The following is a 144,179-nucleotide window of genomic DNA, read 5'->3' on the forward strand; positions in this document are numbered from 1 at the left end:
CAAACAAGACAACAAAAATCCCAGGCTGAGAGGCAGCAGGACCAGCAGTCCCCACACCAGAGGCCTCTCTCCTTTGCTGCTGGCACAGGAGCTCTTAAGCACCTCCTCAATGCCAGGTGCACTGCACCTTGTTAAGTAATGCAGCACACCTGGACAGATCTACAATGGAGGGAAAATGGACAGCAGCACAGAACACACACAGCTGTAACAATACACTCAAACTGATCTTTTTTTTTTTTAGGTAGGTAAATGTATTTTGATGCAGTACATTGCTTAGCTTCTATGTTGGACTCCAGCCTCCTCCTCCAGACTGGGGGCATGCCAACTGGCATCTACCCTATGTATGTAGTACACTGACTGTGGATAAGTACCTGATGCAACCCCACTTAAGAAAATCTGAACTATCCCTTTTGTTGAGGATAAGGCCAACCATGTTTTCAGAGATGGGAGCCCTTCAGCAGCAGTGTGCGCTGTCAAAATGAACCCCCACACTGTTTTAAATACACATCAGCAGGCTCAAAGTAATTTATTACCTTCTGCTTTGTTAACCAGGGTGTTAAACAATTCAGTTTTATAAATATTAGGCCTTCTAAGTCATTAAATAGTCTTAAATTTGAACAAACATTTTATCCAATTTGTCTATCTTTAAATTGATTTTTGTCTAAATGAGTCAAGTTCCTCTGCGTAAATGTCCACATTTCTGAATTTTGAAACCGACCACTAAGCCTAACAGTCATTTTATATATGAACTTACCTTTTAGCAAAATGTAAATTAACCTAACTCACTCCCGGTGGCACGGAGCTGCAGTGGTAAGCATCGTCGCCACAGCAAGAGGGTTCCTAGTTTGAACCCAGGGTGGGTTGCGGGTACTCGAGCTTATTTCCAACATTGATTTATTGAACAACATAGGCATTGAACTGGTGCAGCAGTGGTACAGTGGTGCTGTGGTTAGCAGTCGCCTCACAGCAAGAAGGCTCCTGGTGGGGGGTCTGTGTGGAGTTGGCATGTTCTCCCTGTGTCATTATGTTGTTTTGTTGGCTGAAGAAAGAGTACGACACTGTTGTCTTGTGGTCGAGAATTTAAACACAACACAAATGTACCACTGCCAGAATCACAAAACATGGTATTATACTTGCGGCCTGACAGTTGTGCTGTGACGTCCCTCCCACTGTCTCTGAGGACGTTCCAGCCAACCCCATCAGGTAGCTGGCTGAAGTGGGAGGGTCGTTACCTGGATTGAGCTCACCTGGGCCTCCCAGGCTGTAAAAGCTGGTCAAAGGTTTCACTCGCTCTCTCCCTTCCTGCAACTGACGTCCACTTGGCATCATTGCTTTTGGTTTGCACCTACAACACATCCATGCATGGCTTTCATTACTGACCGACACACTCTACTGGTTATTTAAGTTACTCTTAGATTAATAAATGATGCTTGTTTTAACTAAACATTTTGCATGGACTCCCAACTTCTCACTTCTCCCATTCATTCTGCCAGTTTGTGACAGTATGCAGTGAATATGATGATAAGATAACACGTCCTTCGTTTGTGTGATGAGCACTTTATTTACAAATATAATTAAAAGCTCTGACAGATTCATGCTTTCTTTTAACCTGGAAAAAAAAATTAAAGTGCATGCAATAATAAAGCATCATACGGGTCTGGTTTATAAGAAAATACACAGCTTGGGAGTTGTGTAAAGCAAAAAAAAAAAAAAAAGAAATCAGATGAGAATCCCATTGATACATGACTGAGCCTCTGAGGAGGGGGGAGGGAAAAGAAGCGCCTTTAAAAATTATTTTTTTTTGATTTGAGTGACAGTTAAAATACAATACGAAAATAAGTAAAAGCTCTCCATAAATCCTTCTATACACAAAGTACAAGTCCCCCAGCCCGCCTGTGAAGCCCTTTGTGCTCGCTGGGAGATGGAGTTCACATGTATTATTATTCACATTGACTGCCAGTGCAGAGAAATCAGTATGATACACGTGTCGAGTACCACGATTCACCCTCCCCACAGTAATTAAATTCACCCGTCACATTTATTCGAAGCGTACCTGTATGTACATGATATTTGTGTCTCAAAGTATCAAATTATTCAAATTTGTCATAAAAATGTCCTGATGAATAAATACCAAAAAGTGTTGAAAGACGCAGCACGGACTGACGGCTGCTGAAGAATCTGCTGTTTGATTTATCTCGTCCAGAGATTTATTTTTTTTCTTTTTGCACCAAACTAACCAAAAAATGAATCACCTCTAAGAATGCATGTTTGTGGAGCAATGTCGCTCGTCCATCTGCCCTCGTTTTTCTCTCCCTCCTTCTCTCGTCTTCCACGTTTAGTCACAACAAAAGTGTCATCATTGCACAAGAAACATGAAACACTGTGACTATGTTATCATTATTCTTACAAAAACATGACAACTACAGGAAGTTATCCAGCATATTTTTTTCGTCATCTTGTGACACCATGAGAGGCAAGGAGGGGGAGGAAGTTTAGGTGGGTTTAGGGTAGGAGGGGGGAGTACTAAAACCTGCCATCGACTCTGTCTGACCGGCCCAGGAAACACACTGGAGCTGATTCTGGAGCCGTTTTTTTCTTTTTTGCGTCTGTGTGTGTTTGTGTGTGAGGGCGTCAGCAGCAGTGAACACCTGCACTGTCAGGTAAAAGGAGAGGAGGGGTGTACTGAGGCAGACGGACGCCCCGGGGACTACGAGAGACGGTGGCAGCAGCGGCAGCAACAGCGGCCCCTCATCTGTAGTCGTCCTTGGGAAGGTCCAAGGTGCCCAGGTTGCCAAAGCCCAGCCGCATGCTCTCCATGTCAAAGGTGTCGGTCTCCCGCTCCTGGCGCTCCAGCAGGTGTTTGATGCGGTCGGTTCGCTCCTTCTGAATAGAAACCAGCTCCTCCTCAATCTGCAGGAAACACACAGGAACAAGAGACGTACAGGGTTAAACTGGTGACAGAAGTTGTTGCTTTCAGGGAGCAGTGTGTAGGATTTAAGGGAATATCTTGGCAGAAAGAGAATATAATAATTATGCTGTGTATGAAGGAGCCCTCAAAACCCCCTGGAGCTTCTTGATTAAAAGTTAACAGAGAAAAAGGTGAGCACATATTTGCAGGTACTAGACTAGTGGCCCGTCTCCAACATGTCCAACAGCATGGCAGAAACGCACTTTTTTTTTAAACGTGAAACTGCTTTATTCAGTATTTTTCTGGTTAAAAATCAGAGTCAGACACCTGTACGGATAATTCAGTTCCTAATAAAAAAACCTGAACAATAAACACTTCAGGAATTCTTACCATAAGTTTTAAGTATAAGTTTCAATCTGCAGTATGCAATCCTCACCACTAGATGTCACTAAATCCCCCAAAATCTTACACACTGTTTCTTTAATATAACATTATGAAGTTAATGTTGATTGCACAATATAATGGCTACAGAATAATGGCACCATTGGTGATTAGACTGGTTTCCTATCGACCTTGCTTTCACTGTGCGGTTCTGTCTGTCCCCAGGTGAACTGCCGATCCAGTCACTCTGGCACCATTTCTACCTGCTTTCATGTCTCCATTACTACTAAATGAATGAATGAATGAACTGTGTTGTTGGAAGTTGCTACTCTGAGGAAAAAGGAAAGCGATTGTTGTGTTTGCGACAGCGGCGACAACAAAAATATAACTTGGAAACACTTGAAGAGAAAGTTGTCTGTTTCCACTTTAATGTATGAGACATTTCTAATTACCATATTTTTTTAATGAAAAGTTAAGTTTTATTTCTGTTGTAGTTTATTTACCTTGACAGATTTGGTAGTTTTGGTTTTATTTTATGCAGATTTTTAGTTTCAGTTTTTCCTCAAGTTTAATATTTTAACACTCAGATGACAGTACAACAGCTTTGGGGCCTCTGTTCAACGTTCAATTGTCTTTTTACCCTGCACTTTAAAAACAAACAGTTAAATATGTAATGTAATATCCCTTATAATCATCAGTCGTAAAAGATGTAGCCACAGTAACATCTTTAAAGTATACAGTCCAAATGTGAAAGCAAAGTCATAAAAACTAAACCTTTTAAAAATTTAGAAATCTTATTTTTTTAATACAAAAAACATGTGCAAAAAATAAAATAGAAAAGAGTGAAACGGTCAAAACAACATGTGTGCAACTTATTCTAATAGAAAGAAAAGCACATGTGGAACTAATAACATTAATTTAGGCTCAGCTCCATGTGCAGTAAATTAGCTAGCATGCACAACACCAGGGTCCCACAACTGGCTAACATAAATGGAATGCAGCCACTATCAATGGTATTAGTTACACTTGTGTTTGACCAATCAAATCATGGGCTGGAGGTGCAAACTTCTTCACTGAGCGAGTGAAGAAACAGGTGACAGATAGAAACCCTGCAGCTACAACATAAAATGTTAAGTTTATGAAAGTACAATCGAGCAGAGAGTGATGGAGCAATATTATAACACGATTTATTGTCTCCTTCATCTCTACAAGATGTTTCATTTGGGGTGTGAAGTCTTCCTTCAACAGTGTGTGGGAGCTGATTTTGTATCTTTGGCAGAATCCTTCCACGAAAACTGGAAGTTGAAGCTGTCCTGTCCCAACAAGTGCAACAAAACTGACAGGAAAGTGAGGCAAGCTTAGTCTGTACACGCCAACACAGTCCTAATGGAGAGGTCTAATTGAGCAAAATAAGTAATAACACACTTGGCTGTGCACCATTGGTGTGTGGCGACTTCTTTTAAGAGCAGTTTTAGGGTCGAACCTCATTTTTAAGTTCTGATGTTTAATTTCTGTTGTTGTTATTTGCCAGAGGTGAAGACAACTGAGAGAAGAGCCTCATGATGTAATGCAGTTCAATGCACCACAGTATAAACTGCAGCGTCAAACTGCACCAACACCTCTGACACAGTCACACTGGAACCTTTACGAGTCCTGTACATACTGCAGGACCATTGTGTTGGTTTTCATAATACTGCAGAGTTGTTCAGGACGTTTGTGTCCACCCCCTGTCGCTGTTTTATATCCTTACTAAATCACCTTAAATACAGACTTTGAATGCAGACTTTCATGCTCATTGTCTTATCCTGTGAAGGTGTCAGTGTGTTAAGTTGTATAACTCAGGAGTTGTGTCTGCTGGATCTTTCCACCGTACACCCACATTAACTCAGCACCACAGGTGCAGACAAAGCACTGCATGGCGCAATACGGCAATCTGGCCAACTACTGAGCATGCACAGAAAACTCCAGACTCTGACCATGAACCGAACCGGAGGACAATAGTGCTTCTAAAACTATGACATCATCCCCAGTCTCAGAGAGCAGATCCGGACGCAGCCAGGAGATGGCGACAGACCACCGCAGTGGTCCACTGGACCCAGCAGAACTGGATTAGGGCGGCATTTCAAATGTCTCTCCCTTTGTTGTCGGAGTGCTGTCTACTAGACTGTGGCGATGACGTCGGTCACTTTGGAAGGAGGCGTACTTGGCCGTTCTAATCTTATCACATGTCATTTGTATACATGGCAGCTTGCCTGACTGTCACATAAAAGATGAGTCTCAATCAGGAGCTCATGCAACCAAATTGTAGGAAACAGATTGATACAACTGTGTCAAATTTATGTGAAGAAATGTAAAATTATAACTAAGTACGAAAGCTAATTGCCAGCTTGCAACACAGCTGCAGATGTCATAATTAATTCTACTTCATGACTGATAATTACAAAATAAAAGAATGAATTTAGGCAGATCTAAAGCTGCATGTGCATACGCAACTTAGACTGGACACATACAACAACCTATTAAAAACAAGCCATAATAATAAGCTTAACTGTATTAATTGTGTCTTCTTATAAACAGAGGATGACAGAAACAAGAGAACCGTACTGTCATCTGGATATTTCACCACCATTAGACGTGCGTGGGAGAGAAATGGTTGTCTGCTCCCCGCAGGAAGGCATGCCACTGTCATCACCACCTGTGGTGAGGGAAATCTGTGTGTGTGTCTGCGTGAACTCATGAATGTCTGTCTGGGTCGCCTTTCATGCCCGCACTGCCTGCTGAGGTGGATGCAAATGTGAACCCCGACCTGTTCGCTGAAGCAAGGCGTGGTGTTGGACTGTTTATATTTCAACTTATTACAGCCCGCTTGTGTTTGTCTACACACCTGCATGTTTCAGATCTTTAAGAGGTCTCTTAACTTCCTGAATGTGATGTACTGTAGGTCCTGTTAGAGCAGGATGTTGGAGGACATTATACAAACAAAGATTATTATAAAATGTAAAAACGCTCAGAATGTTTTTAATTTTTATTTTCTAAAAATGTAATAAAATTTGCACTTAACCAGATTAAAGTTGTACCAATTGTGTAATAAATGTCCTGCTGATACTGTAATAACATTTTTAATGCTAAAGTGATACCTTTCAGGTTGTGGCGGTACGAATTTCCCCGATTTAAGCTGGTCAGAAAGACGTGTGAGAACCACTTTCAACCAAATATTCACCTTTAGAAACAAATCTCAGAGCCTCAAGGGCATTTTTTTTAAGTGATGATGTAATAACTTTGATGGATAGTGTAACGATAGGTAGGTTTCCATCCACCTTTCGTTATGCGCATTTGAATTTGTACAAAAAAAAAACCTTAGGTGTAAATGCTCGAAATATTGCAAAAAAGATTTCATGCTTGGAGGAGGTAGAAAAGTTGATTAATAAAGAGTAAATGCAACTAAGTGTGATGAGCGAATAAATGATGACGCACAGTCATGACGTAGCATCATTGCATAGGGCACCACAAGCGCCAGTCAGCGAGCGCTTCTGCTCCTCTGCTCCTTTGTAATCACACGCACAGCTCTGTCTGTCTGTTTCTGTGTGTGTGTGTGTGTGTGTGTGTGTGTGTGTGTGTGTGTGCGCGCGCATGTCTCTCCCTCTGTTTAGACACAACTGACAATATGTGGAAGCGTGGCATGCATAATTTATCATCCTTCATAATCAGATCATTTATATGTCCTTCATATCACTCATGATAAATGATGAGTGTGTTTTCCTGCCGGATCTGCTTGTGCCTCGCAGAAAAAAATACACTACACTCAGGGGAGCAGGCTGTGGAGCTCGGGGCCGCGGCGCATCCTCAGCAGCTAAAGTGGTTAGCAAGGGCACTGAGAGGAAGCAGGCAGCGCTTGAAGAAAAATCGGCGCACTTTGTAGCACTTCCACATCTAGTGTGAATCCAGTGTTCGGTTGCTTTCTGTTTCTCTCTGTCGCAGTTGTCGTCTCGTGAACTTTTTTTTCTCTGTAAGCTGCATTGTGTTTCAATTTAAAACATTTAACTAGGAGGGTGGAATAACTGGACATGTAGTGCAGGTCTTTAGGTTTATGTCAGAGGATTAGTTGTTTTACACCTGAGAGCAAAGAAATCCTCTCTAATTTATGCATCAGTTTTAAATAATGTAGCCATGTCAGTAAAGTCTTTATCCTGGGGAAAGTGAGAAACAATTGTGCAGTAAAAAAAATAAAAAAAATAGAGTGGCTCCTTTAAAGTGACGCGTGTTTCATTCACCACACCTTTTGTTCCAGGTGAGCCCGGCGCAGCGACACCTTCTGCTCTAGCTTCTGCTGCTCGCGCTCGTGCTGCGCCTCGGTCTGCATCTTGATCTTGCTCTGGTAGGCATTGAGCAGCTCCATCTCCTGCTGCAGCTGCTGCCTCAGGGCCTGGCACTCGGCTTCCTGGGCCTCGTCCAGACGCAGCTGACACAGCCGACCATGGACCGCAACAGGGGACAGGGAGGTACAAAGAGACAGAGAGGGAGAGATGGGTAGATTGAGGAGGAGGAGGGAGGGAGGGTGTGAGTACATTGATAAGACACCCAGAAGGAGAGGAGGAGAGAGGAGAAAGAGGGAATAGAGACAGAAAGGACAGAAAAGAAGAGAGGCAGAGATGGAGGGATGGGAGAAAATGGAAGGGCAAAAGGGACAGACAGGACATGGAAAGATAGTGGAGGGGGAGGGGAGGAGGACGGGTTTGTGATTTCATCAAGACATGAAGGGAGATTGTTAATGAAGGTGAGACAGAAAGGGGAAGGGAGAAGAGAAGGATATAAGAAAATAACAAGATGGGAGATGAGGACAAAAAAAGAGGAGAAAATGTAAAATAATGAGCAACAGGTGGAGACAAAGGCCTCAGAATCTCCTCTAAAATTTCTTGTATTAAAATCTGCCCACCTCCATTTATAAGAACAACAAATTACTGTCCGGAGAGAAACGATGACGTTCACGTGTCTCCACTTACCGCCTGTGAGGCCATCATCTCGTTGATGCTCTGCTCATATTGCTCAGCCAGGATGGCCAGCTTGCGTGTCTGCTCATCCTTCAGGGCCTTGAGCACCGTCTTGTGCTCGGCCTTGGGCGTAACTTCCATCTGGTGGTGGCGCAGGGCCTTGTACTGCTTCGTCTGCACCTTACACGTGTCCTGGAACTGCTTCTTGATCTGCAGCTCCAAAGCCTGGAAGAGGAGGGGGACAGAGACAGACAAAAACTGTGAGAGGAGGAATTGGACAGTTTAAAAAGTATTATATTTATTCTAAAAGTCTGTCTTTCGTCATGCCGTAAAATTTCTGCTGCTAAAGGTTAAAGGTTCACAAAATCCAGGGGCAAAAATCTGAGTTCTGGTCTTTGTTATCCTAAAAACAAATTAAAATGAAATGACATTCAGAGGTGACACATTTCGTATGTTCTTTCACTACTTTTTTTCCCTAAATTAATTTGTTACATCCACATTGCATCACTGTTTTATCAAAATCTCTCCAAAACATAAAAGACGTTGCTCATGGCTTGCGCCATCTTAGAGGTGGATCCAATTTGTGTTTTCAAAGACACAAGATATTTTTTTGAACATGAATCTGGAAACAAAAGCATGTCAAAAAGGTTTCTGCTTTTCACCGTCAGCTCTACATCCCACCTGTGTCCTTATAACAATCACCACCAACTCTATAAAACCCTGGATTGCAAACTGTCTCTGTGTCGACTCACCTTGAGGTTCTTAGGCTGCTGTCGGAGCTCCAGCACGTGCTTGCGGTGGAGTTCGCGCTCACGCCGGTTGTTGTACTCGATCTGGTTTTCCAGCTCTGTCTGGTGCTGCAGGCGGATCAGGTCCATCCGCAGCTTCTGCAGGGTCTTCAGCTGCCTGTGCTCCAGTTCCTGCATGGACTCGTCGTGGCGGATCAGCATGGCGTGCTCCATCTCCTTCTGGGTCTTCTTCTTGTTCAGCTCCTGGGAGGGCCGGGAGGAAAGATGGAGGAAGAGAGGGAGAGGAAGAGGAAGGGGAAGGGCGCATGGATGACTTGCAGCAGGTGCTATTGATCGACACTGTTTGTTCAGCTTGTTTTCAATGTGACATTTTTCACATGTAGAAATCAATGTTCCCGTTTGTTTGTTTCAGGCTTAGAACGCTGGCTGTTATTATCAACAGCTGAAAAAAAAATCAATAAATATCACCCATTAAATCTTTCCCATTCATTTAATCACTTCCTTTCTCCGTGACCCAAAACATTAAAACCATCATCTGAAACGTGACTCAGAGTTTTGTGTGTTTTCCCACAGAAAGCTTTTAAGACTCCCTCCAGATTTACACAGCAGCTTTTCAGATTGTGACATTGTTGCCTTGCTTTACTCTCTAATAATCTTCTTAACATTATTAGGAAACACCTCGCAGATCTGAAGAACAATGGGTGCAATCATTTAGGAAACCCTGCTGTTTGCTGAGAAAAATATTTTGGCATTATAATCACATTGGGCCTGCTCACACCAGCAGCACAAACAAGTTATAAACAGGGTGTTTACTTCGATGGTTTGGTGAATCGGAGTTGTACTTTTAACAATTTAATGGACAATCAAGTCAAATTTTAAATTGCACTTGCTGTTTTTAAATATGTGCATCCTCCTCACCTCTCGGATCTGCTCCTGCTCCAAGTCGTGCCTCTTAATCATGACTCTGCGCTTAAAGGCGCGGCAGTTCCTGTCGTAGAAAACCCTCTGCTGGGACAGGAGGTGGGCCTCCTCTTCGGCCTGGGAATGTTGCATGTTCTCCTTGTGCTTGGACAGACGCTCCTGCTTCTCCTTCTTGGGTGTGCTATGGTCCTCGTTCATCTCCTGAGACAGGGGCAAAGCAGAGGAATTATGAGAGGAGATTGTTTTGACAAATACAGGACAGAGTTTGTACAAGGCTACAGCCAATTATTGGTTAATTTGAGCTGCAATCATTAGGTTTATCTTGCATTATTTAAGCTTTATTTGTCCGTGTAAATATCAGTTTATCTGGTAAAATAAAGACAAGGGGGTAAGAAACTATCTGGTGTGAGACATTAAAATGGTAGATATGTGAAAAGCAAATATAAGCATAAAACTGTATTACAAATGCATGTTTTAAAAGTGAAAATAAACAAAGCCTTCGTACATACTGCCTAAATAAATCATAGTGTTCATGATATCAAGTGTTGTAGTGAGAGCATACGGCACACTCCGGTTGACCTTCTGTCTGGAGCTACAGACGACTTTCATAGCCAGAGGAGGGATAGAAAAAAAAACATAATTTCAGCCAAATCTATCCCTCCTCAGTTTGAGTTCTCTTTCTCTTTCATGGGCTTTAAGGTAATCTACAACTCGAGCTAATGCACTTAACACATGAGCCTGATCCCCGTTCTCTGTGGTGTCTAATTCCGTTACAGCCCTCAGTTGGTGGGAAATATCTCTCCCTGCCAGCGATGCTTTCTTTTAACTGCGCTGACCTAATTTTGGTCACTTATCTTATAACTGAAAACACAGTGTATCAAACTCCCAGCCCACAGGAGTATTCTCTGGACTCAGTTTGAAGGTTGTGGAGGCACACAAACGCTCCAGTGTGTGTGTGTGGATTTGTGGGTTTCCTTGTTTGTGTGAATATACATGTGTAGGTACATAAGTGAGTGGGCTGAGTGACTCAACGCAACTTCCAAAAGACCATTTCGGAGGTAGTGAATGTGCATGTTTGTGTGGAGGAGGGCTGATTCAACAGCGAGCAGCGGACAGAAGCGTGTGTCACACACACGAGAGAGGCGTACAAAGGAGCTCGCCTGAAGAGAGAAAAAGGAAAGCAACAAATGTGGCGCACCTCCTTAATCTTCTCCTTGCAGAGTTTGTACTGCTTCTTTTGATTATCCAGAAAGGTGGTCAGCTCCTTCTTCTGCTGGGCCACGATCTGCTGCTGGAACTTCTTCTCATCCGCCAACGCCGTCTTCATCTGGTGGACATGAGAAACAGGAGAAAAACAAGGGCAAGGGGCTGTTAGTTAAGCATAGGGGCCTTAACTGAATATATATGATCATTTTTTCAGGCATTTTTCTAAAAAAGCCAAAAACTGACTATTCTTTGGTGTTGCACTGTTGGTTGGACGAAACATATTTATTAAGATTTGACCTTGAGCCAACAGAAACTATAACAGCCATTTTCAAATGACATTTTATCCACAAAATATTTATCTTTTAGTAAAAAAAAAAGATCTGCAGATTAATCAACAATAAAAAAATTATTGTTAGTTGCAGCCTTACATCTCATGTCGACTAACTTTTTATATGTATGTCATGTATATTTCCTTGGCTTTTTAGGGATTGTTGTGGAAAATTGTGATGCATGTTGCAGTGTCTTCAAGTGTTTTTTTTTCCTCAATAAAATTGCAGGAGCAAGTGAAAACTGTAAAACACATGACACGTTTTTTTATTTTGTTGCACTGCTTTGAGCTCATGCTTCATGCTACGCTAATGTTACCACTAATGATGCATGTTAAATCTAACTCACCTTTAATCTTCTAGCATTTCTAATAAATACAGATGCAACAGCCTCTGTCATGGCGATTTGTCTTATCTGATGTCAGTGTGTTTCAGTCATTCTCCAGGTTTGTTTTACGGTAGGAAAGTGTTACAGTTCCACCACAATGTTGCACAGGATACGAAACAGTTTACCTCCACTTTGGTGCAGAACATCAAGGAATTGCAGAGATTTTTGTTGCTTAGCGTGAGACATTCGTGTCCCACGTGTCTACACGAGGATGTGAATTTTGTGACAGTATGGAGGGACTGTTATGATAAGTAAAAGTCTCGGGAAACTACGATGACTGGTCAGAATTGTGAAACATCTGCGATGATTGGACAAAATTGCAAGGTCACGCAGAATTCGCAGGGGTTGGTTGAATTTCAGATGGCGACACAGCAACAATCTGGTTGAATGATCAGATAAAAACACTGGACTTCTTTGTTATTGGCTGTCATATCTAATGTCGGTTTACAGATATTTAAAAAAAACTGTTATCTGTCTGTAGGATATTCATAATGTCAGTTATTTGATAAGGTCTAATACAGGTTTTTATTTCCACTACAGTCAGTCTTAAAACACATCACAGTAATAAAAATGCTTTGGGGAAGAAGTGTAAAAAAAAAAAGGCATAATTAATTGCTTAAATAACCCATTTTCAGACAAGAGGACATCCCATTAATGTTTTCTGCTGTAAGCTGACATCCAGCGACTTGTTGTTTTAGCTGAGCGACATGTCGCTCACGTGTTTCATGTGACATTGTGTGTTTATGTTGCTGTGTACGGGGGTGCACGCGGGTCTACATGAACAGATATTCTATCTCCCTGGCCTGTCCGGCATGCTGTGTGCTAATCACTGAGATATGCAGCTTGTTTTTCAGAGCGTGACATTGTTTGACCCACTTCTGCCCTTGTGTTTCATCTTATGTATCATTGGGTGGCAGCAGTGCGTATAGTCTAAACAACAACTTTCTGTAGCATTCAGACTAATGTTGGAGCTTTGTGGTTTAAAACAGAATTTAACTTTTCAACAAGCTCTCCTCCAGCAGCTGAAGACTCATAAATTCAACATCATGTCCTCCCCCTGTGTCACCCCGCCAACTGTTGGATGGTACATGTAGGTTGGTGGGATCATCTGTGAAATAACTTTGGGGTTACTGTACATTATACATCCCCTCCACTCATGTCCCATAACCCCTCACGAATCCCACCTCCTTCTCAGAATGCACAGCGTGGCGCTTTGCCAGCTTCTCTAGCTCGATGTAGGCGTTGTTGGCCTGCGTCTCCACCTCCTTCTGCAGCTTGAGCCGGTGCTCGTCCATCTCGGCCTTCAGCTTGTTCTCCAGGGCGATCAGCTGCTTCTGGTGCTGCCGCCGCATGCGCTTGTAGCCCGACATCTGCTCCCGCAGCTCGCTCTCCTGCTCATGTTCGTGGATCTGTTTGGTCACCTGTGGAGACGGAGAAGTTGGGAGATGTGAGCGCTGCGATATCTGATTTTTGATCAGAACGAAAACCTAATTATTTGACGCATATATAACAGTTTAGTGGCATTAAAATATAGCCGCATACAAACAGCAACATTTAACCTGTCACCTGACCTTTGTAAATATGCACTTTTAATTTATCTGGGTTACCTTCTCCAAGAAGAACTGAAAACAGAATTCATTTAATACTGTAAAGCATCACAGTTCAACTGCTACTGTAACACCTGTCAGTTTTGCAAAGGTAGGACAGAACCAATGAGGGGAAATTACGACCTTTAAAAAGAAATACTGTGAAATCCCTTTAGATGAACTACTGCTGGAGCCCAACAAAAGCTCTTTCATCTGACTATCGCACATACACAGTCACTGCAGAGATCAGGCAACCACAAAGGATCTAAAATGTCTTCAAGTCAGACGGAGCAAGAAAAAAAAAGTTAGAAAAACACTTTTTAACATCTACATAATGAAATTAAATCCAAGCCAAGGAACATACAATGTCTTCACAGCAATGTCTCCCGGCATTTTTTAGCAAAACCTGCCAACACCAAAAACACCAACCTGAGGACAGAAAGGGTTTTCCACATCTAGGTAGTACTCGCTCCGCATCTTCTCATAACTTCCACCTGAACTCCTCAGGCCAAACATGATGGCGACTTTAGCCAAGTGAACCAGCATCCAGGAACCTTGTGCAGCATCCTCTGCCCGACAGAACCCTGCCTGAGCGCCGATGCCACCCTGAGACCCACCCTTACTGGAAGACGACCCCCCCTCCCTTCCCCTTGGTTCGTGCCCTGGGCACGCAGCGGCCAAGGCAGGCGTGTGAACTGTGAATGAGGCAGGCCGACCGCGCGGGCCAACAAGAGCACAGAGCTGCTCTTTAGTCGGGCTAACGCTAAGCGGCGGACAGCAGGTGGGTCACATGAATACCTCATTGAGAAAGAGTGAGAGAAGTTGGAGAAGGGGGGTTAGAGAGGAGCAGGCAGCGAGCTGAGGGGAGGGTGGGGGGTAAGGGGTGAGGGGGGTGAGTGCAAAGGAGAAACAGCAGATGACTGGGAGAGAGTTAGAAAAAAATGGAAATAATAAGGAGTAAAATAAGAGCATCTAGTGGACAAAATAAGGCGGGGGGTTGGCGTGGAAACAGGTGGAGGCTGAGCTCCCCCTTCTCCTTAATCTGCGCTGAATCAATACCCCACTGTAACAGCAGCTCCCAATCCTAGTCACTTGCTTCGCTGCCACCCTGCACGCCACCACAAAGGGCCAAGTCACGTCATGTGACGGCCTCTTTCACACAAGGCTCAGGGAGGGAAAGGAGATCATATTCAGGGAGAGGAGGGGGGGCATGCAGGCTGAAGGTGAATGTACCAGTGCGATCAGGAGGAATTAAGCAGCTGAACTTAGTTATTTTGCTTATTCGACAGGTCAACGTGGTTTTAATGTTGTAGTGATTTGTTGAATAGGGGAATTGCTGTGCTGGCGGCTGCTGATGTGACTGATCGGCGTGAAAAGAAATACGTAGGGTGAGGTGAGCACTCAAAACTGTCTTCTTGCATTTCTATCAAATTAATAACCGTAGACAACTTAGACACACAGAGAGTTTGAACTCTGCGTGTCACGAGATGTCAATAGGTATTAAAGCTTTGATTCTCTGTCCAAGCCTGGTTGGGCCTGACCCGCCTGTAATTGTTCAAAATAACCCCAGGCTTGAATCAGATCAGGTTCTCACCAATTTACCAGTGTTTTGAGAGAGGAAGAGTGACAGAACAACCATGTAATATAGTTGAGAACCGGGGGAGATAGCACATGCCCCAGGGAGGGTGACTTGGTTGGCAGTGTTTGCTTCTGCCTCCCCAGCACTGGCAGAGATGTGCGTAACATGCAGTGAAGAGCGGAGATCATCTGCGCGCTGCATCACCATGGACCGCCATGTACACTCAGAAACGCAGTAAGAGACACAGCCCAAACGGTTGTGCACAAGACAACAGACTTTTAAAATAACAGAAGGATGACAAGAAGAAGGAGGGAGGAAACATGTCAGCCCTTAGCTGTCAGAAATGGGGCCCAAAATGGTTCAGGCTCGGGTCAGGCTTGGACAGAATGTATGCAGGTTTATGTTGGGTTGAGACTAATTTCTGGGGACCAATCAGAGCTCTAATGAGTAAGAATTAACCCTGACACTGTGCCTCAATAACACTTCCTAAAAAGAGCTTTAAAAATTGCGATATAAAGCCTGAGCTGGATCTTTGTCAGGTACGAGATAGAAGAAGACACAGCTGTACTTTGAATGTTGCTACAGATGTATAGTGACATATGGTGAAGTCATCTGGCCAAAGAGAGGAAGCAAAAGCCTCTACAGACCCTTCTTTATTGTCCTGTTTTCCTGTAGATGCACAAACGAGGGGGGAGGGGCACTGTGTTCTCATGTGTCAGGTTGCGCAAAAGTCCATCTGGTTTAACCACAACCTCTGACACTTACATGTCAAATACATAGGGATGGGAGTGGATAAATCTGAACACAGGGTAGAAGTAGAATAAGAGCATGCATGTGAGGCTGTAGGGTGCTAATGATATACAGGATATTTATCTGCGTCGAGCATCAAATACATGGCATTCCTGGAGTTTAAGCCCATGTTGCACTCCTTCTTGTTGCAAGTTTCAAACAGCGTAGACACACAAGTTCGGCATCATTGTTCTGCACATGCAGTTGTCAGAAAACACGCTGGCACTGATGAAAGGAATACGCTCAGAGGCATATGATTCTGATGGATCAGACAATTTGAAACCAGCTCCAAATCCCATCCCTACAAATAAGTCTTTAAATTCTCTCCTGAGTTATAAGCGCTAACTGTTGCCTGATGGGTAATGTGCATGTTTCAAAGTGTCGACTGTAATCTGTTGCGGTGTTATTTAAGTGCTGATAGGTTTACAGGCTGTCAGGTTACAGCAGAGGTGAAACATCTTACAACGATGTCGTCTCTCACACAGCTTAACGCTTCAGTCAGTCACTTCATCTGACCTATAATAACCCCTGCCCTCCCTCACGCTCGCTCGTTATTTCTCACATTTATTCCCTTTCTCGCTTTACATCCATGTCTTTGTGCCGTTTCCCTCCCTCCTCCTCCTTTTCCCTTTCCTCCCATCTCCCTCGATGATTCTTCATCCCGCTCTCCTGTTTCTTTTCCTCTTTTTTTTTTGGCCTCTCTGCATCATCTTTCATCCGTCCTTTTCCTCCTTTCGTCTTCTCTCTCCATGTTCTCACACCTCCACGTCAGATCGGACTCTTCGCTTCATGTCACCTCTGCCTCTGCCTCCTTCTTTGACGGGCCAGATTTCAATCTGCGCTGCTCTTTTGTCTCTGTTTGTTTATCTGTCCTTCTCAACCCCTGATATCTGCCGTCGGTGTCCTCCACCACGTCTTTACCTTCTCCAGCCAATACGCTCTTTCATTTTATTCACTAGTATCTATCCATCACTATGATTTCCTCCTTTATCTTTTAGAAGTATGAGCAAATTTCATCCAACATTAACAACTCAGAAATTTGCATACTGGAAACTTATTACTGGCAGTATGTTTTTTTATTTTTGTCTTTATTTAATCCCCTCCTCTCGTTAATTTCTTCTCTCTTCCCCTGCTCTCCGTCTTCCTCTCTCTTCTCTCTCAGCGATCCATCACCCTTCACCATCTGGACCCCCCGTTCTTCTTCTCTCTCTCCCTCTCTCTTTGTCTACCTGCTGATTCCAGTCTCAGCGAGCCGAGGCCAATCTGAGGACGTCTGCGCTCGGCAGAAAAAGATGATGTCATCTCTCTTTCAGCGCCGGCGGGCAGGACCGGCACTATCACACGACACACATACTGTGGTTTACACGATGCCGCCTCTTTTCCAAGACAGGCAGCCTCGGTTACACAGAGCTGCCGACGCAGTGTGTGCCACCTCTGCTGCTTACATCTGAGGTATTTTAGTTTGACTTTAATCCACGGCAACTTACAAAAGTGTTTTTAAACAGAACTGAGTTGTGTGTGAACTATATTTCAGTGATGTGAAAGTGATTCCAAGCAACTAATGAAGGGTTGGAGGAGGAAAGAAAGATTTATTTTCCTTGAAAGTTAAATCGATGTGAGTAGAGGATCTGAATCTTGTGCATGGAAACAAATGTCTTGAATTTACATTTCCATTAACTCCTGTTCGACGTCTCAACCAAAGTTTATTTCTACCAAACTACAACCGCCAACCTTATCACCGCGCAGAAGGAAGCGAGGCTCATGCTCATGACAGCACGAAATGTAAACATTAATGAGTCCTCCTTAGCTGTGCTGTAACATTAGCTAGCTCAGTTGAGTTCAGTGAGCTGGCAGTAGGTGCACGCTTCCTTCTGCACGGTGATGCGACTGGCGGATGTAGTTTGGTAGGAAGAAAATAGTTCCCACGTCAAACTGCTCACAACGAGGTCTGTGGATTATCTTGAGTAACCGGGTCATGATCTCTGAAAAAAGACATTTCTATTGTATTTTTCAGATGTATTGTTTAAGCTGAGTGACATCTACTTCCATTACATTCAAGAGAAGGGTCGACATCTCTGTAGCTGATATCTCCAACACTCAGCAACTCACACCAAAACAATCTAGACTGATAAAAGGTAATCTGTATTTTTGATATTGGGATGAAATGCCACTTAAAGGGAAATTTCGATTTATTTCAACCTGTCTCCTATCCTAAATTTGTTTCAAGTGACTAGTGACATAAAAATAATAGTTAACATATTAGCCGTTAGCCTAGATACAGCCGGGGCGCAGAGTAGTGTCAGACCTGTTAAAACGTAAGTGAAAGGGCAACCTTCAAGTGCAAAGTTAGTCCACTAAACAAGCTTTTTTCCCACAAAGACCGCCTCATATCGTTAGGATAAATGTCAGAGAACATATAGAAAACGACAAGTAAACGTGTCGTCTTACCTTACCGGTGTGCTGCCATGTTTGTTTACCATTTAGCTCTGCTTCCCAAAGTGCGGCTGGGCTTTATCTAGAGCTCACGAGATTTCAGGCACGGTATGAGATCACTGCTTGTTCTCGCGATATTTCGGCCGCGCTTTGGAAAGCAGAGCTAAATGGTAAACAAACATGGCAGCACACCGGTAAGGTAAGACAACACGTTTACATGTCGTTTTCTATATGTTCTCTGACATTTATCCTAACGATATGAGGCGGTCTTTGTGGAAAAAAGCTTGTTTAGTGGACAAACTTTGCACTTGAAGGTTGCCCGTTCACTTACGTTTTAACAGGTCTGACGCTACTATGCGCCCCGACTGTATCTAGGCTAATGGTTAAGATGCTAACTATTATTTTTATGTCACTAGTCACTTGAAAGAAATTTAGGACGATAGGAGACAGGTTGAAATAAACCAAAATTTCCCTTTAAGGATGCTTGAGAAAGGACCATTATTACATCTATGTGAGCTAAGTTAGTAGCTAGCTTGTGCTACATGGCTTGGTGGCCATTAGCAGCTAACACTAAACAGTGCAAATAAAAGTGAAAAGCAGTGGTTTCTAACCTGGGAGTTGCGAGATAACTCTAAAGGGTTGCGAGATGAATGGACTGAAAGCCCATTTCTGCAACAAAGCTACAAAAACTGAAAGATGTATTTTTTTTGTGAGATAATTTTCTAATAATCATGCCATAATACATCGAAATAATTAGATGAATTATTATAATGGGCTGGTAACGTTTATGGGATGAAGAGCATCATAAAAAAATGACCTTATATAAAGGTCGTCGTCTTTCTTCTAATGGCAGTGATGGGAGGTTTCTGCTACACCGGATTTTGTTCTGTGGTTCAATGGCTGTACAAGATGATTTTACATACTCAGGCTTCTAAAAATAATTCATATTAAATAAGAAAATTGCTTGTAAACATCCAACCACTGACGAGTGATTGAAAGAAGACACTGCTCCATTTTAAGGGGTCAAGAAGTTGGAAACCACTGGGATAGAGACTCCTGAGGATGATTTTGAGAACGTTTTCCACAGGGAAACACACATTTTAAGGGAAACTGACATAATGATATCGTCGTTATGTATCCACAGAAGGGAAAAGTCAGGGTAAGGTGCAAGGTACATCATCAATAGACGCGTTAGGGTGGATTTTTTATTCGTGTCTCACTCTGGAATTTTAGAGCTTCTGTTTTTTGAGGGGATCAACTTCACTTTGGCATGTTTTTATTACCATCCCTCAAATTTTAAAAAGTGTAGACTGGATCTGCAGCTGGACTGAATCTTACAGCTCCTATGATGAAGAAATTTGCAGTGGTGTGTGAATACAGATAAAGGAGACCTGTGCTCCATAAAAAAACCTCACAGTGCTGGACTATCAGTGATTCACGGTCTGATCAAGGACATTATTAGGACACGGAGACACACACACACACACACACACACACACACACACACACACACACACACACACACACACACACACACACACACACACACACACCTTCTCTGCTCACGTGCTCTCGTGTCTGGTTTAAGACCTGACAGCAGAAGGGGCTCACAATTAAAACCATTGGGTCATGGATGGGTAAACACATACACAAACACACACACACATACGCTTACACACACACACACACACACACACACACACAACACCACAACTACTTACTAGTTACTAGAGCCGGTTTCCATGACAACAGACAGGGAGGGAGAGAGGGAGAGAGGAAGAGAGACACGGAGAAAGAAAGACAGAGAGAGAGAAATCCACCCCCTTCAACTCAGAATATGGAGTCAGATCTGAGAATGATGTATTACCGAGTGCAGGAGAGGAAGAAATAAAGGAGAGGGCGGAGGGAGGGGAGTGGTAATGTGAAGCGTAGTACAAGAGAAGAAAACAATGGGAGTGAGGTGAATGAGAGGAAAGACAGCAGAGAAACAGAGATACGTATATAGAGACAGAGACCGAGGAAGAGGTAAAGACCAAAAGGAATAAAAAATAATAGAATAAATATCAATAGGTGGGTCCACAAAGGAAAGAGAGGCGGTTTAAAACATCTGTTTGTTCCACATCACACACTTCGAGACATTACAGTACATCTCACCCAGACTCAACGTTCCACCGCCACATTCGCAGGCAGGTTTGTATAGAAGGAAACAAAAAGATGCCCCGTCTGTGCCCTCGTCGGCTGCTATTGTGTAAACACAACAGTCTGAGAAACATTTTGGCGTCTGCAAGAAGTAGTTTTTCCAATTTTTGGCTTTCAAAGCAACACAATGTTCAAGGTGAGTGTTGCACAAATTAATGATCCTGAAACACTTTCAGCAGACAAAAACATGTTTTAGGATCTTAAAAAGAAACTGGTTGTATGTCTACTTGAACCAGTCAAGTAGCAGTTACAGTTTACATCCATGTCTGTCCAGACTGATGTGGAGCCATGACAGTGGATCATGCATCAAATATGGACATTGCTGCAGAGAAGCTACATCTTCTAAAAAACACACACACACACATCACAGTGTCTGACCAAATGTTTCCCCTTCTGGTCCTGAGATATGGTCTGCGAAGTTGACATTTGACCTTTTGGATATAAAGTATCATCACTTCATCATTGTATCCTGTTTGACAAATGTGTGGAATTTTCTCATACTTGTGTTATCAATTCTTAAATTATGGCCAAAAACATGTTTTGTGAGGTCACAGTGACCTTTGACCACCAAAATCTAATCAGGTCTTCCTTCAGTCGACACTTTCAAGAAAGTCTTTCAAGGTGTTCTTGAGATATTGCGTTCACAAGATGGAGACGGACGAGGTTGCAGCGGCCTTGACCTTTGACCGCCAAAATCGAATTATCATTGTTGACTCTAACTGGATGTTTGTGCCAAATTTGAAGAAATACCCTCAAGGCATTCTTGAGATATCATGTTCAGAAGAATGGGACTGACAACCTGAAAACATTATGCCTCCAGCCACGTTTGTCGCTAGCCCCTTTTACACTGCCAGATTTTCGGCAAATGTTGGGCCATTTTGCTGGCAAGCTGTGAGCATTTAGACACACAGAGCTGGATTGGAGAGTTGATCCGAGGTGCCCAATTTTCCACCTCGTAGGGTAGACATATTGGCGGAATCTTTTTGGTTTACACAGAACGAGGTGCCCTTCTGCCACGGGAGGAGCTGTTGATGACGCCGCACGTGCGACCCACTGGCAGTGGATAAACAGGAAACAGCTGATAGCAGGCATGAGCAGCTAGTAGTAAGAAGGAAACGCAAACCTGACAGACACTGTAAAGATGAGCAACTGGGGAGACAAGGAATTGCGCGCCCTCCTTGCCCTCACAAACGAAGAGGCCATCAACCAAGTGACGGGGACGGTGAAGGACGGGCCAACTTATGAGAGAATTGCCGAAGGACTGACCAGCCGCAGCTTCCCTCCCATGTCAGTGTTTACGTCACACGCTGAGCTACATGTTTTGTTACTTGCTCACGCAACCCATTGCCCCGAAAAAGGTGCATTCTGTATAAACAAAAGTAGGTAGGCGGCATTTTGCTGCACTCCTCGATTTTGTTTTTATACTGCCAATGCTGAAAAAGACTGACTGGGCTTTCCTGCAAATTTGCACAATTCCTATTTAAAAAGGGCTGAAAAAGAGGGACCAGTTTTGTTAAACTCACCAGTGATGCTGATTTGATGGTGGCAAAGCGACCCTGGTTCTTGTAGTTTTGGGCCTGGCTGCTCTTGTCAGAGGAGGACGGCCTCAGCCCTTGCCGGTGGTCCCTGTGTATCCCGTCGTCCCAGTTGAACTGATGGTCCTGTGTCAAACACACACATACAGACAATGTGGAGAAATGCAAACTGAGCACAAGTCATCCATTAAGTCTCAGAGTTGTCCTGTAAAATGATGAAAAAATGGGACTGGAGTGAACATGGTGTAAAAATGAAGATGCTTCAGGACACTCCACAGATTGTAACTTACTAAAAACTGTGCCAGTGTTTAAACTCGTCGCCATCACTCTGTGACTTTTTGAATAACAAAAATTCCCCGTTGATTTTAATCAAATGGCATCTAAACTTCAAAGGGAATTTTCCAGCATTTGCTAAAACTGTGTCAACTGTAACCTTGCAAAACATGATGACATGTCAACACTCAACCCCCCCCCCCCCCCCCCCCCAAACATTTTTGAGGAAGCAGGGGACCAAAGCATTGACTCATGTGAGGAGGGAACTTCATCAGCATCTGAAAACAATATGTGTCACTTTCATTTGTTCTCAGCTCAGCCCCTGAACTTGAAACAACACATTGGCTGTCTGTTCATCAAGTGACATCCCTATTCATGCACTGTCAAAAATACAAAGAGCAGATGAAGAAAGAGAATGAAAGAGCAGTGACAGCCCTCTCCTCACAAATGTTTAAGTCATATGAGAATGTCATGCATTGTGTTGACCTCTGTCTGCTGAATGTTTATATGTATATGTGTGTGTGTGTGTGTGTGTGTGTGTGTATGTGTGTGTAGGATGACAGAGCGGTAAGTGGGGAAATGGTGGGGAGTGTGTGCTGCTTGTCAACATGTGTACTCAGCCTTTGTTCTCGAAGTGTGAACAGTGTTTGTGATGAACTTGAAACGATCTGCCAAACAGTGAGGACTGTGTCGATGGTTTCCATGGTTTCAGGCGGGGGGGATTTCGCATACACTTGTAAATAGTAAGAGACACCCAGAGGATGTTTGCCCGGCGCCACGCATTCTTTCCATTTTAGAGTGCACAGTCATTACCTCATAGAAGAGCTGATTGTATTAGTAACACTGCACATGTTGATTATGCTTGCTGTGTTTTTTTACGTGTTCTCTGCGGACTAAGATTCTTATAAACATAGGCACATGGCATTTGTGCAAGAGTATTTACTACTGTGAAAGTACTTCTTGACCAGATCAAATCAGAGGACAATTACTGGGAAGTAAAAAAGTTGTCCTTGTCTGAAATCAGGCTTCAGCTCCCCCAGTGAGGACTTAACTTTTGCTGGTGTTTATTTGTTTGTCTCCATATTATCTAGAAGTATTCGAGAGCTTGAGCACCCATTAGATACTCTGAGGACGTAGCAGAGTTTTAACTGCGAGCTTGACTCTGTCTTCATATGATATGGAAGTGCATCATTTAGCACAACAATGTAAACTGTTGCCATCTGACAATAGTCAACTAAAAAGTGCACAATAATTATCACCTTAACAACTAGAGGTTGTAAATGGACATGTTTTTAAAAGAAGGTAGCTTGCTGACTGAGCGCCCTGCCTCTACAGGTTGCTGAGTTAGTCTATATTTGCATTGTTGCATGTAGTTTTTGCATTCCTGTACTCCTCGCGAGGCTAGTGACAGAGTTCAGTTTGGAGAGGCAGAGGAATGTTTTTTTTATTTTTTATTTTATATTATAATACGGGAGATTTACGGGAAAATACTAATACGGGAGGACGGCGGGAAAGAGGGGGAAAATACGGTAGTTTTCTGGCCAAAACAGGAGACTTGACAGCTATGGGCTTGCTGTTGCTCTGAAAACAGGTTGGACGCCAGTTCACTGAGGCATGGAGCAGGTTAGAACATCTTTGGTGGGAAACACTGACACAAGCTAATGTTCGCTCGTTCACATCGTGTCCAGTTAGAAAATGTTTTCTGGCGTTTTCACACAGTATTCTGTATAATGTCTTACAGTGTTTTAGTCTGTGTTTACTTGTTCTGACAGGACGGTGTGGACAGAATTTACACGGCCTCTCCAGCATGAACTAAATACCCAATTTCAAATGTAGTTTTGAACTAATGGCAGCACTTTAAAGTGAAAGTTCACCCCTAAAAAATTACGTATTTTGCCTTTTACCCACTATTTATCAGTCTAGATTGTTTTGGTGTGAGTTAACGGGTGTTGGAGATATCAGTCTTCGAGATGTCTGCCTTCTCTTGAAAATTACGGAACTAGATGTTACTAGCTGTGCACACTTCTTTCTGCGCAGTGACAGGCGTAGTTCAGTAGAAAGAAAATAGTTCTGACAAGATCTGTGGATTACTTTGAGTCACCAGGTCATGATTTCGGAAAGAGACACTACTGTTGAGTTTTTAAGATGTATATTTTTTGTGTTTTGAGTGCCATCAAGATACATTACATTTAAGAGAAGGCAGACATCTCAAACACTCACACCCAAACAATCTGTCTTTTTAAAGGGGGGCATAATCACGAGCGGTTGCTATGCCAGAGTGTTCCTTCTGATCACTAAGGGTACATTTCTTAACTCACTGTTGTCATAGCTTGATGTATTTTTGTTGGGCTGACATATCGTTATGGTGTCGTAAAAACTTGATTTACAACTTTGTATGGTTTGTGAAAACTAGTTATGAATATATTGGAACATGACGAGTTGTGTTGATGAAAGAGTACATTTGGGATCCACTGAGAACTGCTCACATTGCTTTCCAGTTTGGTACAGTGTGACTTGTAATCTGTTATCGAGCCGTAAATGTTCATCACCTCCCTCCCACCATCCAACACCTCACCCCCACCCACAACCTTTACCTTCTTGGTGTGTGGGGAGGATTCCAGGGTGCTGCTGTAGTCCTGGGGGTGCATCATGGTCATGTCGGAGCAGCTGTCGTCCGGCACCTCCTGCATGCTGTTCACACTGCTGCTCTGGCTGCCCGTGCTCACCGAGGTGCTGGGGATGGAGTGGTTGCTGCCCAGGCTGTTCATCTTAAAGCTGGCTGCCTCGCTGTCCTGCAAGAACAAACAAACACCGGCATTTATTCCTAAACACATGCTTCCACAAATGAACACTCAACTGTTATGAAATTATACACAGATGCAACTACAGGCCTCTCCAAACTGCATCGTTAAATGCAGTCAGCTCTATACAAGGGAAATAACCACTGACCTCTAGATTGCATTAGAGTCAAAGTCACGCTAAATTGCCTATTAACCTCTAACTGTTCAGATGTGTATGTGTGTATTATTCACCTGAGTCAATTCTTATGTTAATGCCCATCTGTCTGTATGAGATGTCTTCAGATTAGAAGGCCAATTGAGTGTGTGTACATGACAGACAAAGGGATTCGAGCTGCATAGGTTTTAGGTGCAGCAGACAATTCAGTTAAATCTACAGTAACAGCCTGTATCAGGATGTTATCATCAGTCTTTCCACATGCAGCGTGTCTTCCCCAGAAACCGGAAAACGAGGTTTGGGGCTGCAGAGTTTCCTCAGTAAGGCCTTCAGTGGCGTCTTGTTGCAGTGAGCTCTGGTGGCTGCTCTGAAATGCTCCACATGGTGTAGGATGACACCGCTGTGGCTGCTGGCTGCCCATGCCTGCTCATGCTGCCTCAGGTCAGGTCAACTAAGGGTCATTTCATCTCAATGTCAGGCTACCATGGCTGCAGGTGGAAGGCTCCTGTTTGTTGTGATGTGAAGGTGGCGGACTGCTGTGAGCAGCCGTCAAAAAAAAGCCTTATTAGAACGGAAAGAAGGCCATTTGGACAAGAGTCCTGGTTCCTCCCTCTATGAGACGTAGGCCTAGTCCACCGGGACACAGGTATTTTAACCTCCTTCATTCTTAGAAGAATTCCTTTCCGCAAACACTGCTATTAGCATTTAGCACTCCCAGTTTCCTCATCTCGAAGTCAATGGTTTTTTTGAACGGGTTTTTGCCTGACGGTCTGTCGTTAAGATGAGCTTTAAAGACTTTCACGTTCTGCTCTACGACATGAAACTCATCAATAAATACCCCACTCAAAAATTTTAAAGCCCTTATGTGTTTTAAAAAAAGGCAGTTGCTCTTTTGCTTTTGGCGACTGCATTCAGGCTTTAACAATCATTTGTGAGAATTATCTTGCTGAATAAAATGTGTAAGAATCACAAACTTTTGTTGCCACAGGGCTTGTTTTCTGCTATAATCCAAAATCCAATGGAAAAATCCACGTGGCTTTTTGTCGAGGGAACCAGGGCGATGTTGACTTATGTTTTGGCCTACAAAAAACCATTATCCCTGAAGCATTCAATTACGAAGGCTACCTTGACCTCCGCAGCACATTCTGTCGCCTCTGTTCCTGCCTATGTCGCCAGCCTATGTGTAAAGATGTGTGTGTATACATTCATTTTTTGAGATATTTTTTCCAGGTATCTCATGTCATGATACTCTGAATTTTTACAAATTTACTATTTTTTAAATTATTTTCTATTTGTTCACCTGTCATGTCATTATCTGCGTCTTTTGGAGTGCCTGGATTGCCTTCCTGTGTATAGTGGAGGAGTAACTGTACATTTATAAACATGTAAAAAGGCATCTTAGTGAGGTTACAGAGGGGATAGCTGCAAACACTCTGACGTCTCAAGCCACTGTTTCTTTGTTTTCCTGCCTACACTTCTTCTGCATGTGGACCCCAGCTATTTTAATAATCTATTAATTGTTGCATAAGTGTCAAAAAATTATAAGTTCCAATTTTTCAAATGTAAAGATTTGTTGATTTTCTCTGCTTAATATCATTAGAAACCGAATATGTTAGTGGTTGAGACAGCTGGGCAGACAAAGAAATTTGAAGACATTAATTTGCACTCTAAGAAACTGTAACAGGTATTTGTCTACATCTTCAGGCATTTTATAGACCAAACAATTAATCAATGAATCCAGACAAGGACAGGCAGATTAACTGATAATAACAACCATCATTAGTTGCAGCCCTACGCTGCTGTTTGGAGCCTGTACCTGTCTGACTATTGATTGTTGCATTAAGAGGACAACCTGGTTGTTATTCATCTGTATTCTATCAACTACTGTCTCTGTTGGCTCTAGTATTGTTTCTGTGTCTGTTCCCTGTAGTATCTGTACACACACTGTGGACTTGAAATGTGTCTGTTTGACGACAGACTTCACTTTGAGGTGAAAGTTAGAGCATTGTGAGCAGAATTTAAATGGAGCTTAACTGGTTTTATGTTTTTAACCCCTTGCCTCTCCTGACAGACTCTATAATGCATCCCTGTATTATTTCTTTTCCACTGATCTTTTGCATCAACCATTCCCTCTTCCCTCCTCCTCCCACCTCTTCCTCCTCCTGGCTCTCTCCCATGGGCCCGTTGTGTTTCTCCTGGTAGAGGATCTTCTTCATCTTGCGGTACTGCAGGTTGTCCAGCTCGCGCACCGCATCCTTGGTCCTCTGGATGAGGTCGATGAGAATGCGCGGCGAGCGTTCCCGACGCACAAAATCATGCTGGACAGAGAAGAAGAGGGAGAAAGAGAATTAGTTAGTTGGCTGAGAAGTTATTTAAAGATTTCAATTTAAAAGTCATATTTTCATGCAGTAATCTGATTTAATTAAAGTTATGTTTCAACTCCAGCCTTCATATAATAAAATTTTTGGATGCTAATGACTTTTTTTCCCCCCAAAATAGCTGACTAGCAATTTAGAAATTTTCACTTTAAGGGTATACCATGCAGGAATTGTTGGCTACTGTTTGCAAACAGTATTGCCAGTAAAAGTGTAAGCCAACCCCGGTTTTGTCCACTTGCCATTTCACCTTCCTATATTTGCGTTTTTTGGTGCTGTGTCAATGAATTTTGTAGCTTCCTCTTGGATGCATGTTGCTTACGGTCTGGCACCTGGGGTCTCATTTATAAAACAATGCGCAGGATCCATACTAAAAATGTAGGTACGGACAAAAGCCAAAAATTTCTACAATCAGGCTCCCACCTCAACATCTGCATCGCAAATTTCCTGTCTCTATAATGTTTGTAAGCATGGGTCAAAGTTTCTCCCATCAAGTCTGTATTTATACATCACAACTTTTCCATGGAAAGTGGTGTACACCTCTTTCAAGATTCGTTTTGCGAGTATGAAGTGTTTACCTTTACCTTGGATGCTCTTCTTAGGAATTTTTTGTTTACTTTTATGGCACAGCTGAAGCACTCTACAAATGAAATTGTTATGGCTCTAGTCATGCCTAAAAAGAGCATGCGTGTTATTTCTCTAGTTTTTGGAGGCACTGGAGAGAGTGTTTGTATGTCTTTTAGATATGGTTCCAATGTTTTTTGGGGGTTTTTTTGTGTGTTATCCTGGTGTCTGATTGTTGTTACTGTTTCTTGTAGTTGTGTGTTTATATGGACCGAACTGAGTCTGAAATAAAGATTGATTGATTGATATAAATGAGACCCTTGATTGCTACCTTTTATAAAGTCTCGACCTCACCTGCAGGCTATGTCCACAAACAACCTGAGCATAGCCAAATAAGGAGGAAATCAGAAAATACAGGGCACGGGTCTATACATTGTTTTTTTATTTTGAAAATCCTGCATCATATACCTTTAAAATGTCTGTGTGTTCGAATACAACTGTCACCTATTAATTAAATATATTAACAGCAAACTTTTAACATTTTTGGGACGTTATGTCAGAAAAAAAAGTGGCATGTGTTGGAAGAAGCTAGGGCTTTAAATGAAATCAGATCGGTAAAACTGTGGTTTGAGAATGTCACAAATCTACAGGACCTTTAAGTATTTACATGCTGTGTCCTTCAAGATAAATTGTGTTCACAGGTTGGCTAATTTCACACTTTTAGGACTGTACTGCCTTCAACTTCTTTCATCCAGTGTTTTATTTCCATGAGCACCACAACTGTGACGATCACTAGAGGGCGCCTGTAGGTTGCTCTGCCTGTCCTGGGAGCCCCAGCACTCTCCTTGAGTACAGTGAACACAACTGTGTAAGATTGTCCATAAAATTGATTTTCATAAATACTCTTAATCCTTTTCATTCCAATGAATAACTGTATTTGCTTTGGCACCAATTTAATGGCAGCTTCAAATAAATTATACAGGCACTGAATAATGGGCTGATGATTAACTGCAACATTTCAGTCTTTTAATCTGACGACCCACGGACCTTAACCTCCCTTAAGTATACAGGACCACGCTATTTATACACTGGATCTTAGCAACCCTAAAATTTCTTACCAAAACAAAGTCCTACAGGGAGAAAGTTAAATCCCTGTACACTGAAATTATACAAAAGGTCAGACTGTCTCTATACGAACATGATTATTTAATATTTTCTGAGACAGTTTTGAACTTAAGTGTTTAGATCACATTCCCAAGCTGTGACAAGCTCTACAATAAGAAGCCAACCTTTCTGTGATTTGATGGAGGTGTAATTTGGCGGAGGTCGGGGCATTATGCATTTATGTAATTATTTATTTTGTGTTACATAACCAGCAGGTCAGAGTAGGTGTGTGAGGCTGGTGGGGTCGGGTAAGAACGAGGTGGTGAGGATGTATGTGTTGTTTTTTATTCAAATTAATGTACTTTTCTTTAGCATTTAACTGTACTGACATCAATATGAAAATAAATAAAGAAAGAAAGCATATCTCCTCTCCCCTGTGCTTCCACCCACTCCACCACACACATATATTCACACCTCCCCTTAGTCACTCTCATTCATAAAATATTGTGTGCCTAAATGGCTGAAATGTATGCAACCCGCGAGTACAGGACTAAAATATATATACTGTATAAAAACCGATATTTTTAGGTCTATTTCCAGCTCTCTGTCTCTGCACACCTTCCTCTCCATGTGACAGATGCTGGTGTAATGGGTTAGTCAGGACACAGGGGAATGACATCACGCTCTGAAAATAGAGATGGGAGTGATTTGTCCCGTTTTCTGACGGACCCACACCAGAGTGTGGGTGGTCGGCCACCCCCACCCATCGACCAGTGGAAAGTTATCTCTGGGATTCTTCCTCATTATAAGGTTACTGTTAAGAAGAAGCGACAGCATCTTTAGTCCTTTCCCTGAATGTATGCCGTAGCATCACCAGCCTCCTCTACCAGATGTACTAATCCATCCTCACAGATTTACTCCGTCAGGTATCATCAGTTTGTGATGTTACATGCAGTTTATTGCATATTGTTAATAATATTTTTTCAGTCTGCTTCAGTACATCTTGTTCACTTCCACTGCAGTCACAGCAGTGACAGAGAACAGGCCTAACATGCTTGATGTATTAAAGGAACAGTTCAACATTTTGGGGATGTAAGCTCATTCTCTTTCTTGTCCAGCGTTAGATGAGAAGATTTATCACTCATATCTGTGCAGCAAATATATAGGTGGAGCTGAGCCTGTACAATATTCAGTTTTTTTAAATCATCAACTTGCATGATAAACACATTGTGAGAGACTGGGATATTGAGCTCAAGGATTTTTTGAGATAACTGAATGAGGGCCTTTGGTTCATTCATTTTCTGTAACCACTTATCCTGTTAGGGGTCGTGGCGGGGCACGATCCTAACGTAGCTGACACTGGGCGAGAGGCAGGGTTCACCCTGGATAGGTCACCAGACTATCACAGGGCTGACCCATAGAGACAGACAACCATTCACACTCACATTCACACCTACGGACAATTTAGAGTCACCAGTTAACCTGCATGTCTTTGGACTGTGGGAGGAAGCTGGAGCACCTGGAGAAAACCCACGCTGACATGGGGAGAACATGCAAACTCCACACAGATGGGCTCCCAGGGTTCGAACCCCCCACCAGGAGCCTTCTTGCTGTGATGCGACAATGCTAACCACAGCACCACTGTACCACTGCTGGACCAGTTCAACGCCTATGTTGTTCAATAAATTAATGTTGGAAATAACTTCCCTCGCAATTCACCAAAATTAGCCGACAACCACTGAAATGGAACGAGAGTAGAATGGACATTCCCAATCAAAGTGGCAGCCATTTTTATCTGTACCGCTGCCATTACAATCGCTGTAGCGGGCTAACTTTCATATGAACAAACTGACTTGTGGCAAGTCATGAACTTGTTGAGGCTGAGGTTTTGTTGTAACAAGCAGCGGAGTTACATTTTCAAATAAGCAATCTGTAACTCACTTAACTATTACCTTAACTGTTACTTCCCTGTTTATTTTGTTAGCATTAATTAAATGTTGGTTGAAACATATAAACTGAAACTGTAGCTGCCCTCGCAGAATGAGGAATATCCGCTGCTCAGTGGACAGCTGAGAGGCAAAGACAGCACGGATAAACAGCGTGCCAATCAGCATATTTTCACAAACAACACAGTGAATTAAGAGTTTATTTTGCACAAACCAGAGTTTATGATCGCTGGAACAGTGGACTAATAAATTAGATGATTAATAAGACTAACTAAGATTGTTTTTGTTTTTGTTTTATGAGTTAACAAGCTAACGTTCCTCTTAGTTCAGTAAAACAGAAAAAAGTAGATTGATTTCCGAAGCATTTTTCTGCTTATTAAGGAAGATAGCTAAAATCAGCCAAAACAGAGTTCTCAAACTTGTGAGTGTGACACATTTCATGACCCCACTGACGTGTGTTGTCACCATAACCTCTAACAACAACTGCCATTTTTTCTGTACTGGTCAAATGACCACGGCAAACAGTTAAATATCCATTCTACTCTCATGTTTATTTATCGCGAGTATTTTTGTTATTGCTATATTCAACAATGTTCTTGCATATTCTCCTCATGTTGTGCAGCTCTAGCTGGAGCTAGCCACATGTTAGCTTACCTCAGCTTTAAAACTGGAATCAAGGGGAAACATGCAGCCTGGCTCTGCCCAAAGATAACAAAATCCAGCTTACAACACCTGTAAAGCTCACTTATTAAAATATTATATCTGATTTTATCTAATATGCATGAAAAACAAAGCATAAAAATGGCATTTATGGTTTTAAACGGGACTTGCTTTTACCTTTGGACAGAGCCAGGCTAGCTGTATCGACCTGTTTTCAGTCTTTGTGCTAAGCTAACCTGAGTGTTTGCTGGCTCCTGCTACATATTTACCGTACACATAGCATTAATGTTCTCATTTGACTCTCAGAAGGAGATGGAAGCAAACTGACAGAAAACTGAGTGCTCCTTTAGGTCTTATCAAAGCAAACATTCACCAGTTCCAGCTATTAAAATGTGAGAATTTCCTGCTTTTCTGTTTTATTGATTGTAATTTTAACTATCTTTGGTGTTTTGGACTGTTGGTTGGATAAAAGAATCAATTTGAACACATCCTCTTGTGCTCTGGGAACAGTCTGGGGAAACTCTGCTGCTGCACTGGATATATCTGTGGTTTCCTAGTTAATTCATGGGATTAAAAACACATACAGGAAAAACCAAACACCCAGAGCTATTTTTAACTCTTCGACTGTACTTTTTTTATTTGCTTAAACGGTAGGTACTTATGGAAGGAGGTCACTGAGAGGTTATTATTTCATTATTTGTATAATTACTATAACTCTGAATGAGGTACACAGGGAGTGAGGGTGTTTAACCTGAAGCCAGAACACTGATAGCTCAAGGCCCCCAGATTAGTGACCTGATTTCCCCTTTAAAGAGCTTGGAGGGGCGTGTGCCTGTGTGTGTGTGTGTGTGTGTGTGTGTGTGTGTGTGTGTGTGGACACTGATTGTCTATGTGTGTGTGTCTGAGAAGAGAAAGTGGGGTATTAATCATAAGCTAACACCCCCCACTCCCCCAAGCCCTTCACCAAAAAGCAGACCCTTCGACACTGATCCCAAGTCTGTTTGGTACTTATCCCTCTTTAATGGTTTTTCGGCCAGGATTTGGGTCAGGGGTGTTGGGAAGAGTGAATTCCAGTCTAAACGTCAATGCCATCCAGACGACAGTCCAGAGCCTCTTCGTTAACCGCCACCTAACCTCGCACCCTCCCTTCATCCTCCCTAAAGTGAGGCAGGTGTGAAGAGTCCTGCTCGAGCACTGTGAGCAAGAACATAAAACTCTTAGTTGGCCAATAGGATTACCTGTTGGGTCACACAAACAAAAAGATCAACCCCTCAATTACAGGGAATCACAATGAACATACACAGATTAACCCTGTGTACGTGTATTGTGTTTCAGTGCGGTCTTACTGGGCAGAATGTCTCTGTAAAGACTGACTTGCAGCTGCCTTTCAGTTTTTAAATCTTCATTTTATGGGATTGTTTTGCCTTTCATTTGACAGATGACAGTGAAGAGTGACAGGAAGAGAGGGAGGGAAGGTGACATGTGACAACATCATCTAAATTTGGGGCATTAGGGTTCATTTTTGACCTTGGCAGTAGCAGTTTGACAAAAAGTCCTTATGACAAGGTCCCCTTTTTGCCTTGGAACTTCACAAAGGTCCAACTAAGTCAACCTTCAAATACATTTTTTTGTTGTAAAGATGATCTAAAAGTTATATGAGAGACAAAAAAATGGGCACCCTGGTCGACTACAGTTAAAGGAGCAGTGTGTAGGATTTAGTGACATCTAGCGGATGCAGTCTGCAACCAGCTGAAACTTCTCCCACGTGCCAAGCATGAACACTCAGTTATAATTCCTTCAAGTGCTCATTGTTCAGTAGTTTCGTACCAGAAGCTGAGAATGAATCAGTGACACTGTTTGGCTCGTTGCGGACAGGCTGCAAGTGCAGCACCTGCAAAGGTGTGCTTACCTTTATCTTATAACTTAAGATACAGTCGTTCATGGGGGTTTTACCAGGAGCTGAATTATGCACAAAGGTCTCTTCCTCTCCAAACAAACAAACCCGGTGATTTAAATCAGTACAAACACTACCTACAGCAGTATTAGGTTAAAAAAAAAATCAGTGTTTTTCTGATGCTGTTCGGCTCATTGTGGAGAGGCTGCTAACTATGGTCGATGCAAAACTTGAATGGTCCTATCTAGAGCCAAACACTGGCTTTTGCTTGTTTGTTTGCCCATTCTGGGCTCCTGTAGAAACATAGCGGTGCAACATGGCGGTCCCTGTGGACAAAGGCCTGCTCCCTGTTGATAAAAATCGCTCTTTCTAAGGTAACGAAAATAGATTATTCTTATTTTCAGGTGATTGCACACACATTATATTCCCTCTAAATCCTGTACGCTGGGCCTTTAAAGCACCAAAAATGAACCTAAACGTCCCTGTTTCATAACCAGCCGGGGACTTATGTTGCAGGCCCTTCCCTTCTCTCTATCCTCTTATTTTCTGTCTTCTCTCTTCTGCCTAGCTATCAATAAAGGCCGATGTTAAAAGCAGCAAACACGCACATCTCCATGGAGCCCTTAAGGCCCATGGCTAAGAGGCACAGCACAGGAAGCAGAGTTACAACAAAGAAAACCAAAAAGAATAACCAATTCTCAGCGGGGTGCCTGATTCCTAAGCTTGAGGAGGACACTGTGTGGATGCTCGCGTATTAGGGAGCCGTGGGTGGGTGGGAGTGACTCATCCACATGGCTAAGGGACTGACTGAGACAGGAAGTGAGGTCACAGCTGGAGGGATTACAGAGGAAGCCCACTCACTCGTAGCAGCTCCCCTGACGAGGGTCTGTCCTGAGGAATTTTCAGTAGGCAGTAGTCGACAAAGCTCCGGAAGGGGTCAGACCTGGGTAAAGAGGACAGTGAGATGGAGGTCAGTGATTCCCCTCACTCAGTCAAACATATTTAAATCAGAATAACTTCAGCAGACATAGCAGCAACAATCTAATGATCCTTACTGTCAACAAATGTTTAACACGATGACTAATCTCGTCCTCTGCTGTTTATCATATCAGTGAATTAAACCAGAACAATCCCATGTAATCTCTGAGTGTAGCCCCATATATGAACCATATATGGATTATGTAAATATGTGGAGCAATAAAAATATAGGCCACTGGAGCTGTGGAACACCGTGCCACTGACTCTGATCTAAAAATATGCCTGTGGCTACACAGTAAACGTAACACCAAGTGTTTGGGTTGCAGCTATGGATCGTTAAGATAAGGTAGCCTGTTGTGCTATTTAAGATTGTGAACGTCAACACACACATTCACGGTTACTGCAGGGTCAGTAAGTTCACCTATCCACCACCTAGCTCCTCCTCAGCTGCTACATCTAACGTCCTCTGTGGTAAGCCGAGGTCCATAAGTGCACGTTGTATGTCATGCCAATGTGTGTACAGTGTGGCCTTGTGTACTGAAGTTACACTACGGAGCTGATGTCTCTACTAGTCTCATCTGGCGGGATGTTGCTAACGCCTCGGGCCGCTGGAGCTCCTCCAAAAATACCACAACCCTGCACCGCCCCACACAATCGCTCGCCTCAGCACGGTGCTACAAACCAACGCTAATTTTACAACAGGCGTTCTCCAAGCAGTCGTCTAACTTGAAAGACTCCCCCTGCCTCGTGTTTCTGTTGCTCTTTGTCAGAGCTCATGATGTGCGTGCTGTTTTTTTAAGGTGCAAAACTGAGCACTGTTATTTCATTGAGAGCTTGGATGGAAAATTCAGGAAGGCCACTGATGCCTTCGGGCTGCTCAGAGGCAGGTAAGGAAAAACAACATTCAGACTCTTGCCTTGGCTGTGCAGAAGATGCAAATTCCTGCAACACACGACAAGCAGCAAACACCAACACGACTCTACATGCTTACGAACACACGCATATTTCACTTTCATACCATGGTAGTGAAAGCATAAAAGAAGAACACACAGGTGAACTACAGGGAGACCATCGAACAATTGTTTTATATTTGATGAATGTTGTTTCCCCTATCAGAATCACACCTAACATGCAAACTGTGAGCACTATTCTACTACTAGTATCTTTTTTTCCACCAATTAAATCACTGACTTCTCTTTACTACAATATATTTATCTTCTTTTCTGCTATGTGACATAAGTTTACCTTATTTCGTACTAAAGTCCTCCATTCCCTCTACTTTCATCTGCAGCTTTGTGCAAGCTCATACCGAGCACATGTGCATGTAAAATAATTATGACGATGAGGATAGATTATCTACTGCTTTGTTGAGAATAAATACGAACAGTTCTCAAGATGGCGGCTTAAAGAGAGGTCACGTTCAGTCATTATAACCTACAGACAGTCTATTTCCTTGACTTGAACAATTCCTAAACATGTGATGAGTATTAATAACTACTTTCTGAGGCAGTCCAACAACATGTCACACAGGAGAAAGCCAAATTCGAACAAGCCCGAGGAGCTAGCTGATGCAGGAGCAGACGACAGCACAAAAGCTCGCGCATGTGCACCAGCACTTCAAGCAGCTGTTTCTGAGATGCAGCTAATTTCACCAGAGTCATCGATGAAAAGCTTGGGCCACTGTCGCAGCTGTTACAGCTTCATCATTAAGTTCACAGTCATGAAGAGCGGAGTCTAGGATGTCGACACTAAAGGACACTATTGATCTGGTCGAGGGCAAGCTGAGAGCGTTAAGAATAAATATAACGTGAAATAAGTAGGGTTTGGTGGCTAGTAGAGATGGGAATTGTTAAGATTTTATTGATACCAATGCCATTATCCATTTTGCTTATCAGCCCAATTCTTCATCAAAGAATTGGGCTGATAAGGGCTGAATCAAAGTGATTCCCTAAATAATTCCTGATCAGTTTTCCATGTGGGCCTTCGCAGGTTTTCAGCGTCAACGCAACATTTTTATTTTCTCTGTGTCTGAACAGAGTGTAGCTGAGTCGTTCTGATGGTATTCTAATGTAGGATATTTAAATGATCATTTTACAGACGTGACAAGCAGCACTGTTGTTATCTTTCTTCTTGAAATGAAGCCACACTTTGGACTATTTGTTCCTCGCTACCATGGCTCCTTTGTGTTGCAAGTTTCAGCAGCGTAGACGCATGAGTTTGATGTCATTGTTTTGCAATGTGCAACTGTCAGAAATGAATGCTGCCATAGATGAAATCAATTGGAGGCATACCATTCAGATGGATTAGACAATTAGGAACCGGTTCTTAACTGGAACTAGTTTTGATTCACATCCACTGGGGCTAGTGTAGAGTATACAGTGAATGTTAACATTTATGCTCAAACTGGCCCAAATATCTATTTATCAAAATAATTTATCTTCCTAAAAAAAGAGTCATCGAAAAAACAATGAACATCTTTGTGGTTATGACTGTTATTACATAAAAAGATAACCAACAGACACAGAGACGACCTGTTTTAGCAGAAATCAGCAATTTCCAATCATTTGTTTTTTTATGAAGTGAAAATACCATGATGAAAAACTTGACTGAAAAAGGTGCACTTCACCACTGTGGCTGAGATGCTGTTGCAAAGACGGAGCCAAGAGCTGTTCAAAACCTGCTGGCCTAAATTAAACTGCTTAAAGTTTTTTGATGTCTGGAAGGACAGTCCCTAGAGAATCTATTAGTGTCTACAATCATAAACTGAGAGGCTGAGAGCAGCATAAAATGTTGGCTGTCTTCCCGTAATTCATTTAGAGTCTAAGAAACATTCTGCTTATTATGGCAAACACAAGGAAATGAGAGTTTTAACTACGAGAACAATACTATAATAATGATGTTGACATGCATTAAAATGTGTCTTATAACCGAGTAGGGATGGTGTGAGTATTTACACAGTATTACTCTGGCAGAGGTTTCCCAGGTAATTACATAAGAGACTTAGAGTGTGACCTTGCGCAAGGCCTGTTGCAGGGATCACAGGTCGAGCAGATTAACACAGGGATGTCTTACCCTGACTGAGCCCAGATCGGATTGGGCTTTAATATTCACAGTTGAGTGGAAGTATTGTATCAGCAGTTTCACTGGATGTTTTTTGGGGTGCGTGTGTGTTGACATTCTTCGTGTTCAATTAAATTACCATTTCTTACATTTTGCAGTTGCCAGTTTGACTGATCACATATTGGAAGGCCCTCTGCAACAACTACGCTTTGTTAATTAAAAGGATTTAAAAAAGACATACAGAAAGACAGGTCATATTCAGGAGGTGTGTTTTCAACTCACCACTCATTGGACTGTAGCGTGGGAGAGTCGTTCTGTGCGATGTGATATAAGGCACTCATGGCATTCATGTTGAACAAGGGTGGTTTGCGCTCCGCTGCAATAATTAAAGACAGGAGAGAAAGATGCTTCAGTGCAAAAGTTTTCACAGGAGCTGCAACGATTAACCAACTATCTGTCAACCATTAAATTAATAGGAAACTAATTTGATCAATTCATAGGTTTGAGCAATTCTTTAAAAGTAAAAAAGGTCAAAGTTCCTGGATTCCAGCTCCTTAAATTAATATTTTCTAGTGTCTTTACTCCTCTGTAAGAGTTAACTCAGTGTCTTTGGGTTGTGGACAAAACAAGACATTTGAGGATGTCATGTTGGGCTTTGGGAAACACTGATTTAACATTTGTCACCATTTTCTGACATTTCATAGGCCAAAAAACTAATCATTATATCAAGATAATAATAAGTAATGAAAGTAATCTTTAATTGCAGTCCTAGTTTTCACAATTACCAATCAGCTTCTCCTTTTGTCCTCCTGTTTCACATTTCATTTTTAGTCATGAATCTGTCATGTTTCTGACTGTATTGGCCTCCAAATCTTTGACCAGGAGGTAGATGCATGCTCACCCAGTTCAATACAGGTGATCCCCAGGGACCAGATGTCCACTTTCCCCTCGTACTGACCCTCGTCCATGGCTAGGATCACTTCTGGGGCCATCCTGAGGACACAGACATGCAAATGCAAACGCACACATAGTTTACAAAGTATGGGGAGAAAATCCATGAAATGTTATAATCTGCTAAGCCTCTCAGAGCTTTTAAAGACTCGGGTTTGCTGTGATAGAAGCTCAGTTTTAGGAATATATGTGTGTATTTCTGTACACGTGCAGTGTGACAAAATGTGTGTGTGTGTGTGTGAATTTAACGTGACGAGTGAGACACAGTTTTTGGCTTTTGGCTTTATAAGAGTCCATCAATGGTCCAGCTGTTTATGTGACGACTTTCATTCACCATCAAAGATGCATGACATGTGTGAGTGAGTTTTGTGGTGAGTAAGGTAAAGCTGATGATTTCTATTTGAGATGCAAACAACACAGGACATTACAGTAGCTCCTGTAACATTTTACAGTGGACAGTAGAGCTGCTGCTAGATGAGGAAAATATGTGATAACACTGTTAAATGTTGCGATAACAATAAAACTTGTGATAAATAAACAGATATTAAAGTGTACTCAAAGCCACGTTGTCTTTGCTGTATTAAAACTATTGCCAGATCTATGATGTGCTATTTTTCTATGCACTAGTTCCTCTCTGGCATTCACACTTTCCTCAGCAGTCATCTAATAAACCTCATGCATGCAGATTCTGACCTATCAATGGATGTCTAACAGCGAGGGCTTTGTCTGATTGGCCAGAGAGTTAACAGCATGATGCGTATCAGGCAAAATAGCACCTCTAGACATGATGTAGCTTTATATGTTATAATTATATTCAAAGTGCAATATTGTGATGTGTTTATCACACAAGTTGCCATCGTGAAAACGACAAAAAAACGATATATTGTGCAGCCCTCATAGAAGCGTTGTATGTCTCAGGACCTTTAGATTTGTGTGCAGTAGAATTATTATTGTTTTATGTTTTTACATTAGTTTGTTTTTTTTTTGTTTCTAATTTTTGTTTTCAATTCAGTTTAGTTTCCAGTTAGTTTTCAGTTTAGCTTTTATTGTTTAAAAATGTTAAGTTTTAGTTTGGTTTTTATTAGTTTTAGTTTTTTACTTTAATTCAGGAGGTATTTGTCACAAAATATTTGAAGTTCAAAATAGGTATTACAATAAAAAACACAACACTTTGTGAAGGCGATGACTCACAGTCATGTAGATATCCCAATCTAAATAAACATTTGCACCAATGCCTCCTTGTGCTTTATAATACAATGAATTTGACCATACTGACAGACTAAAACTAAAGACATTGTCTCAAAAGTTTTATTTTATTTTACTTTGTATTTTTATTTATTTATTTATTTTTAAGATATTTTTTTGGGCATTTTTAGCCTTTAATGGATAGGAGTAGGGGAAGCGAGAGAGGGAGTGACATGCAGCAAAGGGCCACAGGCTGGAGTCGAACCGGGGCCACTGCGGCAACAGTCTTGTACATGGGGCGCCCACTCTACCACTAAGCCACCGACGCCCCATTTTACTTTGTATTCTAAGTACAAATATTATTTCAGTTATTTTTAGTTTTTCCCCCCTAAAGTTTGGTTATAGTTTTACAGTTAACTAAAATGTTTCTAACTAAGTTTAGTTTTAGTGAACTATAATGACCTTGGTGTGCAGGTGGAAGCACTGTCACCGCTGGAGAACAGCGGTGGGTTGAGAACTGATAATATGAATGGGGAAAAGTGTCGTCAGTTCTCTCACAGGCTGCATCAATGATCATCATCTTGAGGCACACACACTTCTTTTCTTACAGTGAATACTGTAATTAATATTCTCATTCAATCAATTTCATCACTTATTAGCATCACTACGTCCGACCTAAAAATGCTGTTGTGACTTTTATTTCAAAGTGACAGTGACAATCAATCAGACATATGAGCAATAAATAAACAAAATAGTTCCTATGATATATAAGGTTGGCTTATATTGGTTGGTTAAAACTCACGGACAGCACAATGGCTAACTTTTGCAAAACAGTTTGTACTTTCTATGCAGAAAATCTCATATTGTCAGACTTATCTCTTGCTGCGCCAGTGCAGGAGAAAGGTCCGGCTAAATTAATCATAATTAAGCACTAAGAGGGGAAAAAAAAACACTGGGTTGTTTCTATTTCTTTAAACCAATCCCAATCACCCTGGGCGGCGCTAAGCCCAGGATGCAGTAATGGTACCCTTGCAAAATAGTTTCGAGAGGAAGCTTGTTTTGGTGGAAAAGCGAGCGCTGGGAGTAAAATGGCTAAATCCATGCAAAAGAAAATGTTACATAAAACATTAAAAGATATTCTGGCGTGTATGGAGATAGGCTATGAGACACTAGTTTCACATAATGACATCCTGTGTATGCAGAAGAAAGCAGACACTAAAAAAACAGACTGACAGAAATATTCCAGTCACATTCTCCACACATGTAGTCCTGTGTGGTCGTCTGTGTTTTGCCCTATCATGTGTCTACGTCTTGTCTTGCATATACTGACCAGTAAGGTGTTCCCACAAAGGAGTTGGCAGGTGAGGCAATGGAGGCAGAGCCAAAGTCGGCCAGTTTGACCTGACCCAGCTCAGTCAGCAGGATGTTACCAGCTTTCACATCTCTAGATGGGGAGAGGGGGGTGAAGAGAGTGAGCAGAGCAGCCAAGAAAACTCACATCGGCTCCAAGGATCTATTATGCATTACGCCTTTCCCTTTGAACTCCACAAACTGGTCACTGGCGTGGTGTATTTATAGATGTGATATGTTAATTTTAACAGGTTTTGTCATTTTTAAATGTCAAAAATGATTCACACAGCCTGATTGCTGGATGCTAATCATCATGTCTGCCATAAAAGATAATATTGTGGACACTAGTGAGACAGGAGGGCTGTTACCTCCTCACAGTGATGTTCAAGAAGGATGAAACCTAAGTGCAGAGACGAGGGTTCACAGCTTAATTAGTAAACGCTGCAATAAAGGGAGAACATGAGTGTCTCTTGCCTCATCTTAACTGTCTTCTCATGTTTTTGCTAAGTTTACTGTATGGTCCTGTTGGGGAATGTTTGGAGCAAGGAAACACACTCACGTACCTGTGAATCATATTATGGGAATGTAGGTAAGCCAGTCCTAGCAAGGCACCATGGGTAATGGCAGCAATTTCCATCTCTTGGAGTGGTTTCTTATGAACTTGGGGAGAGATAAGCACAGTGGAAAATGAGTATGAACCCTCTAAAGGTGTCAGTTACATAATAATGAACTGTAACAGTTTCACACAAACACCTTTGTGATACATAAAGCTTGTGTATTTAGTTACAAAACGTAGACGTCATGCATGATCACAGTCCTGGCAACTAGAACATCACAGATTTAGTAATTAAAAAAGAAAAAATCAATAAATCTGTCCTGCTGATAGTATACAACACTGAAGTACTCCCTTGGCGTCTACCATATGGATAGCATGTAAACAGCAGAGATATGGGCTTGTAAACTGGCTCCCTTTGGACTGCTGCAGTAACAGAGGGACTACGTGCCAAAGCAAAAGGTCACAGCAGAAGTATGACTGAGAAATTTCATAAAGTCCCAAAAAAACAAGCCGGGGCCAACTGTCATGACTGTGTATCTACGTCAGTGACGAGTACACACATGGGTGCTTAAAATAACACATTAGGTTCAGGTCAGGAATGCTACGAGGGCGGACAGTTATGGAGCTTCAAGCTTTGAACACTGGAAAATGTTCTTTGGTCTTTAGAAAAAGTAAATCAGCTGGAAACTGAATCTAGATAACACAGATATGGTCTTCCATCTGTTTAAATTCTATGAGTTAAAGTGCTTAACGTAACATCACAAGTCAGACCTCTAAATCCTGCTAAACTTAGTTACGAGCGAGTACATTTTACATTTACACTGTATTATCTTGCGCCAAGAACTTACTTGCTGCAGTAACTGACCCATTCACACCAAGCATGTGCTGTGTGCCAGACTTCGTTCTGTTTTGTTATTTTTAGTGTGGTTCACGGTGTGGTCTAAATGGTGACACATAACCACAGGAAACAACCACAGGGCACAAGGCTTTATTTTATGAGATAAATGCAGCCATCTGATAGCAGGCAGTTACTCAGATTTGTAGGAAGTCTAGTTAAACCTCATGAACTGAGGTCATCTGGTCATCTGTACCGAGAATCTTTACTTAGTCTTCCAACTGAACACACACAGTAACCCAAGTGTAAAAACAAGTCCCTACTGGAAAGAAGACGTAAATGAGACATAAGCGAAATGCGAGCAGTGCATAAGTGTTGTGTCATCCAATCCAAGCTGGTGGTATTTGTCCACAGAGGCGTCACTGGATGCGAAGGGGTCACACCACTTCAAAGCATTGGTGGCTTGATGGTTGAGCCACTAGGCATGTGGGCTCTCTGCTCCCGGATTTAAAACTGGTTAACATGATGGCTCGTTTAGCAACTTTCTGTTATATTACAAAAATGGTTAACTAAAATGTGTTTCTCAGAACATTTGAGGCATGACATAAGCGAATCTGTCTTCATTCTAGATCGACAGCGGTTACGTTTTTCAGGAGCTTCCAGAGGTGCCAAGTTGCGCTTGAGGCCCTCATTTGCCAAAGTAGCCTTGATTCAACGTGATGTAAATGAGGAGCATCACTCATCTCTTGAAACGCAATGCAGCACTACTGCTTACATAGACAGTAAATAGGAAGTGTGGAAGTGACGAACGCTGTGGACTTGTACCGTGACTCTATCTTCTATAAACTGTGTTTGGATGTCTCTGCCCATCTCAGCTGTCTGTCAGCAGGAGCTCCTGGGGAGCTGGGTGGATAGCAGCTCGCTAAACTGCTTTCACAGGGCTGACAGCAGAAATTTACTGAACCGAAATAGTTTTAATGTTGGCTCCACAGGAAGAAATCAACAATGTTATTATGTATTGATTCATACTTTTTTTCCCCCCTGCCCAGTGTAGCGAGTGAGGAGAGCCGGCCTGTAGTGAAACAGGCCAGCTCACAGACAGACTGGGAGCCTTTATCAGTTAATGTAGATACAGTTAGTAAGTTCAAAACACAAGCACAGCGGGATATTTGTGTGATTCAAACAGCTGGCTATGCAGATTACACTTCACTAAACGCAACAAAAATAGACTTCAAGTGTAGACTGACGCATTTAATAAAATGGAAGCATATCTGTTCTGTGAGACATGTGAGTGACAGGCGTCAAAATGCTTCAAAAAACACTTTCAGTGGGGATCCCCCCCTTAGTTTTGAGACTGCACACTGACTTCCTGTAAAAATGTTGCCACCACCACTCTGACACAGACAATAATAAACTGTTTTGTTATTGCAATAGTTTAAACACACTTACCCTCTAATAGATCTGATGCGGAGCCCAGGCAGTACTCCATCACCAGCTGAAACGGAACACAGTTACAGCTGAGTCATTCACATGGTGTGCACTGCATCATTAAATATCCTCAAACAAAGCTTCAGGGGAAGTTTGGGAGAACTTCTGAGGTTGTTCTCTACTGCAAACTGCTCACATTATATCATGATAACAACATAATGCAGATAAACAGCAGTGGGTGGTGGGAAAACTACAACAGTGTATTAGGGCCACTGTAAGCAAAAATGAAAATAATAACATGGAGCCAGGGGAGGGGGTTATATTCCAATAAAAAACTCACAGTGTCTGAGATTTAAAGTCATAAAGTTATGAGAGAAAACGAAAAAACTTGAATATTCTCTTTGGTTCTCTGCTAGAAAGTCAGGTGACGTAGGTTAAAGAGCAGCAAAGTACACACAGGGAGGAAGTCACGGTGGACGAAAAGGTCAAGCACAGAACGACGAGCATTTGTGTCCTGTTTGACTTAACATCTGCAATTATTTTTAGACTGAGTTGACTTTCTATTTTCAGTTTTTAGGATTTGCATAAACTTTGTGTTAACGTCATATTTTGACCTTGCACTACAAGGAGGGACGTCCAGCTAATTGCCAGGAAACGTCCCGCACATTGGGACAACTTTCAGTTTGCTGGGATCCCCTGTTTACCTGCAGCGTTTTTGGTCTGAGGTTGATCTAATCTTTGCAAAGTAAAGCAATGTGGTTCCTTGACAATAAATCTATGACTTTATGACCCCGTTAAAGGTTTTTTTGGGGGAAGTTTGAGGGATGTCGTATGCTGTAAAGCCCTTTGAGGCAAATTGTGATTTGTGATATTGGGCTTAACAAATAAAATTTAATTGAAATGAACTGACTTTGCCATCTGAAAATATTTGACTTTTTTAACTTGTAAATTTGGGATTTTTCCCCCATTAATTAACCACTTAAATTTCTGAGAACAGGTAAGAGTTTTTTTTCTCTTAAATTTACAGCTTTAATCTCAGAAAGTCTCCCACCCCTTCCCTGGCTCTATTTTTTTTAAATGTATTTATATATTTTTACTCTACAATGGCCCTCACATGCTGTTGTAGACAGTCAGTAGGAGACAAAAAGAAATAAAAAGGAAAAGAATCAGACACAGAGGACGGGAAGAAAAAAGATAAACTAACAATGCAGCGAGACTGAAACAAAGAGGGGAACTGGGACAAAAGGAAATGTGGAGAGGGATCCACTAACCCAGGCAGTGTTGTCTTTCAAGTAGCAGCCTTTGTACTCAATTGTGTTTGGGTGTCGCAGCTGTCCCAAAAACTTGACCTCCTTAATGATGTCCTGCCACTTCTGCCGAGAACAAATTAACAGACACAGATGGTTACATGCTACAGGTGCAGTCACGATAACACTTAAGTAGGCATTGCTATGACTCTGATTGCAATGGTGTGGCTGGCCTCGCTGTGGTAACCACTTGAGCAGGTATTATGAACTTTATACATGTTACCAAGGTTTTTAATAGCACTGAAGATAAAAAACAAAAAACTGAAAGCTAGCTTCCGCTTACCAGAAAGTTATTATAGCAACTGAAACCTCAGCTAGTTAGGAGCAGTCTGACAATGTCATGCAGCAGCCCTCACAGAAAACCATCACTCAGAGGTTTATAAAAAGACGAAAGTTTACTAAACCACAGAGATGTGGCCTCGAGTTCAGCTGAAGCGTAAGCTGTGATCACACACTGTAGAACGCCTTCTGAAATACTCTTGTGCCTAAACTTCTTCAGCGGTTTGCTTGAGGGAGGCACATTTTTGTTCCAAACTTGGTGGTGAGTAATTATTTTTAATTATTTTCACATTCTTTTTGTTCCTTTAGGGTAACTAACCACTACAAATGAGACATCTCACAGTCGCAAAAGCCAGTGTCAAGCTTTGGGTGAATATAATTAGAGAGTGACTTTTCTGCATTTTGAGCTCTTGCTCTCATTGTGACTGGATTTGTGCCAAAGCAAGAGAGCTAAATATCATCCGACTGTGGGCTGACCACATGTCCACTTGACCTTGAGATGTGGGTCAGAGACACAGCCACCAAACTGTGGCGATGCCTTTGCAGCGACACCTTGGATTTGAAGGCAAAGTTTGGCATATCTATGTGCTCGTGTGTGTGTGTGTGTGTGTGTGTGTGTGAGACAGTCTTTCTTACTTCGGTAGTCTGCTTGCCATTATAGGACATCTTTTTGATGGCCACCACCTCGTTGGAGTAGGAGTTACGCGCCTGCAGAAGAAAACAGAGAGATCAGATTCTAGTGAAGTCTCGCAAGGACATACACAGTAATCCTCTCAAAAGACAGGACAGGAATTTTTTAAGTTTTTGTTTTGTTTCCCTGCCCATAACACTCACAATCTGGCATCAATAAAACACATTCACACAATATACTGTCAAGAGGTAACACCCTGAGAAAAACTTTCATTACAGTTCATTAAAGTCTTTTCATTGTTGTGAGATATTAAGTTATTGGGGAATTTCTTGTGGCTTTCTATTAAAAATATTAAAGGAGCAGTGTGTAGGTTTTTGTAAGGGATTGCAAATCGCAACTAACTGAAACTCCCATGTGCCAAGCGTGAACTACTGGTTAGAATTACTTCAGTGTTCATTGTTCAGGAGGTTTTTCTGTGCGTCAAATTCGCCACAGAGGTCTCCTCCTCTCCAAAACAAACAGACCAGGAGATAAGAACCAGTAAAAGCACTGACTAAAGCAGTTTCACGGAACAAATCAATGTTTCTCCAATGCCGTTTGGCCCGTCAGAGGGTTTGCAGACTGTGGTGGCTGCACAAAACACCCCTATCTAGAGCCAGTGTTTGGTTTGTCTGTTCTGGGTGACTGAAGAAACATGGTGGTGCAACAGATGCCATGGATGAGGATCTGCTCCCTATGTAGATATAAATGGCTCATTTTAAAGTAGCAAAAACACAACAATTCTTATTTTCTGGTGCTTATACACTGAAGAAAACACACTTATTATATCACACTTAACTTCTGCCAATATATCCCCCTAAATCCTGCACATTGGTAACCTGGAAATCCAGATGCCCCGCCCCTAGCGAATTTGAATTTGCACTGCATGAGGATCTGGCCCCGACGAGCAGAGCACGGTGAATCGCCATCGGACCAATCAGATCAGTCTATCTGACAGAGGCGGGCTCTGGGTGGGCGTAACATGATGAAGACAGCGCTGCGCCGTAGAGTCGAAAAGTAAACAGCCAAGATGTCAGCTGCCAAAGGACCGCGTCCATTCAATTTAGTTTTGGAAGAAACGCTAAGCCAACTACACTTATCTTTTTCCTTGAGAGAGGAACAGAAGACTGCCCTAGAAGCCTTCGCTTCCAGGAAGGATGTTTTTGATGTTTTGCCGACGGGATACGGCAAAAGCATAATATATCAGTTAGCCCCAGTGGTTGGCAAACAAATGGGGCTAACTGCAATGAATACGTCACCTTGTTTTTTGCTCTGATTGGCTATCATGCTATCCAATTGTGTGCAGCGACATTTAATATGCCTCAGTTAGTGCTTTTGTCTTTCTGTAAAATGGTCTCAAGTGTTCATCCAAAGGTTCAAAGGTTCATCCAATCAAATGAGACTTTACTGGTTATATAAAAACTGCACGTAGCCATTTGTAGGTTGTAGTGACAGAGTGGTATGGAGATGGAGAGATAGGAGGAGATGTGCGTTTGGATATCATGGGGCAACACCTTTGTTTTCATTTCTAGTATAATGTGGCAGAGGTCTCATTCATTGATCTCTCCCTTGTCCTCTTGAACTAACTGCAAGGCAGGTGTGTTTGGCGGCAACAGTCCATTCAGCAGCGAACTCCATGGTAAGTTGATATGGCACTAGACTTTAAGCTCGCCCACTCTTTAGCAGTCCAATCAAATGTGAAGGATTTGATTTGTACAACACTCAAATATTCCATTTCATTGGCAAACACATCACAGAACAGAAGCTAAAGACGCTCTAACTTTAGTTTCATAGGGACTTTAATAATATTGCCATCCATTATCGGTTCATACACCAGCCTCTGCTTATGGGTGCACAGAGGAGGCGTTAAAGTTGTTGAGAAAAACATTAATAAACATTTATATTTATATATTTATTAATGCTAAATATGGGGGTTAAAGTAAAGTGTCACCCACTCATGTAATGTCTTCAGGGTGATCCAGATGTGAGCTGGATAAATTGAGCACATGCAAAACACTATAATGCCTGCGCAAAGCAGTACAGCAGAGTGATACGGCAGTAACAGATTCTCTCATTTGAATTTAAACAAATTTCCGCCTGATCAAAGCACTCAACAACGTGATTAGGAGAAGCCTGCAGGTAAGTGATGTGCGGTTGTTCAGCAGCTCCTGTTAGTGTTTGAGTTGTCTGCGCACATCCGCACGCCCATGCTAAACCCGTGGTGTTAACCTCAAAGGCATTTGGCCTTAGGAACAGCTACGCCGCAGCTCAGCCTAAGCCCTTATCTCGGCTTCATCCCACTTACAAATGAATGGGAATTTCATGTTGAGAATCAAATGGAATTACAGTAACAGCAGGCAACAGAGTATTCCCACTTGATTTTTTTTTTCAGATCCATTTGATCCTCATGATTGCCTGTCAGTTCATGTATAATAGCCGTTCCCTCTGGTGTAGTGTATAGATGGTTGGCTATGGAGAGGAAAAAAATATCATGTAATGGTGAAAAAGTGAAATACATTCAGGCTAATTGTGAATGCAGAAGAAAAGGGGGGGTTGTATGAATAATTACGACAGGCTAATTCATTCAACATGCACTATAGCGGTGTGTGGGGATAATGGGCTTGCACACCCAGCAGGGGGAATTCCCCTTGTTCTTTTCTATAATGGAGTTAATCTTAACATGCATACACTGTGGATGCACATACAGCTGCATAAATTTCTTTGACAATGCATGCATACTGGGTAATAATCTACAGAATATGCACGCAATTACACGGGCAGCTACTGAACTTTTCCCCTCTGTCATGCACCTAACCTGCAGCTATATCTTACAGCATTGCAGACTTCTGAAATATGAGACACTACTTATATTACTGTTGTTAGCAGCTAATTTCAGTATTTAAACTTTAAAGGAAAATGTCTTTAACTACTTTCACTAAAGCTGCTCTGGCTAACTGCTAAAGCTAGCAGTGCACCAGTTGTAATGCAGACAGCAAAAGTGTGTCAGTGAGCACAGCGCTGGCATCAGGGCAGGATTTAGACGCACACTGGAGCCTGTTAGCCAGACGGACATGGGCACCAGGGTTACTAGTGATGTATTGGGGCTGTGTGTGTGTGTGTGTGTGTGTGTGTGTGTGTGTATGTGTGTGTAGATGACATGGGATAGAAGAGGATGGTAAAACCCTGCCAGCCAAGAAAATCCTGCCCCACTATCGACAGCTTCTGTTTTTCTATACCAAGAAAACAGCTGTCTTAGGAGGGAGGGAGGAGGCTTATCGCCCCCAGCCCTGCATCTGGAGGACAGGAGAGGAGAGGAGAGGAGAGGAGAGGAGAGGAGAGGAGAGGAGATATAAAGAGAGAGAGCAGAGAAATGCCGTATGCTTTCAACCCCCCTCCATGCAGCTTTAGAATCAAAGGCTTGATGAGTAATTAGTGATGATGAGATTAATAAGAAAAGCTACAGAGAAAGCACTGAGAGGGAATCTGTCTCCACTTAATTGCATTCAAAGAGCCATAACGTCGCGGGCTACACTTACAACACGTGTACAAATCAATGAATCGATAAATGAATATGTGGGGTAACTCGTTCATGAATAAATCAAAGCGATGCTCGTGTATTAATAATCTCCACGTAGTAAAGGGCCAAGAGTGCCTGCTTAATGGTAGTATGAAGTGTCTCAAGTGGTCAAGCACCTCATTCACATCCTGTCTTTCACTCTGAGCTATGAAACTCAAGCCAGTAAATTCCTTTTACTCCAACAAGGCAATAACTTACAGATCCAGTCATATTGAATCAATAAACTTGGAAACTTTATCTGAACAGACTTGGAATGTCTTCAAATGGTGCTGAATATGACTGAGTGAGATTTGACACAAAAATATATGTTCAATACAGAAGTAACTACCTGACAAAAATTATTGTTACTTCAAGACTGTCATCTGAAACATCCTGATAATATGGTCACACTTTGGAGAGCTTCTTTTCATTTCATATACAATGCCTTTGTTTAAATATTTCAACAGAAGACATTTATGAAGCGATTAAATTCCAGTGTAGACGAAGTCCTGCAATGTGTGTTCAAAACTCTCCAAGGATAACTGTGGTATTTTTAACCTGGACCCGATTTTCCCATGTTTTTGTGTCTGAGTGAGTCACTAATCAGAACGAATTTACATCCACTGAAAGTGAAAGTTTATTCTATGTATTTTGAGAATATTATGGAAAGGATCACTACAGAGATAGACCTTTTTGTTAAAGAGAAAGATCCATTTTGTTTAACCAGAAACAGCCCTGAAATCTGCACCACCAATTCCACCAGACTCCATTTAAATAAACAGTATTTTTAGTTTTTAAAGAGCCAGCATATGTTCACATCTAACTGAGTGAATTAAGAGTTTATTTCCACCAAAGAAGAGTTGGTGACTGTTGAAATAGTGGAAAGACAGCAAAACATCTTCAGTGAGTTTTATTTTGCTTCTGTCAACTTTGAATAAAGTGTGTTTTACGTTGATAAAGTTACTCTTTATTTAAATGGACGCTGATGGGTTCTCTGTAGGGATCCTTTCCATAATGTAGTCAAACACCTGTAACAACAATCTGAGCCTGTCAGAGGCAAAAACAAGCACTTTTACTGGATGTTAACTGATGGTTTAAACATGCCTAGAGTGGTTACATTGCAGCCTATTGCACAGCTGCTGGCTGTAGTGATCCACGTTAAGAAACACTGCTTTGAAGAGCCTTCATGGCTTGTGAAAGTACACAGAATCGTGAACTGAAACTTACAAAGTAGACGGCCCCAAAGCTGCCATGTCCAATCTCGTGTAGGTCACAGAAGACGTCCTCGGGGTCATCTTTGAAGAAGAGGTCGGCCAGCTCGGGGTCCTTCGGCACTCCTTTCCGTGTGGACGACGGCATTATGGGCTGGACATGAGCTAGGCGCCGGGGACGACGCTCACGTACACACTACTGCTGCTGCCGCCACCAGATGTCCACAACGTGCCCGGCATTGGCCAGCTAGACCTGGGAGACAGAGCGGACAGGACTGTGACATTTGTTTCCTTCAGGCTTTCCTCTCGAATTTAATACTCAGCTGCTGACATAAAACTTAACTTCCTGTGTGTAACAGAAGTTTTACCTGCCTCGTGTATGCGAATATCAAACTTTTATGAACAGTGAATTGCAGTAAATTGCTATTAATATAATCAGTGTTTTATTATTGCTACATGATTAAATTACATCTATACAAACACTTATGTTTGTCATGAATACTTGGGATCATCCAGACACTGTTACTTTACAGTCCCTTCCAAGAATATCCACGTGTGTGTGTGTGTGCATGTGCGCTTGTCTTTCTATTGTGTGTTTGCATTTGTGTGTCTCATGGACAGTTGATAGGTGATAAGACAGGAAAAAGGGCAGTCATATGACAACGGCTAGCTGTCTAGTCCTGCTGTTCATCCAACTCACAGTCACACTTGCTCACGTAAACATGCACGCACACACACAAGCACACACGAACACACACACACACACATATAACACCCTTGACAGCTGAAGCTGAGTCACTGATGCATCATTTCCACACATGCACACAGTGTAACAGTTGCCTGTGTGCGTGCAGACACACACACTGACGCTAAATGTTTTGTATCACAAAGCTGCAGCCGGGCCGTCAAGCGTGTACGCATCCTGGACACCCTGCTCCAGTTAGCTTCGCTGCACATGCATCACACACACATGCACATAGTCACACGCTATCTCTCTCATCCCAGTTTCTCCCTGTGTCTCTCTACCACTCTCTCTTTTTATGTCTACCATGAAATCTCTGTGCACATCGGCCAGATGCAGCAAGCAAATCTGGCTCCAAAGGCCAGCCCCACACAGAGCGAGCTGACATACAGGCAGAGGCAGCAAGACACACAGGCGCACAGGCCAAGACACTAAGTATCAGCATCATCCTAATCCCCTGCTCTTAAAGGGATCTAAGCCATCACACCCACTCCAAAAATATCAGTCTTAAAGGCAAAGTCCTGTGCCCTCTGTTCCACGGCACCACATGTATACAGATGGCAGCCTCGAAGCTTTGGGGGAACTTCTTTAGGTATGGGATTCTAGGGCTGGACTATTTCACTGAGAAACTTAAACAATGACCCGATATTTATTTTCTGGTCTATTTTGCTATAAATATCTGCATATTTTGTTATATTTGGTAAATTCCAACCAATTATATCTTCTCAGTGTTTTCTTTTTTAAACAAAATAACAAACTTTACCCAGAAGTTGTAAAATACAAGGCGTGCACAACACCAAAGGTCTCAAGTGTGACCTCAAGTTTGAGCATCATCATACTCTCAAAAACACTAGCTCAAGGAAGCTCAAAGTGATTCTCCCAATGCTTAAGGCCTAAAACAGTGGTCATCAACTACATTTCCAAGGCCAGAATATTTTTAAGGCGATGCTGTGGGGGACAGATTTAAAAAAAAAAGGACAGAACAGAATTTATTTAGACCTAATTATCCTACATTTGTTTATTAATTTATTAAATATTTCCTAATATAAAATGAAGTGTTAAATGAGAGCCATGAGTTTGTGCCCAGGCCCAGACCTTTGAATCTCTCCACTCAGCCAGTTGACTGGGATTGGGTGCTGCGGCATGTGTGTGTATATGTGTGTGTTTAAGAGAGAGACAGAGAAGGTGGAAGGTGGACTATTGCACGCAATTAGGGTTTATGTTAGCCAGCACATGCCAGCTTTTCTACCAATATCGTGTAGTTGTCCGGCAGACGAAAACATCAAGGGCCAGGATGTCCAGTGGGAAATATACCGAATATATTAATTAATTAATTAATTATTAGGATATTAATTGGGCTAATATTGTGTGACCTACAAGAATTGCTGCAGAGACAACTTAAGTATAAACTTTTATTATGCAGACCAGATTTTAAGATTCTAATTATAGATGGATCTGTTTATCCACAAAAGCTACAGTATACAAAGTGCACTAAGACGGTGACTGCCATGGATGTGGCGTATACTCTGATAACATCCCCGGCCACGTTCTCAAGGAAGGCCTTCAACACACGGTGGGGCGCCTCATTGAGTTAATAGTAGGCTTGGTGATTTCCTGGATGTGTTCACGGTGGTGTTTGGTGCACTGGGTACTTTTCCTACTTCGATTAGTCACTCTGTCCAATAGGACGCTTCTTCATTTAGCTTATTTTCAAGTTTTTTAAGTGTTCTCTTACAGTTTAAATGTAGGCTTTTATATGACTTTTAATATGTTATTCTATATGGCAGTAATTCTGGACTATTATTGCTGTCAAAAAAAAGTCTAACTAGAACCCTGCAGGCAGTGTACCTGTAAGTTAGGCTATTAATAAGTTCCTAGGAATGCTGCTTTGTCACTTTTGACACATCACTACTCCCTTATAATAAGATGGATTTATAACGCACATATTTGGGGCTGGTAAACCATTGCTAAACAAACTATTTTCATCTCAATTGTTTTTGGGGCTGCTTCAATATAGGAAGAAAAAAATGCTAGATATTCAAGATACCACAACGCATTTTTTCCTCTTCACATTTTCTGGATTGTTTAATATTCGGGAAGCTTGGCGTCCTGTATATGTCCCGTGGGTGGTCAGTTGACAATCACCAGCCTGCACCAAGAGATGCTGGTTATTTGCTATCCTGTACCGTTATGAGGAAATCATCAGTGATCATTTGCCTCGTAACTTTGTACTGGCAGTGTGGGGGTGATGAGCATCAGGTTGTGACTATATCACCAGGGATTTATTCCTTTTCATATCAGCTAACCCTCCAGCAGCAGTTGAGAGCAGTATGTTGGCCAAGTAAACGTCAACGAGGTCTCCTGAGGCACCACGCCAACCTGCCACCATCTACAAAGCTGCAATAACGTAACATCTCAGCCTTGGGAATGGCAGCCTGCTGTGCTGTAGCCTGACTAAAGTGAATTTCATGGCTGTGATTTCGTTCTAAGATTGCCACAGAACATGCTTGGAAACCACCACATGTTGCCACATAAACAGACATGGGTTCAGTTTACGCGCTTACATAATGTGAAAGATCGCATATACAGGCTTACATGCTTATTGCCTCGAGGCATATCTTGGTCACTGTGGCATGTAGCCTTCAGTTGTGAAGGCTCCACGCCTGGGATGGAGGTGTGGAGAATGATGAATGAACTGTAGCGTACAGCAGAGCAATGTTAATCTATGCTATGCAGCCTGTGGGTTACACATATGCTATTCATGGGTACCAGCAGGACAATCAAACACACTTAATGGCTACACTGCTATTAAGTATTCCTCTCTGTGCTTGTTAGGGTTTCATTACAAGCTTTGCATAATTCTAGTTCTTCATCTATGTGGTCAATGGACTCTTTTAGCAGTGAAAGCTGTAAATTAGCCATCAGTGCTCTGTTGTTTACATAGTCCTAACACAATTATGTACTTACTCAACAAATTTGGCCTTGCAAGAAAACCATGCCGTGTCTCTGTTTGTTTGGGTGTGTGTGTTTTTGCCTACGTCTCTGTGTATTTGTGTGTATTCCACTAAGTGTTAGCGCTATCTGTTTACCTACAATACGAACATGTGTGTCCAAGTGTGTTAGTGAAACTGTGTAGTCTATGTCTGTGTGTCTCCTGGTTGCATCAGCCCTGTCTGTCTCTCATCTCTCCTGCTTGAGCTCTTCAGATAACTACTGAAATAAAGCCCAACACAACCCCCACCTCACGACCCCTCTCCCTGTCAAAAACACACTGCACAGTGAGACTACGCTGCTTCTTTAACTGATAAGAAATGAGACAAGAAGGAAAGGGTTACAAAATAATACAGAAAAACAAATATTGGGGTGAGAGGGAATGAGGAAACTGACCGACAGTTAAGAGTCACGGAGCAGTTTTACCCCATGTGAAGGAGCTTTGAAAGCAGATCTAAGTCACAATGATGGAAGGAGTCGGCTGATGAGTAAAAGACAGATAAAAATGGAGCAAATGAACTCTGATGTCATGTGATCACTCTGGAGACTCTGCACACCTCCCTCTCACCCTCTTTTCCACTCTTCCTCCTCTAAGATGTGTGAAGTGATGCAACGTGGCAACAACAGGTTGTAACACCGGGGGCTTGGTAAAGCTGTCACTAGTCCGGCAAAGCCCAGTGTTTTGGACAGTTCACCATGTGTGTGTGTGTGTGTGGTTACCGTGGATCTATGAATGGTATTGTGCTGAGAGAGAGCTGATTAGGCAAATGGCTTAGACAGATTTAATGCTCAGTGTGCGTGTGTGTGAATTCTTTACTACATGTGCACTACTACACACCGCTGCATGATACTGTGCTTATGTGTAGGTGTGCATAAGTGTGTGTGCAGGAATAGCAAGTGCCTTGAATGCACGCACTGGTGTCTGTGTGAGGAAAGGAAACAGCGGGTGTGTGGGTTACTGTGGGGGTGGGCAATGGCGCTAAAAGATTTGATATATACAATTAACTTTATATCATAAAAACTAATTGTATATAAAAGAGATTATACGGTTTATGCTAATCTGGCCTGGACTACACACACTCTCACACACACACACGCACATCTGAATTAATAAAAGTGTTTTGAAGGACAGTAAAAAGGAGTTTGCACTGAGATTCTTCACAGCTCATATTCAAAAGTTTGGACAATTTTTTTCCTCAGAAATTTCAAACATAACCACAAATATTTTCTGAAGTTTTCTCCTACATTTTATTTTAGCAGCAACAGGAGAAATAAATATCAAAAGTGACTCAACAGAGACCAGCTAATGTCTCATATTTCACAAAGGACAGTAGGATCGCTTTTTAAGTCAGTAAATGCAATCTAATTGACATAAGATCTGATGAACTTATTCTGGGGCTCCTCCGATGGCTGTATCTGTATATGCACATATGCTGTGGGCCAAAGTTCAACATGCATACACAAGAAACACACAAGCAGAAACACACAAACAAATACTGCACACCCTCCCACCCCCAGGCCCCCTGTTGGTTGCTGTTATGACTAATTGATGCACCAACATGTTGTTGCAGGACCAAGTCCATCAGGCTGGTGGATGTGGGCCTTTACCATGTGCTGAAACAGACAGATTTAAATGGGACATCACATTATCTACTCTCGTCCAGTTATATGCAAGAATAAGAAACATACACTATGTAATGGTTTCATGTTGGATTCATCTGAGGATCTAAAAAAGCATGGACGGTTGAATTTGCATTAATTCTTACAAGTGCAAAATCACAGGAATTAGGGGTGCATTTCATCATGTTAACGTCTCCTTGCTTCCCTCACTTGTCTCCATTCCTCGCATCTTAGTCCCACTCATGGGAGATGTGAGTAGAGGAGGCGACAGAGTAGCCGAACCTGCCAAATGAGAAATCCTTGGTTTCATAGTGTCAGTGTTGCGTCAGCAATGCCAGTTACATATGACGTGCTGCACAGCTGTATCACCTGTCGAACTGACTGGTACAAATGTCCACAGAACCACTTACTGGGGGACAGTTTCAAAACCTTACTTGAATAAATAGATAGGATCATCTCTCAAAGGCCTTGATTTTATTCATTTATTTGTCACATGGAAATATACAAGATACAACTCCAGTGAAACGTGATCCCATTAGCTCCTTTAACTTGTGCACTGTATTTTAGCCAGTTTTTGCATCTTCTTATGTTGCTGACTGCTACTTTACAACTGTCCATGTTTCCAGATGGTTCTGGTAATCCGTGCTTTCTGGCTGTGGAATGATTTACCTGTCTGCATATCCCGACCTCAACAAGATGGCCACCTCTGAACCGTATACAGCAGTGATCCACAGCAGGAACAGGACAGCACCTCACAATCCCACTGCCACACCAGTCCTTACTCATTGTAAAGCATACTCCTTGTTTCCTTCTCTCACCAGAATCCTCTGCGCTGTCGGATCGGCATATAGAATAAGAGTCATCCTGACCTGGATTTAGTCAAGTTTGAGTGAATCAAAGGATGTTACAACTCCTGATATCCTGCTGGTAACTGAGGTCGTCTACATTATTTTCAAACCCCTGCACAATGGCTAGCAGGATGCTAGTTTAGCTGGTGCTATCTTCTCCATCTTCTCCTCCATGTTTACATTTGAAAACATCAAAGCTAGAAGTCGGCAGGAGGAGAGTTTACAGACTGGTGAGTTGATTTCCTCATCCCGATGGGTAACTCACCGCCACATGCCACCACCATCCCAAAACAACCACAAAAAGCACCACCAACATTTGCAAAATAGACAGAAGAGCCTACATTTTGCACAAATTCAGCAGACCCAAGAGAAAGGCAACTGGAAATGTCCACGTCTACATCATCAATCATTCCAATATGTAAAATGTTTAACATATTTATTATTTGTTATGATCACTTAGGCTGTTTATTTGGTTGCATTATTGTTATCTGCAAAATAATACACCACATAGCTGCCTAAGAATGTGTGCATGCCGACTGTATTGTAAAATAAAAAACGAATTGCTGCTGTGTGCAATGCCACAGCACTTATTTCATATATTCTAAAGTGTTAGATTTATCTCACAGGAGGTAACAATGCATTATAATTCATCCCACCACAGGGCTGACACATACAAGACAAGAAAAAGAGAGAACAATATCAGATGATGATACTGTATATTTGCCTTTGTGGACGATATGGATGCATGAAAGCGTCCCTTCACCGAGATGTGTCAGATTGAGTTTGATCGAAAACAACTTTGCAGAAACACCAAGTTCCTTCTGTGTCCTTCTTGTTTCTTAACTCCTTCAGCTCCATAACACTCTGCTCTCATTTCTCTTTGATCATTTTGTTTTAAAAAGAAAAGCTTTGACAAGGAAGAAAATGTGATTTTCTTATCATTCGTTTCGCACTCAGTCTCCTAAACTCTTGAGAGTGCAAGTGAAGTGCATTCTTCTCAATTTGATTGTGCACGACAACATATATTGCGGTATTACACCAGTGAGAGCACACCAGTGTCCATATGTGTGTGTCAGTTTATGTGGTTGTGTGTGTGTGTGTGCGTGTATAGCCAGAGGGGTTTAGCGGCTTACTGGCCCCCCTACCGGCTTTAGGCAGGAACAGGAATTAGGCAGACTGTGGGAATTCTTACTGGGATTAAAATCACCAGCTCTAATCAGAAACGGAAAAAAAAGAACTGGTAAATCCGCCAAATTGTGCGTTGAGACGTGAGGGCAGTATGTGTATAAGAGAGAGAATAAGAATTACGTAATGACTCAGTTCTCCTATCATGGCATTATAGAGAGCAGGCTTAGAGCTCTGGAGTTGTGTGTGTTTGTGCGTGAAAGTGCACGTGTATGTATAAGTGATCAAGGAGGCATGGATCATACACACACTCAAAGAAAAAAATAAAAATCACTGCACTTGAATAATCCTGTCTAATAAAAACTTGAAGACTACGAGGAGATAGAGCCTTACATCTCACCAGAGTGCAAGGTCCCTGGAGAGTACTGCATGCGTGTGTGTGACGTGTACCTGCGTGTGTGTGCATGCCTCCTGCATGACATTAAATGGGTCAACCTCGTTATGAATAATATAGAAGCGTATTTAAATGCACAATGCCGGGTGGTATGGTAATGACAAGCCAATTCAAAGGGCTAAATGGGATGTTTCTTAACAATGGAAAATCAAAAGTGGCTGCTCCTCCTGTGAATCAATACACATAACCATGCACTGATAGGGCAACAAACAAAAGCTTAATTCAAATTCAATCCTCCAGACTAGACTCTTGTGGACTTCAGTCATATGTGGCATAATGCGCTCACCATCACTATGTCAAGTTTGAGTATGTGTGCAACATAAAAAAAAATCGAGATATACAGAAAAATGGTAAATGGACCTTCTATAGTGCCTCTCTAGTCTTCCAACGACTCAAAGCGCTTCCACACTTAGGGCCCGTCCCATTTCTACCCCTTAAATCTTCCACTTCTTGGTATTGAGTGCCCTTGTTTGCGACATAACCCTTGATGAGGGAAGTGAGAAATATTAGGGTGGAGATCTTTCCCTAAGAAATGGGACACCACTTCATGCAAATCAGCGTGGCCGTCACACATAGTAGTGACGCAATGAAAATGCCGGCTGCAGCGCTTGTGTTGTGGCGTGTGCTATGTTTATACTTCTCCATCTGAGGAATCGGTGGAGAAGAAATGCTGAAAACAGGAGGCGCCCACAACGTCTTCTAGCTCTGATCGATTTTGTCAAGTCAATTTGTTTAAATATTTTGACACTGTGTTCAACCGAGTTGCTGATGAGTTTATGCTAGTCCAAACATCAGTTGTTTGTATAGCCTACATTCCAATCGTACAGTAACAAATTGTTTTCCAAAACTTGACGAAGTTGCTGACTTCGCAAGGTGTCCTGGGAAATTTCATCTTCCACTTCGTTGAAAGTGTGTGTCAGGGCTCCCTTGGGATCTAGGGCGGGTTTTAAGTGTTGGAAACCACTTCCACTACCTCAATTCTGTTTTGGGACACCACTAGCCTAAACGTGAACGCACACAACCAAGTGCAAGTGAGTAGTTCTAGGGGAAGTGTGGGTATTGGGACAGGCCCTATGTCTCACTCACCCATTCACACACTGGTGGCAGAGGCAACCATACAAGGTGCCACTTGATAATCATCTTAAACACACTCAAGCAATTTGGGGTTCGCTATCTTGCCCAAGGATACCTCGAAGTACTGCCTGGATGAGTCAAGGATCAAACCACCGATCTTGCAATTAGTGGATGACCCACTCTACCTTCTGAGCCACAGCTGCTGCAATATATTTGAGCAGCTGAGAATCACACTGCTTTTATCGTTCTCTTAGGAAACGCTAAGATGAAGATCCTAAGGCCATCTACGATTAGTCATCAGCAGAATTTCCTATACAGAGAGCAAAGACGCCAAACCTTGCAACATTTGTACCTTGGGCAGATTTCACAGTGCCAGTTTTGCCATTACTGACAGTACAGCTGACAGGACAGGAAAGGTGGGAGAGAGGGGGAATGACTCGCAGCAGAGGGCCACAGGTTGGATTCGAACCCAGGGCACTGCACAGCCTAGCTAGAGGTCGCCCCACCAGTGACTTTTCTTAACATACTAACAACTAGAAGAGTGAAAATTTCCTTCTATATGAGTTACCAGAATTGTAAAACGCTCCATTCAAATCACACCATGACCTTAACAAGAACATGATGGCAAGCTGTCAACAGTCAGACAAGACTTCCATGATTCTGAATAGGCGGATGCTGCACAATGTCTTTCCACCGACCTTCGTACAGTATCACTTATCATACGCAGAGGGCATAACACTTGTAGGTGGCTGCATATTTTTAATGGTGTAATAACTGATTTTGCATTTAAGGGTTTTAATTTCTAACACTTAAAATGGTTTTGTTTTGTTTTTTTGTAGTTGTTCCAGAAGTGGACCTAATTAAGTGGAACTGTACACTCACGCAGGTTTTTTATTTAACCTGACTGAGTGAACTTTACAGTTTGCTTACAGTTGCAGAGAGAGGTGAAGTCCCTCCCCTTGTAGTGGACCATCATGGGCGACATCATAATTTTCTCTCTCACTGACAATGCCTGTGTGTTTCGTACCCAGATTAACTCACACAAGAAACTGGTGAGGCTCGTTCTTTTGCTTCCCATGTGATAAAGAAACCAGAAGTTGCTTGATAAAACACATCAGGGAAGATGAGGTTACATTTGTGCACGGAGCATAGCTAAGTTACAAAGCTAGCTGGTGTACAGTAGGTGACGTAGATGGGAGATGCAAATGAGAGTTTAACACAAAACTTTAACAGTACTATGACAAACAATGTGCAACTTTCTTGACTTGCAAAATTCAGTTTTAAATTGGCAAACATCATATGGGTAATTCACGGTGCTATTCAAATTAGATCAAACAATCATTTGTCGCTTCATCAGGGTCCGACGTTAAGGTTTTTTCCTACTTGCCCTGCCGGGCAAGTACTTCTCAAATCTACTTGCCCCATCTAAATTCTTACTTGCCCTGCCTAAGAGGTTCTTTTTCTGGCTGTGCGGTGCATATTTTCGCTCATGAGTTATATCTTACGTCAGCAGAGACGCTCAGCCAATGGAGGCAGCAGCACATAAAAAAGCAGCACACTGCAACTGGCCCCTCTGAGGACAGAAACAGGAGAGGAAATACACGATTACAGGCCTGGAGTTAAGATATTTTTAGGGCAAGGCCACTTTGGCCTTTGATAAATACAAATTTATTGGGGCATCACAGCCAAAATGTGGGGCACCAAGGACAAAACCAATGGCGCAATAACAATATGTGCTAACTACACTGAATGAAGACAAAACAATATATGTGTTGAAAAACAGTATTTATTCTTTTGTTATCTCCTAGTTATTAAGAAATTATTATTAGAAGAAGATTCTTTATTGTCCTTTCTCAGCACATTACATACATTGAAACAAAATTTGACCTCTGCATTTGACCCATCCTACTGTATACACTGGGAGCAGTGGGCAGCCGTAGTTTAGCGTCCGGGGACCAACTCCAGTTCTTTTGCCAATGCCAGTGGTCAGGGTCACTGACAGGAGTATTCACCAAACATAGCCTACATATCTTTAATTATATAATTATTTATATGTCTCTATTTATATTTTTACATAAATCCCCAATATTTAATTTGCCTTTAATAAAATCCTCTTCCTTCATTTAATTTGACAATGTTTATTGTATTGTATTATATGTATTAATTATCTACAGGATCTTGTATGTTCTTTAATGTGTGTTCAATTTATTAAAAAAAAAAAAAAAACGTTTTGGTGAACCCTGCAGCAAAGTGAACCCTCTTCCTCAGAGAGGATCTTTGCCTCCCAGTTTGTTCCTGGCAGCAGAGCAGAGTGAACCGTCTTTCTTCTCAGAGGATCTTTGTCCCATGAGAGCAGGCGGCATGCTATCCGTGTCCGCATTTAAAACATCTTTCATTGGCGATTTGACAGTCACTAGAAGCACATTATGACCCTTTGTAAAAGTTTCTGTGTGGTACCTGTGTTGTACATGAGCTAACGTTAGCGGCTAAGGACTGAGAGGCTGTCCAGTATGTGTGTGTGTGTGTGTGTCCGAGTCGGTGCTGCTTGCCTGATCGGGCATGTCTGCGCAGGGTCTGCTGGCCTGCCGGCTATTTTTACTTGCACCGGGCATTCGGGCAACTGTTAATGTCGGACCCTGCTTCATGTTGATAACTGTACATAAGCTTTTTTCCGAAATAAGGTCCTAATGGGGGACACCAGAAGGGGACAGACTTCACCTCTCTGTATAAGAATGACAGAAGTTTAAGATATTCTTACATCAAAGGTGTGACTACAGAGAGATGGGGATGTCAATCAAACACATTATGTACACGTCTCCATTGCCCTAAAAGAGGTCTAATCAGGCCCTCAGGTTCACCAGTCTGCAAGTGAGGGGAAGTCCAGTAACCCCAGTTGCTCCACACCCGATCCCTGCGAGCTCATCTCCCACTCAGGGTGTGACTCAGCAGCAAGATTTGCCCAAAGCACTGAATGTACACTTGCACACGCTCCCCTGACTTGCCGCTGAATCCGATGATTTGTGTTGGCTCTCTGTGCGGCGATGACAAGTTGACAGAAGGATCTACATTATTGCCCAATTCAAACCTCAGGCTTCCTTCAATCACTACAGATTTAACAATGCTGGAGCATGAAGACTTTCTGTGAAGAACTAAAGGAAATCGTTTCAAAAATCAAAACCAAGCAGTATTCTTTAAAAAATAAATTTAAAACTACATTTCAGGGTTTGATTGTCCACTACATTCAACTGCGTTATTTAATTTCTCGTCAATAAGAAACACAATGATGATACAACGTCCACAGCACTTCAGAGGAAATGGTCTTTACTAGACTGCAAGAAATGAATGCAGATGTAAATTCCAAAAGCAGCTTCCAGTTTAAATTATACAACAATTTCTCTGCCAACAAGCAAATTGTTATGTTGCAACGATCCACACACACACACACACACACACACACACACACACACACACACACAGACAACTTGAGAAAGCCCTGACACAGTATAGGCCCGAGAAACTTTGCTTACTTCCAGACTCAGCTTTAATACAGTGTGACAGAGGGTTGGTTAGCTGTTATGTACATCAGAGAGCCGGCAGGGCAGCGAGCTTTCATTACGAGGCAAACAAGACCCAGTTTACAGTCGGCTGATGCCTGTGCTGGCTGTCAAACTGCAACATGAAGGGGATTTTGACACAGGCGTACACACACGTACACACAAATGCCTTTACTGTACAAAGAGTGAAACCGAATGAACTGCAGGATGACCTCAATGAGACAAGCAATGAGTCGATCTGTCAGATGCCTGCAACAATCTGCTTACCAGATAAATCACCTCTATGGCCTGTCAGAGATTTTGCTTAGTTAACTTATTTGCATACTGAGAGCTGCAGTAACATTAAAGGCATTGGTTAAAAAAGGAAGAGATGTGACATTGCATGCAACAATACAGCCTCAGAGTTGTGTATAACTTACCTGTGGGAAATGTGTAAAGGGGATGTCAGACTAGCCTCTGTCTCCCTCTCTTTCTCGCTTTAGTTTAAGTCCAAATTTGACTTCTTGCCGACTTTCCTCATGACTGGAATAATACTGCACCTGAGGTACAAGAGAAGAAGAGAAAAAGGGGTTAGATAGTTGGATTAACAGTGCATTTAAGTTACATAAATTAAAAACTGTGGCCATGATTATGTGACTAGAACTGAATGGATGAGTGGATTAATCAATCAAAAGAACTATCAGCAACTATTCTGATAATCGATTACTCATTAAAGTCATTTTTTCAAGCTAAATTGCCACTAACTCCAACTTCTCAAATATGGAGATGCCAATTTTCTGAGTCATCTCTGATAGAAAACATCTGTGGGTTTTGCATAAAACAAGCAATTTGTACCTTGGTTTGCAATATTTACCATTTTCTGACGTTTCACCAAACAATTCTCAGACTATTTGAGAAAATAATAATCATTTGTTGCCGCCCTAAATGTAACTGTTATGTGTCATCTTCTATTTTTAAATATGGGTCTTTTGCAGGCGTCTTTTTTGCACCGATTATGATCTGATGCACTTTGCTGCAGAGTGCAACTTCTGCAAATACAAAGACAAAATGAAGTTTGTCTTCTTTGCATTATTATTATTATTATTATTATTATTATTATTATTATATAACCAAACACACGACCATTGCTGACAAGATAATCAGCTGCTACAAGACATCTGCACTTCAATTTATACATTTTATATCATGTGCCACCGAGTCAGACAGATATTTGCAGGACTGCTTTACAGCACAGAGGGTCGCTGCTTTGCAGTACAAACAGAGGAAAAGCTTTCACATTTCCCCACAATAGCAGATGGTGGAGTGACTCAACAGCCAATGAAAATCTCTTTAATGACTGTCAGTTAATGACTGGCAGTTATTATCCTCTCAACAACACCAGGATCCACAGCAATGATCCCTTCTTTTATGAGGTTCGAGAAAGACGATAATACAACCTCCGCAACAAGGAAATGTGGTTGTGATTCTTGGAAGTATTGCAACAAATACAGGCTTATAATAAAATTTCCATGACCATTTACAATCTTCAACATTGCTCCATCTCAAAAATGCAGTGTAATGTAAAAGTGGGGCGTAGCATAGGTATGGAATCTTTGGGATTCATGACCCTACATGTTGAATCACACTGAATAAGAGAAAAATAATGTGACAAACATATTAGATATAAACTTTATCTAAACATAGCTCCAGTTAGCAAGGAGGGAGAGACAGAAAGTAGGAAGAAAATTAAGAAACGTATGTGATCGTAAACAAAATGCTGCTACACATAGATGCATGCTAGAGCTACGTTATGTCAACCTTCATTTTCCGTAACAGCTGATCCTGCTGGGGGTCGTAGAGGGGCGGAGCCTCTCCCAGCTGACACTGGGCGAGATGCAGGGTACACCCTGGACAGGTCGCCAGACTATTGCATAGATCCAGACAACCATTCAAGCTCACATTCACACCTATGGGCAATTTAGAGTCACCCATGAACCTGCATGTCTTTGGACTGTGGGAGGAAACTGAAGTACCTAGACAAAACCAACGCTGACACGGTGAGAGCATGCAGGCTCCGCACGGGGGGATCCCCCACCCTGGGTTCAACTTCAAACCAAGAACTTTCTTGCTAGGAGGCGAGAGTGCTAACCACTACACCACCATGCGACAGTTATGTCAACAGCTGCAGAAACTAAATTTGCTGTTATGTTCCAATACATGCACAGTTATCCATGAAGATTACTGCAACAAACAATGTCATTAAACACAAAAAGATTCAAGGACTTTTCCAAAACTTTCAATGACTTCACTAATTCCATGACTTCCCCAGGTCTGGCAAATGAAACTGTGAAATTCCACATCTTTTCTGCGTCTTCCCTGACCGTGGGAACCCTGTAATAACACACTGTACACAGCTTTGATGTCTTAAAATTCTGCAAATATCACTTTGTTTAATAGGCGATACAGTAAGAGCCAGGCGCCATCTTCATGTTAACTGATTCTCCACACCTGCTTGTCCATATTCAGGGTCACAGGGAGCCCAATCCCAGAATGCATTGGGCAGACGGCATCTCAAGCTAAATGTCTTGACATTTTATACAAGGGAAGTTCCTCCTGTTTACACCCAAACGCATCCTCTGTCTCCCTCGTTCAAATACACAAGTTCAAGGACACTTCACACAGTGCCATGAACAAACACAAGCTTTCACACGCGCACACCCACAAGCAAGCACAAATTCAATGTTTTGCTTTCTCCCACACATACACAGTGTCACACACATTCATGGTATTATACCCACACATACACATAACAAAAATGTGAGCGAGTTGTTCTGACAGCAGAGCGCTGTCAGCGATTGGACTGTGTGCCGCTTTGACAAGCAGGTGGGGTGGCATCCACAGCGTTACCAGTGAACACAACCCTGACCCTGAACTATACGCGTCGTCGTTTACAACCAGCACACAATAAAACCAACCACAATCAGGAAGTACAGTAGATCCATTATTCAGTCCATAAATGACCCTGTGACCTTTGAGACACTTGCACCTGTTTGGAATCAAACTGAAACAGCTCATTTCCTCTTCTCCTCCACCACTCCCTTTTTATCAATTTTTCACCCTCCTCTCGTCTTATTGGTTTCACCCCTCGAACCTCCTCCTCTCTCTTTCTGATCGTGCCGAGCGGCAGATTGGGTGCTCAGAGGAACCGCATTCAATAATAAAAGAAGGAGAGAGGATGGAGGGATGAGAGAAGAAGGATAAAAATGTATTGTGCCCCTTCTGAGTGTCCCTGAATGATTTATAACACAAACTGACGCTTGCATGAGCCTCTGGGGAAGTTGTTGCTGCACTTCTCCTCCTCCTCCTCCTCCTCCTCCTCCTCCTCCTCCTCACCCGCTCCACCCTGCTTGGCATTTGTGACCAACGCACAAGATGGAGATACAGATAGATGGAGAGAAAGAGACAGAAAAAGTGTAAGGGCTTACTCATGCTCAATGCTAGATACGTATACGGACATGGATGGAGCCTTCTGTCCGCACTCTGCATTCATTTTGTTTGTACTAGTGCATGTTTTCTCAAAGGTCACGGATACAGACGCAACATATCAGTACCACAGGAGATCTTGGGGGACGTGAAGCATCGTTCGAGCCAGATACAACCGTAGGAGACGGTGAAGACATTTAAAAAATGGAGGAACAGAATCAATCGGTAATATAGTGAAAAGAAATCTCCGTCCACGTCGCAATGTATTTAATGGCCTCACAGATATTATTACGACCTCCTCCACCATTGCCTCGTTTGTTGTTTTCAAAAACTTCTGACTCTGCCCTCAAGTGCCATCTATTGGCTGTAATTATGCCAACATAAAGGATGCATGGAAGTTTGAGGGCAGTGATGTCTACAGTGTTTGAAATGGACGTTTCCAGTTTTATAGGTTAAAGGAGTATAAACGAACTGTGGTCAGCTTTTATGCAAGTCCATCTTAAAGAAGACTTGTTGACATGTCTTTATTTCAAAGATACAGGGCTACAACCAACAATTGTTTTCATTATCAGTAAATAAAAATGACAATTATGTTCTTGATTAGTCAGACCAACAGTCCAAATCCCCAAGATATTCAGTTGAAATGAACATGATAAAGAGATAACATATTTCATGTACAGTATAAAGGAAAACTGAGAAAGATTATGCTTTTCTTGAGCTGAGCAGAAGGATTTACAGTAGCTAATGACTAAGAATTATAATGATGGATTATCTGATTATAAACACCGTATGCACATTTGCTGTGAGTGGGACACGAGCAGAGAGAAAGGAAGCATTTCATAACAAAAGAATTCAACTTGGTTGCCTTGTGGCCTAGTGGTTAAAACCACAGACTGTATAAAATAATGGGTGACATCTACCATGATATCACCCACTGATATGTGGACGGCTGTTTTGAAGCCTCAAGGTTGGCATTTTGGCCATTGCCATCTTGGTTTTTGGAGCCTGAAGTAACCATATTTGGATGAGAGGGTGGAGCTGTGGAGGAGTGAGGGGGGGATCTGACTCAAAAGCCCTTTTTACACTGCCAGATTTTTAGTGAATGTTGGGCCATTTTGCCGGCAAGCTGCGAGCGTTTAGACACACACAGCCGGATTGGCGAGTTGATCCGAGGTGCCCAATTTTCCGCCTCGTAGGGTAGTCATATTGGCGCAACCCTTTCAGTTTAAACTTGTCCTCGCAAACGGAGAGGCCATTAACCATCAAATGACGGGAACGGTGAAGGACGGGCCAACATATGAGAGAATTGTCTAAGGATTGACCAGCCGTGGCTTCCCTCGAAGTACGTCACTGTTTATGTCACATGCTGAGCTACAGCGCCCCCCCCCCCCCCCACTGCCAATGCTGAAAAAAGACTGATTGGGCTTTCCTGCAAATTTACACAATTCCTATTTAAAAAGGGCTTTAGACTGTAGCAGCCTGTCACTCAAACAGCCCTGCCCTTAAATACTTTTAACTTCGAGCCTTAATAAAATGTTAACGGGAATGTTACAGAAAAATGTCCCCCCTGTACAGTTGTCATGAAGAGGGGAAGTTAGCTATAGAGACCAAAACCGTTTTTTGTACCAGGCTGTAAACATGTTTATCTGCTGTAAAGTTGCATGTTAACACGGGGCACTTCTACACTGGCTTCATTTCTCAGTCTTGGAGGTTGCCTTGGTTAAAATTCATGCTATATACCACCATTGTAATGTCAATTAAGTGTCCTTATGACCATGAATTCAATGTGTGTCTGTACATGTGTGTTGTGTTAGAGGAAAAGTCTGTGTCACAGAAAGGTCAGGGTCAGTTTCAAGGTCGGTTTAGGCATGGCATGATAAAATCTGTTGAACACACAGAAAAGCTGAGGAAGAGGCACAGAGGGTGTGATAGGGTCTAACAGTCACAGAGATAAGAGAGAAAAATAAGAGAGTGAGACGCAGAAAAAAGAGAGAACTCAAAAGGAAGTAATGGGAGTTAAATGCCAGTGATTATCCGTCTGACAACTTCCTGATTTTCAGACCCTGCTTCATTTTTAGGTTAATATTAAGCTGCTTTTCACAGACAGCTTGGTGGGACTGAATAAATTGGACAGAGCTCACTTTGTGCTTTACAAACTACAACCATTAGTGTCAATGGGAGAGACAGAAAATGTACAAAATTACAGAAAAATTAAGTGTGTGTGTTGTTTTGGTATCCTTGAGAGAGGGAGTGTCAGACCTTCAGAGTGAAGCCAGATTACTGTAGTGATTTTTCACTCCTTCCAAGGCCTGTAGGGTTTAAGGTCAAGCAATGTAGGCTCTAACAAATACAATAAGATAAACATCTCACCACCCCCGGAGCAGTAGTACCACAGGTTTTCTGACAAAGTTCATTGGCGCGCTGGCTAATGATAAAAATCTTGATATCCAACTCCTACTTTCCATTCCCTCCTGTTACATGACACACGCTGTGATATGAATCATAAATCCTGAGTCACGAGCCGTCAATTTCCGAGGCAAAACTTGGCCGAGCAACCTGTTTCCAAACCAAAACCTTGTATTGCATTTCTGTTCTTGGGCAAAACAATCCAACAGAGCAGCTTTCAGAGGAGAATGGCCAAACAATTCGATTCATCAAGCTGGATTTGATATCGGGTATCAAAGAGGGACTTAGGCCAACTTAAGACCTCTTTCTGGTTTAGTTTCTCACAAGCAGACTTCTAAGAGTTCATGAAATGCTGAGGAACAAACTGGCTGTTGCAGGTAACAATGATGATTTCACTTCCTGGGTGACTACCTGGGAATTTCTGTGGAAAGGGAATGATTCCTCTTTGCCAGAGGCACTCAAAGTACCATTGAGCAAATCCCTTAAAGGTGTAGTGTGTCGGATTTAGAGGGATATATTGGCAGACATAGAACATAATAAAAGTTTTCTTTAGTGTATAATCACTTGGGGAGGGAGCGGGTCTTTGTCCACAGAGATGGTCACGTTGCACCACCATGTTTCTACAACAGCCCATAAGAGACAAACTAAACACCTTTGCTGCGAGAGTGTCAGAAAAACACTTTTTAAAACATGTTTTTACTGGCTTAAATCACCAGGTCAATTTGTTTTGGAGTAGAAAAGACCTCTGCAGATAATTTGGCTCCCAGTAAAAACTTTCCGAACGTCTTGATCTTAAATTATCAGAGAGAAAAGGTGAGCACAGATTAGCAGGTGCTGGGCTAGTGGCCAGTCGCCGACATGCCAAACAGCATCTGAGAAACAGTTATCCGTAATGTGAAGCTGCTTTAGGAGAAGAAGAGACCTCTGTGGATAATTCAGCTCGCAGTAAAAACCTCCTGAACAATGAGCACTGAAGGAATTCAAACCAGGAGAAGTCTGTACTGGCTGCAATCTGCAATCCTCACTGCTAGATGCCTCTATGCTACCCTCCATCTTACAAACGGTTCCTTTAACAAGCAGTTCTTTCATAAAAATTGCATTATTCATCGGTAGATTACACATACTGGACTGAGTAGCTCTTAGATGTGAATATATTTTGTGATTCTGAATTAATGTGCACACTTAAAGCACTACAAACAAATATAAAACTGTTGTAATATCTGTCTGTATTATATCTCTGAGACCTGCTTTGCCTGGATCTAATCAATGATAATGAGAGTCAACGTTCACACATTTAACACTCAATGATTTCCACAGTGCCTAATGATGACTGAGGTGGGCTTTTGATGAGTCACGCTGGAGGTAGGTGTGCTTTAAATCACACGTCCCTTAGTGAAATGCTGCTTTAAATAAAGCTGACACAACCAAATATGAGGCGATTTCCACAATACGCAAAATTCTCCCCGGATGAAAATAAACTAATCCACAGAGATAGAAAGAAACTAAACATTATGTCCTGATTATCCTGCCAGGGCGGCATGGTGTGGATTTTTATAGCAGTGACTCATTTTCACAGAGTGAAGAATACACACACACACGCACGCACGCACGCACGCACGCACACACATTCTGCGCTCTAAAGCAGGATTTGGAGACTTCGGGGCAGCTCTCATCGCAGGAGCTTAGTGACACTATTGAGACATGCATGCATACAAACACACACATGCACATACACACACACACACACACACACACACACACACACACACACACACCAAAGACTGTTACCTTCTCAGATTAGCTTTAAGGCTAATGCCAACATAAATGTGGGTGTTGGTGGATTGAGGGACAAATACGAGACAAATAAGTGGCCTATCCATCGACTTAAAACCCTGGGCCAACTCTAAATCTGTAGTTTATTTGAAGCGATTTCCTCTTGTTGCCTTAGAGCAAAAACAGCCCAAAACCTCACAGTGGCTACTCCACTTCTGTTGTGGATGTTAAGAAGTTGGACTTGGCACCGATGACCTTTATGGAGCTCCGTCTTGACAATACTTAACACTACTTGCCAACTTTCCGATTTTCATTGCCCTCTCCCGCTTTTCTCCAAGGGTCACAATTCTCCCAAATTTCTCCCAATTTATGACAAATTTTCACTTTCTTTTTCATAATCACATCAAGTTTCTGGCTCTGTACAGCGTGTATAAGCCCTACAACTCTAAAGGTCTACAGCTTCCACCCAGATAACAATACAGTTACACAAAGTGACACAGAGTCACTTGTGCCTCTTCCTACTCAATGAGTAAGAGACAGATAGAAAAATGGAGAGTACTAATGCTTAAAACACACCAAGTAGCAGCAAGGTGCAGCCTGGGCGAGCTCCTATGCAATATCTATGGATAGCTGCAGTGGATGCTCCAAGCTGCAACCATTTTTTTCTGCAGTGAAGGGCAATCAACCTAAAAGTTGGACATAGTTGAAGTTTTAGTGGTGAATTGCGCCCACAACCAATCAGTTAATAGATTACTGTGACTCCTGTGGCATGTTGACATACGTTTCTTCCTACTTGAAACACACAAACACAACTCCAGGATGCAGAAGAATAGAATTATTGCAGCAAGCCGCACTTTGCCGCTGCTTAGTTGTGTTTTCGGGGTCAGAGTAAAAAATACTCAAACAAATTTCACACGTCCTGGAAAGAAGGATTCCAGCATGGGGTGTACATTTACTTAAATCTGCCGTGTTGATTTTTCTGTTGAGCCTGGAGGATGCACAGTGCGATGAATGAAAACTGATGAATATTAGTTTGTGCCAGAGAGTGAAGTTCCCACCAGAGGGGCAAATCATTCATATTTTACTGTTCACATCAGTTGTAAAAACAGCTATACCAAACATGGAAGTCAACTGCTTTTTAATATATGTATATTTTTTACTTCTGCACTGTAAAGCACTTTGGCTGACCGTGACAGGTCTTTTAAACGTGCTATATAAATAAAAAATAATGATAAAAAAAAATAATAATAAATTAAAAAAAAAATAAAAATGAGTAGTAGTTGGCGAGAAGAGTTGAAAAACATTCTCAAGCATGTTGCAAATCAATCGTACCTATGAAAATGCCCTTAGAAGATAAATACATTGAAACATTCGGCAGATAAAGTTAAGGTAGCAGTTAAATCCATGCAGGAATTGTCAGTTACTGTTTGTAAACGGCAGTGAAAGTGAAAGCCAACCCCAGATTCACTTTGCTTGACGTGTTACCTCGCTATGTTCACATTTTTTCAGCGCTGTGTCCCTGACTTTCATAGATTCCTCTTGGATGCATGCTGCTTACAGGCTGGCACCTTATCCATACCTTTTTTATAAAGTCCCAACCTCACCTGAGCACTGTGTCCAGAAACATCCCAGACACGGCAAAATAAGAAGGCAATATAAATATACAGACAGGGCAGAGTCTCCGAAACTTTAAAGTACATTATACAGAAGACAGTTTTCGCTCTCTCTTACTCTTTTTCTATACTTGATGGAAAATAGGCCACATAATAACTATAACATTAATAATATTGGGGTGACCTGGTAGCTAAGTGGTTAAGATGTGACACTGTCCAAACTTTGATTTCCATTTTATTTTTGCATCATATACTTCTTTCTCTCCATCAGCTGCCTAATAAAAGCAAATGGCCGTAAAAGTGACAAATGGCTGGATACAGGGCAGTGTCTTGATACACATGTAGAAGTATAGTAGGACAATCTGATGCATAGTCTGAGGCAGATGATTCATCACTCCGACTACATGCCCACCCAGATTTTCCAAGATATTTCAGCATTTTATAGCAGAAATCATTTTTGGTTGATGCGAAATGATGCTGCCAAAGCGATGGAACAGTGTTAACATATTTAAACATTAATACATTTATTGGCTACTACTGTCATTAAAGCAACTGTTGCAGTTTATTGCCGCTATAAACCACACTTCCAACAATGTTAAAAGCGCCAGGTGCAACAACCCTCCCCTCTACATATCAGATAAAGTACATCAGCTCCTGATAGCGCCGAGCTAAAATCATTCACACCACGTGGCTGAGCAGAGGAGTGAAGCTCCTCTTCTGCCCTAAAGCTTTAGGTCAATATCAATCTTAATCTCCATATTGATGCAGAAGCCACTTGCGGTGATGCAGACTCACAGGGTATTACATGGTGGGGGTAGCACACGGCACATGATAGCCTTCACACGTGAGATATTTTCACACCGTTTTTCCTCACATATGTCCGTGTATAAGATTGATGTGTAAAGTGGCAGCTATGCAATATTAAGCGAGCCCAGGGCATTTGTGAGGTGTCTGGGAGTGTAAGCAAGGGGCTTTAGGGGAAAGGTAATCTCTCTCCATTATGGTATGTTAGGCTGTGGGATGCTATGGCACAGTCACTATGTAAACTTTTGACTCCATTATGATTTTATCACTCATACATAAACATACCAGCATAGACAAATGTATTTTTTTCTGGAGAATTCCACCATTTATATAATTAGATTTGCCTCCAGTTAACTGTAGAGCTGAACTAATTTGTCAATTACTCAATCAGTTAAACTATTTTGATAATCAATTAATCGTTATATTGAAGAATAGTTGTTTTTTTAAGCTGGGCAGCTTTAGCTCAGGAGGTAGAGCGGGTTTGATGCTCTGCTCCTCCACTCCAAGTGTCGAAGTATCCTTGGGCGAGATACTGCACCCCTCTAAAGTCTACAGCCTTATTTGGAGGGGATTAGTTTAACGTGGAGACGTGGGGTAAAGTAATTATTTCCAGGGATTTTAGTCCTGTCTAAACGCGCCATGTCTGTAATCATTACGGATAATGTCAGTAAAAAGTACAGCGACTTTTACCTTCTGTAAAACGGTCCGGAGAAAATACCTCGGGTAATATTAATCCCATGCGAATGCGACCCTCTGTAAAGATGTATGTAAATATTTCGTCACGTCCCGTTTACAACCATTTTTACGCACTTGAGGCGCTTGAAGAAGCATTCGGTGTTGTCGGCAGTCGTGATAGTGGACATTGTTCTACTGATCACATAGCCCTACGTGGGAGACCAATCAAAAAGGTTGAGAAGAAGCCACGAGACTTCTGGTTGTGCCTAATGTAAATCCATATTGCTAATCGTTGTGTAAACACAATCCTGATCATGGGCAATATTTCATATTGGGCTAATCATTAATTATTATTATCCTTCAGCTGATGCATACAGGAAGCAACATAACACGCACATGCCGACAGGGAGGTGACGCCAGGGCGCAAACCGAGTTACCACTCCCATCTCTGGTAGAATTACCGAGATTTCTTGTCCCGTACGAAACAGACAAATATTACAGACATCCTGTGGTAAACTGACATTAGTCCACATCCCTATGTAAAACTAATCCCGTTCTAATAGTACTTATGAGAGGATGACTGTGACATGTAGTGTAAAAGATCTTTAAGTGAGAGGAAGAGTAAAAAGGCACTATACAAGTGCAAATTCATATACCAAGCAAATGTCACACGTTCCTACATCCCAAATGTGATTATTCTTGGTCTTTTTGGGTCTTCTATAAAAGAAAACATAATATATTTGGGTTTAGGACTGTTAGTCGCTCTTGAATATCCCTTTTCCACCCAAAATTTTGTATCACGGGAAAAAACACACTAAAAATAGGCGATAGAGTCCTTTAGAATTGCCAGTAGACCAGAGCTGTGTACATGTGTTTTTTGGGGTAGGTTTTTGTTTGTTCTTTTGGGTGTGTCACGATTGACATCACGGACAGGCCAGAAAACAGGATAATGAAGTGTAGAAAACAGCATCAAGTCAGTGAAAACTTTACAGTGGTCTCTCTTCCAAACTCACTGCAAACTGATTTGGAGCGATGTTTGAGCGCTGCTTGGGCGGAGACGGACCGTATTTTGTCCGCGTTAGCGTCATTTGACCCGAGTGTGAATGCCAATTGTAACTTTTACCATTACATTAAGAAGTTAGATGTTGGCGGGTGTTAGCAGGGTTTTTGTGCAAAGGAAAACGGGCTAAAGACTTCACCTTAGTCTCTGGGAACTTGTGATGGGCACTTGTGGACATTTTATAGATCAAACGATTCATCAATTGAAAAAATTTGCTAGATTAATTGCTGCTGAAAATAATCGGCAGTTGCAGCCCTTGTTTATCTAATTCCATGCAAGTGTGTCTGTCAACTAAGTGCTGAAGTATTCGTTACAACTTCCTCAAGACGGAAAATGAAGTTAATGAACGAATGCACTGCTGACCAGTTATGTTTGGGAGGCAGCAAGGGTGCAGTTATGTGGCTTTCATACATTCAATACTGTTGCCTGACTCAAAATAAAAATAGATTCTTTCAGATGGATTTCAATAGAAAATCTTCGCACCCCCATGATCACTAACGGTGAGAAAACAGAGATCATTCCAGAATAATAAAAAATTTCCCAGATAATCTAACACAGGGCATATGTTCGGCAAACTCACACACACGCACAGCTTTAGTCACCCACACATTCTGCCACACAAAGACCATCCCTCATTCAGTGTGAAAGCTTTTTTAAAGCAATCCCATGAATCCAGAGGGGTCGGTGTGTGTGTCCGTCCCTCCGGAGCGAAGCCTGGAGTTTTCTCTATTAAAGCCATTCATCCTCTCTGGCAACTATCAGTGCTAGTGCCTTTTCAGCTGAGCTTTTTTTCTAACCTGGTCAATAGTGTGTGTGGTCTACTGTCTTGCTTTCTCCAAACCCACACAGTCTTTCACACACACATCCAAAATCAATCTCTGCACTGTGTTTTTCCCAAAGCCCTCCCCCTTAAATAAATACAAACACACACACACTGAATGAAACAAGCAAACACACTAAGTGCAGTGTCACAGAGCGCCGTCACCATGCTGTTAAATTATTCAACAGTCCCTCACAGACAATTTTGCACATCAGAGAAAGTGAGGGAGGAGGGTGCTCGTGGGTACCACCACTGTCAGGGAGGAGTGTTATAAGGATCAACAGGTTACACACACACACAGCACAGGATAGAGAGCTGGAGAGCAGCACCTGTCGCTGTAGAGGCTGCAATTTAACCAACACTAGTAATCAGAGGCTACATATCCTTTTACTTGACATACCCTGTCATCAACTAAAACCATCATCTTAACAGGGACTCTTATTGCCCTTAAACTGTTTATAAGGGCCTGGGGTGGCAGTAGCTTAGGTGGTAAAGCAACTTGGCTGTTAATCGTAGGGTTGGTGGTTTGAATAAGGGAATAAAGGGCTGGGATGCATCTGATTAATTATCTGGATAAAGACCAATTAAGAAGGGGGTAAATTAACTGAATCATGATCTCAAGCACACAATTCTATTCTGTTTTAAGTCCGAGACACACCAAACCGACATCAAAGAACTAGCAGCGATGAAGGCTGACCGTTGTATCACCCCATGTCACCTGTCTTGGCCAAGAAGGTGCACTGAACACCGCAAAGACTACAGCCAACAGCCAATCAGAACGTCCCCTCTGCGTGTGCATGAGAAAAAATAAGTCTCCATACAAGCAGGTACTCAGCAGTCTGTATTCATCATTAGAAAAGGGAAACTGGAAAATCGACAGGAGAGATACAAGATGCAAGTTAGACAGTTAGCACATTAACAACATAATCTGGGGTGTTGGTGGCTTAGTGGATAGAGCAGCCGCCCCATGTACAAGGCTGTCGCCTTAGCGGCACGGGTTTGACTCCAGCCTGTGGCCCTTTTCTGCATGTCATTTCCTCTCTCTCTCTCTCTCTCTCTCGCTCTCTCTCTCCCCCCTTCAAGCTTAGCTGTCCTATCAGTTAAAGGCAAAAATCCCCAAAAAATATCTTTAAAAAAAACCCAACATAATCTGATTTGAAAGAATAAAGGATATTAACCGAACGGCAGCAAATAATAACACCAACAATTCCAAACTGTTTCTACTAAAAAGCTCAATGGCTAAAAAAATAATATTACCTAATATAACAAGTTTGTTTCGATCTCAAACCCTCTTGACATTAGCCGTTTGTTTACTTTCCTCAGTTCTATTTCTCTTCCCATGCACTGAGCCGAACTGTCAATCAGAGGGATTTTCTCTAACTGATGGGCTCCACCATCTCCAATGTCGATTCAACATGCTGAATTGACCGAAAAAAATAAACCAACAAGAGCTGATGAGGATCAATAGTGCGGTACACACTGCAAAAAAATATAGGGTGACTGATGCATGGCCTTTAGGGCCCTGACACACCGAGCCAATGGTTGATGAGCATCTGTTGAACAGGTTTTTGCAGTGTGTCCCACACTGTTGGCCCTCTACAGCCCTTACACGTCCACACAGCGGGGGGTGTATGTTTATGTGATGTGAATCCATGCAGAGTAGTAAAGATATGTAAAAATATTGTCCAAAAAAACAAACAAAACCTAATCTTCTAGATTAGAACTTTAAACTTTTTGTTATAAAATAGAACATCTAAAAAATATATATCATTTAGGCAATAAAAGTCGAAGAACTGCCTCTGGATTACACCAAAACCTAAAATCAGTTTGGTAATTTCTTCATCACTTTACTTTGCGAGCGCTTATTGCCTCACGACCAGTACAGCTTGTGTCTTTCAAGACATGCCTGCAGTAAAACACATGTCCAAATGTGGGAGTTTGATGTTTATGTAATTTCTTTTCTTTCGGGCAATCATTTTGGTCAAACTGTATTTTTTAAACACCCTTGTAGGCCCTGCACAGATTTCAGTTCATTATTTTAAAAGCACGACTCCACCAGCGCCACCTCCTCTAAGCTGACTCACTGTACAAACACCAACATGCACGTGTGTTGGATTTTATGCAAATTATGTCTGAAAACCACTCAATTAATCTGAGGAGATTTGCAGGGACTGTGCATGTGCACTTCAGCACAATGCCTTAGTCACTGTCCCCGGGAGAATTTGAAATACATAAATAAATAAATAAATAAATAAAAACCTAGAATAACCCTTGGATCACCCCAGGGCTCACACTAATATGTCTACACAGGAGCACGTTAGCAGGGCAGCACCAACAGCAGCTTCAGTCCTCTGTCTATGTCCACTCAGAATAGGTTCAGGCACAGTATTGAGTGTGGATGACCTGCATTTTGAAGGTGCTGAGAGCCCAATACACAATAACTATGGTTATGCACGTAAAATGCAGTACTTGAGGTGTAAAAATAGGCCTGTGAGGACAGTTAGATAGATTAAATGAAGGGACGACTGAAAAACGTGGCTGACACACCTCCTGTGTAGACACGCTGTAACCTAGTTCTTCTCTTTCCAACTCAGACTAAATCTATCATACATTACGCTGGCTTCTGGCTGTAGGTCAGTGAGAGTATCTACAGTATGTGAAAGCACACTTTCCAAATAAGTGTATAGGCAGAGCTTGTAGGATGAGTATGACTGCGTGTGCTAATAATGCATCTTTGGAATAAAATGACAGAAAGAGACAGAGGTCACAGGGATATAAAAAGAGGACAGAGAAAGAGAAGTAGGGATGGAAGGAGAGGTTGAGTCCATCATAGTCACAGATTCACTCTTACACAGGCAGAATTTTACAGCCGCGGAGAATCACATTTCATTAAAATAACTTTCTACCAAACAACTAGTCCCAATAAAACTGGTGGCAGCAAAGTTTTATCCCTGTAATTCCCCTGTGCCTGTCTATGAGCTATGAACAGTTCAACTTGACACATGATAAACTAAATTTTGTCCTCAGCATTTCCCTTGAAAAAAAATAAAATTATTGAAGCCATTTTGTCTTGCAGGAACTTTTTTTTTCTTCTTTTCTATCCAGTGAATCACCTGGCAAAGCCTCAGATTTATGCTGCGCGTAAATGGAATCAGGCAGACAGAAGACGGCAAACCGGAGAACATTTTATTTCACAAGAGCAGGACGATAAAATTACATGAGGCCAACAGAGAATACTGGCAACGGTAATGGTGGACGGCATTGCCATCCAAAGTTAAAATATTTTAACTTTGTGCCATCTTCCGGAACAGAATTTACAACTGGATGTTACGTAGCTCCTTCACATAAAGCAAAAACAAGGGCGATCTGGACGATTACTGGACGACGTGGCATGTTTCATTTTACCATCCTGCCATTTTATCAAACTGTTTGTTTGTTTCTCCTGTGCCATCCAGAAGGTGTCGGTCTCATGTTTAAGACAGCATTATCATGGGCCCTCCTCAGTTTGGGAACCACCAACTGACCCTGAGTAACCAGGACACCGTTTCTGTAAAGAGACATTTCTGTTGAGTTAATTAAAGTGAGCACTGAACATCAGCCTTCCATCCGATTCACCGCCGAAGTCCTCTCTGACATGTCAAAGCAGGAGGAGCACAGGTGTAATTAATATCATTAATAATATACTGCGCTGCATTTCGGTGTGCCAACTCCAGGTCGCTGGTATTATGCATGCTGGCTCACTGACACGTCTTACTAGAGCACTTAATGAAAGAGAGCCATCATTTAAGTTATTAGTTACACCTGTGACATGTCAAAATGTCTCCTGTAACAAGGTGCTATCAACTGGAGTGATAGTGTCACAAGTTAGTATCTGTGCAGTATACCAACACAGAGGGTAGATACTAAAGACAGAACAGCTGTGGTGGACTGGGTGAGGGCTGCAGAGCTGTTTCCGTAATCATAAGATAATCATTAGCGCATTATTGTTCTCTGATATTGCCATCATGAGGAAGAATTTAACAACAAGGTGTGGAGGTGTTTACTCAAGCATAATCTTTGCCTCTGTGGGAATGAAGCAAAGAATAATTTCATCAAAATGTACACCCAGCCTAACAGCCTATGATCGATTCCTGTGTTAGTTAGAAGTTAGATGCACATTTGAGCCATTTGATCACAATGAAATTGTAGCGGAAAGTCTGGACACTTTTGCCTTAGGAGGTGATTCTAAATTCAGTTTAGGGAGAGAAGGTACTCTTGCACTGCACACTGTTATTTTAACTTTGTTTGGCTTGTGTAACCAAGCAGGACACTTTAAAGGAAAACACATAGCCTATTGATCCTCAGCTCACTTCCTATTGCATCTAGAAGCCACTGACATCCAGTGTCACCAACTGCAGCTCATGATCTCAAATCATTACAGTCATTATGAGTGGAAACACATTCCCAAACAAACACAGCCCTTTTGTCTTTAAAACATTTGGTTCCACTGTCGCACTTCTGTCACATTACAAACAAACGTGGCCCAAATGTGATTATTTTGCTCTCACGTGACACAGATCTGAATTTTGGGAGCAGTGTGGACACAAAAGTCACATTTTTTCAAATCTGATTTGGGCCACTTCTATATGTGGTCCTAAATCTGACACCTGACTGCTGTGAGGACAGTCATATCATAATTCATGTGTGTCTATCTATATATCCACAACTTTTTCTATGTCATACACTGTGCAGGTGCAGATATAGTTTCGAGGCAGTCCACTGAAACTAGAGAAGTCTGCCATAGCCGCACCGCTGCTGCAGTAGGCAGCAGCCAATACAGTCGAACCTCCAGGCACTTTCTGACAAGTACAGCTTGTCTACATGCCGTGACAGTCTTGTTGTGGGGCGCAGACAGAAACTGCAATACAGCCCTATACAGCCTAAAGTTTCGGGGAACTGTTCCTTCATGAAGCCCTCTACATCGTGGCCCCACAACTCCACCACTCCCACACCTCTCATCACAGAGCTACCAGCACTAGCTGCTAATAGAGCTAGCGTACCCAAAGTATATTTATACAACAGCCATTTATCATTAAAACAAACATCCATAACGCCAAAGGGCCATTCTTCCAAAAACACACTCTCCCAAACAGAAGCACATGGCTCAATATTACACAGAATGACATCATCAGACCTTCCTACGATAGCAATCATTCAAGGGATGAAGCTTACTCCACTTGGTCACTCATTTTTTCGAAATGCCTGTTTCTCAGATGTGAAGTTTTTTATTGTTCTATTGTTCTTGCAGCGTGCATGTGTGAGACCGTATTGGTTGCACGTGAGGCATTTCAGGGCAGCAATCTATGCACACTGATGTCAGACACAGGTCACATCATTCAAACATGAATGTGAACAGTTTATGCAGAGAGATCGCATCTGGGTAAATAATCAAAACTGAGTATCAAGCAATGTTACGTGGACGTAGCCTGACCGTGGCCTGCTCAGGTGGTGGTCCTGCTGGCTAATGAGCTCATATCAGGAGTTAATGACAGGGCTGGGTGATTGGAGATGAGTCAATCAGAGGGTCAACAGAGTGTAATCTGTAAAGCACTGGCTCACAGACAAGTTAAATTTAATCCATAACACTGACCCGGGGTCACTGGGTTCAACAGAGACATCTGCCCACATCAGCATTATAACACCCACTTTCAACCGAAAGATTAACACTGTCTCAGTAATCCATATACTGCAATGAAAGATTTAATATGTACAGTACTTGTCGTAGTGTTAATGGTAACAGTGTCTTTGCAACAGTTTAATTGTGACACACCGCTTTATAATTACTGCACTCGGAACATCAGCCAATTGAGATTTGAAAGTGGAGAGACATGAAGTCAAGTAGCTGCGCTAGCATCTACATACTGGCTCGGCTGCTTGATACACAACCACAGCTAACTATAAAGCAAGGAATCTCTGTCCTTCTGGCTTCCAGTGTGTCCTTTGCACGTCTCGCTGGTATGGAGGCTGGTACGGTCCAATACTCCGTACCACTAAGAGAGTCAATGCCAGTGTGCAGTACTGAGAAGAGAGGACAGCAGCTGCCTGACTGAAACAGTTCGTTAAAGTTGGAAAGATATTCACAGACTTAAACTTCCTGGATCAATAACTCATGAGCGAAGCGTTGATAAAACACACACGATGCTTCTTTCCAACCGAGATCCCGAGCTATACATTTCATCACAACGAGTTGTCACCCAAGGTGGACAAATAAAGTTTTTCTCCACTATCTACGCAGCCTGCTGTGAGCCAAGTGAGTGCACAGGGACCGTCTACGAAGTGCAACACCGAAATGACGAACATTCAATAGCTAAAATTCGCCCTTATACACTGTAGCGTCATCAAATAATATATAAATGAATAATATTCTATAATTCAACAACAGGCAAACTTATATCAATGAATTAAGTCCTAATATCAGTCATTTTTTTTAAAAGAGCTATGATTTGAACTGTTTTGTCAACTCTGAAATTATTCTGTGGGCCTCACACCATTTAATTAAATCATTCGCTATACATGATGTCAAGTGTTTCTGAATTATTTCTACATCACAGGCCTTAAAAAAGTTTAATGCATGTGTTCAGGGATGCATGAAGCAGGGGACGGGAGAAGAGTAACAGAAAGTGATGAAGGCACAATGTACTTAAATTTAATTAGTGTCTGTTTAAGGTGGAGCTTCAATTCTACTGCTGGATAGCTTTATAAATAACGAACAGATTTTGTGGGTAATGTCTAAATCTGTAGTGTAACCAGTAACATGTCTCTGTCAGGTAAACGTGTAGCATAATGTTCTCCTCTGAAGTAGAAGTACACAGTAAGTAAGGAGTTTACCACTGAATTGCATATTTCGAGTGCTTTGACGGCCTTTTGTGAGTTATTTTTGGGGTACAATGAGTAAAAATAGCAACATAATTCAATTTTTCATATGCAAACATCATTCATCATCATTCAATATCATCAATTCTTCAGCTGTTTGGGCCCATGTATTGCTCAGGACCCAAAGAAAAACAGTGTTGAGTGAACTTGTTTGGATGAGCGTTTGAGAAAGTTGTGCACAGCAACACCACAGAGCCAAGCGATAATAGTTCCTGTTCTGAACAGGCAGGTTTTGAACGAGCACTGCACGAGTCATTTTAATGCTAAACAGGAGCTAACGACACTAGTTTGTTTTTTAATAACATGGTTAATAACTTTTAACTTCTACAGCAATGGGTCATTTCAGTTTCAGTGCAGTTCAGCTTTATTGTCCCATTTGGGGAAATTAGGTTTGCAGCCCTGATACGCCAAACAGTCCACAACCACATAACAATAACAAAACATAACGATATAAATCAGACCACACATGATCTCATTAAAAATAACTTCCCACCAGTTCTATTTTTAAAGAGCAGAGGCAATGGGTCATGAAACAACAGATGATAGCTTAAGATGAGTGAATCTCCAGTACAGAGATCATTTGATAGAGTTTAGCGGCAATAAAGCACAGGCAATGGGTGACGGTAACGGGAACTACTGTGGCTTATGATAAATTTAAAACTGGAGGACTTCCATGGATTTGGCTGGTTCCATTTTCAGACTGTAAGGGTTAACTTCTCAATGCGCACAGGCATAAAATTATTTGTTTTTGGCCAGTTATGAGTACCCACTAACTAAAGGTGTGCATAATTTTGCCTCTTACTGCCTGAAACTTCAAGCACTGCAATTTTTAACAGTACCAGAATACTACAGGGAAAAGAAAGAATAAACAATCTAAAAATAAACAACACGTAATTATTCAACTTTTAGACTCTTTTCCCATTGGGACGCTTCCCCTGCTTTTGCATGCTTACACCATAACAGCATTATCAAAAATAGCACAGTGGCATGAACAAAGCAAATTATTCTCTCAGCCGGAGTATGATCTGAGAGAAATTGAGTCTAAATAAAAGGTGTTTACAAAGGATTTAAATTTGTGACTGTTAAGTTTACAGAAAATATGACAAAACTGGTGCCATGATTTATTCCACAGCGGTAGTCTGAGTTAAAAGCAATTTTGGGAAACAGTATGGTCTTTTTTATTTTTACCAAGAAGGAGGATGTGACTAATATGGAGAGACTTGGTCACTGAACTTGATAGATAGAACGTGACAGATAGATAGATAGCGTACTAAAGGCCTGAAGAAATAAAAAGGCAGCGATTACCTCCTTTCTATCTATTAACACTTAACCTTTACAAAACCATTTTGGGTCAAATATTGCCTTTTCAGTATTAAATGGCAGCTCTCTGAATTTGTCGCCTTTGTCACTCCTCCAGCTTTCAAATATATCATTAGCAAGTGCCTATTACTGTCTTAACTCCCAACTACTTTTTGTGCTTCATCTCTTTTACAGGCTAAATCAACAAAAAAAAGGAAAAAATGTATGTAGACTTAAAGGTGCAGTGTGTAAGATTTAGGGGGATTTAGTAGCATCTAGCAGTGAGGACTGCAGATTGCAACCAGATGAAACTTCTCCAGGTTAGAGTTCCTTCAGTGTTCATTGTTTAGGAGGTTTTTACCAGGAGCTGAATTATCTACAGAGGTCTCTTCCTCTCCAAAATCAACTGATTGGGTGATTAAAATCAGTTAAATTGCCGAATAAGGCAGCTTGTGTAACAAATCAGTGATTCTCCTATACTGTGCTTGCCTATTCTTCTGATAACTTAATGTGTGCTCACCTTAATTCTCTCATAATTTCAGATCCAGACATTCAGGAGATTTTTACCAGGAGCCAAATTGTCCACAGAGGTCTCCTCCTCTTCCAAAACAAATGTTTGTGGTAATTTAAACTGGTTAAAACACTAAACAAAGCACTTTCATGTAACAAATCAGTGTTTCTCAGACACCGTATGTCATGTTAGAGATGGGCCGCTAGCCTAGCAGTTGCTAATGAGGCCTCACCTTTTTCTCTTGTAACTTAAGATCTAGACATTTAGGAGGTTTTAACTGGGAGCCGAATCTTTCACAGAGGTCTCCTCCTCTCCAAAACAAACAGACCCAATGATTTAAACCGCTAAAAACACTGGATAAAACAGTTTCACATTAAAAAAATCATCATAATTTTTCCTAGGCTCTCATCACAGAGTGGAGCTATTACAATGGCCTACATGAAAATGCGAATAGCCCTATCTAAAGCCAGTATTTGGTTTGTCCATTCTAGGCTACAGTAGAAACATGGCGGTCCAATAATGGCAATCACCTTATACGAAGACCTACTCCCTGTGTAAATATGAAGGGATCATTCTAAGGTAACAAAAACACAAAGATTCTTATTTTCAGGTGATTATACACCAAAGAAAACATACTTATTATATTATAATTAATTTCTGCCAAGATATCCCCCTAAATCTTACACACTGGACCTTTCCCTTTAGTTTAATATGCAAGGCGATATTGGTAAGAAAATGTGACAATACATTAAACACAAGGCAAAATCTGGGGGATTTATTTAAGATGTCCTAAAAGTTTATGTTGCTGTGGGTTTTGCATTTTAATAGGCAGCTTTCCTTACAGCCATGATAAAACTGTGTTCCTGTTGTTGATTTGCAAAAAGACAAGAGACGAGGACAGACAACAATTAACAGTAAATGTCAATTAGGTTTGGACACTGGGGTCCTAGCCTTTGGGTTTCTATTGACCCTGGGTAACACATCGGGCTGCTGCTGGTGCTAAACTGGTGTGAATGCCACAGACAGGCCATTCGATAAGCGCTGGTGTTTTCATCAATGTGTGTAACACTCACTGCCATTGGCCATATCTAGCCAGGCTCAGCTGGGACTCTGGTGACGAGATGGGCCATATCGACTAGGCAATAACCCTGGGCCTGTTTACGACACTATCAATTCCCAGCAATATTGATTTTCATTGTGGCTGCAAAAATACTCTTCAGTTGCACCCCCGAACACATGATAGCTGTGGAATCACACATGCGCTCACAGAGAATGGTATAAACAAACAAACGAACAAAACCAAAATGTGCAAGTGCACAAAGGCACGTGTGCACGTGACAACTGAAGACCTACATTTTGCACACATATAAACAAATATTCAGGCGCATACACACATACATGAGCTCATAAATGGTGGTGTGGCAGACAGCAGTGAGAGTGATCAGTCTGGGGCTGTTTGACATCAAGGCCACATGACAGCCAGTATGGATTAACTATGATTTGCTCCCACTGTGTCATGGCTGAGGTTTAAGGCCCTTCATCAACTATTCTGGCTCTTCAAAGACTCAAGAACTCTTTGCATGCGAGTCTTAGAGAAGACTCGTGCTGAGAGAGTCCTGACTATGTCCCTGACACCACAGTAACAAATGCCGGTGGTCAAATGCCTACACCGGCGGCTAGTGAGTCATCCTGCTGCTGTAGCCCCATTCTGCTTCCCCACAAGGCCATGCAAAATGCATGAGAGTACCAGAGAGTTTGAGTGTATGAGAGAAAATGTGCAAACACACAACGGCCATGTACACAGCCACACACATACAGGGAGGACGCATGTAATCATTACACGAAGTGCTATAGTCATTTAATCAGGAGTGTGCACGGACTCACACAGACAGAGGGACTTCTAGTCGGGGAAGTACACACCAGCTGATCTAGTTTCAGCTCCAAGTGTGTGTGTGGTGTGTGTGTGTGTATGTGCATGTTTGTATGTGTACATAGGGAGGGCTGAGCGTAGAGTGAAGTGCTACTCTAAAGCCCAACAGGATTTTCCAATCAAGAGCAGCAGAAAGATTAATAGCGGCCTATTGCATGTTCTGTGCTGAAAGCAGTGCAAAAGAGAAATTATTAGAACATACAGCTGCCACTTGCCGAGTTTTTTTTCATAATGAAATATTAAAGAGACTCAAATTAACAGACAGGCTGCCATTAGCTGGAAGCAAGTGGTGCTTCAGTGGCATGAATGGCAGAGTCCAGCCACTACGGTGCTTGCATGTGTCCACCTTTCCCAGAGAGGTTGAGCGAATCTGATATTCCCTCATTCTGTGTTCTGGTGCAAGAGACTGGGAACAAAGATTTAGACCCACTGCCTGAGGATGTATCTAAATCTTTTTGACGGACTTCTTTTTTTAATCTGCCGAGCAAGGTTTGCCGAATTCAGAGCACTACTGACTGCCCTCCAGACAAAGCCAAAGCAATGAACACGAGTCTACTCTAAATCTCCCAGCTCAGTAAATGGATCCCATGTAAGACGCCTGTGCTGGGCGGATGAGACGTCCTCTCTGACTTTCTTGAAGGCCATTTCTTGGAGGGAAAACGATGATGTCATGCAGTCATTCGACGGGGCCTCGCGGGATGACGGGGGATGTTGTGATTCAGGGTTATACATTTACGGCTAGGGCTCCCACAGCTGTCAGCTTCATAATAAACTGGATACAAACGTCCTGCAACCAATAGTGTATCACAGGGAGCCATTTTCTGAGGGAGCCCGTGGCTTTCAGTTGACCGTGAAGAGAAGAAGACAAAAAAAAGGGGGGTGGGGATGTGGGGGGTTTTGTGTCAAAGTCTGCAAGCAGTTCCAGAGAAACACTACAAACTTCACCTCGCTTACTGAATGCTAACAGTTCCTCCCTTGTTCTTATTTGTTCAGTGAGACAGAAGAGCCGTTGGTGTGTCAAAGTCGACACGGAAATGGCTTGATGATCACAACACTTGAGAAGTAATGTGGGGGGTAATTTGACTCATCTAGCTATCACACCTCAATGGATGCAACGCAGCAAGAGAAGCCTCAGCATGCTAACCTACAAGCCTTTTACCCTCCGCCTTTTAAAACGAAAAGAGACGATGGTGAGCCAAAATGAAAGAGAAAGAGAGAGGGAGGAAATTTAGCAGAGGAAACCCCAAAAAGGAAACATGCATCTAGGCCACTGAGTCATTTCCCTTGTGTTTTGCCTCTTCCTCTTCTTCTTTTTCAAATATACACTGACAGTATAAATTATGTACATCATCACAGGGGTTAACACGGAGTGGGAGAGGGCCCATGGGTTTTAGGACTTAGCATTTTAGCTTTTTATCCCCTGTAAAGTCTGCCCGCAATTAGTTTGGGAATTAATTCGGGCTCAGAACTTAGCCTCCCCCTTCCTCTTTTAGATCTGTACTGATTCATCCAAGCCTCTTTAACACACTAAAAAAGAGAGGGGGAGTAAAAAATAAAATATCTGCCTTGTGGAGGTTAGATTTTACCCACACAAATGACTTAAAAAGGTAACTCCAACATTATGGTAACGTGGTTTAATACAGGTGACTAAACTGATCGGTGTGTTTGCTAATTCCACGCGTCAAGTGGGTGTCTGTGCAAGAGATACAGCTGTAGATGGTCAGGTCAATTACATTAAAAAAAAAATCAATGTGCATGAATATGCTGACTGTAGCTAACGAGTTGGGTGTTTAACACCCCAGGCACTGAAGTATTGATGAGTTTTGTTAAGCAACTGTTTGTGAAACTACTCAATAAAACAGACCTGACCACAGGCAACACCTTGGCTGGGATAGGCCAGGCTATGTCAAATAAGATCCTCCCTTCCTGTGCCAGCATTCAAAGCTGAGTTAGGCAGTTTCAGTTTGACATTGTTGAGCCCAAGTGGACTGAGAGACAACTAGACTTCGGTATGTCCTCTTAGCTCTGTTTTCAGGCTTTCGAAAATATAGCCTGTGACGAGATACTCTGGCCATCACAGGTCATTTCAGAGAGAGGGTGCCCCTGTTGGCTGTTCTACAAATGCAGATGCATGAGTCTTTGGTGAAAGCCCACTTCAATGGTGGAGAATCCTGAAGAGAAAGTTGCTATTCCAGCATTGGCAACAATTGCCTACACTGCTAAGAAGCCCAAACCGGAAGACAGACTCATCAAAAAGACAGTCTGGCAATAAACAAAACAAAACATATAAATGTCTGTGAAGTGTTTTGGAGATGGAGAAAAATTGTCGCTAATAAATAAAGCTTCTGCTAACCAGTGCCAGAGGCTCACAGCTGCAGCTTCAAGTTTGTATATATGTAGCTCACCTGAGCGAGAGCCTCAAATTACAGCGTGTCCTCTGCTTCATTCACCGCCGCTACTGATCACCTCGTCCGGAGAAGAGCAGGCAGCAGCTCCATCAACAGACCCCAAGACAGTGGCTGCAGCAACCCAAACTCAGCCAGTGCAAACCCCAGCTCCAGGGGACCAGACAGCTCTAACTCCCTGCCAGATCAGCAAACTTTCTGTTGCTGCTGTTACACCGGTGAGACAGGTGCTTCCTCTGGCCAATAGCCAGCTGTGACACTCAGTTCTGTGGGGTTTGCACTGGCCAAATTCAAGCCTCTACAGCTGCTACTGAAGGTCTGTCTCCTGAGCTAGTGCCAGTTTTCCTCTCCCAGAAGCAGTCCACAGTGGTGGGGAGCGAGACATAGGGTCCTTGGAGGGGCTAGCTAGCCAATTCTTGCCTCATTTGTGGTCTGATAAACAGAGAGAAAGAGTAGGACAAGGAGGGGCTGGGTAGTGGGTAACTCTACAATGAAATAAGATTAATGAAACCAATGTACAGTAAACACTGGGGGACTGTGCCACTGGTTGGAGGAGTTTGGAAGAGAGGGGAGAGCTGCAGGAGGAAGGTGAACTTTCAAATTCTGCCCTTTTTTTGCCTTTTCCATATTTCTGTCTACCCCAGCCTTCACGTAACTTGTTGATTTTCAAGTGCACAACCAGCAATCAGCACAACATGTCTTGATGTGTAAATGTCTCCCCAAAATACATGAACAAACATAATGTCTTTCAACCAACCCTAAGTCAAAAAAGACGGGGAAACCAATAGCCTTTATGCCGTCATTGTAGTATGTGTGTTAATCAAATAGTTTTTCAATTTCATAAAATCACCAAAAATGGTGGTCACAAGTTCTGAGAGACATAAAATGGCATCTTCAAATTGTTTACTGGCTGAAGGGTTCAGTTTCTCACTGCCAGACATGCAGAAAAATAGATGTTATAGAGACTAGCCAGATATTTAAAGGACAGTGTCAGGCCAACAACTAGATCACCCTGCTGCTGCCTGTTCTTTAGTTATTCTGCTGCTTTCCCCTCATTTCTAACATCCACTGTTGCTTCAGGCTTGCTGTTCCTGGTGGGATCTATTAACTTCTGCAACCTCTCACACCCTGTCTCTTTGGGAGAGGGGATTGGAGAGCAGTCACTAGTTCCTTCCAGTAAATGTTCACTGTCACTACATCCTCCACTTAAGCTGTGCAGTCTGATCTCACCAGTACACAGATCAGGCTTCATCATCCCTACAGTCCACCAAGCCCTGTAGTCCTGTGTGTGTTGCCAATTAATAATTAATCAGGTAAATCTTTATACTGCAAACACCCTTTATTTATAACACATAGCACAAAAAAAATCAGAGCGAGATGGAGCACATGTGTGTTTGAGGAAGAATGAGAGAGCATAGATATATATAGACAAAAGCTCTTAGACTAGATGGATGTCAAAGATGGCCTTAAATCATGTTTATTATCTTGACTTATAACAGTCATGTGTGGTGAAGTATCAGTATTCACCCTGCTTCTTCAGTTTTCCTAGAGTGCAGTGGATCCTCTCACACTACTGTACAACTGAAAACTCTTAATTCACATGGCCCTCTAGACTTAGGCGGAATCAACAGTTTAAAAGCTAATCAGTGAATGACTGCTTGATTATGCTGTGTGTTACAGTGATCACAAAGTGTATCAGCAATAAAATCCAGCCTGTGATTATTGGTGAGAACAGTAACTTGAACCTTGACATCTAATCCAACAGTAATATTGGCCCGCTTCCTGCGGCTTCACTGTGAATGGGTTAAGAATAAACAACAGGCTTTAATATCTTACATGGCCCCTGTATCACACCAGGAAACAATAGTTGGACGCGGGTCATGGAGGCTGCTGTCTATGAAAAGCCAGGAAGGGCGTGTGCATGCATCGGCATCTTTGATACTCTCACGGCCTGATGATTTAACCATTTCCTCACTTGCCCTCTGGGACAATATCATCCCTGCAATTATCCCAGGGTTCGTGGCCTCCTGGCTTTGCAGCACTGCACATCTGGTTCATTTGTGTTTGTGTATGATGAGAGCTTGTGTGTGTACACGAGTGAGAGAGGAAACGAGAGCAAGAATGAGTGAGGGAAGTAGTGGGGCGGGGTGTTGACTGGCAGAGTTTCCTCCAAGTCACAGTTTAATTGGAGAATTGTTCGGTTCAACCTCGGGGCTCCGCGGGTTCACAAAGGCATACAAAGCTGTCCTAGCATGGACTATTAAGCAAGAAAGGGTGGCAGAAGTAGTTTCTTTGGCTCTCATTGCCTTCTTTTTCCTCATGAGAAAATGTTCCTTCATGCAATATGACACACCATTCACATTCAGTCTGATGAATCAGGGGTTGGCTAAAAGCTCAGTTGGAGAGGTAATGGCTATGGGAGAAGTCTGAAATGCAAGAACACAGCTGTGTTGTCCAACAGAAACGCTTTAACCTCCATCATTTTTCAACTTTGATACTGTCTTGAACTATAAATCATTTGATAGGGAATCCTATAACAAACATGTTCAGCCAGGTTGAACCACAGACTTAACTAAAAAATTTAAGTCACATTTAGCCTGATTCACTGCTGGCAGCGCAACACAATCTCCCCCAGATTCATCAGAGGCAAATCTCCACTTGACCCAATGGAGGCTGTCCAGTCACAGCATTAGGGCTGCACAGAGCTTGGGCAGAGGCCTAGTTTCTCTTGGGACTGGGGGGATGGGGTAGGGTGGGTATGGCACATACTCTGGTAGCCCAATAGATGAGGAGTTATCAAGCATTTACGTCAGGTTCTGTGGCAGCCAGACCAAAAAGGTCCAGTGCAATCTTGCCAGGCGACATCACGCTTCAAAGCCCTGCAGCCTTTGGTAATGCTATGGACTGAAAGCTGTCAGCAGTCATTAAATAATACCAACATTGGCAACAGTGCCCACTGCTGCGCTGCCATGAAAAGTGCTCAACCAACACACCAGTGACATGTGCTCTGCAATGACACTTAAAAGGAAATTAAAAAGGCAGGTTCGGAAATATGTTCTAAAGGCGCCGAGTAGAAATTATGATGTAGAACTGTGAGACACAAAAGCGCTTTGGGCAGGCAAAGGAAGCTCCCAAAATAGACCAGTGTGGTGCAGTGTATTACCTCACCCCCACTCACATAAGCAAATGTGTCCATCACAATCATGCATCCTAAGCCTTGCTGACATGCCCCACTCTGCTAAGCTAGCAGCGCGGACTAGAGTTTTCCCAGCCGGTTGCATGCACGGGAGAGTCAGCAGAACGGACACAAATTGTAGGCCTATGACATGACACTTTCAATTTTTTAAAGACCCCTATTACAGTGAACTATGTAGTTCTAAAAATACCCCTGCCTAAGCCCTTTCCTTCATTCTGCTGTGCTAAATTAAGCCCTAGACCCAGGAGGGGTGGTGGTGGGCAGAGATAAGGCAAGTCAGCCATCAGCAATGGTGATGTCTCTTTGGGTGATGATGATGGTTGCTCTTAATTCCCCAGCACTTCAACTTGGCCTAGTCATGGAAGAGCAGAAAGAGGCTTGCAGATTTCACAGGAGAGCTGGAGACAGATGTAGCCGGACATAATGGGGGTTGAAAAAAGGAGGGGGTGGAGGGGCAAACTCACGGTCACAGCTGCAACCTCGCCAGAGGATTGGAGGCGCGCTTCTAATGAAGGGCTGTAATCAAGTCGCTCATGCTAACCTCCCACACCCAGTGAGGCCGACTTGCCAAAATGCCTCTCTTATGACAGAGGGTTTAGTATGCTTGAGGAAGAAAACAATGAGAGGAAGAACAGTCCGTGTAATGCACAAGATAGAATGACGTATTTAACAACCAATCTGTTCTGCATTTTGGCATATAACATATCGGTATTGCGTGAGGTAAACAAGTTAAGCCAGATGTCACGCTAGCGGAGAGCTTATGAAAGGTGTGAAAAATAAAAAAAAGATTAGACCTGCCAGGTGAATAAAGGCTGGCATGTGCCTCCAGACACAAGCCTGCATTTAAAATGCCACAATAAATGTCTTTTAATGTATGCAGTATCTTTACTGTGAAAACTTCAACGATGACAGCTGGATCCTACCGCTCACCAAAGATCTAACCCAGTTGGTCAGACAAAGAAATTTTCAGCAGTGCGAGGTGGCGAGTGAACAGCAGAAGTGGCACACTCACTGGGGAGGCATTTGTTGATGAGACATCTGTTGGGCCGTGACTTCCTCCCCTCTGAGACAGCTTTCAGTAGACCAAGGCCATGACTCAGGTCTGCACCAGCTGCTGGGCCATGACTAGATCCATTTCACATTTTTCCTTGTGACTCCTATCATGGTCAGTGGTGCAAATACACACTTTTTATCAAATCCAGAATACAGAAGAAAGAGTTTCTGATTATGAGTTGGCCTTTTGGGCCTTCATGGACATGGACAACCAGATGGCTTACAAAAGACATTCTTCTTAAGAACTGAAGACCTTCATGTGTTTATTCAAACATACATTCAATTAAACTGAGAAGATAGATGGTTGAGACTGTCTGGGGTACAAATGCCACCTTGATGCCCACCAGAAGAATGTTTAGTGACGCACCCGCTGTGAACATGCAGTCCTCATGATTTGGTAATTAATTTTACTACTATAGATTAATCCTGTTACCAGATATCTGCACTGGTTCCCTCTCTTGCTGGCTTCACAAGACCATGATCTTGCAGCAGTGCAGAGTTTTGCTGTCTTTTGAAATCATCATTAAAAGCAGTACGCATTAACACATCTGCTAGTGGAGAAGGGAGGGGGGTAGGGAGGGCATAATTCTCCTTGTCATCTGAGACAGCATTCCTATATTAGACATGCTAAACCAGATCACTGCAGAACATTAAGCCTGACAGCAGCGCTTTAATATTTGATGCACTCTGCTACCGTGGCATAAACCACCAAACTGCTGTAGCACAGGCTAAACTGACAATTCTCTGATATATTTTTCAAAAGTCAGGCTTCCATCACACGCAAGTGGAGAAAAGTTCATCATATTCAGCAGAGTTGTGAGAGATGCGGAGATGGATTAGTCAGCAGGGAGGAGGTGCTTTCAACAGGTTGTCCTAGATGCAAAACAAAACCTGCCAAGAGTTTCTCCACCGGCATCAAGGGTTTCAACTTTGGAAAATATCATAATGGCTGTCTGACAGACATAGAGAGCTGACCGAGCACACAGCCAGTAAACTCATTACAGGGTTGGTGGCGAGCCATGAGACATATATGCCTACCAGTGGGCCTGTCATGGTTCTTCCACAGAAGAGCAGGTAAACTTGTTAACTCTGACATCCACATGACCCCCGACAAAAGGAGGGGGAGGAAGGAAGAGTCATAGACTCTGGTAAGACATCCCTTACAAAGTCATAGCAGGGACAGAGGAGGCTGTCCGCAGCACTGTTTTCAGTTCAGCTAATTAAAATAGGCCCAGGTTCTGTAAGGCCAAAAGCCTGCCTGTATGCCTTCTGGTTGTTCTTAAATTAGACAAGTCAGGATTCAACTGAGACTGACAAGAGATTGCATTAGGCACTGCAGCACATTAACAGAGCTGTGAAGCAGAAGCTAAAACAGGCACACAGAGGTCACACCAATGACTGTAACTATTGTCACCTGTTTTACAGAGCGGCAGAGACTATGTGCACTAGATAATCTGCTGTAACCCAACATTAACATGTGGACAGGCCTTCTGCAGAAACCAGAAATGTTTGCAGTTAGAGGAATACTTTGCTATTTTTCAACCAGCTTTGTATCATAACAAAGAGGGTAGTATGTGTAAATGAACCTTGATAAACTTCCCTCCATCTTACCAACACCCAGACCTCCCTGCTCACTGGCCAGCAAAAAATGGTGGATTTTCACTGGCTCTCAGGCTGTTGCTCAAACTACACATTGAGCTTCCTCATTTTCGTATGCCCACCATGGACACAAAGAGTATAGAAGCTCTCTCAAACTCAAACCACACTCAGGTCAAAGAGAAAAATTTGGCAGTGCTGATAAAATATAAACTAAAATTCTGTTACTGTACTGTCAATATCTCACCTAAAATGTCTTCAGAAACATATTTAAATACACTGTTAAGCCGTTATATGCAAATCTGTGAACAGGAAGTGGGCACCGTACTGTTTCCTGTATTGTAAAAACGGAGGCTGAAAAAATCTTAGATCAAACAATGAGACTAGGCAGTGCTGATCAAACATGAAACATGATTCTGTTACTCTGTTCCCTTTTTCTCACCTCAAATATTTTTAGAAACACATTTTGACTTATGAACTGCCATCAAATATCTCAAATGGGCAACACACATGAAATCAGTTGTGAAGTAAATGTAATAATTAACAGCTCCCATAGGTCAAAGTCAGTCATCAGGGTCAGAGGTAAGGTTCATCATCAGAACAGATTAAGATCACACTTCCTGTCTTTCTCTGCAGCATATTGGATACTTGCAACAATGTGGGTTTGAATCTCGTCACTAAATTTGGGGATGTCCTTTGCACTGTTCTATACCATGCTGCTTTGCCTTCCTGCTATTCAGTCTGAAAGCTTTTCGTGGATTTACTGCCTCCATGAGCAAATCCACTGATCACTGTCCAGATTAAATGGATTTGGTGCTAAATGTTGCTGTCATAAACGCCGGTGTGAACGTTTTGTAACTACTGTATAACAGCCCTCCTGACAGTTTTGAGGGTGAAAAGTTAAAGAGGAGGGGCACCCAACTCCCATTCTGCTTTATACTTTAAACTTCACCCTCACCCAGATAATCTAAACCCCTTTTCAGAGCAGGACATGTAGGCTATTACACCTGCTGTCAGGGGTTTAAACCTCCCCCCACTGATGTCAGGTCTGCTGCTATTGCCCACACTAAGCTGGCAAAATTTGAAAATGCACCTTTTTTTTTTAACCTCCATTTCGGCCTTCCATCCATACTAAGCCAGTAAGTCTCTCACCCAAAAATGGTGACATTTTGATCATGCTCTCCAGAGTGGGTACATCTGAAAGACTGTTGTTGTTTGGACAAGTTTCAGCCAATGTTTGCGCACACAAAGTCAGGTGCTGTGTAGCAGTAACGATTACACAATACAGGTTTCATCATTGCTTTGGTGTTATTAACTCCTGACAGTCAACTTCACAAGCAGGAAATAGTAAACAACCAATCATCTCAGTATACCAAAGTATGAATGACTGGTTGCCCTGGTATTTTTATACTTCTTCGTTGTCCGACAACATCATCAACGGCAAATCTGTCGCTAGGACCAACTGCATTATGTTAAGTGTGGAAATTTACTCTTGACCTTGGGGTCATCACATCAAACAGAATAATCTAGCTTTCCCCGGGCTTGCAAACAAATCTTTTCAGTTTGATCATCAGAAAATAAAATACATTGGGCCTCATGTGAGAACCACTTGCACGGAGAGATTCATTCTTAAGTGGCATGTGTGAGTTTGTGGCATTCACTTATTTTGATAAGCTATTTTGAATATTCTCTCAGTTACAAACAAAATTCAATTCATTTTCATGTTTTTGTCTGGTGGTTCCTGAAGAGAGGACTAGAAGCCCCTATAGTGCAAGTCATCTTTTCTATCTTTGGTAACATTTTTATGAATGAAACTTGACCACAAACAGCACTGAACTTCAGGGCGGTGATTATGCTTATAACAAAATCTTAAAATATATGCATGAATAGGTGGCTTTCTTCAGGTTGAAACAAGCAATTTATGACACGTTTCTGCAATTAAGAGAGGCTGGTTGGATTAATCTAGGATAAAATGCTACATATTGTAAATGATCATGAAGAGTCACTGATGAAAAATTCGGTTTCGATTACTGAAACAATTTAATTGGCTAGAGCGGCATAATCGGCTTGTAAATATCAAGGATTTTTGACACAACAAATTCTTCTCGTAGCATTGTCCGCTCTAAAATAATTGTATTCTGACGATTTGCCTTCAGCCTAATCTTGAACCCGATTTCAACCAGTCATGTTTGCAAATGGGAGCTTGCCGTCAGTGTGAACATGGCCTCAGTGTGAGCAAGTCTGGCTCGCACACCCCCACCCCAACCCCCTGTCTGTGACAGCCACATCAGCCAATTGTCAACAGCAGCTGATGTGTCCTTTCCCAGTGCATCCATCAGCATGCACACATCCATCCACACACACACACACACACACCACTTGTACTCAAAGGGATTTGTGCAAATTCATGAGAAGACCCCTGGCTAACGTCTCAATAATCTCTCACACAGCTCTATAAAAAGACATGACTGTTAGCAATAAGCCTGTGCCTGTGTGAAGGAAGCTTGATGTCACATTACATATAGAGACCTGTATCATCCAGTGTGTAAAAAGGGCCAAATGAAAGCACAGGAGCACATGATAGTTCATCCAAAACACTGAACAACAGTCTATTGAGTGTGTGCCTGATAAAAAAGAATCTCTTCGATTTCGTGCCCCTTTGACTTCTGCTCTTGAAAATCTCAAGTTTCACAACATGCACTATAAAAAGCTTTTACATGACCAGGTGTGGCTAACCTCTCGCAGGTCTAACTGTACAAGACACAAGCACGTCATAACCTGTGTATTATCCACCTGCAGCATCCTGGATCAGTCCAACAGCCCGGACAAGTGAAACATTTACCTGAAAATGACCCAGTCAAAGTAAAATCACCAACGCTGCACTGCCCCAGATTCCATCAGCAATAAGGAAGTGTGTCACTTTCTGTTCTCTCTCTCGGTGGCTTGGTCAATAGGTTGCAAATGAGCCTACTAGATATGATGTCAACGAGGGGGCTTGCACAACACTCCTGTGCCCTTTGAACGAAAGCATGTCTGCTGAAGTAGGGCACTGAAACTCCTCACTGTGGAGACATGATGGCAAAGAGTGTAAAGAAAAGCTTATTCTCTTTCTCTCTTGTCAGCATTATCTCAAGACAAGTAAACTCTGCTCTGCAAAACAAATGTGTGAAATGAGTTTTCCATCCTCTGCTCTGCACCTCTGAGCAAATGCCACAAATCGATTTGAATGACACGCAGGTGCAGTGTCATAATATGGGATTAAATCCTGGCGATCCGTGCCTGTATTCGCGTGGGCAGGCTCCTTAAAATAAATCTTTACAAATGACACAGTTTAGCAGCGAAACGCAGGTCTGCTGCCTCTCACTCATGCGCTCTACACACAAGAGATGACATCATGTTGGGTCAGCTTGGGTTTTAGTGCTCAGCTTGCTATCTACATCTGCCATTTCGAGCGCGTCATGTTCGCCTACATTTACTTTAGAGGCTGCTTATTTAACCAAGCACTGTCCTGCATGCAGAGGGTTTGCAGCATCCATGCCTGGGGAGACTTATGAAATACAAAAACATGAATGACGTGCGAGTATTGTGTGCGCAATAAATGAATGCAAGGGAATATTACAGTCGAAATGCTGAGAAATAAAAGTGTGAGTGATGCATTTGATGCTCGGCTGCAAAGAGACGTAGTAAAATGTGACTCGGGTCATGTGTAGTGGACGTTACACCGTCTCCACCGAGAGCCATTGTGACTGCGCGTTGATAGTAAAATCTCACTCACAACAATGTACGATGCAATGGAAGGTACCACAGTCGTTTTGGATGTGACACGCTCACGCAGGACTGGCCCACATCGCGTGACAATGCCAAAATAACACCGAGGACAAGTTTACACAGCGTCGGCTCCAAAGCCTCGTAACTGTACACTTCATTACAACCTGTCATCCGTGTGCTCTCCATACTCACCCCCTGAGGAACAAACCAAACAGCGACGCGTCTTCCCCGTCAGTCCACAGCGTAAGTATCCAAATTGCTGCGTGGATTTTTTTTTTTGTTGTTGCTCCAAGCAGGTGCACAAACACATCAATCAACAAACACGCACTTCGCTCAGGAGCTTTTAAAAAGCAAACCTACGCACTTATAAGCCCGGCGAGCTGCCGCTGGTGCCCGTACTCACCACCTCTGAGTGGAGTGGCGTTCAAACAACAAGCCGAACAACGTCGAGACCAAGCGACGGTGGTCATTTTCAACTTCAGGTGCAGGCACACACTATTCATTTACAGCCTCACTCTGTCTGCGCCGCTTTGACATTTAGCTCGAGTAGCTTAGCCGCCGAGACAAGAGGAAGTGTCATTGCAGTTTGAGAGCGCGAGGCTATCGCGAGCTGGTAAACCGTTACAAACAGTGACACGCGACACAACAACACAGGGGCACAGAAACACGCTCACCTTGTGCCAAAGTCGTCGTTGCTGGAAAGCGCGCTCACTTCAGGAACATTTAGTCCGACTCTGAAGATGTCGGTGTGACTTTGCGAAGTGCTGTCAGTTGGTGTGGACTTCCTGAATGACGGAGCAGCAGGAGCACAACCCCTCGCCCGCGCTTGACAGCTACTTTGACAGACAGGCGGAAATAAAGTTGTCTCGTGCCGCGGAGGGGTCCGCGCGAGGATGAGCACGTCGCAGGTGTATTTAGCACAGAATACTTATTTAATTCTTCCAACTATCTTGTGCTGATTTACCCAAATCACATGCAAACATTCTTGTTATAAAATTTATCTTATATATTGCTGCTGTAAATAACAAGCGCGTATGTAAAGTAAAGCAACAATACTACACCTTATTTCCTTTGCAACTCATTAAAGATGCATGCACTGAGTCATAGCGATTCTGTTGCAACTTCAGTGATGCTAAGTGAGATCGTCTCCTGAATACACTCAGTGCAATGCTGCCACCTGCTGGTGCACCTTTGAAGTTCAACTGTAAAACTAAAAAATAAATATACTGTATGCTTATCAGATTGAGGTGTTTATTAAGACCACATAGCTTTAAAAGGCACAAGGATGCGCCTGGAATCCTTTGTACAAAATAACACATTTTATTTCTGTCATCTGACCTGGGGCTCCTGGCTGCCCCATGCTCCAGGCTTAAGCTCAGGGGTGATCGTGCCTTTGTTGTGTCTGCCCCCAAACTGTGGAACACCATCTCCTGCAATCAGATCTACCCCCACCACTGACTCATTTAAGTCCAGGCTCAAGAGTCCCCCTGATGTGGTCTTCCCTGGCACGTGCCTGTATGTGTTGTGTCTCCAAATGTGTGAGCTGTTTACCTGACAGTTACGTCGCCTCTTATGTGTGTGTTTTTAGCATTTTATTCCTTTTGTGCAGCCCTTTGGTTAATGAGAGGTGTTTTTAAATTGATATAGCACCTTTCACAGAAATTAAATTCACAAAGTGACTCACAAAATATAATCAAACGATCAAACTAACAAAATAACAAAGCAACAGAAAGGAAGTAAAACACATGACAGGCTACTGAGGCCTCAAACAGAAACTTACCAGGGATACAAACACAGACAATTTAGGGTGGGACAAAAGCAATTTTGAAAAGATCTTAGTGTTGGAGCAACTTCTTCTTCAAAGACACAATCACCTTTCGTTTTGAGTCAGGAGCGGGGACCTAAGGAACCTACTGATGATATATAGATGGAGAGTTCAAGTATCTTGAAGTGAATCCTGAACCTGATGGGCAACCAGTATAAAGAAGCTAAAATGGGAGTGATGTGAGTTGACCTGTTGGACCTGGTTAACAGCCGAGCAGCAGCATTCTGGATTATCTGAAGATGATTCAGAGACGATTTGTTCGGGCAAGTTAAAAGAGGATTGCAGTAGTCCAGTCAGGAGGACACATTTATTTGACTCACGACCATATCACATAGTGTGGAGGACAGACATTACATACAGTAATAAAACAATGGCAAAAACAACGTGGCTAAAGTACAACCTTAAACAAAGGAAGGACATTCTTCAGAAAAGTTGGGGAAACACCCCTTTATTTGAGCATGTTTTATTTTATGTCATACTGTAGGCAGTTATTGAATCTTATGAGCAACTGAAAGTGTTGTTGTGGAATTTAACGTAACGACTACTGAATGTATCATGTTGATACTTATTTACTTTTTATTCTATAGACTTTTAATAACATTTTTTTGTTCGTTTATTCTGTCTTGGTGGGTTTGCTTTTTTAATATTTTATTGTCTTGCTGTCATTTTCTAGTCTTGCAGAACTTTATGTTTAGTTGTTTGTATTATCCTTCAATGTCCGTGTCTGTGTCATTTCTATTGTGCCATGCGAAGCACTTTGGGCTGCACGTTTGTATGAAAGGTGTTATATAAATAAAGTTGAGTTGAGTAAATATTTCTTTGGCATATTCGAGAAAACGGTATTGTTCTCAGACATTTGACAACAAACGTTTTCCTTTACGTTCCCCATATGCTGCCTGTACAAAATAGTATGTAAGAAAATATATAGTAGTGAAATAAAATGAACATACAGATACAAAAAAAATCAAATAACATCCAACATATACATAGGCACATTAATTAACATTTTACACAGACACCAATACACACCGGTAGGAATTGAACAAATGGATAAAATCTGTGGATATTCAAGTATAGAGGCTCATTTTCCTTCAGTTCTTATCACTACACTCTAGTGTGTCCCGTTTAATTTGGTGGGAGGATCTTTAGCCTTTTAAATAGAATAGTAAAAGGTCCCATTGTGTATGATTTTTTTTAATATATATATAGCATTTAAAATTTATTTCTGAGCGAGGGGGTCAAAAAATACAAGTGTACAATATTAAAATTTTACAAAGTCCAAATTGCTTAAATTGAATAATTAAGTTACAGATCTAAAATTCAAGTCAGGTCTAAAAATGAGGGTCAGTCAGTTTGAATTGGTGAAATTCAAGATTGGAATTGTTTAAACTTCCAACAGGTTATGTATATTGTTGCTAGCAAGTAAAAACACACAAAATGTGAGAATATTCTGTTGTGACTTCATCCCTCCCTTCACAAATTTAAATTTCTAATTAAAGTATTACAGTTATTAAGATGTTCAAGTTTATTGTCATGTGAAAAAAATCACTGTTGAATGCTTGCACTCAGTGGCAATCTGCTTTACACAAAGGGAGAACATCCCCAGACGACAACAACAAAGAAACATGACCCACAGTTATCAGTACATACAATCTACAAGCATTAATTTGCAGCACAAATGGATGTGTCAACTGCTCAGCAACCTCACTGCCTGAGGGAAGAAGCTGTTACGGAGATGAGTGTTGTGTGATTTAATGCTCTGGTGACAATTTTTTTGATGGACGGAGCAAGAACAGAGCACAGGCAGAGTGTCTGGTATCCTTAATGGTGTTTGGGGCCTTCCTCTTACAGCGAGTGGTGTCAGTATCATGAAGTTGTGGTAGTTCTGTGCCAGGGATTTCTTCTGCTGTCTTTACAGCCCATTGTAGCCGTCTGCAGTCCTGAGCAATTCGGTTGTCATACCACACAGTAGTACAGCTTGTTAGAACAACTCTCAGTAGTACAGCGATAAAAATCCACCAGAGTTTTAGTGCTCATACCAAACCTCTTGAGCCGAGATGCCTCCGGAAATAAGTCTCTTTGTTTGTGTTTGTTGTGCTTTCTTGGCGTTAGGAGACCATGTGAGAGTGTCTGAAATGTGTATGCCAATAAAACTATCAAGGATCTCAGCAGATGAAGCACTGGTGGGAACAGGAGTGAGGTTTTATTTGTTCTTTCTGAAGTCAGCAATGATTTCTTTTGTCTTACTGACATTAAGACACAGGTTGTTATCATGGCACCGTATGGTTACATCTACCACGTCTCTCCTACTACCATCACTACCACTTGTTTGACCAAGCACTGTGGTGTCATCTGCAAGTTTTATGATGGGTGCGTGTGTGTGACTGTAAATTTGTCACAAGCAAGAGGTAATTCAAGAACCAGGGAACAAAAAGAAAGATTATTTTGCAAATTTTCACCATAAATATCCACTGGGGTCTTAAAATAGATGCGATTTTGGTGGAGGAACACTAATATTTCATGTGACTTGCATTTAACCACTCACCTTATTCTTATAATATCATCACCAGTGATTTGATTTTTTGTCCATGGCATAATGAGACTTCTGCAGTTACACACACGTACACATGGTAGGTTTTACACACAGCTTTCACTGCTTTTAGGCTGATGGCTGGGCTTCATTAATGAGCAAATAATCAGACATCATTTCATCAAAACAAAATAAATGACTTTAATGCAGTGTGGTTACAGCTAGAAAGCAGCCTTTATGTCACAATGTTGGGGGATAACATAAATATAATTGATCAGTTGGGGGACTACATAAATGTGATGTGAAGAGAGGTTATTTTTTACAGCTCTTTTGGTGCCAACTAATCAAAAATATCTTGTGTGTGATGGTGTTTACTGCTGGATAAGCCTGTTTAAAATAGATAGATGGCAGGGATATAGCTCCAGCAGTGGTGACTTGATTGATAAACACTGAATTTCACTGTTTGACCGTACATTGACTCTTCGCAGATCCAGTGAGTGTGGAAAAGCTAAATGAAAAGCGAGCCAACCGGGAGCCAAAACAAAGAGGCCCCACAGCCTTTGGCATTCGGCAATATGCCTGATTAAAGTTTTTTAGTTTCTTAATATGCGCATTCATAAAAAACACAAATTATTCACTGATATCATTGAACTTGAATTCTTTCATTTATTTGTTTGAAAAAATCTGAATAACGATATTTTATTCGACATCGCACATTATCGTCACAGACATTTTAGACAGGCATAATGTCAGACAGCTTGATACTCGGGGGTCCTGCCGGTTGTAGGCGCTGTTCCAAGCAAGCTGCAAAACACAAATCGATTGTTTATTTTGTGTTTGTTTACATTTTCCAAGCGAACAAATGGCTTCGACTTTGCTATCACCCATGGTGGATTATTACAACGATGAAGAAGAACTCGACAGCGTGGACGACGACGACGACCGGAGTTTCAGGGGGAGAGACTCGGAGGAAGGTAATGTTAAACGAATTGACCAAAAGCTGCCTGACAGTCGGGCTCTGTCTACTTGTTGGAAAAGAAACGGAAGCGCGCGATAAGTGCGGAAATGTAGTTAATTTTGTTGAGAAATTTAAAGTGAGCTGCAGATTAAGCTCGACTGGTGACAGTGTATCATAGCACGTCCTTTATCAAATTTAACTGCTTGTACTCAAAGATGGAGAGCTAGTCCAATACGAGCCTCAGCCACACGCAGTTAGCTTGCTAGCTACGTAAGCTAGCTACCACCAGCCAAGTTTCCGCTCAGTCAAGAAACATTTAAGAAGCAGGTGATGTAACTTATACTATCTTAACATTATACTGGCTGAACGATTCCAGTGCTGATAGAAAATGAAGCAATGTTTAACGGAAATAGCATTAACAAACTTGCATTTGTTTACAAGCTAACTAGCTAGCATGCCAGTACACACATGAGGCGTCCACTAGCTTTAACCATATTATTTGGCAGATTGGCGCTTCGTTGTTATTTCATAAATGGTTACCGACAAAACATAACTGAAAATTAAGATAAAATGACTGTAGGTGTGCCACAGTCCGGTTGGACTGATACACGTTTAATAAATGATATCACAAATGGGGTACATAGCGTCAATTAGCCAACTAGCTACGTAACGTTAGCTCCGAGCATTGACAGGTCGGCAGGCAGGCGAAACCCTGCGTGCTGTGTCCACTGCACTGCCCTTTTCACACTATTGAGTGAGACAGGACGGATTGCAGGCAAAGAGAAAGAAAGACAAGAGGAAAGCCAGGCGATGACAGCACTACAAGGTTAGCTAGCTTCCTGGCGTCGACTTCCAAGCGAACAGCTGGACTTATTTTTTCCTCCTCCGGATATGTAGACGGGTTTGTTATGCCTAACTACGGCAGCTAGAATCGGGTTACTGTTAAAACAGCAGGCTGAGCTAACTCAAGCTAGCACATTAATGCTAACCGAAAATGAAAGCTGCTGTGTCAGCTTAATGCGACTGGGCCTTACCCCTCTCTTGTGTCGGGTTTCGAAGGTATCGCGGACTGACCGAGGTTAGCTTGTAAACTTGGCACCCAAGTTTGCCACATCGCACTAGCTGTGAACATGTTAGCTTCGCCCTGACAGAGTTTCCGATGGACTGACAGCACGGCCAAGTTAGCCGGGGATCGTTTATGATTAATCCCACCATGCGGCAAAAGGCTTGACACTTGGATTACCAGCTGTATTTCGGTTGCTAGTTATGTTAATGTCATTGGATTACATGTACAAGCATTAGCTTTGCATGGCTAAACTTTTCTAGCTGTCGATCCGAGCATGTCAGTGTGTGATCTTACATGGCAAACTTGCCCTGGTGTCCTCTTCTAACAAACCGGAGGGCATTCCCAGGCAGGGTGTTCACCATTACCTTACCGGTGCCACGCACGTCCTTTGATCTGTGCAGATCTCTGCTGTCAGTCTGTCTGTGGACCCAACTTACTTGCAGCAAGTTTGTGATGTAGAAAAACTACATACCTATCTCATGGAGCATGCTGAAATGATCACACGTACAGTATTTTTTTTTAATCACTGGGAGTCTGTTTTGCATATTACTTGAGAGATAGTTTTGAAATTTGAGTCTCTTCTTCTCCTGACCTTTCCCAGACACGGAAGATGCCAGTGAAACAGACCTTGCCAAGCACGACGAGGATGACTATGTTGAAATCAAAGAGCAGTAAGTGTTTTACCAACCACGGATCAGCTGTTAAAACCTAGAAATAATCTAAAGGTGAAAGTTTTGAATGTTTGCCTGGTGAAAGTAAATGTGATACAGCTCTGGTTTTATTTCATCGCAGGATGTACCAAGACAAACTGGCCTCCCTGAAAAGACAGTTGCAGCAATTACAAGAAGGTAATCACTTGGATTTGTCTTTTCTTATGACTGAAATGTGGCAGGAATATTCCAATTGTGAATGACTGCAGCTCTTTGTCTGGTGGGGTGCGGTTTTGTGAGTGGGGGTTCATTTTGTATTAGATTTTTTAAAGGACACAGCCAGATCATAACCGGTTACTCATGGTGGTGGTTGGTGATTACATCATCGGGCCGCAAAGGCAGTTTCAGAGGCAGCTTGAAAGTACAGCCTCTGTCTCTGGCTGAAAAGATAAACCAGCTGAGAAAAAGATGATAACAGATGACACACACAGTCCTCTGCCATATGCAGCTCACGTTGAATCGTCAAGTCTGTCTGTCGTCTGATGATGCAAACTGTTTCTGTAGAGTGAATCTGCAGTGTAGATGTGTTGTGGGCTCTTTGTTCATCCAAATGTAGGTGCAGTGTCATTGTTATCTAGTCTTGGCTGTGGATGGGTGATGAGAGTAGCAGATAGAGGGTGCCAAAATTTAAATTTGGTCCTGAAATATTGATGATGTTATCACAATGAAACTGCTTGAATTGGAGTTTTACTACTGTAACTTGAGAATTTTCTGGCTCTCACCCTACACAAGGTCATAATTAGACCATAACATAATTCTTTTGATTCCATAGATCTTCACATATAGTAAATGTCACCCTCTCTTTTTGCAGGTACACTGCAGGAGTATCAGAAGAGGATGAAGAAGCTGGACCAGCAGTACAAAGAGAGACTCCGAAATGCAGGCAAGTTGAGCAACATTTAGAGCCAGAACACATCGTGCTTTGCTCCGATGCATCCACACCAAACATGTTTGAAGCAGGTTATTCAAATTTTGGAGTGTTTCCTGCTTTAATTTGGTTTGTTTGGCTGGGGGAGAACATTGGCAATAAACAGTTTTGCAAAACAGCTGCTTGGAGGTGAGAACTAGGAAAAGGAAATGTGTCCAAATGCAAGAGCGCATGGATACAAGAGGAGAAGTTTTGGCTGTGGAAGTATTTTACACAAAGATGTCTGATTTCCCACATGGCTGCCATCAGGATAAACTGATGTTTTAATATTATTTTAGTAGTATTGCACATGTTTTGTCTGTAGGCTTGACTTCTCTTTGTTTTCCCGAATTACACAAACTTTAATGCTGTCTTTCTCTCTCCTTTTTTTGAGCATGAAACTACTAACTAACTACTATGTCTCAATAGAAGTTGTACATTTTTAATGTGCACAAAGGGTGAATAAAACATGTCGTGTGATTTAACCTAACATACAAGATTAATGATAAGAGTACAGTGTCTTACGGAGGCATCATCATTTAGTAAACGTACAGGAACACATATCAGCATTGTTTAGAAAAGGACTGAGCCATCTTCCTCTCTCTGCTCCAACCCTGTCCATTTCCACCATTTGGCTGTTCTAATTTTATGGCTTACTTTATTTTTGTTGAGTCAGTGGCTTGTGTCTGATCAGCTGTTTCCTTTGCCCACTGTGTGTGCCAGAATTTTATGCACTCCATTTTTTGCTGATCAAAATTGCGTTGTTTTTCCCAGGATGCACTGCAAAAAGTGTTTTAAATCATAGATAGTTTCTAAAAATTTTATGGTGCTTTTGCTGTAAAACCCTGTGTCTTTGTGACGCTGCACTGCACCCTTTTCTCGTCTTGAGAGCAACCAACATTGACTGCAGTCATCAAATGTCAGATATAATGTGCGGGTAACATTAAACCGATGTTTTTCTTTCCCTTCACAGATCTGTTTCTCCAGCTTGAGGTGAGTGTACTTAATCTGGCAGACTTACTGATGTAGTTTATACAGAGCTGACCTTTATGTTATTGGTATTACAAGGAAAACATCCCCTCTGCTTCCATCGTTCCCTTCTCTCAACCCTTCTGCAGACAGAGCAGGTGGAGAGGAACTACATCAAGGAGAAGAAGGCAGCTGTGAAGGAGTTTGACGATAAAAAGGTGGAACTGAAGGAAAATCTAATTGCAGAGCTGGAGGAGAAGAAGAAAATGATCGAGAACGAAAAATTAACAATGGAGCTGACGGGCGGTAAGGGAGCCAGAATGGGATTATTAATCAGGGACTTGCTCAGCAGAAGAGAGAGAAATGGAGTAAAAAAGTATGTGGGTGGAAAGTGAGAGTTTTTCTCTCCACACACTTAAACATTAAGTTGTCTGATTAAAGACGGACTTTTAGATACAGTTAATTAAGATGTTGCTGTCTGTCCTTTTAATTTGCCTGTGAGGGATGTTTGTTTGTTTTTTCAGGAATGTTTGACACAAGTTGGATGTTGTTGTTGGATCTCAGTTTGTCATTATTTCTTCTATACGTAGACTCGATGGAGGTAAAACCTATCATGACCCGGAAGCTGAGGAGACGGCCCAACGATCCGGTCCCAATACCAGATAAACGGAGAAAACCTGCGCCAGATATCCTTCATAGAAACTTAGAGTCTGTTAGTGGCAGCTGAATCTGTGAGGGGTAAATGGTTCAGTATTATTTGTACTAGCAGTCTTTGTGCTTTCTCAAGATACTTTTTAATCCTGTAGGAGATACTTAGTTTCAGTCAAAGGAAGTTCAGAGGTCAGCTGCATCTGTGGGTCTGGCTAAATTTCTGAACTAAGTTGCATTAAAAAAAAAAAAAGCCTTCCTTAACTCGTCACACCTCAGCTAAATTATTTGTTAACAGACGAACAGATAATGGAAGATCTAAGAACACTTAATAAGGTAAGTGTTTCTGAATGAGTTGATACATTGCATTATCCTTGCTGAATCTTATCTTTCAAATTATGTTTTTTTAAAATTTTCATACCTTTTGTTTTACAGCTTAAATCACCAAAACGGCCAGGTACGTCAGTACTCATCTTTAGCAATTATTGCACATCAAGTCATGCACAACAAGCACTCTAGTTAAAGACATAGTCTGTCAATCAGGGAAATGCTTTTATTTGCTTTCTGTTGAGTTTGATAAAAGATACTAAATATGAATCCACAGTCAGCTGCTGGTTAGCTTAGCTTAGTACAAAGACTGGAAACTGGGGAAACAGCTCGACTGGCTTGGTCCAGCGGTGAAGAAATGTGGGCAATTTCTGGTTTGGCCACAGTAACTTCCAGGCATCCAGCAAACACTTGACAAAATCTCTCCAGTCAAGAGATCATCTGGCACATAACACTGTAACATTACATTTTTTACCCAGGCTTGAACCAGGCTTCAATTTTTGGCTGCCAGTTGTCTTATATTTTGAACAATCAAGATACTGTACCGTTACATGTTGGCTTAATCGCAAACATGTTACAAAAGAATGCTTGATAGCTTTATTACAGTAACCGAACGATGTTATTTGCAGTTTGTGTTTTATCTGATATTTTACAGACCTGGTTCATCGGGGTGTTTGTTGTACATGCTTTGCCGTATAATTTTTGGTCCAGCTCAGAGATAGCAGGATGTTTCTCCCTGAGTTCAGGTTCATCTGGTTATTTTTTAGTTGAACCAATTTGCACATTCATTTGTGATGTTGACCGGTTTGTCGAACTTTTCACCCCACAGTAAAACAACTTAATTTGCTTCATCACTGTCTCTAAAACAGATGTCTGTGCTCATGCAAATAAACGCACCAAAGCGCATGCAGCATTGTCTGGTACAGGTTTTGACTCTCACACCAGTATTTGAATAGCGCTAATGCAAAAAAATATGTTTTTTGGGCTGCACATTTTACTGTTTGCTGTCCCTATTTTTTAGAGGTTAATAAGTGGTTGTCACTGATGGCAACCAAAGACCAAGGATTGGTCACCAGTCTCTTAAAATGGTTGCTATGGCTACCTGGCAACTGTCCATGTCGTGCCCTGATACAGATCAAACAAACAGTACCAGGTTATTTAATGAGCCGGCAGGTGGATTTTGTTACATGTCTCAGTCTTTATGCTAAGCTAAGATAAGCAGCTGCTGGCTGTAACTTCATATCTACTAATCTTCCTCTCGTCTCAGCAAGAAAACGAATGAGCATGTTTCCTAAAATGCCCCAAATTTATTCCGTAAAACAAAATATCTGCATGGTGATACTGATCATTAGTTTCTCTCTTCAGTGTCTCCGTCGTCTCCAGAGCACGTCCCCTCCGCTCCCATGGAGAACCCCTCCCAGCGTTACGAGGCCCGCATCGAAGAGGGGAAACTTTACTACGACAAAAGATGGTGAGTTTTAAGTTTCATCCTCAAACAAGACATTTCAGTGTTTCCCCTGACAGTGCCTTTTCTCACACAGCCTGACTACAGCTTCTGCCACCACTAGATGGCCACATTGCCATGTGTATGATGTCTCTGGTGTTTGGTTGGATTTCAAAAAACATGTTACAACCACTTTGATGGCAGCCTCTTTTTTTTTCCTGAGGTACAGAAAGAGATATTTCTTAGGAGCGACTGAATAAGTGCTAGTGCTTGAAGGCACCATAAAAATACATATTCAGAGAAGGTGGCTGCATTAGAGTCAGCGCTGCTTTCTGCTGTGATGCAGAGACGAAGAGAATAGAAATCCTTGACCAGACACGGTCTGATGCCCTCCTGTTTGAGAACAGAGCTGTGTATCAGACATGTGTCAGAACATAAGGTCATGTGAAAGAGGGCTAACAATAATAGAATTCTGTCTTATTAGCTGCTGATATAGATAGAAGAAGTTGAGAGGAGCGAGCTGTGAGGTATGTGCACTCTTCTTTCAAGGCAAAGTCTCATTTATTCATCACTAAAGAAGACACCACCACCGGAAAGCCTTCACAAAGAGCCGCAGGGAGACACATGCGTCATTATTCTTCAGTGGGCCCTTAATGATCAAACGTTTTGGTTGTCAGTCTCTTCCCCTGGGTTCGTTCTGTCCTCTGACAGTTTGGGAGCCATTAAAATAAAATAACAGACTTTTTGTTTTGACTTTCCAGTCCAATTATCTATTTAGTGCCATCTCAGGAGGAATGTGGTTTATTCAGCTGGGTAAAATTATGCATAATGAACCTCTCTCCTGTCTGCACTTAGGCCTATCCCTCATTCCTCACCTGGAACGCTAAATTAAAGCTGTTTGTGTGTGTTCTTTTTGCTCCGACAGGTACCATAAGAGCCAGGCCATCTACTTGGAGTCAAAGGACAACACAAAGATTAGCTGTGTCATCAGCTCGGTGGGGACCAATGAGGTGAGCTTAAGTTCTTATCCAGGTCGTGTAGCATGTAGAACTGGGTTTACTGCTTTTAAAGTCCCAGTGAAACTGAAGTTAGAGTGTCTTTAGCTTCTGTGCTGTGCCATATTTCCCAGTGAAATGCAGTATTTGATTTGGAAAACAAGGGTTTGATTGTTGAGAAGTGGGTGTGTCACAACAGTGAGGCCCTGATGGTGTTAGCCAATGGGATAGTGTGTGGCAGATGAAGACACAGCCCATTGTATGCTACAGCAGTCTGCTGTAAGATGCCTTGTGCATGAACTGGAGCTGTCACTGATACCACTCTCCCCAGGTGACTTAAGGCCTACAGCCCATAACCAATGCATTTTGGGGGAACGAAGACACAGTGACGTAGCATGCTGTTGCTAGCTAGCTAACTTAAACTTAGCTCTGTGCGACTAACATTGGAAATTGATTGATGGGTGGATTTCGTTGGTTGAAACTGGTTGGTACAAGCTTATGGAAGCACAGCATATTTTGTTTTACAGGGAGAAATCATGACTGGATTTCTATATAAGAATATGAAGTAGTTTTTTCTCTATTTTTTGGGCATAGACACAACTGATCTTGACTTTGAATTTGTAGAATTTAAATTATGGCCAGAATGTTAATTTACAACGTTCAAAAAATTAACTAGCATTATCAACAGGATTTGAAGAAGTAGCAGATTTGAGGTTATGTCAAAGGAGTTTGTGTATTCTGTTGCAGATATATTTACTAAAGTTAGCATGCCAATCAGTTAGCCTTTAGCCTTGAATAAAGTCAAGTAATAGTTATTGTTGTTTGAAGATACCTGCGATCTCTCCTAGCATAAAGTTAGCAGTGTTTTTATGTCTTCGACTTCCTGTTTCATATTTGGAAAATCCTTCTTTGGTCCCATCTTGATGGCTCATTGCCAGAGGTGGACCAAATAGTGTCTGCAGAAAGTACAGAGTTGCTACCTACGTCAACACAGCTGGGTGCAGCCAGTCCAAGCTAGCCAGCAGGCTAACCAGCCCTGTGAGGATAAGGTCTGTGCATACGAGTCAGGCAAGACAAAGAATATGTCCCAGTTCAGATAATCCAAGGTGTGAAATCCATGATAGTTGTGCGGTTAGTTCAGCCATTTCAGGCCGGCATACAGCCAAGTGAAGCTAGCTAGGCTAAGCTAGCTTGCAGACTTATATGTTGCCAGTTCAAGGCTGTGATAAATTGTTGCCTTTATCCAGGTGCCAAACAAAGGTACTTTAAAAAGATAATAAAGTAATGATCTGGACAGAACTGATGTCAACACAAAACGTACCGCAAAACTATCCAAATGGCATCGATACGTGGTTTTGAAGTGGCTGTCTTCTTGCTACTATGGTCCTACTAAAAGGCTAGAATGTAAATTATAAACCAAATTACCTTTCGTGAAGGATGTAGGATAACAGTGTCATTTTGACCGGCCCTTCGAGTCTCAGCAGTTTGGTCGAATTTGGCGTATTGTTGCCCTGCTGTTAATTAGCACTTGGCTTGAAGGTGAAATGCCACTCCCTATCGGTTTGGAGCACGTTGCCAGGCATTACTCATTGCACCTTTAATAAAACATGAGGCTGGCGATATTCTACATTTCCTGTATTTTCAACAAATCCCATGAAATGATCCCACTAATTAAGTATTGTCTGTGTAGCCAAAGCCTGATATATTTTATTCCTCTGTGCCACGGAGCTCCATTGTTGTCCAAAAACCATTAAAAGCACATTAATGAGCCACACTGTTGCACACAGTGACATGTTTCCTCATTACCATGACACTGTAGTTTGTTTTGAGTCAGTACCACATACACCATCCTGCTGCTGTAAACACTTACCAGGGCACCAAATGTGCATTAATCCACAGCTTACAGAGCTAAATAGTATCCAACAAATGCATGATTTACTCCTGTTTGAGTAACATTTGTCATTGTGGGTCTTTTGATGGGATTTGTTGACAGTCAAACAGTTACAGATTAACACCAGCCTTTTCTTTTTAAACGTCGCTTGTGCAGTGGAGAGCCAGACACTTGAGTGGAAGAACGAGAAGATAAATCAGCCGATTTATTTTTGCTAGTGACTTCTAACAAGTGCTAATTTTCTATCTAACCAACACTAGACTTTCACCAGGAAGGAATAAGCCTCTAGTCAACAACTGTTCTCGAGAAGAAATGTCTTCTTAAAGTGAAACACCACCGGAATTAGAAATTCCAATTTGCTATTTCCATGGTCTAGGAAAGTTCAGTTGATATTTGTCAACATAAACTACTCTCTCTCAAAGCCAGAAACCAGAGTCTCAAACTTGTGTTGTCATTTGGGTATTAAATCTGGAGCTGCTCAATAGACACTGTATGGGAGACTTAGTGGATCCACATAATATTTTTCTTTTTTTATACTTAAATGAGCTTTAATCTGTTGTAGTGTACATACTCAGAACATACCCATGGGTGCTCTCAGTGTCATCTACGACATCTTTCCCAATTTATTGTCCACGGAGCAGCTCCAGACTTTATATCCTATGACGTCACAAATTTGAGTTTTAGCGCTCTGTATTGTTGGTGGGTTGGCTGTTACCAACAACACAGAAACAGCCAGACTCTGTTGTTAAATACAGTAATAACTCATTGGGACTGGCTGAATTTGTGTTCATTGTAATGGTCGCATAATCTTGGAGTACTTGTTTCTACTTCTGTTTCTGTGTCTGTGTGCACAAAGCCCTGTAGTCTAATGCTCTTTTAGGGCCCATACACATGCCACATCTTTAACCGCCTGGAAAACGCTTGGTCGGGCACTGGGCACTACTTTTGTGCCTTTTTTGTGCCAGTTTTGAAGAGCACATCAGCAGGTTGGGTCTGAGGTTGTTAAGCAACCTTAACAAGCATTGTACCATAGCCCGTTGACCTGAAATCATGAGTGCAGAGTTGATCTCCTTCCTGGCACTGTTTATAAGGGCGCATTCACACCAGGATACTTGGGGGACTCGGTTCGATTGGGCGGGAAATGCCGAAAAATTTCACACCTTCATTTCACACTGCACTTTTTAAAGCAGACTAAACAGCCTGGACAACGTCACGCAGTTACAACAGCTGGTCGTTTGGGGGCGGTATTGCCCAAAACGACCACTGACCAGGAAGAAAATAAGCATGAGGAAGAAGAAAATTTGTGGCCGAAGCCGAATAATATTAAATGCTTGGCCGAATACCAAGTACCGAATATTGTTGTTTAGTTTTTCATTAGTTTTTGCAGATGAACCCCCTCCAGATTAGTGTTGTCATGGTACCAAAATTGGATCCCACTGTACGATACCAATGAAAATACCATGGTTCTGAGTAGTATCACGATACCACAGTGAAAATGAGGCAGATGTGCCTTTTGTCATTTATAAAAAGATAAATCACTTTTCTATAATACATCAATGATATTTCAATGGAATAAATTACTTACTGACTTATTCATACTTCAAAAACAGCATCAATAAGTGATTAACATAGGGTGGATCAAAATAAAATAAATAAGTAAAATAAGAATCAACCAGCCACCCTCATCCCCTTCATAAGTAAAGAACAGTCCCTAAAGTGCGGTGAGGCTTGTGGGCCGTGAACGGCTCGTTTCTCCTCTGACACATCACATACCTGTGTTCGGCTGGCACGGCTGTTCAGGTACTTCTGGGCAGTCCACACGCCAAGAAGAGGATATTATTGGAACCGACTTCCCTTCTCCAGTAAGCCGATGGCCGCCGTATTTGACAGGAATACATTACTGTCTGTGTCTGTGACCCCCGTTCAACCCACAACCGATGGGATTCGCCTTTCGTTTCTGCTGCTGGTTGAAATCTGTAGGCTGCTCGCACAGCGTGCTGAATGATTTAAGCCTATTTTGCTGCTCAAAACTATTTTTAGTCACAAATGCGAGTGCCGTGACGGGCGGATCGCCACACAGCCGACATTTTACTCAGCCCGTCACGGCACGCTGTTTGATTGCGTTATCAAAACACGCCACTATTATTCGGCCTTGCTTTTAACTTATTTCACCAAATACAGAATGTGGGTTTTTTTTTTGCAATATACGGCCGAATACATTCGGTTACCGAATATTCGGTGCATCCCTATTGACAACAATGAATTTGACGCAGGCAAAAACGCGGCATGTGTTAAAGGGCTGTCCCTTACAGGAGCTGGCGGAGAGTTTACCTATGCTAAATATGATCAACTGGCATGTACATTCAACTTACATGGGACAGTGGAATTTTTTTAATTTTTAAAGGCCTGGAAATGGTTTGGAGTTAAGTTTGGAAAAGGTTTGAATGTATGTTGTTTTGGCTGTCATGTAAAACATGTTCATAGAAATCCTATTACACAACATTTTTGATTGTTTTTTGCATCTAGTGCTGCGCCACTTGAATTTCACCATTATCAGGTGATACACTCAGACCAGAGCAGCATCCTCGCCGCCTGTTGAACTGCCCAAATGAAGTCATGGAAATGAAGTAAAATATTGTGGAAATGTTTAGAAAATTCATTTGTAGAAATATCTTGGAGCCATGACTTTAAGAACACAGGACACTGACATTGACTTTTCTTTGGACTCTTAACAAAAAACTTAAGAACAAACTAGAGATATGGATGAATGAGGCTCATTGATCACTGGAAAAGTAACGCTCATCTTTTCAGGGAGCGTTCTGATGAAAAATGTTGTGTGAATTTACTCCTTGAGCACCCTAGATTTCTAAATGAATATGGATGTGGTTGATATTGACTGCTACTTTAAAATTCATTACGTCTAAATGACTATATTGAGGAATTGTCTCGTCTGTGTTCCCCAGATTTGGGTGAGGAAGACGAGTGACAGTACGAAGATGAGGATCTACCTGGGACAGCTGCAGAGAGGAGCGTTTGTCATCCGTCGACGGTCGGCTGCGTGAAACATTACTCCCCCACCCAACCCCCATCTGTTCATTTATCCATCCATCCACCCGCTCGTTCAGCCCGTTTCCCTCCTTGGTGCATCTTAGTTGAGTTGGATATGTGGCCTCCTACTCTTCATCATATGCACTACCCCCCGTTACACAAGCACACACACACACACACACACACACACACACACACACACACACACACACACACAGTCTTCCATGGCTGAGAATATCTCATCAGACTTTATCTGTTTTCCCACATAAACCAAATGGAGTACAGTGAAAGGGGTCATATAGGCAACTGACTGTTTTCCAGCATTATTTGTCACTATGTGGCACGTGTGTGAAGAAGGTTAGTGGTCATAAATGAGCCTGCTTTGTTTTTTGTCTCATGCTGTCAACACAAATCTTTTCTACACCATGCAGTCGTATTTACATTTATCATTAAGTTATTTTCCCTTAGCAGCCTCACGTTGTCCCACAGAAACTGTCTGTTGCCTTTGAGACTGTGTCACTGGTGACGTGTAACAAAGCAAGCACTGAGAAACAAACGAGGAGCTGCTGTAGGTCTGGCTGATTATCATGAATGACTGAAGAAGACACAGTTTCCTCACACCAGGAGTCATGCCATCTTTCAAAAGAATATGCCTTTTGCACTGTCACCAAGAAATGGCTGCTTGCTATGCTGACGGTTTGTTCTGATCACATGTCGATAAGTCAGATGTATTAAAATCTAAATTTCGTATTTGGGAAAAAAAATGTATTTTGAGGTTTTTATGTTATAATTTTTTTTTTTTTTGCCATTTTATGTGATCTCCATGTGTGAACGATTTCAATTATCTCAAACTGTATTTGCATGTGGAGCGCTAAGTTGACTGTTGATTTGTACTGTGTTCCATTTTATTAAAATGTTTCTGCATTTTATTAATTTGATGAAAAGGTTCTTTGCTTTAATATTTTGGAAATACACAAATATGTTCACTGGCATTAAACTAGTCATGATAAGTACTGTTGCACTTTGTTCACCAGTTAGCTGCTGACTAAAATGAACAATGACAGCAATATAGTCCACGATGAGCAGCGCTAAAATCAACCTGCATAGTTGTCCCTCCATTGTGACATTAGAAAGTGTCACATTTATCTTGCAAGTGTACTCTTCTTCAACGTTTTGTTTACTTCCTGCATTTTTCCCGTGTGGAAATTCTGACCAATCAAGAGCAGCTTTCTCACACAAGGCATTTGATCTGGTCCGCTTGAAAATGCTGCCGTGAGAACACGAACCAACTCTAGGCAATTACACAACTTTGTTACAAAATTTGGACCAAAGCAAGACAACTCTAGGTCTGAAAGCAGCCTTAGTCTGTTGTTTGGTGCTGAAAAACTTGTCTGGAAATTGGGAGCGATAAGAATGAGCCAAAACAGTAAAGTTGTAGGTCAGAAAACCAAAACTGTTGAGCTGAAAGACGCTCAAACACTGCAGAGCAGACAGAAACCGCAGAGTGCAGAGGTAATTCTCTGAGGGCGATTATGAGTGATCATCTTCACATGCAAGTAGTTCTGTCGTTCATTGTTAAAATACATAATGTAGCTGCTTTTTTAATTATTATTTTCCAGGCCTTTATTATATAAATAGGAGAATGGCAAGAAATGGGGGAGACAGAATAGGAATGACACACAGCAAAGGGCCACAGATTGGAGTTGAACCCACCCCGGTGAGTTGAATATAGCTGCTTCAAATGAGCAAACCTCAGTGTTTGAAAGTAAAAATCTTTCATTGACCCCCTGCAATACAAACATGGATCACCAGGGGTTCATGGACCCCTGACTGAGAAACTGTTGGGGAAGTAGGGGCTCATTACAGAAACTCTCCAAGTTTAAACTCCTGTATTATCTCAGGTGTTTAGGATTTTTGGTATTACAGAAATATGTCTTTTTTTTTGCCTTTAATGGACAGGACAGGTAAGTGTGAATGGGGGAGAGAGAGAGGGGATGACATGCAGCAAAGGGCCACAGGCTGGACTCGAACCCGGGCCGCCACGGCAACAGCCCTGCACATGGGGCGCCCACTCCACGACCAAGCCACCGACGCCCCACAGAAACATGTCTACTAACTGCATTTAGGGGAAAAATTCCAATCTTAGGATATGAATTTAGCTGTTACAGAACCATTTAATTTGATTGATTAGCCGCTCCGGCTACTTGTTGCTAAAAATTGAATGCCCATCTTTTTTGTCCATGACTGCGGGCTAGCTAGCCAGCAACGAGTGAGAGTCGCTGATATTATAGCTTTCCATTTCGAGTAGCCTTCCAGTACATTACATATATACAGGCTGATCGAAGAATCGAATCTACAATTACAGTCAGGATTTCTTAAGATATGATGGGAGGTCAGTGACAGGATAGGACACAGCCATGAGTTTAGGATTAGCTTCTTTGACAGGAAATTAGGACTATTCCTATCTTTGAAACGGCTAAACGCGCTCATTGTCAAACATTTTATGCCTCTGTGCAAGCGATAGCAGCAGGTGGAGGCATTATGTTTCAGGTTGTCTGTCCCATTTTTGTGAATGAATATCTCAAGAACACCTTGACTTTGTGCCTTAAATTTGGCACAAACGTCCACTTGAACTCAAGGAAGAAATGATTAGATTGTGGTGGTCAAAGGTGAAGGTCACAGTGACCTTGCGTCTGTCTCATTCTCATGAACGTGATATCTCAAAAAAACACCTTGAGGGAATTTCTTTAAATTTGGCACAAATGTCCACTTGGACTCAATGATGAATTGACAGGAATTCTGTGGTCCAAGGTCAAGGTCAAGGCCACTATGACCATGCTCCTGTTCTATAATATTCATAGAACACGCTCATTAGCAAACATTTTTACGCCTCTGTGCTGGCGATCACAGCAGCTGGAGGGATTATGTTTCAGGTTGTCTGTCACATTTTTCTGAAAGCAATATCTGAAGAACACCTTGACTTTGTGCCTTAAATTTGGCACAAACGTCCACTTGAACTCAAGGAAGAACTGATTAGATTGTGGTGGTCAAAGGTGAAGGTCACTGTGACTTTGCATCTGTCTCAATCTCATGAACATGATATCTCAAGAAAACCTTCGGGGAATTTCTTACAATTTGGCACAAATGTCCACTTGGACTCAAGGATGAACTGACTAGAATTCTGTGGTCCAAGGTCAAGGTCACTATGACCATGCTCCTGTTCTATAATATTCATAGAACATGCTCATTGTCAAACATTTTTACGCCTCTGTGCTGGCGATAGCAGCAGCTGGAGGCGGTATGTTTTCAGGTTTTCTGTCCGTCTGTCCCATTTCTGTGAATATCTCAAGATCACCTTGACTTTGGGCCTATAAATTTGGCACAAACATCTACCTGAACTCAAGGAAGAAATGATTAGATTGTGGTGGTCAAAGGTGAAGGTCACAGTGACCTTGCATCTGTCCCATTCTCATGAATATGATACATTAAAAAAAACACCTTGAGGGAAATTCTTAACATTTGGCACAAATGTACACTTGGACTCATGGATGAATTGACGGGAATTCTGTGGTCCAAGGTCAAGGTCACTATGACCATGCTCCTGTTCTATTTCATAGAACATGCTCATTGTCAAACATTTTTATGCCTGTAGGCTGGCAATAGCAGCAGCTGGAGGGATTCAGTTTTGAGGTTGTCTGTCCGTCTGTCCCATTCTCATGAAGACAATGTCTCAAGAAGGCATTGAGGGAATTTCTTAAAATTTGGCACAAATGTCCACTTGGACTCAAGGATGAACTGACTAGAATTCTGTTGTCCAAGGTCAAGGTCACTATGACCATGCTCCTGTTCTATAGTATTCATAGAACATGCTCATTGTCAAGCATTTTTACGCCTCTGTGCTGGCGATCACAGCCCCATTTTTGTGATTGTCTCAAGATCACCTTGACTTTGGGCCTATAAATTTGGCACAAATGTCTACTTGAACTCAAGGAAGAACTGATTAGATTGTGGTGGTCAAAGGTCAAGGTCACAGTGACCTTGCATCTGTCTCATTCTCATGAACATGATATCTCAAGAACACCTTCAGGGAATTTCTTAAAATTTGGCACAAATGTCCGCTTTGACTCAAGGATGAACTGATTAGAATGTGGTAGTCAAAGGTCAAGGTCACTGTGACCTCACAAACATGTTAGTTATAACTCAAGAATTTACACATTCATGATGACAAAATTTCACACAAATGTCTAAAAGGAAAAATGATGAACTAATGACACTTTATATCCAAAAGGTCGAAGGTCAACTTCACAGTGACATCATAATGTTGTGCAAAAAAAGCAATATTCTGGCCATAATTCAACACCATAACATTTGAGACATTGGTCAGTTACTAAAATGGTGACACTAATCTTGGGTGTCCATCTTAAAACTGTTGCAGGGTTGAAGATGTGTGTGATTTAGAATTTGTAGCTTCTTGCAGCAACGTCCATATTTTAAGCATTGCCTGCTGTTGTGGCTACCTATGAGTCTGGATACACATGGATGTGTATGGTTCCCGGAGGCATACAACTATGAGGCAGTAATTCTAGTCGATAATATCTTTAATTAATCAATAATGTTACTAGTAGGGTAAAGAACAAGCTCTTGAATTGCTTTTTATTTTTCTGTCCTGGTGCTCGGTGCTCATATCATCTGTTGGGGGATATTTTTCCACATTGCACTGATTGGCCTGCGTCTCCACATAATCGACCTGACCAAGTCACCTCACAGGTCCGCTCCACTCACACAGCTGCTCTCAACCATCCCTCCACTTTGTAAACAGCTGAATTGTTTGGCATTCTGCGCAGGTCTCCGCCGGCCGAGCAGCCTGCCTTCTCCCTCTTGTGTGTCCTATCGCTTTAACCGGATGGCATGTTTCACTTCGCCTGACTTAATGACACAGCCTGACAAGGAGGGCAATTACTGTTTTGCCGTGCTGCACAAAAAGCAAGGCTCATCTCAAAAGGCTTGTTGTCCAGAAGCCGTCAGGTGTGATTGCTCAGTCTCTTGCGAAGGCATGAAATGAGCTGATAGTGAATGTGATGACCGTCTGCTCCCTTTATTGCATCTCATGTCTGGCTTTTGGTTAAGGCCAGAATAACATACACTGAGGCATTTTTTATGTGAGCTCTACAGGGTTTGGATTTCGTGTGAGTCTTTTGTGGTTCATCACAGGCAAACAGTTTTTATTGATCTGGAGTCAGGGCAGAAAGAGAGGGGTGGCCAGGGGTGGAATGGGATCCTATCAGAGTCAAATGTGCTGGGAAGTTAGTTAATGACTGTCATGGGCAAGATTACTGAACCAGATTACTTGTTGGAAAGTCAATAAAATGACTACAAAGAAATGTTAAACAGCTACAAAAACACAAAAATGACAACAAACAGAAGCAAAACAACAACAACAACAACAACAACAACAACAACAACAACAACAAAGAGACAAGAAACAACCCTAAGAGAGTAAGGAAAGTAAGGACAAATGATCATAAAAAAGAAAAAAATGACAAAAAGATGCACAAAAAGATGCACAATGACCACAAAGAGAAGAAATATGACCATACAGAGAGTAAAAATAAACATTAAGAAAGGACAAAAGACAAAAAGATATCTCTGTATCTCTGTAATTCATGCCTGTCACGCTATTTGAAGTTACAAATAGCAGCTATTTATTGATTTTATTTCATATTAGAAAGTTGTTAACTTTGCATTCATTTATGATACCGAATAAACAATGTAACAGTTAAAGCAGTAGTTGGTAAATAACTTGTTATATTTGCTAAAACTGTCACACAGTGTCTCTAGCCTGGTGCTTCGCTCGACTCTAATTCTCATTTTACAGCTAAACAGTATACTAATACCATTTTTCCACTCAAATTAGCGTGTGTATGCAGGCTTTTTAAACATGGGAGAAAACGTTGAAAACAATTGATAAACTCCTTTTCCATTGCCAGTAGATGAGAGCTGTGTACACAGCTTGGCAGCAGACAGAAATGTCTTTGTTTGTTTATTTTTTCTGGTGTGTGTGTGTCACATTCGACATCACAGACGGGCCAGAAAACAGGTTAGAAAGCAGCATGGAGGCCAGTGAAAGTGTTACAGTGGTTACTTCTTTTTTACTTCTTACCTATTCAGTCTCTCTTAAAGTCGATGCCGAGTAAATTTTGAAAGATGTTTGAGCGCTGCTTAGATGGAGCAGGACAATATTTTGCGGTGGGGTGCCATTTCATAACGCCGGTAAAGGGACTAAACTTAGCACGTCCCCCTCGGAGTCCATCAGAGCTGGAGCCGATAATAACCCGTGACTACTGCAGAGTCATTTGACCCAGGAGTGAATGCTGATTGTAACCTTTCCCATTAAATACAAAAAACAGATGTTAGTGGGTGTTAGATGTTAGTTTCAGCAAGTTCTTTTCAGACAACTTGCCAACTGTAGCTTTAATAATGTGGAGCTCAGTGTTGCCAAGAACACAGGTATTAAACGTAATTTTTTAAAACACATTTTTGGTCATTTCACAAGTTAATTACAAATGTATGCCTGCCTCTTCAAAACGCACCCATTCAAACTTTTCTGAAGTCTTTTTTAATTCTTTTCTAATTCTAAAATATAAGCAGATGCGGATTCTTACAAGTTTAATGTTTTACTCCCTCTAAACTTTAATGTTTTCTTACACATATATATTACATACACTTAAGTGGTTTGTCGACCCATTACACTTCCTTGTAATCTTCACATCTAACCAAGCAGCATCTCTCACACTCCCTTCTCCACATCTCCGCCTTTCAAATGATCCATCGCTTGCTCGTTGGGACTGTATCAGTCTTAAGCTCTCTCTGCAGGTGGCTGTTTGTACTGTCTTAAATCAATATGCTGAGTAAGCAAAGGAAGGAGTGGGAGCACTTGAGCATGTAGACAGTCCTCTGGTGATGAATCAATTTTTTTTTTCCCCTCATGCACCATGTCTATTCACCAGACTGTGTAAAACACCTGCTGACACTCACCACGCGCAAAAACAAAAGGAAGCTCTCCAGCCGTCCATGACCACAAGTCATTACTGTGCTCTGGCTGCGGTACGGGTGTGTTGGTAAGTCTCACTGGAGCTGTTATACTCTTTGGTGGTTATTGCTTGTGTGCATAAAAAGTCACCCAGGGCATCAATAAAAAATCCACCTCGCAATCTCCCACCAGCCCCAGTTCCAGCACCGAATTCCCTCTTTCATCCTCTTTCCCCTAAATTGAGCATTCGCTCCACTGCATGTTAGCACTTCCATGCATGGCTACAGGGCGGAGAGCTGCATCTCACTCTGCGCTATCTGGTGGGAACCAAGTGGGATCCAGGCAGACTCAGATTTGCCTCTGGTGGTCTGAAGAGAGGATGGTAGCTCCTTGACAACCCTGCTAGGCCCCGTGTGTGTATATCTGTGTGAGTGTGTGCGTTCCTCTAGTTTATCGCTCTCCAGCAGGTCTGCACTGGGAGAGGAATTCATTTACAGTACAAGCTCCTCATTTGACTCTTGATATTTGACCCAGGGTTATAGAATAGCGTAGCAGCCTCACTGGACCGTTTGGAGTTATTGATCAGTTTAAACATTCATGTCGTTAAGCAGCTCCTGCTCATTACAAATGGTGTCAGTTATTCATACACTCAGCACTATTCTGCGTCGCTGCTTTTTTGATGTCACGCACCAAAACTGCATAACATAAAGCAGAACAAAGTTAAATAAATCATCCGTCTCGGAGGCCAGTGTGTGAGCCTCTATAGTGTGTATACCGTATTTCAAATGATAAGTTTGTTTACTGAAAGATTCCTTTATTTGTGCCTGCTCTGCATTCACAGGTCCGACTTCAAAATGCTCCCCAAATAAAACCGAAGCAAACCATTTGAGAAAAGCTTAACACCAATTAGCATCTTATGCTAGTAAAGCACTTTTAGTTGTTGTTTGAAGCATGAATCTGGTCCATGAAGCCCCTATTAAAACTACTGTTTGGAAGTAATGTGTTTCCCTCGCTTATTATAGCCCGGAAAAGTTAAGCTTGTACGAATTAAACTTCTCTGTGTATGTGAGTCTTTTTCTTCTCTCCCTCAACCCCTCTGCTAATTCAAAGAGAATTGCCTAATGATGATGGTCTCCTTTAAACAACGTCTATGTTTAGAACTCTTAGCACTTGAAGCGTGTCTTGCAGTCTTTCCCACAGTTTTAAGGGATGCAGCGTTATCACAGTTCGCTTTTACATTTGGAGGCTGAGAGTTCACAAGATTTTCCTGACTGTTCTTAATTTGACCCATGAACATCATGAGAGCAATTACTGCACTGTGCAATATAAAAACTATTAATTAAATGACTTTAGGGCAGTTTTACACATGCATAGATTAAGACTTAAATCTATAACATGATCAGTGTACACAGTATGATGTTATGCACTGAACTACCTAACAGCATGGCCAGATTGCCCTGCTTAGGGGCCCTGGGGCAAAAATGAGCCACTGGGCCCCTGTTAACCCCCCCATTCCCTTCCTCTTCTGCAACGTGTACAGTTCTCCTATGCTGGGGTATGATATTGCTCCAGGTTTGTTGTGTGGAGCTTTGATGAAAACTAATTAGGGGTAAACACCATGTAAGCACAATATCATCTGAAATAATGAGGGTCAAGGCAGGGCTTCAGTATCAGGTAATAAAAACAGGACCCATGTGAAACCCTTTATCATGGCAGCTGGTAGTTTGTTGTAATAATTCTCATATTCTTAAAGAAAATTACAATCAACTAGTCCATACCCACTGGTAGCTTTGTCACCTTCTACCTTCACGTAGATTGACCACGTCAGTGAGTAGAAGAATGTGGGACAGACAGAATGACTGACTGACAGAATGACACACTGACAGTTTCCATGATTATGTACAGCATACCATACCATGACTTAGTCATACCAAAGATTAGAAAAAACAACAACATTGGTCCACAGGGGGAGCCACAGCGATTAGTCGCATTTTAGCCATTTTTAAGCATTTTTCTGTTGTTATAGCACCACCCAGTTGCCAATTAGAGTTAAATTTCTCCAGTCACCTTGAGGCGTCCTGTTCTACATATCTACCAAGTTTAGTAAAAATTCATATGGCGGTTAGGCCTAGATAAGAAATGAGCTCTCTAGCGCCCCCATTTTGTTTGATGGGGTCAATAATGGAGGGGTCCCCTCAGATTATGTGTGGTCATATGCCTACAAAGTTGCGTGGTGATGGGTGAAACCCTTGAGATGTTCTACACCTTTATGTGATGAGCCACGCCCTCCGCAATATTCATTGCCTTATAGAAGCTCAGTTTTAGTAAGTTTTCCAACTTTTGCCAAGAGGGAACTTTAGATATTGCTCCCTAGATTATGTTCACCCAGTTTCATGCAGATCGCTCAAACTTCCTAGGAAGAGATCGATTTGAAGTGTTTTTCAAAAAATTCAAAATGGCGGAAAATCTATATAACTGGAAGTTATGGGTTCTTGAGGCAAATGTGTTCCTCATGAGGAGAGGCATCTCTGTGCCAAGTTTCATGTCTCTACGACATACGGGGCATGAGATATGCCCATTCAAAGTTTGCAGTTTCAATCGGTTGCTATTTTTTTTTTTTTAAATTTGTTTATTTTTTTAATCAGGGACCATGTACAGAGAACATTGGACTCAACAGAGTAAAGATGCACTGCACCAGATTATAGCTTTTTAGCTAGTTTCCATCTGCAGTCCCTGAGGCAGGCAAAAGAAGAAATAACAAGAGAAAAATTAAAATATTACAAAGAGACACATAAAAAGACAGACTGAAACGGTACAAGAAAATAGAATGCATTGAAATCCATGGGACAACGTACACACAGCGTCCAAAGTGCGAGTGCTCACAGTTTCAGAAAACAGTCATACAAGGTGCACATGTCCATACAGAGCGCACAGTGCAATGAGGCAGATAGAACACCCACATGTCTCATTTGGTCTTCATGTAATCTGTACATAAAGTGCATGGTGCAAGATGAAAACAATCACGGGTCATATAAGCAATAGATCTACACACTAAAATAGGAGACACATACAGGGTACCTATACCAATATGCAATGGAACAGTAACTCGATCGACCACTTATGAAAAGAAGAAGAAAACAGGACAGCATACCTCGACAGCAGAGTACCTACTCAATGCTGACAGGTTTGGTTACTTAAAATCTTTTTTTTTTTTGCTTCTCTAGGGAAGGCTTCATAGTTAGCACAGATTTTCAAATCTGTTGGAAGATTATTCCATTCCTTTATAGCTTTATACAAGAAAGCTGTTTGTGCAAAGCAGTTTTACGTTTGGGAATACAACACTGCCACCTAGAGGTACTTCTCGATACCCTGCTCATCTGTTCAGAGGTCAGCTGAACAAAGGGCTTGAGGGGTGGAGGTGCAGTGTTGTGAATGATTTTAAAAACCAGACGTACATCTGCATACATGATAATGTTATCAAAGTTTAGCATCTTATGTTTGTTGAGTATGTGACAATGATGATACTGTCGTGTTTTCTTATCCAAAATTTTAAGAGCTTGCTTGTATATATATATATATATATATATATATATATATATATATATATATACATATATGGCTAATTGATGTAATATTACTTCATTCGCATCCTCCCATGACCCGTGGAACAGTCACAGACAGAGTTTTCGTCATTATATAGTAAGATAAATAATACTACAAGCAAATTACCACTTAGTGAACATGAGACTTGAAGGGCCCCGGTTGTATGTGGCCCAAGCATGGTTTTGCTCTGTTTTTAATCCAGTCCTGTTTGTGAATTAATCTCCACCAAAACCAACTACAATATTAAAAACATGCGTACATATATACTTTGCTGGATTTTACTATAAAACAATATATAGACTCATAAAAAAGTAATCCCTCTCGGTCATCGGTTATGACACACCAGATGTGTGTGGCAGTGTATTTAGCTGCAGACTCTGCTCACCGCCAGTATTTTTTAAAAGTTTCTTCTTATTTTGCCCTGTTGGGGAACATAACCTTTGGGCATTGGTGTGTAGCCCCAAGCCAATAATAAGGCATAGGCAGAGTGAGATGAACTTGACACTTGACTGGTGATACATCAGTGCATCAGTGTTAACAATCCCTTAAGACCTGTTCTGCCTTAAATCATAAAGTGCCTTAAAAGGTCGTAACGTTGTAGCTCAGCCTCTGTATAGTCGTCTACCTATGAATGACTAAAGGCAGTCATGTCCTGTTCCCCTGTCATGTCACATACATAGTAATATAGCCTTGGGTTAGCACTAGTAGCCGGGGTCAGTATGACTATGTCCTTGACGTACAGAATGGATGATTTGTAAGAGGAATGTCAAACTCATGGTGAACAAAAATACCCAAGAGGGAGTCTTTCACTGTCATTATTGGCACTAGCGCTGAACTACTTGCCACAAGTGCCAGAGTGGCCATAATCACTTTAAAGAACACCCTCTTGGGCATTATTCTTTTATACTTCAGAGACTAAGCCATGTGCGGCATGATGGAAGGTGAGAGAGCAAGAAAGATAGAAAGGCAGCTCACTGGAAACAACTGGCTTCAGCATGGAATCCAACTTTTGCAGACATGCTTTTAGTTTATGCAAATTATCGGCATGTCTTTGACCAATCAGCCTCCTAAAGAAGTGATAGAGGATGAGATATGAAATCAGGGAGATGGTAGAATTAGGTGAGGCCAGCAGAGAACATCATCATTGGCCATGGTAGATGGCACTGCTGTCCTCCAGGATGGAATTTACATTTGGATGTTACATCGCTCCTTCATACAAGGCGAAAACACGGGCCATCTGAACAATTACTGGAAATGTATTTTGTTCCATTCTTTGTAAACAAGATGGCATCAACATCTCAACATATCGTCATGCATGTTTTGTTTTCCTGTCCTCCCATCCTGTTGGACTGTTTGTTTTTCCCGTGCCGTCCAGAAGCTGTTTTCCGTCTGTCGTCTCCCGTCTGCCTGATTCCATGTGAACGCAGCATGAGAGACACAGAGTACCACCCTCATCTTGACATGAATAATTGAACAGAGGAGAGGGGAACAAAAGAGTTTAGGAATCAAAAGGAAAAGGCATCAAGAGAATTCGTAACCCCGTGACTTGAAAATGTTAGTGTGATATAATATTTAAATGTATTCTGTTTGCATGAACATCAGCTCAGTGCTTGTGTGGCGTTTTGTGTCATGCCCTTTGAATTGCTATTCAGGATGAAACCCTCGACTGGAGCCAACAATGAGCTTTTTATGATTAGACGGTCTAAGATGACCTTGGCTTTTTCTTGCTTCAAGGTCGTTGGTGTTTGGAGATTTCTTTTACTCATTAGAGCTATTGTATAGATCTGAATTCATTTTTTAAACCCCTGACACCAATTTTCTTTTTATTTTCTCATCGCATAACAATATCTGAGAACTGAACGAATTCCGTTGTGATTTTGCCGTTTCAACAAAGCATGTCTGCTAATATCCTCTCAGCTCTCAGCAACAACCTTCACGCTGACTTTGGCGTCCGGTTGGAGAAGTGAGAGATCACTCTTCCAGTGATAAGATCTACTCTGATAAGAGAAAAGATATCTAGTGAGCCATCTCAGTCTCTCCACACAAGGTCCCCAAAGGAATCAAAACTTTGCTTCCTCTGTGACCTCTCTAGAGGCGTCTCAGCTTTCTGCATATTTTATTCAGAAGCATCGGGAGATGAAGAGAATCTATGAGGAAAGGTTGGAGGGACCTCTCATGGGTTGAAAGATGGACCACGCAGTCATCTGAAAATAGCTATTCAGAATAAGTTTGTCATGCAATTTTTGCATTCATGGGGCTCCCTGAGGTGCTCCATCACCACAGGAGAAGCCTCTACCTTGAAAAGACAGATTACATGTTGCCTTGTGGGAGGCAGACAGGCATATGGAAGATTCCGCCTACACAATTCATCTCTCCTTCGATTGGTGCTATATTTTGGTGCAGCGACCTTAAAGGGGCTGAAAACAAGGCTCCTCCCTTTTCAGAGTTTCATCAGATGTGGACATAAAGACGTGCTCTTAAAGGAATAGTTTGATGTTTTTGGAAATACGAGTCTTTTTTTTGCCTAGAGGGCTATCACACCGCAGTGCAATGCTCCACCCATCACCGTGTTCAACTTCTGGCTGTTGCCTTTGGCTGATTGCAGGCATCATGGAAGCAGAAAAAAAGACAAGATGGAGAAACTGATAATGTTGTTGTCTGAATACCCACAATTACAGCACTAGCAACTAACTAAAAACAACCAGAAGAAAAAATGGGCCTGGGATATTTCTGCCAAACTTCAGATGACTGGTAAAATGTCCAAATATAGACATATTTAGTAGTTTTTATTATTTCCATCATCTTGCTGCAGTATTCAGCTACAAGCCAGGTTGCACTTCTGCCTGTGTTCAACAAAGCACCTGCCTGTCATTGCAGGATCGTGGATCGTGGTGGCAGTAGCCGCTTTTAAAAACGCTTTGCTTTTTAGGGAACACTCTTGCAGTTATACAATACGACATACTTTATTGTCTTCGTAGGGAAATTTGTCTTGGACTCAGGAGCTGCACAAGTATTGCTGCCTCATAGTACACATAACAGTATTGCACATCAGCCATTCATGTTTTGCACATAACACCGGCACACAACTGAGCACCATAAGCAAAACAACACAACCCCAAAGCATCAAGCAACATTATCTAAAATCTTTAACTGAGGTTGGAACAAATTAATAATTAATTTTTAAAACGATTCAGTTTGAATTTGGGCATCTGGCATCATCTGCCCAAAGGTAAAAGCTCATATTCAGCGTGGAGGTATGTGGTTGTCAGGGCGGTTACTGTGCAGCAGTGTGAAAGCAGCTTTAAAGTTTCTTTATGCTTCTGCGTACACCTGACGCAACGTGCATGCAGTTGCTCCGCAGTTGATGTGTGCCTATCATAGTTCTGCGTCCTGTTGGTCTATGTCGCTATGCAATTCCCCACCAAAGCGCTTGGGGGCGCAGTGTTCTTTTATATACCTACCTAGAGTCTGTGACGTCTATGCTCGTTGCTCGTCCATTGTTTGTTTATCTTCCGGCTTTGCTCTAGTCACAGTGAAGATGGCGACTGAGAGAGAAAGACTGTTGCTGGAGCTCAAAATGATCGACACTGAACAACAAATGCTCTTATTACAAATGTTACAACGACGATGAAGAGAGAGGCAACTGCGCTGATGGTCTGTATGCCTGTTGAATGGCTCAACCAACCGATCACAATGGAGACTTTTGAAAATGGTGGCGTTGTGGTACTGCAGCAGGAAGTGAAACCTTGCGAAATGCCGTACATGATGTAGTTTGAAGGACCAATCATAGCTCTTGCGGTCTGCGTTGCCTCAATACGTGGTTACAATTTTTTGAAGGTGCATGTCACGTCTCTATAAGGACAAAAACACTGTAAAGGGTCATTCTCACTGCCGCGATGCGGAAATGCAGGACGGATTTGCAGAATATTTGCGCAGCGCATTTCCACGTTTAAACCATACACACAGATGCGATGCGGAATTTTGCGTTGCTGTGTTCCAAGTCCACGCAGTGTGAATGGCTGTGGGTGAACATGGACAAGAGTAGCAGCAGCAGCAGCGAGCTAGCAAGCTAACGTTTAACAAGTGTCAACATCAACTTTCTTTAGCACTTTCCACTCTCACTGCAGCCACCAAGCTGGACAATGGCCTGCCAGACGTCAAAGTCTGGGCGAAAACTTTTTTCACCCCATGAAAGTTCCGCTCCTGTGTGCAAACTTCCCTAAGAACCCATAAAATCAACTTTTATATTTTTCTGCGAGAATAATGCGCGGATATTCGCCCTCAGTAAAAATGGACTTTAACGGCTCAGAGAATCCTCAAACTGTGGTTCAGACAGGCAGAAACAAAGGCCATAAAGCTACGCCAGATGCAATCTGGCAAGGAATGAGTGGAAATAGGCCGGTATAAATACTGCAAGGCTGATTAGGGAAATGGGAAGCAGGTGACTAGTTTGGCAGGAAAGGTCAGGTGATGGAAAAGGCAGGACAAGAGTTACTGTAGGACAGGAAGGATTGGCTGGATCTGAAGTGACATGGAAAATTAGACACAGTCCACATGGACAATGGTATTTTTGAAATCCTTCACTCTCAAAAAATTACTGTCCACAGCAGTATTGTTATAAAAAAAATTCTCTGTCCAAATGAAAACACAAAAACGCAGTTGAAGTGCCATCAAGAGCATACCCAACCAACAGGCGGAGATATCATCTTTACTCTACAGCAACGCAAAGAAGAAGAAGATACTGATGATGTCGGCCAATCAGAAGCCGGAGCAGTGACCTCTGTAGCTCATTCTGACGGCACCGTTTCAAAATATCGTGGAAGAGTTACCGTACACCTATGTGTAAGGTTAGAGCCAGTATGATTTTGGTCATCACAAAGAAGATAACGATGCACACTCTGACATTACAAGCCAAAAACTCAGTTTTCCCCGTCAACACATTAACACTGAAAACAGAGTTTCTTCACTCTTACTGTAGTTTTACAAAAGGTCAATTTTTATTGACCTAAAATGCAGTTTACATGTGGTGGAAAGGCCAAAACGCATAGGAAAAGGTACTTTAAATGTCTTAAATATACCTGTGTAAGTGTGGACGAGGCCCGAGTTGAATACCATACTAGCTGGAGTTGTGACATGTCATGTTTTCATGTGCCGGACTATTTCTTAGCACTAGTCCTGGAGTATTTCATTTATTTATTCATTCATTTAACCTTTATTTTACCAGGAAATTATAATACCATCAAATTCATTAGTGGATATTAGTCCTGTTGTCACTGTGAAGTTTCCAGCAGCAACCAGCCAAGAAATAGTCTGGGACATTATCTCCTTTAAAACCAAAGCAATTTTACACTTTGGCTTTTGTACAGATGAAACAAACAGGATATAGCGTTTTCATAAATAAGCCTTAGAGGTGCTGGTGGCATTGGAAAAAGCCAGATTAGCTGTTTCCCTCTTGTTTCTGGTGATTATGCTAAGCTAAGGTAACCAGCTGTATTATTAAATCATAAAAAGTGGAATTTGTCCTCCGTGTGAATCACAACGTGTCCATCCGGATGTGTGTACATCCATCAAGTCTGATATCTCAGACACAAAATCTGACTTTGATGAGCAGAGACAAAAAATGATGATGATGACTCAGAGCATCAGTTCAGACTGCAGCTCGACTTTCCGCCCTTGGTACACTTTGTCAGACTTTCAGAGTATGAAGATGTGCTTGTTTATCAGATGATAACCCCTGTCCTAAACAAAAACAAAATAAATCAAATTTGCAAATTGAGTTTTTTCCTAAATTACACCCTAAATGTTTATTGGGTGTCAGCTGAGCAGGTGTAAATGTGCTATAGCTCAAATAAAGTGCTTCAAAAAAGAAAGATGTCAATGCACCGAGGTTATCGTTCTGATCTTTGTGCAATGCAACCAGTCGGGGATACAGGGACACACACACCTTCATTTTTTAATTCATAAGCGAATACTAATCAACTGCAGCCCCAGCAACTGAGAAGAGCAGATTAAAAATTAATAAGGTGAATGTAATTTAATGAATAACATCATTGAGCTTTGCCTCAGCAGCATGCCATTTTTAAAATGAGCCTGATTGTGTTGGACAGACATTTTTTAAGGTTAAGGCAGAGGGGTTGTTGTTGTTGTTGTCGTCTCTCTCGCCGCGGTGGAGAAAGGTATCATTGCAACAGATCAATGTTGTCTCACAGTAGTGGGCCTCAGATGCCCAAAGTGAATTCCACACTGCATTACATATTCATGACCTCAGATCAATAATTAGTCACTCAGCGGACAGTTGGAGGCTGTGGTACTGTAATAAACACAGTCACTTTGACACTTGACTTAAAAACATGCCAAACTGGAGCTTTTCAAGGCTCCACTAATGAATGCTTTTAAAATATAAACAATAAATCAAACTTAAGTGATGCAGAAACTGTCAATTGAAGTAGCAAATTCCCTGTTTTCCTGTCAATCTCCAGATATGTGTAATAATAAAGCCCTTGAAAATATTCTTTAAAAAGATTGCATTGCATTTTTAAACTCTCAAATATCAGTACTGGTCCTGTTTCCAGCAGCATCAGGTAGTTAAATCTACTAGCTAACAGACTAGTTAGCACTAAGCTGGTGAAGAAAGTCAAACATCTCGCAGCTAAGGACCCTGATGATTTTCTCAGCACTGGTGGAGACCAAAATAGAGCAAACCTAGAGACAGCAAAGAACTGCGACTTATCTGACTACCTCTTGGAGATTCAAAGGTTTGTGCTGAATGTTGACAAGACAGAAGAGATGGTGTTTGACCGAAGGACAGTCGGTGACCACACGCCAGTGGTCATCCACAACCAATCCATCGCATTGGTATATAAATCTCGGTGTCCTGGAACACACATGTCTCTGTAGCAGATTACCACAACGGCTGCATTTCGTACGTCGTCTTTGAGTTCATGGTGTTGATCAAAAATATAGGAACATTTTTTATCAGGCTGTCTTTGAGTGCATAATCAGGTACAGTATCACAGTTTGGTTCGGTAATCTCTCTGTGCAGTTAAAAAATTAAACCGTTTTAATTGATGTCTATAATAATAGGTGTCACAGAGCACATTTCCATGCAGACTTTTTTTGAACAAGTCAAGCCAATAAGATCATCACTGACTCCTCTCATGTCCTGCATACAGAGTACGAGCTGCTGCCCTCTGGTAGGAGTTTTAGAGTGCCTCATAGCAGACTGAACAGATTTACAAATTCAGTCATACCTCTGTCTATAAAGCTTTTAAACAATGGCAGACAAAGCCAGATCTGGCATTGGATTATGACTGATATGATTCTGATTTGCATTTTTATAGAGGTATTTTTAGCGTATGATGTTATTTATTTATGTTTTTGTGTTTCCTATGTTAGGTATAATGTCAGTTTGTCTATGTCTTTGTCACACCACAAAAACTGCTCAGAGATGACCTGAGTAACAAAGAACTCAAGGCGTCAACCTGGCCTCAGATAATACCCCAGATTCCAGTCTGATCAAGCATTTGAGGGACGTGCTGGTACCTCAGAGGTACCCCCAATCCACAGTGGGTTCTCCTTGGATTGGGCTTGGCTCTGACTTGTCAATGCATGAACACAGGATCTCTGGAGGATGTTCTTTGGTGTCTGGCACCAGGGCGTTAGCTTTAGATCTTTTTGGCCCTGTGGTTTGTGAGGTGGGGGGCCAGCACGTCCCACAGATGTTTGATCAGACTGGGATTTGGGGAATTTGGAGGCCAGGTCAACGCTTTGAAGTCTCTGTCACCTTCTTCGGGCCACTCCTGGGCAGTTTTTGTGGTGTGGCATGGTGCATTACCCTGCTGGGGGGCCAGTGTTACTGGGGAGTGCCGCTGTGCCAACCACATGAATGTCAGAACCCAAGGTTTCCCAACAGAACATTGCACTGTAACAAGACGATCAATGTTATTCACCTATCAGTGGTTTTAATGTTTTGGCTCATCGATGCATGTTGTATTACTATGGCTGCAGCATGGATGTAGGGCCCAAGACAAATGTCTCACTCTTTGTGACAAAGTTAATCTTGATCTTGAAAAGTGGAATAACATTTATCCGGTGGACTCCAAATAAATGCAGATGTAGTTCTTTGTCTGTAAAAACTTTCTCAGGTGACGACACGTCTCGGCTCTCTGTGCTAGATATTTGTGGATCTCTGCTGTCTCCTGCCATAATGGTTTTAGCTTAAACCTACAGTGTGTGCGGGGCTCACAGACCCTGCTCTAATGACAACATTGTGGATAATTGCAGTGTGATGAACTCATGACCCTTCACTTCTTTCACTGTTCCCCGAAAGCTGCACACACACCCACACGAACATCTTGCTCCTTTTCAATGTTATTAGCGTCGATTGAGCTTGAGACATTTTCTCCTCTTTACTGAGGGGGAAAAAAGACAGAAAATGGACGTGATTAAAGCCCATTGATTGTGAGATGTCTTCACGAGGCATTGAGGAGAGCTCTAAGTGCTTGCCGATGCCTCATTTGGAGTGGAGAGGAGGGGATAATGGATTCCATCTTGCCAATCGTGCCTTCTTTATGGTTCGTGACAGAGTCAGGATGTCATCAGTTTTATGGCGCTGTCGTCGGTCAGTTGTGACTCCTTCATCCTGACGTCAATTGCTGTGTCTATAGGAGCCTTTTCAAAGGCTGCATACTTGCTGACAGCACAGCCAGAGTGTAGGTAACAGAGACACACCTTGCTTCCAGAGATTCGAGCTAATAAAAGGAGAAATGTGCTAGACCATGATATGATACCTCTACTTCCATTAGCTTTATTAGAACTGAGTGCAAAATTACTTCCAATTAGAGTTTCCTAGACAACATACTGGCTATGCATAATAATATTCTTTGTCTCTCAACCCCCGCATTCGCACCCACTGTTTTTGCACTTGTCAGGAAATTGTTTTGCCTCTCCCTTGGCCTTTCAGAGGTAATTTTGTGTGCAGCTATGTCTCGGCTATTGAGAAAGGCAATTTGTTTCTTCCTTTCTGTATTCTTGCATGTGAGGAGCAGAGAAACAGAAAAACGCACGTGAAATCCCTGCATGGTTCCGCGTGTGTAGATGTGATGTATTTGAGGATCCTTTCTTGTTTTGCACTTTGCCTCAGTTAGTGAGCAGAGATGTTATTTACGACATTGTTCCCGAAAGATTATTTCTGATGTGAAGTGAGTGTGGAGATGAAAAGCAGCAAGATGTCTCTGGTGCACCAAGCGCCTGGCAGCCAGCATGCTGTGCAAGAGATGCCATGTCCCATGGAACACAACATCTGTTTCCATTAGGTCCAATTATAGCAACACCCCGCCTCAGAATACATCAACTGAGTTCAGGCGTTATAGGCGTCGCATGCTGATGACTTCACTTCCCATCTGCCACAGTTTGAGTAATGGCAAAAGAAAATGTCCAATTCATTGGAGAGTGAAATGCAATCACGTAACCTCTCACAGTGGAAGCACATCAAGCTGCAGCGCTTAATCTAAGATTTCTCTGAGGATTGTATACAGCCTCAAGTTCTCTGTTTGAGGAGTTTACAGTTGTCGAGATAAGCTTTACACAACAAATCACTGTGTATTTAGGAGCTCAGGGCTCTATAAACACAACAAGCAACATGATGTTTTACTAAAAGAGCAGTGTGGTATGTTTTGATATAGATATAGCTGACCGTTTGCAGTTGTGGAGTCATAGCTTACCAACTGTAACTAGCTGCAGCAAGTCTATCAAGCTTTGGATTTATCTGCATGTGGTGTGCAGTTTGATACCTCTATAGGAACGATGCTTATTTATTTCCATGTACAAGGATCACCTGTTATGGCAAATCAACAAAGAACTCATAATGCAAACACAATCAGGGAACGGGAATGGTTATAGGCAGTTTATTGTAGTTTGAAGAGGTGAAGCTGAAGGCCTCAATGAAATGATAGCTAAGGGTGGGCAGGGAATGGTGAAGCAGAGCAGTCCAAATCTGGAGGCAGACGATGAGAACAGGGCTGGACATGGTGGGTTATGGTTGAGGGTGGTGTCATGTACCTGAGCCACAGAACAGAGTGTGTATTGATGTCCAAAAGTACAAAAAGACAGCATGTCAGAAAACTAGTAGCTGGCCTAGATGTCTGTACCGCAGAGGAGACTGAACAATGTGGCAGAGTCTGGATGTCTGAGCCGGGATTTTAAACAGCAGTGGCTTGATTGCTGATGAGGTTCAGGTATGCAGGTTCAGCAGCTGCTGGCACTCAGAGGGATTGGCAAGAGGAGGGAACCAGGAGGCCACGCCCAGCAAACACACACAGAGAGAGAGAGGGGTGTGTCTCAAAGTCAGCAATCCTCCCAAGGCAGGATCCTGCAGAGGCAAGGCAGGAGTCCTTCCTAGCACTCGGTGAACACACACTGGAACAGGCTAACGAGTGTCCCCAGGTGTACGTCATTAACCCTCAGCAGACTGAGGGATTTCAGGGTACTGTGATAATTCTGGCTCTCTCTAATGTTGTTGTACAATTTGAACAAACATAAGCAGTATTTTCAGAGTCATGTGACTTTTGGGGTGAATATATTTCTGGATCATACTTAAGAGTAAGTGGAGTAATGAAGTAAAGACAACACTTCACATGCAAATATAACCCATGTAACTTTACATTGTATGTTACTTTTTGTTAACTATGCAACATCATTAGTGGGGAGTTAATTTGTTAGATATTATACAAACCTTTGTATGAGGATACATTGAACCTCAAAGAGCATATCCATTATCACTGTTACAGGGTGTTAACTCCAATCACATGACTTAGACTTGAGTCATACAAGTCAAAAACTAGATTACTTGAGACTCCACTTGGCAACATCAAATAAAGACCTGCTACTCAACTTGGACTTCATCACCAGTGACTCATGGATTCACCTGGACTTGAGCCTTTTGTCGTAAAAGTACTTGACGCCTTCCCCCAAGTCCAAATATTAAAAAGTATGTTATTTTAAATGTGTGCTATGAAACAATTCATTTCCTGAAGCCACTATTTTTAATGTTATTCATCGCCAGCCAGGTGACACTTAATTCTCCAGATCCACATTGTTTGACCCAATGTGACTGTATCCAATCAAGTTGTAGAAGAGTACCATGAAGAACTAACATTCAGTCAGACAACTTACATTCTAAATGTTTATTTCAACAGCAGACCACAGTTAGAGTTTGGCGCCTAGACTCCGGAGTGATAATTAAATATTTCCCTGCTTAGCTGGTGCCTGCAGGTGGATGCTGGGGCGGAAGTGGGGCTGAAAGAACAGCAGCGGCATTGACAAGGCAAAGGGAGAGCTGAGAAGATTTTGCAGCTAAAAAGAAAGAGGGGACGGTGTGTTCTGTAGATGACATATGGAGAGTGACGCGTGTGTATGAGTCAGTGTAGCTCGAGCTGACTGTCTGAACTAGCTCGCAGGTGTTACTTCATTGACGTTACTGAGAACCAGTCAGAAAAGATGATACCAAAGATAATGTCGTTTATGTACAAAAACTACAGGTGGTCAACAAAAAACAAATCGTGTGGGTCAAAAAAGACAGATGAAGATGCAAAAACTACCAACAAACCTGTTTTAACAAATAAACACAAATTTTAAAAAGCATTCAGGGTTGCTGTAAATTAAATAAAGTAGTATTCGGCTGTTAGAATGGCATTACATGTGGTGAAAAGTGCAGTATGATTTGTTTAGGACTTGACACTCCAAATTTAGGACGACTTGAGACTTGCTTGTGACTTTCAAAACAATGACTTGGTTCTGGTATTTTCCATCAGCTCATTGACCACTGTACAATCCTATCATTACCTAGCAAAATGAACAGTTTAGAAGCCTGATTTTGTCTGAAGTCTGTCTGAAATAAACATGAATAAAGTGGTAATTCTGCTCGTTTTATTTTAAATTGCACTGTGCAAGAATGGGAAGCTTTCCAGTAACACCAGCAGGACCCAGTGGGATCAGGACTTTGCTAACAGTCGATATATTTCATTCCAAAATGCTTTATAAACGTGTTGAAAAATTGCTTCCTAATTTTTATACTCTGATAGATGTGAGTGTTTCCAAAGCTTGACTCTGTATTTCAGATTGAATCATTTTACAAGCTGGATCCTTTTCATCACATAACAAGATAAACTGTAGCTATAACCTCTGAACATGATGCTGTTGATCTTTTGTAGGACAAAATAAACATTGTCCAGTTGTCGTTTTATTATCTATAAAACGACATTACGACCACGCAAGGACAAAAAAATCCAACACCCGACCCCAGACAGCTGCAGGCTTGAGAGTATAACCGCTGTGGCATTACAAACCCTGTCCAGAGGCTCTCTGCGGACGTCTGATTGACTGAGGCAATGCTTAATGATGCTGGTGTGTAATGATGGTTGGCATGAAATGATGCTATTTATATGCAGCAGAAGCACTTACCTTGTGTTTATGGCATAAAATATCCGGGATATTTCTCCCCTCAACATTTTGTGTGCTGCAGCACAGAGGGACATTAACAAAGATGCATTTGTGGAACTTCTTCCACATAACAATCAAAAAGTATTGTTAAAATATATGCTGAAATATTCTGCTGCCATTAAAATCAGGTAGTAGAGGTGAAAACTGAATTTCACAGTCTATTGTTAAATGATAGTAAGATAAAGTATGAACATATAGATACAGCTGCAATGTATTTAGATTTAACACAATCTTTGAGTCCACTAATAATTCCCACTATACATTCACACAGCACTACAAAATGGTGGCATCACTATATAGTGGACTGTACAGTGAGCCGTGAGTGATTTCAGAGACGTCCAGAGTGATGCTGATAGGTCACCACATCACAGTGGGCCGCCTGGTTGGCAGGATATAGTTTATTTTCCTTCCAGTAAATCTTTCCTGGATTATTTTATTTAGGATTGTGTGGCCTGAGAGATCCTGTGTGTCTTTGAGCCTGTAAGTTTTAATAAACAGTAAATAGTAGTAAAGGGTGGCTTACATTATGTGTATGTGGTGGTTAATAAAGTACCGTCTGATGACACCACTTCTTCTCATTGAAATTTTATTTTGGCAATTAAACCTGAGAATTTTTTTTTTATATACAAATGAGGTCTTGAGCTTGGGCTCATGCAACCAACACCTCCGTCACATGTGGCTGCAGCTGTTACCAAAAGCAGGAAGGATTCAAACCAGCCTCAAGATACTCTGGTATCCCATTAACAGCTTTATTGATAGTATAACATTGCACTGGTTGAAAGAAGCATAAATGGCCATCTCATGTCCTGATAATGGCCCTCTGAACTTCATAGTTGGTGTGGTGTGGTGGGCTGCTTCTAACCCATATCTATGAGGCTTACAACCACTACTAACAACCATTTAATCGCCTGATAACAGGCAAACCAGCTGAATATTGACACTTGCATGTGACCTATACAGTTGTCCAAAATCTATATGTGTCATTTTAGGGACACTGTAGGAAAGTATATTGCAGCTTTCCAAAGTCACTGTTGAAGTGACTGCCAAATGCCAAAGCAATATATCATGAAAACGAGTCTATAAATTGCTGTTGTAGTGTTATTATACAATATAGGGTGATTTGGGAGACAAGTACTGCTTTGATATCCCTACGCTTTGAGGAATCAAATAAGGCAGCATGAGTGCATGCTATAATGCACAAAGTATGGATGTTAACAGAGCAGGTAAGACTGAATTGTAAAGTGGGACTTTTGGACATGATTGTGATTATTGCTATAGACCATTAAGCTGATTTTAAAATCTTTCTTTGAGGATCCTGTCGTTAGTTGTATCACAAGCTGCAATTTAATCAAGCAATATAGCACTCACAGCATGCGTTCATCAGGACCTAACAGTAAAACGTCTCATGTTGACGTCATCAAAAGTAGGGGTGGGAATCTCTAGGCACCTCGTGATTCGATTCAGTTCCAATTCCGAGGGCAGTGATTTCGATTCTAAAACGATTCTCAATTCTAAAATGAGCCAATAAGAAAATTTACACTAGATATTGAAAAAAATTATTGTAATAAAGCTGGGAATACATATCCAGTGCATACAAACTGTAGGCCTATTATTTACTGTGGTTGAGATGTCTACACTCCACCAGTCTCCTCTGGTCCATCCTCCTCATCCACAAATCTCAACGGGACTCTCCTGTCCCTCGTCGACCTCCTCGACATTTCTCCTCCAGTATTTACAAGACTATAACTGACTATAACTATCTATGAACTATAAAAACATGAACCATTGCAAAAAAGACGAACGATGGCAAAACTACGAACTATGGTGAAAACACGTCGAAAACACGGCAAAAAACACTCAAAAACACGGTATAAAAAAAACTCAAAAGCTCTCAAAAAACCACAAACACTACTATCTACAATACTAAATATCATTTACAAAGAAAACGCCACCCAAACTCCTCGTCAGCTGTCACTCTCCTCCTGCTGTGCCCACTTCCCTCCCCTCCTCCACAGGTAACGATGTCACTACCAAAAAATAAAAAAATTGAAAAATAAATATAAAACTAAAATTAAAATCGATTATGAGTTTTCCAAATCGATGCTTGCATCGTTCAAGACAGAATCTCGATGCATCTAAAAATCGATTTTTTTCCCCCCACCCCTACTCAAAGGATACTTCACCTCCAAATGATCATTTGTATATTAGTTACTCACCCTGTGTTACGTTGAATTCATGAAGAAGACTTTATTTTTCTCACATGCTTCCACAGTGGATGAAGAATCCAAAAATGAAGAAAATTCTTGCTGAATTGAATTAATGTGGTCTGTGTTTATCAACAGAAAAACTACATCTAAACATCCATTTAAAAACTCTCACACAACTCCTGCTGCATAATCCAAGCTTCATTTATCCAGCCGTATGCTCAGTACTTTTACTTAAATGTTACTATTTAAAACACTGTGAGCATACGACTGGATAACTGAGACTTTGATCATACTGCACGGGTTGTGTGAGAGTTTGGGAATGGATACTTTGATATAATTTTGCTGTTGTTAATCGTGGTCCTCAATTTCAATTTATTACGAATCCGTTTTTGGATTATTCGTTCACCGTGGAGGCACACATAATCGCAAAGGCTAGGTTCATGCTATCAATGTACCGACGAAAGAAGGAACTACTATAAAGACCAAAAGACCGTGTAAGGAAGTAGGTTGGGGTGGTGGATGGGTCACAAAACACAGGACTTTCTCCTTCCAGGAGATTGGTGTTCAGAACCATGTGAAACCAAGTGAACTTTTCATTATTCTAAGGTACTATCTGTTGTCACCATCTTGCTGTCACTTGCCTAAAACTTACCCATATAACTTTACATTGAATGTAACGTGTACGTTTAGTGTGTAACATCATTTGTGGGGAGTGAATTTGTTAGGTATTATATGAACCGTTGTATGAGGATACACTGAACCACAAAGAGCATATTCATTATCACAGTTACAGTTTTTTTTTTTTTTTTTTTTTTTTAAATAATTCAGCTGTAAAACATTAAAAGGTTTGCCAGGGTTGTATTTTGTAAAGGTGTGAACTCCAGTCATGTGACTTGGACTTGAGTCAAACTCAGGTCAAAATTTAGATGACTTCAGACTCACACAAAACCATGTTTCTTCTCCTAAACCTAACCAACATAACTTTACTTGCCTTAAACTTAAGACGACCAACCATGTTTCTTTTCCTTAACCTAACAATAGAAACTTTATTTGCAGAAATCAAACCCAGGTAACTTTACACTAAGAATGTATATTTATGTTTAATATGTAACATCATTTGTGTGGCACTAATTCCTTAGATACCTTATGAACTGCTGTTTTCTTTAGATATCATATGAGCGGTTGTATGAGAATATATTGATTTGGTAAACACATTCGTAACAACTTTGGTGATCCCTTGGACTGGAATCAGAGGGTCATCGCTTTAAGTTCCCATTTGGACCAAAGTGACTGAAGAGGTAGAGGTTCACCTCCTGCCAAAAAGCCTTGAGCAAGGCACCAATCTCCTAAATTGCCCCAGGAGCTCCGTTCATGGCTGACGCTGTGCTACCTCCTGTTGCATGTGTGTGCTGTGTGTGTAGGTGACACACACATTTCAACAGCCAATTGACTGGAAAATTGTGTAGATCGACAAATAATGAAAGTAATTTTCCTTTGAAGGTAATAAGCTTATTTCCTGAACGAGAGTTCTCACTGGCAGAGCGATGATTATAGTGAGGCTGACTGGCAGACTGCACCACCACTACCCCTGAGTCAGATGATGTGAACCTGCTGACAGGAGCCACTGCAGAGGGTGTATTAATTCAAAGGCTGAAAAGCCGCCTGATAGGAAGGATTTCATCAGTGATGGAAGAAAGGATGCAAATCAAGACCAAGTCCAGTTGTGATGCATTCACTGTACCTCGCCTGAAATTATCATATTGTATAAAAAAAGAGGTTATTTTTCAATTTGACACCAAGATATTAAAATTTTGCCAACACCTCCATGAAAACTACATGACTGACAGATAGATGGATATATATGTGTGAACATTTCTAAAGGAGAGCTCCTTCCCACACATGGCAGTGAAAGTCAGGCTCATAATTAGGTTCATAGACTAGACCGTAAACTCATCACAGGCCATAAAGATAAAAACGATGCAACAATAAACACGCCATCCCCCTATGAATGATACAAGCAGTTGTTGAGGCCAATTAACAACATACATCATCTCTCCAACTGGACCAGTGATGGCGGTGAATGCCTTTAAAAGTTTTCAGATATTGACCTTTCATTTTACTGCCTCAATAGAGTTAATCACAGTCATGTTTTAAAATGCCAGATCACAGTTCATATTGTACATAAGCCATCATTTTAAAGCTTCAGTGCGGGTGATCTTGTCTGCAATGTTGCACCACCATGTTTCTACAGGAGCCCAGAATGGAAAACCAAACACTGGCTCGAGAAAGGGCAATTCGTCAGCCACCCTAGTTAGCAGCCCCTCGGTGACAAGCCAAACAGCACTGGAAAAACACTAATTTTTAAGGTAAACTGCTTTATCCGGGGTTTTCACCAGTTCAAATCACTGAGTTCATTTGTTTTGGAGAGAAGGAAACCTCTGTGGATAATTCAGCTTTCGGTAAAAGCCTCTTGAATGTCTGGATCTTAAGTTATCAAAGGAAAAAGGCGGGACACTTTAACAGGTGCTGGGCTAGCATGGTGTCGTAGATATGTAGCAGGGTCAATTATGCAGCAGTAATATGTGTAACAAAGTCAAAACGTATTATAATTACACAAAATTAGTTTCGGTTGTTATCACCTGACACATGTAGGTCTCCACAGTCAATATGTGGAACGTTTGACTCAGTTTGTGTATCCCTGCGTTCA

The 144,179-nt window shown here is 41.9% G+C and overlaps 2 protein-coding genes across 6 annotated transcripts; one reads left to right on the top strand and one right to left on the bottom strand.

The window, feature by feature from the left end:
* Nucleotides 1-1,541: 1,541 nt before the first annotated feature.
* taok3a (TAO kinase 3a) lies at nucleotides 1,542-99,638 on the bottom strand. 3 transcript variants are annotated; one of them, XM_049578488.1, is made up of 22 exons: nucleotides 99,491-99,634; nucleotides 97,891-98,110; nucleotides 63,953-64,072; nucleotides 51,142-51,378; nucleotides 46,325-46,396; nucleotides 45,374-45,475; nucleotides 44,124-44,169; nucleotides 41,847-41,943; nucleotides 41,264-41,377; nucleotides 38,699-38,790; nucleotides 38,080-38,173; nucleotides 34,621-34,702; nucleotides 27,367-27,534; nucleotides 24,856-25,053; nucleotides 21,977-22,114; nucleotides 13,052-13,288; nucleotides 11,146-11,274; nucleotides 9,945-10,148; nucleotides 9,030-9,269; nucleotides 8,290-8,502; nucleotides 7,566-7,748; nucleotides 1,542-2,910 (listed from the first exon to the last, which is right to left on the bottom strand). In XM_049578488.1, the coding sequence occupies exons 4-22, from the start codon at nucleotides 51,271-51,273 to the stop codon at nucleotides 2,749-2,751; spliced, it is 2,703 nt and encodes a 900-aa protein (XP_049434445.1). In that variant the 5' UTR covers nucleotides 51,274-51,378; nucleotides 63,953-64,072; nucleotides 97,891-98,110; nucleotides 99,491-99,634; the 3' UTR covers nucleotides 1,542-2,748. The 3 variants fall into 3 exon arrangements, with proteins under 3 accessions (XP_049434445.1, XP_049434444.1, XP_049434446.1); XM_049578487.1 differs by lacking the exon at nucleotides 97,891-98,110 and having other exon boundaries at nucleotides 99,491-99,638; XM_049578489.1 differs by lacking the exons at nucleotides 97,891-98,110; nucleotides 99,491-99,634 and adding an exon at nucleotides 99,009-99,428.
* A 4,289-nt stretch (nucleotides 99,639-103,927) lies between these two features.
* Nucleotides 103,928-117,144, top strand: suds3 (SDS3 homolog, SIN3A corepressor complex component). 3 transcript variants are annotated; one of them, XM_049578622.1, is made up of 12 exons: nucleotides 103,928-104,145; nucleotides 105,797-105,866; nucleotides 105,988-106,043; nucleotides 106,717-106,788; nucleotides 107,786-107,805; nucleotides 107,931-108,087; nucleotides 108,372-108,467; nucleotides 108,704-108,765; nucleotides 108,865-108,886; nucleotides 110,122-110,227; nucleotides 111,126-111,210; nucleotides 116,050-117,144. In XM_049578622.1, the coding sequence occupies exons 1-12, from the start codon at nucleotides 104,034-104,036 to the stop codon at nucleotides 116,146-116,148; spliced, it is 957 nt and encodes a 318-aa protein (XP_049434579.1). In that variant the 5' UTR covers nucleotides 103,928-104,033; the 3' UTR covers nucleotides 116,149-117,144. The 3 variants fall into 3 exon arrangements, with proteins under 3 accessions (XP_049434579.1, XP_049434581.1, XP_049434580.1); XM_049578624.1 differs by lacking the exon at nucleotides 103,928-104,145 and adding an exon at nucleotides 104,205-104,456; XM_049578623.1 differs by lacking the exon at nucleotides 103,928-104,145 and adding an exon at nucleotides 105,046-105,699.
* Nucleotides 117,145-144,179: the final 27,035 nt, after the last annotated feature.

The sequence above is a fragment of the Epinephelus fuscoguttatus genome, linkage group LG6 (genome assembly GCF_011397635.1).
Source record: "Epinephelus fuscoguttatus linkage group LG6, E.fuscoguttatus.final_Chr_v1".
Classification (NCBI taxonomy): Eukaryota; Metazoa; Chordata; class Actinopteri; order Perciformes; family Serranidae; genus Epinephelus; species Epinephelus fuscoguttatus.

Excerpts from the sequence above, each read along its gene's own strand:
- taok3a (XM_049578487.1), bottom strand. The coding sequence starts at position 51,273 with ATGCCGTCGTCCACACGGAAAGGAGTGCCGAAGGACCCCGAGCTGGCC. Across the intron at positions 46,397-51,141 it reads GCTTTGGGGCCGTCTACTTT|GCGCGTAACTCCTACTCCAA; the intron begins GTAAGTTTCAGT and ends TTTCTTCTGCAG. Across the intron at positions 38,791-41,263 it reads TTTGTGGGAACACCTTACTG|GATGGCCCCAGAAGTGATCC; the intron begins GTCAGTATATGC and ends CTGTGTCCTCAG.
- suds3 (XM_049578622.1), top strand. The coding sequence starts at position 104,034 with ATGGCTTCGACTTTGCTATCACCCATGGTGGATTATTACAACGATGAA. Across the intron at positions 108,766-108,864 it reads ATCTAAGAACACTTAATAAG|CTTAAATCACCAAAACGGCC; the intron begins GTAAGTGTTTCT and ends TTTGTTTTACAG. Across the intron at positions 110,228-111,125 it reads CTTTACTACGACAAAAGATG|GTACCATAAGAGCCAGGCCA; the intron begins GTGAGTTTTAAG and ends TTGCTCCGACAG.